Source organism: Schistocerca nitens, chromosome 2 (genome assembly GCF_023898315.1).
Source record: "Schistocerca nitens isolate TAMUIC-IGC-003100 chromosome 2, iqSchNite1.1, whole genome shotgun sequence".
Taxonomy (NCBI): Eukaryota; Metazoa; Arthropoda; class Insecta; order Orthoptera; family Acrididae; genus Schistocerca; species Schistocerca nitens.
In genome coordinates, this window is record NC_064615.1 from 964,902,153 (window position 1) to 965,046,331 (window position 144,179).

General features: G+C 44.0%; 1 protein-coding gene across 1 annotated transcript; it reads left to right on the top strand.

The window, feature by feature from the left end:
• The first annotated feature begins 447 nt into the window (after positions 1-447).
• LOC126237287 (UDP-glucosyltransferase 2-like) lies at positions 448-116,104 on the top strand. The gene is made up of 7 exons (XM_049947233.1): positions 448-543; positions 7,844-8,022; positions 33,941-34,119; positions 46,497-46,956; positions 55,782-56,004; positions 67,367-67,586; positions 114,193-116,104. Exons 1-7 carry the CDS (start codon positions 525-527, stop codon positions 114,461-114,463), a joined length of 1,551 nt encoding a protein of 516 aa, XP_049803190.1. The 5' UTR covers positions 448-524; the 3' UTR covers positions 114,464-116,104.
• The last annotated feature ends 28,075 nt before the right edge of the window (positions 116,105-144,179 follow it).

Below are 144,179 nucleotides of genomic sequence, written 5' to 3' on the forward strand. Positions count from 1 at the left end.
CACTAAGCAGATTCAGAAGGATGTAGGTTGCAGTGGGTACTGAGAGATGAAGAAGCTTGCACAGGATAGAGTAGCATGGAGAGCTGCATCAAACCAGTCTCATGATTGAAGACCACAACAACAACAACGGTATCTAATCGTCAGTCAGTGATTTGAACTGCACAAGGCAGAGGTGAATATACTCGTGGAGTCTTTTCTTCGTCGAATTGGCACAGTATCAATGATGGAGGCGGTGCTTCACGGTAGTAGAGCGATGTACCGTGGGAGGTGCCCGCTTGTCTGCCCAGTATGCGTGTTTTACAACAATTAAGGAGCAACGACAAGAGCGAAAACTCCAGCTTCTGACTGACGCGAAAGAAACACTTGCGTAACTGCCTTCGCATACCCACGTGGTGGGGGAACGCGTCTGCAGGAATGGCTCTCTAGGTCAACAGCAGTAGCGGCAGGAGTTCCAAGCCGGGCAGCTGGTGATCGTCGCTTTCCCGAGCGCATCGCTTCCCAACCGTAATCAGCTGTTGTTAAAGATGTCGGGATACCTTTACGGTAAGGAAATCAATCTGTTCGTTATCGTCCTCGCTATAGGGGTAAACTACGCTACCAACAAATTTGGACCATTTCAAAGTATGGCTGAATCAGTTATTTCCCAGTTATGGCCCTGAGCACTATGGGACTTAACAGCTATGGTCATTAGTCCCCTAGAACTTAGAACTACTTAAACCTAACTAACCTAAGGACACCACACACATCCATGCCCGAGGCAGGATTCGAACCTGCGACCGTAGCGGTCGCGCGGCTCCGGACTGAGCGCCTAGAACCGCTAGACCACCGCGGCCGGCATTTCCCAGTTATGATGCCAGAGGACTCACTAGTGACGAGGTGCATATGGGTGGCGGTTCAGTGAGAGCTTTACGATTCTCTTACTGAGCATGAAAATTTTTCAATAGTACTTTACTTTCGTGTGCAGAATTACGAAACCGAAATTAAAAGAGGAGGAGGAGGAGATTACTGTTTAACGTCCCGTCGACAACGAGGTCATTAGAGACGGAGCACAAGCTCGGATTAGGGAAGGATGGGGAAGGAAATCGGCCGTGCCCTTTCTAAGGAACCATCCCGGCATTTGCCTGAAGCGATTTAGGGAAATCACGGAAAACCTAAATCAGGATGGCCGGACGCGGGATTGAACCGTCGTCCTCCCGAATGCGAGTCCAATGTGCTAACCACTGCGCCACCTCGCTCGGTAAATTAAAGGAAAACAATGATTTTATTCGTAGGGTAACTGCAAGATTATTGTAGGTATGATCAATGATTCAGTATCCATTGTATTTATGTTATAATGTTACTTATCAGTAGAAAATCATTCACACACACGAACATTCATATATACCAACTATGTTAACTCACAAAAATAATGCTGTAAGCAATATTAAAAAGTGCAGCTAGTAAGAGCCCGTGAAATGAGTGTAATCGCTTTTACATTTTAAATATTGTCACGAAGAATTCGTGAAGCGAAATAAAATAATCGTTTGTGCCAAACTGCATTACTATAGCAAATTGATCCTTACATTTCCACGAAATAACTAATATTGGTTTATCATAGTGGGCTTCAAAAAGAATTAGAAAAGAGTAATGACGGCTGCAAGCGATATATATCGATGAAGCGACTGTCACGGAGCCAGATACAACGTTAGCAACTACAATGACAGAAGACGAACGATATGGACTTTGTTAATACCTGAATATCGTTCATTAAATGTAATTTCGCTTACCTTACTCGTTGTCGATATCTTGGTTCTGTACAATTCTGCCTGATGTGTACGCTGCCAGTATGAGTCCTTTTTTTTGCCGTAGCTGTATACCTTAAGAAAATTGGCAAAGTCCCACAGGGAAGTTCTGTACCACGTAAGCGCAAATTGTGGAAGTACAGGCACTGAAAAATGTACTGTCCGTCTCCTAGTCGGCCTTCTTTTTTAATAGAGGATTTCCAATATTTCCATAATCGCTCGATGTCCTGCGTGTGAACCGACGGAACCTCAGAAGACACGAATTACACTGAATGGTTCAAAATTCGTGGTCAAATCGTTCTTTCTTCAAAGTACTGTACGGCTTCCAGTTTTCTGTTCTTACTTTGGTTCCATACAAGATAAAGTTCTTAATAAGAGGCATTAAAGTTCGTTTATACCTGGAATACACTTTAACAATGAATTATTTTCTAGACTCTCTTTCTTTACCTCCGAACACCCAAATCTGTTCAGTTTAATTCTTGAGAAACCTTCCTTTCCCTCATTTTAGAGTTGTGATGTGGGGTTTAACTATTTCAACAATCGTTTTGACGCCACCTTTATGAACGCTGTCATCGGTCATAATTATTAACATACCTCATGATAGAAACCACAGGAAACACCAACAGTGTCAATCGTTAATTCGGTTTCCGAAGATGTTTTTTTCCTGTGTATATTCTTTAACTCAGCGGGAAACCAAGATCGTACTCCGCTGTGTTGTCAATTTACAACTAACAAAATGGTTCAAATGGCTCTGAGCACTATGCGACTTAACTTCTGAGGTCATCAGTCGCCTAGAACTTAAACTAATTAAACCTAACTAACCTAAGGACATCACACACATCCATTCCCGAGGCACGATTCGAACCTGCGACCGTAGTACAACTAACAACATGTTTTTTCTTATACTGGTTCTTTTCAGACATTTGGTACAGTATAACCGGAATGGGAAGTTAAAATCGCTAGTGTTTGAACCCAGTTTGACACCCATCTGTCCATTACAGTCCACGTAATTTCTAGTGTCGTGAGTCGGCAATAGATTGCATAAGCAACAGAAGTCTAAAGAATTTTGCACAGTAATCAGTCTAGGAATCAAATCACATAACGTGATAGTAATGCTACTCGAAACTGCACTGGCGTCAGTCGTCTCTGTAATCAGATATTCAGTTGTCAACGAAAGTCTATCAGAAATATTCATAGCTTTCGCAACTTTTTTGAAAACAGCTGGCATGTATAACCATACGTCTCGAAACGATTCTTTATTATATATGTCTTTGAATGTATCAAATGTGTCTGCAATCCGTAAAGAAACCTTTGAAACGATTTAAAATCTACACAGTTACATCACAATGACTTTTATATTTTATCTTGATATTAACACGATACTAGAAATTTCTTTAATGTCATACTGAAAAAGTCGCTCGGAGCGTGATTCTTTGCCGCAGATTGTGCCATCGCAGTAAACGAAATCGATATCTGGCTCCGTGACAAACACGCCTTCGATATACAGGGTGTTCATAAATGTTTACCCTGTTAACAAAACAGTATAGCTCTTTGTTGCATACAGTACATGAAACATGTTATACTACATACGCCTCTACTAGTTAAGTTTTGAACTTCACATTAACATTTAATGCTGTTAAAACAGTTCAACATTTAAATGACTTTAACATGTGCACCCTTCATAAAGCGCAAAATTGCAAACTGTTCACGATTCGAGCGATCATCTGGTTATAGGTATACAATTTAAGACGTATGCGAACCACTTTATGCCTGTAGAAATTAGCACTCGAAAATGCCGCGAAGATTGTCTAATCCAGTTCCGTGGCGACCTCGTGAATGCAGTTACAAGTACCTGCACAGTCTCCTCTGAAATAGATGGTCTCCCGCTGCTTGTCCGTTTCTGAGCCGATCCCAAAGTTAAAAAAAGTTTCTATCCATTTCTGATTAATTTGACATCAGATACTTTGTTTCCGTAATGGGGCACAAACGTTCGCTGCACAGTAGTCGGTGATATGATATCTGCGTTACACAACACAACGAGCCTTCTCCTGGGGGAAACAATTTTTACGATGTAGCTCACACAGCTCTCCTTGTGGCGAAAGTGTTGAATGAGATACAGGTCTACAGAAACTTCATGGGTTCCCTGGTAGACCTGTAACAAAAAAACCAAAGTTATCATCATAAATATACTTAACATCTAATCTTGAAATTAGGGTAATCGGTTATGGGCACACAGTACTCCGCTTGCAGGCGTTCTTGGAAATTACAAAAAAAAAAAAAAAAAAAAAGTGGCTTTGTTGAAATAACTTTTAACTTATCATTATCAAATAAGTTAAAAAAATTGAGAACTACACTTCGGAAAGCTTATTCCTTGACATATCTCTGTACACGCGTCACTCAAGTGGATATCGTGACTTTAGTAGCAGATTGGCATCTTTCTCTTTGTCTCTCTCTTTTTCAGTGTCTCCGTGGCAATTTTGTGTTAAATAATCAATGGCGGCAAACATCTTCCCCCTCACATTTACGAAGCCTCATGTTCTCCTTCGGATACGATAAGTGCACATTTACACGTGCATTGCCTCGTCAGCAACAGATGTCAACTCTCTTCCAAAAACAAATATGTCTTTGGCCTACCCAGTAGAGTTCTCCTTCAAATGTAACAACAATGTTTACACATATATTTTATTTTATGCAACACCCTCTATTGACTGAATATTATTTATGCCCGCTCCTGCACAGCGGTTGTCCAGTGTCGGAAACATGAACAATCCCCTGCGTCAACAACGGGTAGAAACATTAAGTTAGCTAGTTTTCTTCTTCAATATTTCCAGTGTTTTATTCTCAGAAATACAACACACGCAGTTAATACAGGTATACAATGAAATAAAGTTTAAACTTTTCGCAGGAAGCGCACACAGATTTTACCCCATATGGACAACAGCCGTTTTTGGTCTGAAACGACATCCAGCCACCGTATCGTAATAACGTTATCGACAAAACTGTGAATTTGGTATCACAAAAACAATAAGAAATAAAATTGCAGTTTTACACAGATAAAATAAAAGTATTTGCATTACTAACAGGTGATACTACTTATTATGTTTACGTAGTGTTGGCATGTATTGAGATACTTCAAAATTCATTACTTAAAAAACTGACAAACGAAAGAAAGAAAATTATGTTGTACAGTAATGTCTCGAAATTTTGTGTGTCTTGAATGCGTGTTATTGTCTTGAACTTACTCTTTCTTTTCAAGAAGTCCTCTGACGTTACTCTTCTTCGTTTCCTTGACTGTTGGCTGTGCCTCCCACTTGTGACAGGGTCTGTCTATAATAGTCAGTCACCCATTCACAGTTTTTCGCTAACGTTATTTTGGTACGGTGGCTGGATGTCGTTTCAGACCATAAACGTCTGTTATCTATATGGAGTAAAATCTGTGTGTGCTTTCCGTGAAAGGTTTAAACTTTGTTCCTTTGTATACCTGTATTAACTGTGTGTCTTGTATTTCTGAGAATAAAACACTGGAAATCTTGAAGAAGAAAACTAGTTAACTTAATGTTTCTACACGTTGTCAACGCGGGGGACTGTTCATGTTCGCGACACTGGACAAGCGCTCTGGAGGAGCGGTGTTTATATCTTCCCCGAGCCACACTGATTCACGTTTCGTGGTTTGCCCAGCTTTGTTACGGTAAATGGTGGAAAATAGGGGGGGGGGGGGGAAGGGAGAGTAGTGGGGCATTCCTCTGTGATGGACGTGACCGATTTTCTCTTTCATCTTTTCGTATTCGAATTCGAGCTCCGTCTCTGACAATTTAGCCGTTGGCGGTATTTTAAACTATTAGCTTCTTTTGTTTTGTTTCGACATCAAGAATACCTTCGTCTGTCCTATATGTACTCCACAAATAGAATAAACGATTATAACACGAAAATTAGTGCACGACGTTCATCGTTCTGAGTAACGACAATGAAACTACAGGACGAACCACTAAATGCTCTTAGATACATTGACAGTGACGAGACCAAGCAATTTGAGTCTAACCTGCGCAAACTAGGCCAAGAAAATGTTCAATTGTCCTTCATAATTTTCTGTGTGTAATCACGTTAGATCATTCATGTCTGTATAATTTTATGTATACCAAGAGTTGTCTACCTTTCCTGCTCTGCAAAACCCTAATACTGAACCCATTAATTTAACGCAACAAATGAATCACTGCAAATACATGAAATATTCTATTTAACCGTAAGTTGTAATCATGAACAGGTTGTGTGAATGTTTTTACAGAGTACAGCACCAAAAGATAAGCAGCGTCGAACATTCAATCCACTATGCACAGCGTTACGTAACAGGAACAAAGAAACGCGCATTATTGTTGACTGCTTCGTGACTAAACTAGAGAAACTTCTTTTACAAATTGCCTAATGCTTGGCGAGGGAAATTTCATTGCCAATGTTCCTATACGCTCATGTTTATCTGAAACTGTACTTGATTGCAAAATGAGATACAGCTGTGGCTGATGTTTGTGATACATATATAGGATGTTTATGTGCAGTTTTGTTCGATCCCGAAACCGCTATCCATCAAAAATATTTTTTTGCACACTTGTGACAAATTGCCAGGTAGTAAATCCGAGAACTCACTCCAGGATCTGATTTTTTAGCTCGGGTTTTAAGAAGGCCGCCATTTCAGTTTTTACAGAAACAATGCAGGAGAAACAGTTTTTTTCTATTAAACTATTAACTGTTTTAGAAAAAAAATTATGCATTTTGGTATACATTCTTACGAGGTACCGGAGCAGTTTTACTAGCTCAAAAACGTGGTTTTAAAAGGATTCACTAGGTTCTAGAGGTAACGAAAATCGCTGCCCATACGTTTGTTTGTGTGTTGCGACTGCTCATACATGTGACAGATGTGGCCATCTCAGTTATGATAGTTTCCATAAAACTCCAACGTCTCTGGTTAAGACACTCCATCTTCAGGCCACAAGTGGCCTACCGGGACCATCCGACCGCCGTGTCATCCTCAAGGGAGGATGCGGATAGGAGGGGCGTGGGGTCAGCACACCGCTCTCCCGGTCGTTATGATGGTATTCTTGACCGAAGCCGCTATTATTCGGTCGAGTAGCTCCTCAATTGGCATCACGAGGCTGAGTGCACCCCGAAAAATGGCAACAGTGGATGGCGGCCTGGATGGTCACCCATCCGAGTGTCGACCACGCCCTATAGCGCTTAACTTCGGTGATCTCACGGGAACCGGTGTATCCACTGCGGCAAGGCCGTTACCTCCCTGGTTAAGAAACACAACGTAATTCTTTTGACCTTTCACCTCTCACTACAGAGGTACACTGATGATTCAAAACATTATGATCACTGCTCACCGCGAGTTTGAATGCCGCCTGGAGGCGCTGCATGCACTTAGCGGGGGAAGTCTATAATCGAAGAAAAGACGAAGAAGCCGGCCGGTGTGACCGAGCGGTTGTAGGCGCTTCAGTCTGGAACCGCGTGACTGCTGCGGTCGCAGGTTCGAATCCTGCCTCGGGCATGGATGTATGTGATGTATTTAGGTTGGTTAGGCTTAAGTAGTTCAAAGTTCTAGGGGACTGATGACCTCAGATATTAAGTCCCGCCGGCCGATGTGTCCGAGCGGTTCTAGGCGCTTCAGTCTATAACCGCGCGACCGCTACGGTCGCAGGTTCGAATCCTGCCTCGGGCATGGATGTGTGTGATGTCCTTAGGTTAGTTAGGTTTAAGTAGTTCTAAGTTCTAGGGGACTGATGACCTCAGATGTTAAGTCCCATAGTGCTCAGAGCCATTTGAACCATTTATTAAGTCCCATAGTGCTCAGAGCCATTTGAACCGAAATCGAAGTACAGTCATAATATGAGTTGTACCGATCGTTTTCTCTATGTCTATTGTTTGCGCAAGACTCATAGTTAAGACACAATTACCCACATTTATATCAACATTTCTCACAATTTATCACACTACAAAATATTTATACAATATTGTTTTCATAAAACCAATTTAAGACGTGTCATTTAAATGTAACTAACATTTTTTTGCAGAGAAAGCACTTGCCACACTTCTGCTACTTTGGCTGATGAGTCAGGCGTGTTGTAGCTCCAAGATTCTGGTGGTGTGCCCGTCGCCATCCATCAGCCACCAGAAGCCTTTCCACATTTTAACCAAAGCTCTGCTCCAGAGAGGTCACCAGGTCACGTTTTTCACCGCCAACCCACTCAAGGTAGGTTTCGTTGGTTGGTTAGCCTTCATTTAAACGCACTAATTTGTTTCACTGTAAGACGAAGTTGTGCCTTTGCTAACAGCACGACATCCCCTGCAGCGCCTCTCCTGGGCTCGTGACCACATCGTTTGGACCGTATACAACTGGAAAACCGTGGCCTGGTCAGATGAGTCCTGATTTCAGTTGGTAAGAGGTGCCGGTATGGTTCGAGTGTGGCGCAAACCCCACGAAACCATGGACTCAAGTTGTCAACAAGGCAATGTGCAAGCTGGTGGTGGCTCGATAATGGTTTGGGTTGTGTTCACACGGAACGAACTTGGTGCACTGGTCCAGACGAACCGATAATTGACTGGAAATGGTTATGTTCGACTACATTTGCAACCATTCACGGACTTCATGAGACCAGACAACAATATCATGTCACTAGGCCGTAATTATTCACTATTGGTTTGAAGAACATTCTGGACCTTTCGAGCGAAAGATTTGGCCACCCAGGTTGCCCGATATCAATCCAATCGAATATTTGTACGGCATAATCGAGAGGTCAGTTCGCGCACGAAACAGTGCACCGGCAACACTGTCTCAATTACGGACGGCTATAGAGACTATATAGATATTACACTACTGGCCATTAAAATTGCTACACCACGAAGATGACGTGCTACAGACGCGAAATTTAACCGACAGGAAGAAGATGCTGTGATACGCAAATGATTAGCTTTTCAGAGCATTCACACAATGTTGGCGCCGGTGGCGACACCTACAACGTGTTGACATGAGGAAAGTTTCAAACCGATTTCTCATACACAAACGGCAGTTGACCGGCATTGCCTGGTGAAACGTTGTTGTGATGCCTCGTGTAAGGAGGAGAAATGCGTACCATCACGTTCCCGACTTTGATAAAGGTCGGGTTGTAGCCTATCGCGATTGCGGTTTATCGTATCGCGACATTGTTGCTCGCGTTGGTCGAGATCCAATGACTGTTAGCAGAATATGGAATGGATGGGTTCAGGGGGTAAAACTGATCGCCGTGCTGGATCCCAAAGGCCTCGTATCACTAGCAGTTGAGATGACAGGCATCTTATCCGCAGCCGACTGGGGTGGCCGAGCGGTTCTAAGCGCTACCATCTGCACGAACAGTTCGACGACGTTTGCAGCAGCATGGACTATCAGCTCGGAGACAATGGCTGCAGGTACCGTTGACGCTGCATCACTGACCGGAGCGCCTGCGATGGTGTACTCAACTACGAAGCATGGTGCACGAATGGCAAACCGTCATTTTTTCGGATGAATCTAGGTTCTGTTTACAGCATCATGATGGTCGCATCCGTGTTTGGCAACGTCGCTGTGAACGCACATTGGAAGCTTGTATTCGCCATCGCCATACTGGCGTATCACCCGGCGTGATGGTATGGGGTGCCATTGGTTACACGTCTCGGTCACCTATTGTTCGCATTGACAGCACTTTGAACAGTGGACGTTACATTTCAGATGTGTTACGACCCGTGGCTCTACCCTTCATTCGATCCCTGTGAAACCCTACATTTCAGCAGGATAATACACGACCACATGTTGCAGGTCCTGTACGGGCCTTTCTGGATACAGAAACTGTTCCACTGCTGCCCTGGCCAGCACATTCTCCAGATCTCTCACCAATTGAAAACGTCTGGGGAATGGTGGCCGAGCAACTGGCTAGTCACAATACGCCGGTGACTACTACTGATGAACTGTGGTATCGTGTTGAAGCTGCATGGGCAGCTGTACCTGTACACGCCATCCAAGCTCTGTTCGACTCAATGCCCAGGCGTATCAAGGCCGTTATTACGGCCAGAGATGGTTGTTCTGGGTACTGATTTCTCAGGATCTATGCAACCAAATTGCGTGAAAATGTAATCACATGTCAGTTCTAGCATAATATATTTGTCCAATGAATACCCGTTTATAATCTGCATTTCTTCTTGGTGTAGCAATTTTAATGGCCAGTAGTGTATTTCTGCAGGGGACTTCCGAGTATATGCCACGTCGAGTTGCTGCACTACGACGGCAAATGGAGGTCCGACACGGTATTAGAAGTATTGCATGACTTATCAGGTCAGTGTACTAGGCTTTGTGGAAAGCGTGTAAGAATCAAATTTCCATTACTAAATGTTAATATGCTAACAGTTTCTGTATCAGTAGTCAGACCCGCTGCTGTATCACACACTGTTTAGGACATCCTGAGCGAAGCTGAAACATATCCAGTGTCGTCTCGTGATCAGATCATTTTTTACTAAGAATCGAACAATTGTGCTGGCGCCGAACACAACAAAAATACATAGGTTTACACTGAACAAATGTAGAATGACAAACCCTAATAGGCCGCGTAGTGTTTAACGTAATGCTCTGTTACTGTAAGCGGCTGTTTACAAGGGAGTGGGGCACTGTGTTGGTACTAACCTACCTACCAGTACTGAGTCCTTGTCGGATAGCCGTATTAATCCACATGTCAAACGTACCTGACGTTACCCCGAAGTGTAGTTATCAGTAATACGCTGCGCTGCAAAAACGTGAATTTGGTCTACTTAAATTTTCAACACATACACCCTTGGGGAATTTGAAAGCTAATCGATGTTGGGGAGATGCTGTTAACACTCTCTGCCATTCGGAACTTCTCACAACTCACCAGGATGGTTTCAAAAGACGAATTCTCGAAGTCAACAACTTGCGAGCCGCTACCAAACGGTCATCATCGACGGCAGTATCACAAGAGCAGTTAACATTCTGACAATATGCCGGTCTCTACCTGTCGCACCTACTCTAAGCTTTACTCATTAACTACACTCCTGGAAATGGAAAAAAGAACACATTGACACCGGTGTGTCAGACCCACCATACTTGCTCCGGACACTGCGAGAGGGCTGTACAAGCAATGATCACACGCACGGCACAGCGGACACACCAGGAACCGCGGTGTTGGCCGTCGAATGGCGCTAGCTGCGCAGCATTTGTGCACCGCCGCCATCAGTGTCAGCCAGTTTGCTGTGGCATACGGAGCTCCATCGCAGTCTTTAACACTGGTAGCATGCCGCGACAGCGTGGACGTGAACCGTATGTGCAGTTGACGGACTTTGAGCGAGGGTGTATAGTGGGCATGCGGGAGGCCGGGTGGACGTACCGCCGAATTGCTCAACACGTGGGGCGTGAGGTCTCCACAGTACATCGATGTTGTCGCCAGTGGTCGGCGGAAGGTGCACGTGCCCGTCGACCTGGGACCGGACCGCAGCGACGCACGGATGCACGCCAAGACCGTAGGATCCTACGCAGTGCCGTAGGGGACCGCACCGCCACTTCCCAGCAAATTAGGGACACTGTTGCTCCTGGGGTATCGGCGAGGACCATTCGCAACCGTCTCCATGAAGCTGGGCTACGGTCCCGCACACCGTTAGGCCGTCTTCCGCTCACGCCCCAACATCGTGCAGCCCGCCTCCAGTGGTGTCGCGACAGGCGTGAATGGAGGGACGAATGGAGACGTGTCGTCTTCAGCGATGAGAGTCGCTTCTGCCTTGGTGCCAATGATGGTTGTATGCGTGTTTGGCGCCGTGCAGGTGAGCGCCACAATCAGGACTGCATACGACCGAGGCACACAGGGCCAACACCCGGCATCATGGTGTGGGGAGCGATCTCCTACACTGGCCGTACACCACTGGTGATCGTCGAGGGGACACTGAATAGTGCACGGTACATACAAACCGTCATCGAACCCATCGTTCTACCATTCCTAGACCGGCAAGGGAACTTGCTGTTCCAACAGGACAATGCACGTCCGCATGTATCCCGTGCCACCCAACGTGCTCTAGAAGGTGTAAGTCAACTACCCTGGCCAGCAAGATCTCCGGATCTGTCCCCCATTGAGCATGTTTGGGACTGGATGAAGCGTCGTCTCACGCGTTCTGCACGTCCAGCACGAACGCTGGTCCAACTGAGGCGCCAGGTGGAAATGGCATGGCAAGCCGTTCCACAGGACTACATCCAGCATCTCTACGATCGTCTCCATGGGAGAATAGCAGCCTGCATTGCTGCGAAAGGTGGATATACACTGTACTAGTGCCGACATTGTGCATGCTCTGTTGCCTGTATCTATGTGCCTGTGGTTCTGTCAGTGTGATCATGTGATGTATCTGACCCCAGGAATGTGTCAATAAAGTTTCCCCTTCCTGGGACAATGAATTCACGGTGTTCTTATTTCAATTTCCAGGAGTGTACATAGGTCTAAGCCTCAGCAATTCGTCGCCGGTAGAAACACACTCAAAACATTCATAAGTTCTCTGCTTGCGCTACTTTGACAACGTTATTAGCACAGCTTGTACATTTGGTAAACTTATTGTGCAGTCAAGCCAGAGCAACGCCGGGCACACGACCGTTTGTTTCAACCGCAGAGCCGCGTCTCCCTGACAATGGCACGCCGCCCCACTGCTCATGATTGTTGTAAACGGTCGTGCCAGACACTGCAGTTCCCCAGATTATTAAATCTGCTTCTAATTCTATCCTGCTCTACGATGTACTGACATCAAAAGAAGTTCTAAACTTGTAATAAACATAGCGAATACTCTACTGTCCACCACAATACAATGTAAGGCGGAATATTTTTTTCTTTTGGCAGTGTCTGCCACGTTTCATGCCTGTTTCACTTGGTCGATCAATAGAGGTATGGTTAATGCTGATTATGAATGACCCTGGAGTTGTTGTCTGATGATGTCCCATGTGTACTCGGCTGGAGACAGATCTGGTGATCGAGAAGACCAAGGAAATGTGTCGACACTGTAGAGAATGCTGTGTTACAACAGCGGCATGTGTCCGAGCGTTATCCTGTTGGAAAACACACCCTGTAATGCTGTTCATGAATGGCAGTACAACAGGTACAATAACCAGATTGACGTACAAATTTGCAGTCAGGGTACGATTATGCACCCCAGACGATGGCTCCAAGTGTAGGCACAATGTTTGTAGCACACTGACAGGTTGGGTGCAAGCCTGCAACTGACTTCCTTCTAACCAACATGCGGTCATGATTTGCACCAGGGCACAACGAGCTTTCATCAAATAACGCAACAGACCTCCACCCTGTCCTCCAATGAGCTCTCGATTGATACCGTTGAAGTCTCAAATGGCGGATGTTTGGGGTCAGTGGAATGCTCGCTACAGCCGTCTGGCTCGGAACTGTCCTTGAAGTAACCGATTCCTAACCTTTGTGTCACTGTAGTGGTAAATGCTGTTCAAATTTCTGCTGCAGGTGCAGTACGATGCGACAGAGTCATAAGCCGAACACAATTTTCTTACCTGCCGGTAGTGCTACAAGGCCGTCAGGATTCCTGTCTTCTTGTGACTGTACACTCTCGTGACCACTGCTCGCAGCAGCCATGTACATTGGCTATATTCCTGCCACGTATTTGTGCAATATCACAGAAGGAACATCCAGCTTATCGTAGTCCTATTACACGATCTCGTTTGACATCAGTGAGGCGTTGACAGTGGTATGTTCGTCGACTTAAAGGTACGCATTCTTGACTAACATCAATTCACGACGTTCGATCTCAAAGGTAGCTAACGCTCACCACCTTTACATCGTGTATTTAAAGCAAACCTGGGTTGCATCCTCATAGTGGCGATACGATACTACCGCCACTTTATTGCATCTGACATGAAATTTGAATAGGCATCACCTTTGAGATGTAGAAACAGGCCTACCGACGTTGGTTTATGTAGCACAACTCCTTGGTGTAGGGATTTATTTATTTATTTTTTATACTGTCAGACTACGTCTCAAAAATGAGATCGACAGGAAGTGCAAAATGGCTAAGCAGGGATGGCTAGAGGATGTAAGGATGTAGAGGCTTATCTCACTAGGGGTAAGATAGACACTGCCTACAGGAAAATTAAAGAGACCTTTGGAGAAAAGAGAACAACTTGTATGAATATCAAGAGCTCAGATGGAAACCCAGTTCGAAGCAAAGAAGGGAAAGCAGAAAGGTGGAAGGAGTATACAGAGGGTCTAAAAAAGGGAGTAATAACGGCCTTGATACGCCTTGGCATTGAGTCAAACAGAGCTTGGATGGTATGTACAGGCACAGCTGCCCATGCAGCTTCAACATGATACCACTGTTCATCAAGAGTAGTGACTAGCGTATTGTGACGAGCCAGTTGCTCGGCCACCATTGACCAGACGTTTTCCATTGGTGAGAGATTTGGAGAATGTGCTGGCCACGGCAGCAGTCGAACATTTTCTGTATCCAGAAAGGCACGTACAGGACCTGCAACATGCGGTCGTGCATTATCCTGCTGAAATGTAGGGTTTCACAGGGATCGAATGAAGGGTAGAATGTGTGTGTGGAAGTTGCTATGAAGGGTAGAGCCACGGGTCGTAACACATCTGAAATGTAACGTCCACTGTTCAAAGTGCCGTCAATGCGAACAAGAGGTGACCGAGACGTGTAACCAATGGCACCCTATACCATCATGCCGGGTGTTACGCCAGTATGGCAATGACGAATACTCGCTTCGAATGTGCGTTCGCCGCGATGTCGTCAAACACGTATGCGACCATCATGATGCTGTAAACAGAACCTGTATTCATCCGAAAAAATGACGTTTTGCCGATCCCATGTTTTGCTAACAGTCATTGGTTCTCGAACAACGCTAGCAGCAATGTCGCGGTACGATAAACCGCAACCGCGATAGGCTACAATCCGACCTTTATCAAAGTCGGAAGCGTGATGGTACGCATTTCTCCTCCTTACACGAGGCATCACAACAAGGTTTCACCAGGCAACGCCAGTCAACTGCTGTTTGTGTATGAGAAATCGGTTGGAAACTTTCCTCATGTCAGCACGTTGTAGGTGTCGCCACCGGCGCCAACCTTGTGTGAATGCTCTGAAAAGTTAATCATTTGCATATCACAGCATCTTCTTCCTGTAGGTTAAATTTCGCGTCTGTAGCACGTCATCCTCGTGATGTAGCAATTTTAATGGCCAGTAGTGTACTTTTACAGGCACTGGCGCTAACGGCGTATCCTTCCGCTTTTATCGCGCGTGTGGCGATGGAAAAACATGTATGAACAAGAATCGCAAATACAACCTTGCACGACCATCACTTATGCGTAAAATCTGTAATCACTTTTCGCGATAAGAGGGCAATACGTCACAGTAGGAGACTTACAGCAACGAGCACAGAGAGCGAGAGAATGAGCGACCCACGGCTCGGTGTTAGCCTCATCCCAGGCAAACAAGATGGCAGCAGAACCGTGCGACAACGCTGGAACAACTGACGTAGGTCGCACTCCGTGCTGGCACGTGGCATCAGACTCGGACAACCCTGACCTCATTCCGCGCCCATTCACCTTGTGTATGACCAACACCGACTAAAAGGAAGGCCTCGGCGCTTGTTCGTGACGTCATGTCAGCTAGGCATGGCGAACGCCATGTGTGTTGCAGGGCATACTCATAATGGTGGTGTCTCCCTCTCTGACACAGGAAAATGTGAAACTACTGGCGGTAGTTGACCAACAGACATTGTTCTGAGAGATTTCTGCAATCAATTAATTGTGCAATTCATTACACTTCTTAACAAATAGTGTACTCCTGAACTTAAATTTCCACCTGTTTTAAGGATTGACATACAAAAACAACTTCATGGTCCAGCAGCAACAGAATTCGTGCTTCTTTACCTGATTTGTAAATCTCAGGAAGTTACGTTTGTACTAGGTTGCTTTTATAAGAAACTGTGAACATATTGGTGCTCTTCTTTAGGTATGTTGGTTGACTATGGGGTGAGGAGCACTGAATGTTAATGAAATATCTTGCGATTGTACACGTTGGGGGAGGGGGTGGGGGACAGAAGAGGAGGCAAAAGAGAGATACTTGTTTTATCAAATAATTTTTTTTATCTAATCTAATGACTGGCAACAGTTGGACATTTACATATGTAAATTAGTTCACATTTCCAGTGACGATGTCAAACGAAAATAAATAAATAAATAAATAAAAGAAACGAGTTCATTGTAAGGGGGTTGGGGTAAGTTTCGATAACAAAATGGATCAAGTAAATATAGTTAATTGAATGTAAGATTTCCGAAGCTTGCAATGGGTCAAAGCATCTTCTCATATTGATCTACGTTTGTTTCGACAGGATTCAGTAATACAGAACTATGATCTTCATTTGTAGCTTTACGATAGTAAGAAAATCTTTCATCTAAATAAAACTGCAGAATCCAAAACAATACCAAACATTTTGTCCAAAAATAAGAGATTTATAGTGATAAGCACGCCCAGGCGTTTCTGCCTATAACAGACCTGGCGTTCGCCGTGCCTAGCTGACGTGACGTCACGAACAAGCGCCGAGGCCTTCCTTTGAGTCGGTGTTGGTATGACCCACCACACGAAGTCCGCATTTAACTTGTAGCGTCTGCTGTCCAAGGGCTTCCACATAACTCCGGTCTTGGTCGCTGCACACGCAATAGCACCTCTTATCACTATGAGAGATTTTCCCTAAATCAGAAGTGAACTCTCGTCAAAACAATGAAGCCAAGGCTCTCGCAGTAACAACAACGGCGGAACAAAATCCAGCTGCACGCCAATCACAGTTTCGGCGACCAGAGCACGCCTATGTGAGATAGCCACCAACTACGGCGACTACGTTAAATTAAACACTGAATAGAAAACCTGTGGTACAACACAAACCAGTCAAACTCAACAACGTAAGTAAATGGTCTCCGTTCAACAGCCGAGTATTTATTTATTTATTTACACGTCAAGTTCCGTAGGACCAAATTGAGGAGCGAATCTCCAAGGTCATGGAACGTGTCAGTACCTGAACTTACAACATAAAAGTAATAACAGATAAAAATATATGTTCATGAACTTGAAAAAAAGAATCAGCTTAATTTTTCAAGGAACTCCTCGACAGAATAGAAGGAGTGACCCATGAGGAAACTCTTCAGTTTCGATTTGAAAGTGCGTGGATTACTGCTAAGATTTTTGAATTGGAGTGACAGCTTATTGAAAATGGATGCAGCAGTATACTGCATACCTTTTTGCACAAGAGTTAAGGAATTCCGATCCAAATGGAGGTTTGATTTCTGCCGAGTATTAACCGAGTGAAAGCTGCTTATTCTTGGAAATAAACTAATATTGGTAACAAGAAACGACAATAAGGAATATACATATTGAGAGGCCAATTTCAAAATAACCAGACTGGTGAACAGAGGTCGACAAGATGTTCGTGAACTCATACCACTTGTTGCCCGAACCGCCGGTTTCTGAGCCAAAAATATCTTTCTAGAATGGGAAGAGTTACCTCAAAACATAATACCACACGACATAAGTGAATGAAAATCAGCAAAGTAGACTAATTTACGTGTCGAAGTATCACTCACTTTTGATACCGTTCGAATAGTGAAAATGGCAGTATTACGTCTTTGAGCAAGATACTGAACGTGGGCTTTCCACGACAGCTTACTATCTATCTGAACACCTAGAAATTTGAACTGTTCAGTTTCACTAATCATATGCCCTTTCTGTGAGATTAAAAAGTCAGGTTTTGTTGAACTGTAAAAACTCTTACTGTGATTTAACGTTAGTTTATTTTCTACAAGCCGTGAACTGAGGTCATATACTGCACTACTTGAAACCATCCCGCACCATATTGTAATACCATCTCCCAACCAGATAGCTCAGAGAAGTCATGCGGAATTTACAGTGCAAAAAGGCCGGATCAACAATGTAACCACGGACCCCAACCATTGACACTTTGCCCAATAATGCCCGAGCCGCACAGCGCTGATTCCGCGATGAACAGGAAGGTATCGCTTGAATCAAGTCACAGGGCCGACAGACATCTCGTCTCAGGCCCGGGGACTGGATGTTTGTGTTGTCTTCATCATTTCATCATAATTCAGGAAAAGTGGTGGTACTGGACAATGAAAAGATTGGGTATTTGTACGGACGCTGATAACCACGCAGTTGAGCGCCCCATAAACAAAATATCATCATCATCTTCATATTCATCGTCATCATCATCCTGGCCTCAGCCGTGCACCGTGTGTGTTCACTCGACAGGCTAGAAGCTACGTCAGTTCCCCCTCAGCGCCCCCAAGTGCAGCTTCCACCAAACAGATGTGAGAGTTCAGAACGCCGGAACGACGAACATCCAGCACACGCTGATGCAGGTCTAGAAGCGGTTTTTTCCACAGGGACACCAGGGAGAGTGGAGAAGTGAAGTTTTCGGACACTGTCACTGTGGTATTAAGTTCCGATGGACGCAGACATTCTTCCATCAGTCTCCAATGGGCACAGTATTTGCCTTCAGAATCGGCCAGCAGTTACCAAAGGGCACAGTCCCTGTCTTCAGGCTCCGACGGCAACTATAGTTCTACATCGTTTGGTACTTACTCCTTTGCTGCTGGTAAACCTTTCGAGGTGTGAAGTCGTGGTCCACGAAACTCTTCTATACCTAACGTTTCGTTGAGAACTGCGCTGCTGTAGCTAATTTCTACATGGCGAAATTCGAACAGTCAGTCTTTAGAAAAAGCAAATAAGAAACCATTTCGCTGGTATTGGTCTGTGGATGACACATTTATGGTCTGCTCACATGGCACAGAAGTTTTGAACGAATTCTTTGGTTCTCTAAATAATATAAATCAAAAAATTCAGTTCACCAAGTAAACAAAAAATGACAACAAAATACCTTTCTTGGATGTTTTAGTTGTGAGACCGACCGATGGAAGTTTGGAACATAAGGTTTTTCAAAAAGTATTGAACACGTATATTTACATAAGAATTCTAATCATCATTCAAGACAAGAGAGGTGTCATTAAAATTCTTATGGATAGAGCCAAAAGGATTCGCACGCCGAAATACCTGGACGCCGAATCAAAATATCCAAGGCAGGGGTTAGAGAAAAATGGCTACTCGGGAAAGGAAGTAAACAGAAATATACGACCAAATAACAAGAGGGCTGAAGGAACAGCATGAAAAATGACTTTGGAAAACTACAGTTTCTCTCTTTCTCTTTTATTAAAAAAGTAACAGATCAAATCTGAAATACTTTGCAGCAACATTACACTAGACTGGTTTTTAGACCAATTAAGAAAATAGGTCTGGCACTCCGATCTGTGAAGGATAAACGCCATCCTCTGTCAGTATGTGTGGTATGTAAAATTTCTTCTACGTATGGTAAAGTTTATACTGGAACAACCAAGAGAAGCATAAATACACGGCTAAAGGAACACGAAAGTCTTTGCCAACTAGGGAAAATAGGCAAATCGGTTGTAGCAGAGCATGCTCTTCAGCAAGGAAGCCACTAAGTGAAGCTTTGTGAAACAAAAATGTTGTCTACGACGACTAACTATTATCCATGGCATGCCTATACCAGTTTCTTTGGCGGTTCATTGCATAAGCACTCCTTTTAAGATGATTGATGTAGATAGGAGTTGCATAGGACAAAGGTTTGAGTAGACGTTATTTATTCTTACGGGGTTTTATAGCGCTATGTGCTTACTCAGCTCCTTTTTTTTCTTTTCTCTGTCTAGCGTGTGGCCATTACCCTAGTAAACAGAGTGCAATCGTTCGCAAAACATTGCTCATACAGTGTAAAGTGTTTTCCGTTAACTTCTTGTATGTCTTATTAACACCTCCTTGAAATAAAATGATATCTGTAATTGTTTCTGCACCACCATTGAGTGAAAATTTGATCGAAATTCTTAGACATTATAATTTCCATTTTCCTTTATCAGTTCCCTGCGGCGTACTCACGAGTGATTAATGTATGATTAAAGCAGTTGTTTCCCATGCTTATCTACAGTTTTGTTTCTTTCTCATACGCAATTATCTCTCATATTTCTTGTTGTGGATTGGCAGGAGAGCCAACCCCGTATTATTAGAGGAAGCCGAAATGTACGCGTTTTAGCTCACACAGGCTGGCGTGACGTCATGGAACAGGTCAAGGAAATTAGAATTTAGAAAAACGGACGTAGCTGATGGAATACTTGACTTTAATCCATAAATGATGAGCGTCGCTCTTTACGGTACATGTTTTACAGTATCAATAGTAACTGGTAATGGCGCCTTGCTAGGTCGTAGCAATTGACGTAGCTGAAGGGTATGCTAACTATCGTCTCGGCAAGTGAAAGCGTAATTTGTCAGTGAACCATCGCTAGCAAAGTCGGTTGTACAACTGGGGCAAGTGCTAGAAAGTCTCTCTAGACCTGCCGTGTGGCGGCGCTCGGTCTGCGACCACTGATAGTGGCGACACGCGGGTCCGACGTATACTAACGGACCGCGGCCGATTTAAAAGCTACCACCTAGCAAGTGTGGTGTCTGGCGGTGACACCACATTCCTCCCCCGCAAATCGGCGGACGGTTGTGGCATAAGGCTTCCGCCCGCCGTGGGGAGGACCTCATGTTGACGTATGCGACGAGGTGGGGAGCCGAACAACAGGCGAGGCTGTGCCACCCGCACCCTGCCATCCGGACCGCGGGGAGCTAGGAAACGCCTGAAAACCTGCTCCAGGGTGCACACCAACATGCGGTGTATGCGCCCGCAGAGAGACAGGAGGGGCCGAAGGGTCGACCTCCATCGGGCCGGGGCACCCGACGGGCGAAGACGACATATGGTCCGGAGCGGGCAAGAGTTCCATGTCGGAGGAGAACTGGTCACGGGAAGAGATCGGCGGCGCGTGACCCAGGGGGGCGCCCGGCGGTTGCAGCGACGCGTCCACTGCGGGCGTCGCCGGCGGGAGAACAGGCGGCGGCGGCGGCGCGTCGCCATGGCGCAAAATGGAAGGCATCGTCGGTAACACCTGGGGCTGAGCGAGCCAGTAGATGGATCCCCAGGGCGCTGACCGGACGGCACCGTCGCTGAAAGCAGACGGGGAGCGGCAGATCCCGTGCGACGACAGAGGCGCAGCTGATTGAGATGCCGACGCACCTCACCAGAGGCCCCCAAAACCAGATACATAGCGCGGCCGAGGCAGCGAAGAATGCACCCTGCGAGCCAACGCCGTGAACCTCGATAGTGGCGGTAGTAGACAACGTCGCCCGGGGCAAAATCAGGTGTCTGCCGCTGCACAGGAACCTGATGCGGCGGATGTAGCAAAGACATCAAGGTGCAATGAGGGCGGCCGTGAAGCTACTCAGCCGGCGAGCGACCATCTCGTGGCTGAGATCGATACGAGGACAAAAAGAGCAATAACGCGTCCTCCCGAGAATGCGACGTTTTAACTTAAACATCTGTGACTTGAAAGTCCTGACCAATCGTTCAGCGGCACCGTTTGACTGTGGCGAAAATGGCGCGGACGTCAGATGTTGAAAACCATTGGCCTTGCAGAATGACTGAAATTCTGCGGACACGAATTATGGGCCATTGTCGGAAACAATAGTCTGTGGAAGACCTTCATTGCAAAAGATAGCAGATAACGCTTGGATGGTGGCAGATGACGTCGTGGAAGACATCCGGACAACAAAAGGAAAATTACTGAATGAATCTACCACAACCAACCATCGAGCATTCCAGAATGGACCAGCAAAATCGATGTGTAAGCGTTGCCAAGGGGAAGTGGCTTTTGGCTATGCAAAGAATTTCCGCGGTGGTGCTGATTGTTGTTCGGCACACACCATGCAAGAAGAGCACATATTCGTAATCGCGGCATCGATTCCGAACCAAGTACAGTGCTGACGAGCAAGTTGTTTCGTTCTCACTATACCCCAATGTCCTTGGTGGAGAAGCTGTGAGACAGAGGACTGTAACGAACGTGGGACCACGACCCTGGACTCATCATTATCAGAACGCAACAGCAAAACACCACGTCGTACAAAAAGTCTCTCCTTGTGAGCAAAAAATAGGCGAACCAACGGATCCCCGATCCGTGGCTTTGACAAGGGCCATTGCGTAGCAACAAAACGCAGAACGGTAGCAAGGACAGGGTCGGCAGCTGTGGCTGTAGCTACACGACGAAAATCAATCGGAAACGATTCGACCACGTCATCGGTTTCCGAATCAATGAACATGCAAGCAAGTTCGGAGGAATCGAATGCTCTATCCTCAGCAACAGGCAAACGGGACAACGCATCGGCGTTTCCGTGCTTAGCAGTGGACCGATACAAGATATCGTAGCGGTACTGCGAGAAGAAAATAGACCAGCGAATGAATTTCTGCGCTGTACGTGGAGGTACAGGCTTGGTCGGATGAAAAAGCGATGTCAAAGGTTTGTGGTCTGTGATGATGGTAAAGTTACGACCATACAAGAAATCATGAAACTTTGTAACACCAAAGACAAGAGCCAATGCTTCTTTCTCGATCTGTGAATAATTTCGTTGCGCAGACGAGAGCAATTTCAACGCAAAGGCAATAGGGCGATCGTGCGATCCATCTTTGTGCGCAAGCACAGCACCGATCCCGAAATCCGATGCATCCACCATCAACAAAAGGGGCTTCTGGGGATCGAATGGCGTAAGGCAAGTATGTGAAAGCAACGCCGATTTCAACTGGCGAAAGGCGCGTTCGCAGTCCGTCGTCCAGACGAACGGAACACCTTTACGGCGTAAGCGATGAAGCGGAGCTGAAATGGAAGAGGCGTGTGGGATATATTTGTTATAGTAATTTATTTTTCCCAGCACACTCTGTAGCTGCTTCAAATTCTGCGACGAAGGCAAGTCTTGTACGGCACGGAGGTGCTCTGGACTGGGATGTATGCCTTGGGCATTGAGTACACGTCCCAGGTAGGGTAAGTCACGAGCAAAAAACACACATTTGTCCTTCCACAAGCGAAGACCATTTTGTCGCAAGACCTGAAATAATGTCCTGAGATTGGCTAAATGTTCTTCTTCCGTCTTTCCGGAGATCACAATATCGTCCAGATACACTCCTGGAAATTGAAATAAGAACACCGTGAATTCATTGTCCCAGGAAGGGGAAACTTTATTGACACATTCCTGGGGTCAGATACATCACATGATCACACTGACAGAACCACAGGCACATAGACACAGGCAACAGAGCATGCACAATGTCGGCACTAGTACAGTGTATATCCACCTTTCGCAGCAATGCAGGCTGCTATTCTCCCATGGAGACGATCGTAGAGATGCTGGATGTAGTCCTGTGGAACGGCTTGCCATGCCATTTCCACCTGGCGCCTCAGTTGGACCAGCGTTCGTGCTGGACGTGCAGACCGCAGACCGCGACGCTTCATCCAGTCCCAAACATGCTCAATGGGGGACAGATCCGGAGATCTTGCTGGCCAGGGTAGTTGACTTACACCTTCTAGAGCACGTTGGGTGGCACGGGATACATGCGCACGTGCATTGTCCTGTTGGAACAGCACGTTCCCTTGCCGGTCTAGGAATGGTAGAACGATGGGTTCGATGACGGTTTGGATGTACCGTGCACTATTCAGTGTCCCCTCGACGATCGCCAGTGGTGTACGGCCACTGATCGCTCCCCACACCATGATGCCGGGTGTTGGCCCTGTGTGCCTCGGTCGTATGCAGTCCTGATTGTGGCGCTCACCTGCACGGCGCCAAACACGCATACGACCATCATTGGCACCAAGGCAGAAGCGACTCTCATCGCTGAAGACGACACGTCTCCATTCGTCCCTCCATTCACGCCTGTCGCGACACCACTGGAGGCGGGCTGCACGATGTTGGGGCGTGAGCGGAAGACGGCCTAACGGTGTGCGGGACCATAGCCCAGCTTCATGGAGACGGTTGCGAATGGTCCTCGCCGATACCCCAGGAGCAACAGTGTCCCTAATTTGCTGGGAAGTGGCGGTGCGGTCCCCTACGGCACTGCGTAGGATCCTACGGTCTTGGCGTGCATCCGTGCGTCGCTGCGGTCCGGTCCCAGGTCGACGGGCACGTGCACCTTCCGCCGACCACTGGCGACAACATCGATGTACTGTGGAGACCTCACGCCCCACGTGTTGAGCAATTCGGCGGTACGTCAACCCGGCCTCCCGCATGCCCACTATACGCCCTCGCTCAAAGTCCGTCAACTGCACATACGGTTCACGTCCACGCTGTCGCGGCATGCTACCAGTGTTAAAGACTGCGATGGAGCTCCGTATGCCACGGCAAACTGGCTGACACTGACGGCGGCGGTGCACAAATGCTGCGCAGCTAGCGCCATTCGACGGCCAACACCGCGGGTCCTGGTGTGTCCGCTGTGCCGTGCGTGTGATCATTGCTTGTACAGCCCTCTCGCAGTGTCCGGAGCAAGTATGGTGGGTCTGACACACCGGTGTCAATGTGTTCTTTTTTCCATTTCCAGGAGTGTAGTTTGCTGCAGTAGGGACCGACGCACAAACAGTTTGTAGATATTGCTGAAACAATGCTGGGGCGGATGCACTCCCGAATGGCAGTCGTTTGAATCGATACAAACCTAGATGCGTGTTAACCACCAAAACGCGCTGGGATTCTTCGTCCACCGGTATTTGCAAGTACGCATCTGCTAGGTCCAACTTCGAAAAATATTTACCCGGGCACAGTTTGTCAAAAAGATCTTCCGGGCGGGGTAAAGGAAAAGTTGCAGTCACTAGTTGTGGATTCACTGTTGCCTTGAAGTCCACACAAAGTCTCAATTTTCCCGAAGGTTTTGGCAAACTTACTAAGGGTGATGCCCAGAGAGAAGCCTGCACACGTTCAATTACACCTTGTGATTCCAAATCGTGTAATGTTTTTGCGACCTCATCACGCAATGCGTGGGGAACATTGCGCGCTCTGAAAAATTTCGGGCCGGCCGGAGTGGCCGTGCGGTTCTGGGCGCTACAGTCCGGAGCGGCGTGACCGCTACGGTCGCAGGTTCGAATCCTGCCTCGGGCATGGATGTGTGTGATGTCAAAAATGGTTCAAATGGCTCTGAGCACTATGGGACTCAACTGCTGAGGTCATTAGTCCCCTAGAACTTAGAACTAGTTAAACCTAACTAACCTAAGGACATCACAAACATCCATGCCCGAGGCAGGATTCGAACCTGCGACCGTAGCGGTCTTGCGGTTCCAGACTGCAGCGCCTTTAACCGCACGGCCACTTCGGCCGGCTGTGTGATGTCCTTAGGTTAGTTAGGTTTAAGTAGTTCTAGCGGACTGATGACCACAACAGTTAAGTCCCATAGTGCTCAGAGCCATTTGAACCATTTGAAAAATTTCGGTTGCGCGTTTACTTTCAGTTCCAAATGTGCTTTATAGTTCTTAGCGCAACCGAGGCCCGGTGCAAAAATGTCTGCAAATTCTTCACATAGACGAGAAACCCTCCCCCCCATGAACCATGGACCTTGCCGTTGGTGGGGAGGCTTGTGTGCCTCAACGATACAGATGGCGGTACCGTAGGTGCAACCCAACGGAGGGGTAGCTGTTGAGAGGCCAGACACACGTGTGGTTCCTGAAGAGGGGCAGCAGCCTTTTCAGTAGTTGCAAGGGCAACAGTCTGGATGATTGACTGATCTGGCCTTGTAACAATAACCAAAACGGCCTTGCTGTGCTGGTACTGCGAACGGCTGAAAGCAAGGGGAAACTACGGCCGTAATTTTTCCCGAGGGCGTGCAGCTTTACTCTATGATTAAATGATGATGGCGTCCTCTTGGATAAAATATTCCGGAGGTAAAATAGTCCCCCATTCGGATCTCCGGGCGGGGACTACTCAGGAGAAAGAAAACTGACGTTTTACGGATCGGAGCGTGGAATGTCAGATCACTTAATCGGGCAGGTAGGTTAGAAAATTTAAAAAGGGAAGTGGATAGGTTAAAGTTAGATATAGTGGGAATTCGTGAAGTTCGGTGGCAGGAGGAACAAGACTTTTGGTCAGGTGATTACAGGGTTATAAATACAAAATTAAATAGGGGTAATGCAGGACTAGGTTTAATAATGAATAAAAAAAAAAAAAAAACAGAAGTGCGGGTAAGGTACTACAAACAGCATAGTGAACGCATTATTGTGGCCAAGATAGACACAAAGCCCACACCTACTAAAGTAGTACAAGTTTATATGCCAACTAGCTCTGCAGATGACGAAGAAATTGAAGAAATGTATGATGAAATAAAAGAAATTATTCAGATAGTGAAGGGTGACGAAAATTTAATAGTCATGGGTGACTGGAATTCGGTAGTAGAAAAAGGGAGAGAAGGAAACGTAGTAGGTGAATATGGATTGGGGCTAAGAAATGAAAGAGCAAGCCGCCTGATATCATTTTGCACAGAGCACAACTTAATCATAGCTAACACTTGCTTTAAGAATCATGAAAGAAGTTGTATACATGGAAGAACCCTGGAGATACTAAAAGTTATCAGATAGATTATATAATGGTAAGACAGAGATTTAGGAACCAGGTTTTAAATTGTAAGACATTTCCAGGGGCAGATGTGGACTCTGACCACAATCTATTGGTTTTGACCTGTAGATTAAAACTGAAGAAACTGCAAAAAGGTGGGAACTTAAGGAGATGGGACCTGGATAAACTGAAAGAACCAGAGGTTGTACAGAGTTTCAGGGAGAGCATAAGGGAACAATTGACAGGAATGGGGGAAAGAAATACAGTAGAAGAAGAATGGGTAGCTTTGAGGGATGAAGTAGTGAAGGCAGCAGAGGATCAAGTAGGTAAAAAGACGAGGGCTAGTAGAAATCCTTGGGTAACAGAAGAAATATTGAATTTAATTGATGAAAAGAGAAAATATAAAAATGCAGTAAATGAAGCAGGCAAAAAGGAATACAAACGTATCAAAAATGAGATCGACAGGACGTGCAAAATGGCTAAGCAGGGATGGCTAGAGGACAAATGTAAGGATGTAGAGGCTTATCTCACTAGGGGTAAGATAGATACTGCCTACAGGAAAATTAAAGAGACCTTTGGAGATAAGAGAACCACTTGTATGAACATCAAGACCTCAGATGGAAACCCAGTTCTAAGCAAAGAAGGGAAAGCAGAAAGGTGGAAGGAGTATACAGAGGGTCTATACAAGGGCGATGTACTTGAGGACAATATTATGGAAATGGAAGAGGATGTAGATGAAGATGAAATGGGAGATACGATACTGCGTGAAGAGTTTGACAGAGCACTGAAAGACCTTAGTCGAAACAAGGCCCCCAGAGTAGACAACATTCCGTTGGAACTACTGACGGCCTTGGGAGAGCCAATGCTGACAAAACTCTACTATTTGGTGAGCAAGATGTATGAAACAGGCGAAATACCCTCAGACTTCAAGAAGAATATAATAATTCCAATCCCAAAGAAAGCAGGTGTTGACAGATGTGAAAATTACCGAACAATCAGTTTAATAAGCCACAGCTGAAAATACTAACGCGAATTCTTTACAGACGAATGGAAAAACTAGTAGAAGCCGACCTCGGGGAAGATCAGTTTGGATTCCGTAGAAATACTGGAACACGTGATGCAATACTGACCTTACGACTTATCTTAGAAGAAAGATTAAGGAAAGGCAAACCTACGTTTCTAGCATTTGTAGACTTAGAGAAAGCTTTTGACAATGTTGACTGGAATACTCTCTTTCAAATTCTAAAGGTGGCGGGGGTAAAATACAGGGAGCGAAAGGCTATTTACAATTTGTACAGAAACCAGATGGCAGTTATAAGAGTCGAGGGACACGAAAGGGGAGCAGTTGTTGGGAAGGGAGTAAGACAGGGTTGTAGCCTCTCCCCGATGTTATTCAATCTTTATATTGAGCAAGCAGTAAAGGAAACAAAAGAAAAATTCGGAGTAGGTATTAAAATCCATGGAGAAGAAATAAAACTTTGTGGTTCGCCGATGACATTGTAATTCCGTCAGAGACAGCAAAGGACTTGGAAGAGCAGTTGAATGGAATGGATAACGTATGGAAAGGAGGATATAAGATGATCATCAACAAAAGCAAAACGAGGATAATGGAATGTAGTCGAATTAAGTCGGGTGATGCTGAGGGAATTAGATTAGGAAATGAGACACTTAAAGTAGTAAAGGAGTTTTGCTATTTGGGGAGCAAAGTAACTGATGAGGGGTCGAAGTAGAGAGGATATCAAATGTAGACTGGCAATGGCAAGGAAATCGTTTCTGAAGAAGAGAAATTTGTTAACATCGAGTATAGATTTAAGTGTCAGGAAGTCATTTCTGAAAGTATTTGTATGGAGTGTTGCCATGTATGAAAGTGAAACATGGACGATAAATAGTGTGGACAAGAAGAGAATAGAAGCATTCGAAATGTGGTGCTACAGAAGAATGCTGAAGATTAGATGGGCAGATCACATAACTAATGAGGAAGTATTGAATAGGATTGGGGAGAAGTTTGTGGCACAACTTGACCAGAAGAAGGGATCGGTTGGTAGGACATGTCCTGAGACATCAAGGGATCACCAATTTAGTATTGGAGGGCAGCGTGGAGGGTAAAAATCGTAGAGGGAGACTAAGAGATGAATACACTAAGCAGATTCAGAAGGATGTAGGTTGCAGTAGGTACTGAGAGATGAAGAAGCTTGCACAGGATAGAGTAGCATTGAGAGCTGCATCAAACCAGTCTCAGGACTGAAGACCACAACAACAACAACAGACGAGAAACACTGTCTGAAGGCACAGTCTGGTTCACTGATAGGACTTGATTTACTATAGACAAGTTAAACAACTGAAATATATCGAAACCAAACGAGTTCACTGCAGAAGAAGAACGAAGGACGTAAAATGACACAAGTTTTGTTTGTCCCTTGTATGTTGCAAGAAGGCTGCACTGTCCTTACACAGGGATCTTGTGAGCTAAATAGCTAGCTAACTTCACAGTTGCGGCACGCAACGGAGGTGTGCCCAGCAGTTAGTAAGTGTCTTGATTAATCAGTGAAACTGCAGCCCCGGTATCGAGCTGGAATGGTATCACTTTGCCGTTAATGTCCAAGTCCACAAAAATTTTATTGTCCCGCTGACGACAAGAGCGACTGTCTCGTGCAGCGTGAACTGACACTGGTACAAAATCACTTGTGACTTGACGTGAGTTCCTGCGATGTAGACACACACTATTTGTGGGACGAACACAGTCACTGTTAGAGAGAGTGGCACTGGGCGGAGTGGCATGAACTATATGAATTTCCATGGGCAATGTTTCGCGAGCCTGAATATCCTTGGTTCGATTCCGATTCCGGCGCGAAGCAAAGGGCCTGGAATGATTTTGAGTTTCCAGTCTGAGCGTTTTCTGTCAAACACTTTGAACATGTCCTTTTTTATTACAGTAAAAGCAAATAGCTTGGCTTGACGGGCAATTCTCACGCGAATGTCTAGTAGCACAACGCGGGCATGATTTTAGCACTGCATTTGCTTGCCGGTGCGGTACATGTGGATGAGAGCCTGGCGGCAGCGGCAGCGGTCGGGCGCGAGGACTGTTTACTGTTCCTTGCAGCTCGCCCGGCGAGCCGGTTAACCTGACACACGGGTGGCGAAGTTTCTAATGATTCCTGAGCAAAGTCAAGTGTGTCCTGCCGATCCAACATGTCCATCACTTGTTGAAGGGAGGGATTGACTAGTTTCAAAATCTGTTCCCTTATACGAACATCAGAAACGTTCTGTGCAATTGCATCCGTATCTGAATAAGGGAGTCCACATTGACACTCAAAAGCACAATCCCTAGTAAGGCCTTGCAAGGTTGCAACCCACTCCCGATTAGTCTGACCTGCCGTACGTTTTGTAGGAGAGAAGGTATACCGTTTGGCAACTACATTGACTGATTCATTGAAATATGCATCTAATGCAGACAAAATTTCGTCGTAGGACAGAGTTGCTATGTCGCGTCGGGGAAATAATTTGACTATCACACGGTACGTGGAGGACAATAAAAAAGGCTGCCGCTCGTTACCTTGAATTCTGTAGGCGGCGAGATGGAATCCAAATTGGCGTGACCACTCCGTCCAGCTTTCCAGTGCAGCATCAAAAGTATGAAAAGTTGGTGCAACTGTGTGTTGTGGCTGCGTTAGCGGTGGAGCGGCGGCTGCCGCATCGTTTTGCATTGCACATTGACCCTGGACAAGCTGTCCAAGGGCATCCAGTAAGGCCTGCGTCTGCTGATTCTGTAAGGGATAAAAGTCGGACAGTACATCTGGAGATGGTGGCGAAACCATTACACAAGTAAATCGGGGCAGTATAGTTACGAACGCGGTGTTGCCTCGTCGCCAATGTTGTGGATTGGCAGGAGAGCCAACCCCGTATTATTAGAGGAAGCCGAAAGGCACGCGTTTTAGCTCGCACAGGCTGGCGTGACATCATGGAACAGGTCAAGGAAATTAGAATTTAGAAAAACGGACGTAGCTGGTGGAATACTTGACTTTAATCCATAAATGATGAGCGTCGCTCTTGACGGTACATGTTTTACAGTATCAATAGTAACTGGTAATGGCGCCTTGCTAGGTCGTAGCAATTGACGTAGCTGAAGGGTATGCTAACTATCGTCTCGGCAAGTGAAAGCGTAATTTGTCAGTGAACCATCGCTAGCAAAGTCGGTTGTACAACTGGGGCAAGTGCTAGAAAGTCTCTCTAGACCTGCCGTTTGGCGGCGCTCGGTCTGCAATCACTGATAGTGGCGACACGCGGGTCCGACGTATACTAAAGGACCGCGGCCGATTTAAAGGCTACCACCTAGCAAATGTGGTGTCTGGCGGTGACACCACATTTCTTTTCTCGTTTGTGTGCTCATGAAAGACAATAAACTGGGCAAATTTCGACTCGTATCTATTTCAATATTATGCAACCCTTGTTACTTGAGCAAGGCCCCCATGGCTCATTTACGAGGCCTCTCTGTATTATCCGCTAGCTGAAACTTTTATATTACATATCTAAACACATGGGTAGCATTCTGATTTCTTGAAAGTCCAGACAGAATCAGGCATTTAACCGGCAAATTAAGTTGAGACTCACGACTGGCCACTTGCAATATTATAACATTATTATATTAATCTGGTTCATTATTATATTTAAGTCTATTAAAAAACACATTTATACGCTCTGAAATAAGGTAAAATAAAACCTGTCTTACTGAATCTATTGCAGTAGTATTTTTACTGTTTGATGTCTATTTTGTCTATCATCAGCTGGGTAGATTCGAATGGTGCACAGATAGTACGGAACACCGACTGGTGTTTAATGTACGCGTTGTTTATCAAATTTTCACATGACGTCGTAGTATTGCACACATCTTTTGAAACCACTTTCACTGCTTGTGCAGGCAAGGGGACCGTATGTACTTGCCCTCGCCGATTTATTTCGTGTTGACAGGGTGTATGGAGCATGGCTAAGAGTTGAAATTACGAAATGAGGAAGAACCAGCTCTGAACCGTTTTCGAGAAATCTGAGTTTGAAAATTTTAGGCATGCATACAATACTACTGTATGGTCGCTAACAGGCGAGGAGACAGTAGCAAAGTGATTCAGCCTGCCTTCGGCAGTGGTGAGGCGAGCGCTATCTTTTTGCGTACTCCCTGTTGTGGTGCTTACGAACGAGCGAGCGTCTGTTTACTTCTGCTCAGAGTCCGATCTGATCGACCATCATGGTGTTTTCGTACCGACAAGTCACGATTAAATTAACTTTTCCTCCAGGTCCTGAACGACCAGAGGCTCTAAACATTCTGCGTGGTGTCTGTTTGTTCTATAACGTGTCTCCCTACCACTTTCGCGCAACGATGCCCTGAGGGTGTTTTTTAGAGAATTGAATAGTTTGAACCTGGGACCTGTTGCTGGTAAGGAGACGCCACACCACACATGACATGTAGAATTCAGAAGAGTTCAGTGAGACTAGCGATGATATAACCAAATACTTAACGATTTCAGCGTCAGCTCCACTGCACTCCCTGTAAAAGAATCTTAATACTAACTAAATTTAGTGGAAGGGGTTCAAGGCTTTCCTATTTTTAGTTAGTTGGTAAAATAACGTCGAAAAAGCAGTTAAGTTTACCATTGGAAATTTTATTCTACTCACGAAACATCGTTTATAAATTGCACTATTGATAAAAGGAAATGTTTTAATACAGGATGGTAAAAATCAACTGCGTTCAACAAAAATGTGAATGAATATTCCCTGAATGGGTTTCCAAGTTCTACAATGGAAAACTATCAAAATGGTCTACAGTGACCCTCAGTTATCTTTAATTACTTATCTAACTTGTCGTAAATTACAGTGGCTGATGTAGCTTCTCAATAACTATATAACAGAAAAATCATCGCGTTTCAGATTTTTACTTCAAGTGGCAAATGTGAACACCATGAGCTTCAATTGACGATCGACACTAGTATTACGCAAAAAGGGGATGTAACAGATGAGACTTCTGTAGTTCTGAGTGAAGCCTTATGCGCTCAAAAATGCGGCATCACGTGCGTTCATTACCTTGTCGGTGTTCGTCAGGGGGCGGCGGCCGGCGCAGCTCCGTCCAGCTCGCCCTCTCGGAAGCAACTCACTCTTAACTTCTCCTTACTACAATTTACCGAAGTTGGTTTTAAAAAAAACTATCTGGCTGTGTATTCATCTGACCAATCAGGGTCTCAATGTTAACCTTAAGCTCTGCCTACAAAAATTCTGTCTATCCAATGAGAAACGTTACACTTTTCGTGGTGGGGCAATGTTTTTAAAGTTTGCAACGTAACAGAGACGCGAAAAAGTCTCACGCTAAAACTTGCAGCTGGTGTGGTCCTTTTAGCGTTATCGTAAGATCTATACTGTTCTTCTGGAGGGCTCTATCTTTTAACATGGGCTGGGGGGTGGTCCTAACGTAACAGAGATGCGAAAAAGTCTCACGCTAAAACTTGCGGGTGGTGTGGTCCTAGCAGTTAGCTGGCGACGTAGGTGTCCGTCCGTCCCTTATCGTAGGGCCTTCCAGCTTAACACAGTTCTACTCTCGGCTTCTGTTCTCGTTTCTCCCCTCGGAACTGCGTCTGTCTCACGGTGGGAAGGTATGACATGCATTTAGGCATTCTTGTGTTAGTCTGTGGTATTCCATTTGCTCACACGTTACTCGTATTACTTTGGTTAATTTAATGTCACGATTTATTCGGAGCTATGTGACATACTACTGGATTTGCTTATCATGTCAGGGTTTCATGGAAGGTGTTGGATTTGCCTGACACCTTACAAGGCGTCTGACGTAGAATGTTTATACAAGACGAAATGCGTCTCCCGACGCAAGATGTTCTCGGAATTCGTTCTTCGACTCTCAGTACTACTGTGTACATAAAGCTGGCGAAAGAAGAGCTGTGTGCCGACGTTGTGCGGCGCCATGCTAATGATATCAAGTTCCGATACTCTGACGCCCATATAGCAGCTGTCGCGGTTGATCACGTTGACTTTGGCCTCCAAACGTTGACGGTCTTCGAACTCCTGTTTCGGGGTGCCTTCGGATGTTGTGGTGGTCGTTTTTAAACCTTGTGTTAACGTCGTCAGTCATGTTACTGCAACGTGGAAGACGTTCGAAACGTACGTGTCCTTAGTGGTATCCGTTAGATAGAAACTGAACTGAGGAAACAGGTTCAGCACTGTCTTACGACGCCAAAGATGATCTTGCGGTCGGTTCTACTCACTGTCAGTATGCTGAACTCCCTCTGGGCTAGAAAATATTTCCGACCTTACTTTCATCTACTCTTCTTCTTCTGTTGCAAATGTAGTTCGTTGTGGACCTTCGCCTCTTTAATGTGTCTCGACTGCGTGTTGCTCCTTTCCAGTTTCTGTATCTCATCCTCAGTATGATACCACCTATCCTCCATGTATTCGATATTCTGCGCTCTCCTTTTTCCTCTGGGACTAGCAGCTAGTATCTTCTTCGGTACTCCTGTATCACCCATCACTTCTGACTTAAATTATTTGTGGTATTACCTCTTCATTTGTACTTACATTTTGTAATAAAACGTAGTGTGAAAAACAAGAACTAACACCACTTATTTGTGTTACAGATTTCTCACGAAAACCTGACGGAAATTGACTTATCCGTTGGATACAATATCATCGGTGAGTTGGATTTCGTGAAAATGGCCTCGCAGTCACCTGCAGAGAGTATTTCGTTTATTCGATCTGCTTCAAGAACTATGGTTCCTTGGCAACTTAATGAACCTGCAGTGCAAGATTTCCTCAAGTGAGTTTTTCATCCATTTTGTCTAAATAGGTGAGCCGTAACCAAACTTGGATGCTCCACCTAATTTAATAGTAGAACTGACCAGCTGTACAATTGGTGTTATTTGAAATGGTGGTAATTGGTTGTGTTAGTCAAATCTGATGTAATGCCACATGTAACAGCTCTAAAAATCTAAATTAATTCACCAACCCACTCAAAAGCCATGGAATCACATTCACATAATGGTTCTTTAATCGCACTCAAAAAATCAAAACAGATCGTCACTTATGGAAACACAGAAGCATAAAATTACGGTAACATTGTTGGCTTACGTTAAGTTTAGTTATCCACAAACATGTAGCGCAAGTGCTGAAGGATCATATGGTTTCATGAATCCACAAATGCATTAACTTATATAGGGTGACAGTTATTGAACTCTCTGAAATAAAATGGTCATAACTTCTGAACGGTTTGCGTTAGGACGTTCAAACTGTACGGTTGGGCGCGGAACATGATGGGAGTTAGTATGATCATGTATGGTTTCGTTTAGCGACGAAGCCACTTTCATTTGGATGGGTTCGTCAATAAGCAAAATTGTCGCATTTGGGGGACGGAGGATTCGCGTTTCGCGATTGAGAAGTCTCTTCACCCTCAACAGGTGACTGTGTGGTGTGCAGTGTTCAGTCACGGAATAATCGGTGCGATATTCCTCGATGGCACAGTGACTAGTGAACAGTACGCGTAGGATTTGGAAGATGATTTCATCCTCATCATCCTAAGTGACACTGATTTCGATAAGATGTGGTTTATATAAGACGGATCTCGACCCCATCGAAGAAGCAAGTGTTTTATGTCTTGGAGGAGCACTTTGGGGACCGCATTCTGGCTCTGGGGTACCCAGAGGCCAGTGGCATGGGCCTCGATTGGCCGCCTTAATCTCCGTATCCGAACACACGCGACTCCTTTTTATGGGAATATGTTAAAGGCAAGGTGTACAGCAATAGCCCCAAAACTATTGCTGAGCTGAAAGCAGCTATTCAGGAGGTCATCGACAGCATCGATGTTTCGGCACTTCAGCAAGTCATGTAGAATTTCGCTATTCGTCTGCACCATATCATCGCCAAGGATGGCAAGCGTATTGAACATGTCATAACCTAAATCCGAATATCTGTAGTGACGTTTACATGTTGAATAAAGTGTGTGCACGCCGTAGATTGTAATTAATTTACGTTTTCCTTCATGTAATTCAATAATTGTCACCCTGCAAGTAAACACTGATCTGCCAAAATAAATTATTAGAGTGGAAATGTTCACTAAACCAGCCAAACCCATGTCTACCATGTGTCAAATCTGAAAACAAACCCAGGTGCAGCTTTCAGCCAGCAAAAACCACACAGATTTTGGTACGCTAGCGCATACGCTGTCCAATGCCGGGCAGATAGTTCACTCACTTCAGAGCTCGAAATATTAGAAACTACAAAATTGTAACCTGGCGATTTTTCAATTTGCACTGAATGACAGCTAATATGTGCGTATACTATAATGGAAATTATCAGTAGAATTTTCGGGACCAATGTACAGAAATTATTAACTTTGTGGTGTGATTTAGTGGAGCAGTACATAATAATAGAGACGATAAATATAGTAACCGTAATTTCACACCTTTTTGCAACACCATTTCATTTTGAGTACCATTTTCATGCAATGCCAAATTACTGACAAGAATTTGGCCATCTGAATTATTGATAGAACTATAACCATTGTTTACCAACGTGCTTTTCCGAAAAAAAATAGTTTTCTAGATGCACATATGGTGCCTGCGTGATGGAAAGTTTAAACTAGTGGGCATAAGAGTTTCACATAAGGTTACCCAGATGAAAGATCGCCACTTTTATATGTGAATAGTGGAACAACATATAATAATATAGTGATGCCACCTGACTGCCCATCATGTGTAACTCGATACAGACACACATAGTAACCACAACGGATGTAATTTATAATCTGAAATGACTTACTACTGTTTAATGAGGAAACTACCTATCAGTGTATCTGGCATCTTGTTCCATAAACATTTCCTAAGTTCCACTTTGAAGGGAAAGCATGTACTTTGACTGGATCCCGTTTACAATTCAAAACATTTCGCTAAAGAAAGTGATAACACAGCATTTCCACGGGACACTATAATTGCAGGGACCGAACTTCTCGAGGCACACACATATTCTGCAACTTGAAAACAGTCTATTGAAATAATAGGAGGAATCTTATTACTTTGAAATTGTTTGTGCGACATATAATAATGTTATAATTCAGAACATTCCACTATAAAGAAACAGATAACACAGCATTTCCACAGGACGTTGTATAACTGCATGGACCATAGTTCTCGATGCACACATACCTTCTAGAACTTAAAAAAAAATCTGCTAAATAATGGAAAGAATCTCATTACTTTGAAATTGTACGACATGAGAAGTGATTTTCACCGAAGTAATTATTGTGCTGAAGGCTCAAGCCCTTGCTTGCTTATCGTGGCTGAACGAAGTATCAATGCATGTATAATTCCGTTTAATTTGGAAGGAAATGAAGTGCAAAATAAAGATCAAGCCTCTCTCTGGTGGCATCAACAGTCAACTGTAACAAGCAAAATATTCTTATAAGGCAAATTTATCCGAAGTCTTTTCCAATGCACTCACTATCGTAATCTTTCGATACTGCCTCAGTGACTTAAACATCACCGGAAACTCTCCCACAGTACTACTCATCTCGTTTATTCTTCCTCATTCACTCACCTATGATTATGAAAGTGATTGTTATCTAATCAATGGATACCTAGAAATGTGAAATGTGTCACTGGTCTTTCGATTTGTGACTCCTCAAGGTGCTATCTCTACAACATTATCATGAATAATTCTTCTCACTCTGTACGATCCACAGTACACGTAAAAAGACTATGGCTTATAAATTTACTCTTGCTTGACCTCCTCTCATTTTCAATAATACTACGCTGTCTAATAACTCGCTCCTTCTCATTGCGTTCTAAGATTATTTTGTGGCTCCTCATTGTTCAACTAAAACAGACATTTCTCTTCTCCGTAAACATGAATCACTCATTGTTGATAGGCACTTACTAAGTCCAATTTTTAAAGTTTGGAGATAAACAGAAAAATATTTTTCCGCTCTTGTAATGTAATATGATATGTATTTGTTTGTGCGTGTAAAGTGCACACACACACGCCGTTATATAAAACCAAAATAGCATTGTTCCATAAATTACTGGCAAAATACATAACTAGACCTATCTCCTCTCAACATGGAATGAACAGGACATGTAAGCTTGCAATGAAATTCACGTTCGTGCTTTATTTCCTTTATTTCTAAATTTATATATGCATATGCAAGTACATGCATATTATTTTCTTCATACAACACACAGAAACGCTTACTATTTTCTTATGCGGTATATTTATACACTGACACGACTGCACTACAGTCACAGATATTGAACAACAAAACAGTTATTAAAACAAGTCACACTATTAGAAACGGCAGGTAATGGATTTTCATTGACACAGCCCTTCTAGTAATTCATCAAAGAATGCTTTGCTCGCCTCAGACGTCGTGACGTAAAGATGAACCTCCTTGAGATCGTCCTGTTTCGCTGATTTGATTGCTATTCGTGCTTCCTCATTGGCCTTCTCAACTGGTTCATAAGAGTACCATTGCTTGGTTCAGGCTGAGAAAAATGGAATGTTTGATGGACTATGCTGCCAATGAAGAGAAGAGCAACCACTCTGCCAGGATGATCTGCAGAATACTGGAACTCGGCGAACGACACAGCAGCAAACAGCACCTTCGCGCTTCTGGGAACGTCCTTCCCTCTTGATTGATCACTTAGAGTTGCTCACCTATAATGCTTAGGCCACCACGCATCCACATCAATGATGTCATTTCCTTCCCCCATTTTTATTGTAACATCTCTTTTTGCATTAGCAGTGATTGTACAATATTCTTCTGGGGTGTAGATTTTGTCACAGCACAATTTTTTTGAAAACACCAAAACCTTATCGCAAGGAGGAAGGAATGAGCTCTAATATGGAAACGGTGAATAATTTCCTCGAATCTTTTATCTTCGACCAAACCCATACAGAAACGAATAAATGAATGATTCCTATTTTCGACCGGACACGCATCCGAGTACAAGTGAAGTTTTTTCGTGCCTGGTTTAATCTGTTTGGTGAGCTAGTCCAGTATGAATGTACACACCTCATTGGCCCTTACTTGGTCTGCCCCTCTCGATACCAGTGTACTTTGGAACTATTGTCTTGGAGTGTGTCAAATCAAACACTTTTAAGCCGCCTAGTTTGCAAACTTATTTTACTTGGCTCCAGTTTCGGCGATTTACTACGCCATCATCAGGCCCCTGACTGCTGTGTTTGAAGATTCTACCTCGTTTCTGGTCAAAACAGGGGTCAGCAATATTGGTATTAGTAGATTTCTGCTTGCTATAGCGATCACATCAGCCATCATCCGCTGACTGAAGATGGCGCAGTAAATCGCCGAAACTGATAGCAAAATAAAATAAATTTGGAAACTAGACGGCTGAAAGGTGTTTGATTTGACATTCAGTAACGAACAGCCAAGTTCCGCAAATGTCTCTGAAAAGCTGGACATACAGATACTATTGTCTTGGAGGTCGTGTACTCGTTTAGTAAATACATGTACCCATAACTGCCTTTGGTAGAATATTTTCTGATCATGTATATGAGGTACAGGTAAATTTTGCATGTAGTCAAGGGTAACACAGTGTTATTTGGCTACAGGATTCTGAGGATGATTTCATAGAGGAATATAATTTGCGACTTCTACGCTTGTGAATACTTAGCTCACTTGCTAGTGCTAATTTAACATTTTGCGCTATAAGTGCAGATACTGCACACATCTATTTGGGGTCTACCGAATCTTTAGCCAAAGTTCGTATTGAAATAATCAACATAAAATGTATATTTTAACTTCAAGATTAGCATGTTTTTCATAAAATAAATCATCCATTTTTAAGGTTCTACCTTGCATCCAAGTATTTTGCTCCTTTACCCCCGTAATGAGATGCTTTGATAGGAAACCTGAGGTTGTGGTCCCGAATTTCAGTGCAGATTTCACGTGATACAGCATGCATCTTCTTACTGAATCCTCTCTTGTCCACTGGGCTTTCGCCTTTCGACAACAGTTTAGCAGTTCCGAATACACGCTCCTGTGTTACTCCGTGTGAACTAATGAATCCATTGCTACAGACATACAGACACTCCTGATGTCTAATTACGAAATATGTACGCGCAGATTCACGTTCCACTTTTGATCGTTCTCCGTTTTGATTAACAGCCCTAGATCTTCGCCGTTCAATGGGATCATCTCTGTAGGTGGATATTATGTTCATTTTTGATTTCATAATCGTAAAAAGCACTAAATACCTCCAGCCTCGATTCTTCTTGCAGTATACTGAAGCAATGACGATTGTACCCGAAACAAACACACAAGTTACCTGGGAAAAATCTTTGTTGAAAATAATCAAACTTGAGTATCAATAATCTTTCGAATCCCTTTCACGGAAGTGAAATAGTTAAACAGCTAATATTTAGGTAAAAACGATATTTTCTGTCATACCTGCAGGGAGGCCCAATGCTTTTCTGAGGAACTGCCTTTCCTGTACCCTCGATCTCTTTTCTTTATTCCTGGCATTTTTTTTCTTTCCGTTAACGTTTCATTCCTGCCGTAACTCCGTTGTCCGTGATGAAAATAGTTTATGAACACAACAAGGAAAAGATTAATAATACGCACAGCACAACAACCACATAGTATATATCGTCAGCGACAACACTCAATATCCGTGTAAACAAAAGAAAGAAGCATGCCAATCTTGACATCCAAAACACAACAGCGCTCTCTGCATAGGTTGGTTGGCATTGATAGACATTCCATGTTGAAGCGCACTAGCTGCAGGACGAACTTCCTTCCAACACGGAATAACTGACGAGACGGCTGTGGTAATGGCACAAGCGCTGCTAGAGCATTTTTCCTTTCAACAACAAAACATGTGTCTTTCTTCGCAGAACGCAAAATCACGCTAAAACGAATTTATCAAGAATGTGGACTTAGTGCCTTTCAACAACGAGCGATCCACATACATGTCCACATTCCAATTATTCAGTGTTTGCAGGGCCTCCAGCTACTTGATTCCTAAAGTTACACTTTCTACATTTATTTACAAGGAATCCTCTGGGGGTTACATTTCGTCTAATGGTGAAGTCGGGTTCTCGACCGTCGGCTAATCTTGCCTCATGCTGCTTTCCTCTTCACTCCCTCGCGGATTCCTTCCCGGATCTGCGCTGCGTATTTCACTGATTTCCGCACAGTGTCCTCTTTGAACATCACATCCTCTGAGATTTCGCCTATCATCTGCAGAATATGGATTCGTCCACGGATTACACTGATTGTTTCTGTTTCACTGATTCCCATGTTTGTGGGGTCGATGCCTCTCTCACCACTTCGCTTTCGCTTGCACACGTTGTCACGTTTCGTAATACGTTTGTACAAAGTGCACTGGTCCCATGACTTCATTTTTGTAGACAAGTTAATCGAGCAAGTGAAAGAATGCGTCTGCATCGACCATACCATTACTGGTTAATGTAAAGTCTTTTTGAATTCGGTTAGGCAGTTTGCTCTGGCAGATCTGTACAAAGTATGCGTTTCTTCGCCTCAAACGATGTGTCCAAAAACTGGTTGCTCCTCACCATTTCTTTAAAGCGCTGCTTCATATAACGAAACTGCGAACCCTCGTACGGCTCCATCATTAAAATGCCTAGTCTGACAAATTCATATTTTCCTTTCTCCCAAAATTCGTGCAGAAACGCCTCTTTAAACACCTTATACGTTCTGCACTTCGTCGTAATCCTATTCATAATGTGGCTACCGCTTATTGTAGGTGTGTCCAAATGAAGGTGGTTTTATAACAGATGGACCATGATCCCAGAAGACCATCCTGGAACAATTTTAGAATGTAAACTGTTCGACCTGTCCGGAAACATTGTGTACTTCTGAGTGAAAGAAAATGCTTTCTTATTTCGTCCTGTTCAACATCCTGATGGTGTTTATTCCTATGAAGCTGAAGGTGACAATTTTCGGAATAGCATTGTCACTGGAGATGAGACGTGGTATCACCACTACGAACCTGAATCCAAAAGACAGTCCATGCAATGGCGACAGGCGAATTCTCTGTGAAAGAAAAAATTCAAGATACAGCCGTCTGCAGGCAAAATGATGTGTTCAGTCTTCTGGGATAGCCAGAGTGTGGTTCTTTGGGTGTCCTAGGCTATGGAGAAGCTGTCAATTCAGCATGCTACAAGACGGCACTGGCTAAGCTGAAAGCCCGAATTTCCAGGGTAAGGCCAGAGAAGAAAACTAACTTTCATCTGCAACATGATAACGCCAGGCTTCATACCAGTTTTGCTACCACGCAACTCACTGCAAAATTCAGCTGGACTGTCTTACCACATCCACATACAGTCCCGATTTAGCGCCTTCAGACATCCGTTTCCTTGTGCCCCTGAAAGAGGCCGGCCGGAGTGACCGTGCGGTTCTAGGTCGCAGGTTCGAATCCTGTCTCGAGCATGGATGTGTGTGATGTCCTTAGGTTAGTTAGGTTTCATTAGTTCTAGGTGACTGATGACCTCAGAAGTTAAGTCTCATAGTGCTCAGAGCCATTTGAAGCATTTGAACCCCTGATAGATGGACTGGACTATGTGGCGAACATTTTAAAGGCTCGGATGCTGTTGTCAAAACTGTAAGGAAGTGGTTAGCCTCAGCTGTTTCCGAGTTTTATAAGCGCGGCATGCAGATCCTGGTTCATCGTTGGTCAAAGTGCAAAACGAATGGTGGTGACTATGTGGGAAAATGACAGTCTGTAACTGAAATATTGCTCTACTTTGCTGTGCTGTTGTGATTTATGTATCTTATGTAGTTTCCATGATTAAAAACAGGAGGCATTACTTTCGGAACGACCCTCGTAATACAAGAATTGCACATATGGAGGTCAGGTTTCCCAAAGGGTCTGTCACAAAATCCTTTACATTAGCTGTGTATTAGCTCGTAATCCAAGGTAAATCCGCTGTTTTGAATATTTGTGCGTAGCTAACGGACTGCTGTAAAACTGTTGTACCCAAATTTGGTTAAAAGGTATGTCATAGATTGCTCACAGCTAGGGAAGTTAGTTCTCCTCCCCTAAATATACATTTTTTGAAAGAATAGAAGTCTTTTGGGTGGGTTAATCTGAAACACCCATAGGTCACCAGTTTAGTATTAGAGATTCGTGTGTGGGTTGGGGGTGGGGTTACAAATCGTAGAGGGAGGCCAGGAGATGAATACAGTAAGCAGATTCAGAATTGAATGGAGTAGCATGCAGACCTGCATCAAAGCAGCTGGGGACTGAGGACAACCACAACAACAATCCTGCATGTGTTTCTAAAACAGGTCATATTCGTATAAAGTCAGTACTGTTCACGATCGTGAAAAAAAAGTTCTAAAATCACTTACTGCTGTAAAATTGTTTCAGAAAAATCATTAGTAGAACATTAACATCCAGAATTATTCCCATGTGCGAAATCCTGTGTTGATTGCGTTTGCACTGCATCAGGCGGTGTACACATTTTACAATGTAATTTTTAGTTTACGAATTTTAATTTAGCCTTTCTGCGGCGCTGCTTGTTGTGTTCCACTTCCGAGAGACGTTTTACTGTACCAAGATAAATACACGAATAGTTCAGGACCATAGTCATACGGATACGCTGTACATACAGAACAACGTCAATACACAGTTAATCAGTGATTAGGCATTCGGGAGGACAGTGGTTCCAATCCTGTACAAGTATCCATGTTTGAATTTTCTGTGGTTTCCCAAAAGTGCTGGGATGCTTCCCTTAAATGGACATGTCAGAGATTTATTTTCCTGTTCTTCCCCAACTCACGCTTGTACTCCTTCACTTATGACCTTGTCATCGATGGACCGTTAATGTCTTAGCTCTCTTTCTTCTCCCACTCGTTCGTTTTGTAGCTAAGAGTTTAACTTGTCTTACAGTCGGTCAGACTGCCACATGCTTCTTGTGTTCTCTGTGTGGGGTACGGTACACGAACAAAGCATACATTGTAAAATAAACTGGTGATAAACTGTTCGATAATGTAATTAAATAACTCTGGAAACGCCAACTGGTCAGTGTATTCTAGAATGTTGATGCATCGAAGCAAAAGTAAATCTTTCGAAACATAAAAAGCAACCAATGAAGAAACAATCTCGTTACAGAGGCAAGACAACTATTCAGTTAGTTTGTTACAAGTCCCATAAAGCGTTTGAACGGTTCTTCTACCGAAATGATACCCATAAAGCGTTTGAACGGTTCTTCTACCGAAATGATGTGGTACGAGTCAGTTTACAGGATATCTAAGCGTGATTACTGTTACATGAATCAACTTATAATATTTTAGTTCTAATCATGGAAAACCGTTAAAAACTATTGTTTTACAAATTCATCTATGGAGATGTCCAGGAGAAATTATTTTAGGTTAGATTTATAAAATTGCTTTTATACCTGTCAGAAATGTTATGTTATGGGAAAAATTATCAAAATTTTTTGTTGCTGCAAACTGAACTGCTTCATGATCACCTGATAACTTAATAATGTGAAATAGAGGTCACTTTTCCTCGAGTATTGGAGGTATAGGCAACACTATTCTCAAAATGTGATGGATTAATTATGAATAATTTCACTAGCGAATATATGTATTGTATGATGTAGTTACAATGTCTCCTTGAAGATATACCAGCATGACGACCATAGGTGAACGCCACTTATTATTCTTGCAGTTCGCTTTTGTGCAATCAGTATTTTCTTTCTAAGAGATAATAACCTTAAAAATTTCAAAGACTTGAATTGCTTATGTACTTAATAAGCCAATGACTAACTATTGAGGCAGAGAAGAAATGTGGCATGACTGAGGAAATTCAGTTATTTTTTAAATTCAGCATACACTAAATATATAACATCGTCTAAAGAATCCATGAACATAAAAAAGAAGTTTTGAAATGCAGACCACTGTTATAAAACTGTTAGTAACTCTAAAGAGTATCACCTGTGCTTGATGAATCTTAACTGGAAGGTCATTAACTTATATAAGGAACAGAAGTTGATACAAAATTGAGCCTTGTGGGTTTCTTTGTGTGATTTGTCCTAACCACTAAAATTTTCTCTTCTTTCAATATTGTTTGTATTATCCAGTATGAATTCTTGATTACTATTAAGCATGATTCAAATCATTTGCATGTAATACCAACTAGAGTTAAGTCTTTCCTGTCACTTTTCTCATAAAGTACTTTAAAAGTTGCATGTTTCAATCTGTCCAGTGATGCATTGTGTATATTACTAAGGCTATTACTTATTAAGTCAGAACTCAAAACTCTTTCTGAAATTCCATCAATAGAATATGAGGTTTGTTTTTTTCTTAAAAAAAGAAGTTTTATAATTCTATTAATATCAGTGAAGGTCGCTGGGGCTACTTCCAGATACTTATAAATTTGTGAAATGGCATTTTTAATACATTCTATTGCTTCTTCAAATGACTCATGTTATACTTTTTTCTGCTATACTTATAAAGTGATTGTTACAAATACTTGTAACTTGTGAATTATGAATCACAATATTGCAAATTTGTTTAACTGTTGTGATATCCTGCACGCTGACTGGTTGTCCTGCCCAGATGTCCACATTTCTCAACATTTGAGGACGTTCTTTAAAATATTACAGTATGTCTTATAGAATGCAAGCAATGTCAGACCTTGCCCCATTCTGGTTTGTAAATAAATTTTCCTTTTTGTCTTACATGAGATTTCAATGCCTTTAGTTATCCATGGGTTGTTTTCTTAATGGACTTTCTCGATATTTTGGGAAAGCTACTTTCGAATATAGACAAAAATTTGCTATGAAATATATTGAATTTCATATTTGCATGTCTTTCTGTACTTGGGAAATTTACCTCTGAAATTAGATTTAAAGAGCCAAATAATTCCAAAAATAGAAAGTAGTCTCTGTTGCAGGTGTTTTGTTAATAATGACCGGCTTTGTGAAGTTAGTGCATCTTCTGATTATTTGTAATTAGTAATAATAATCTTCTTATGTGATGGATAAATTATGATTTGCTGATATTCTTTTTCGTTCCTAATCCTGCACTCATGCAGATTTAATTTCTTATTACTGTTGTAGTATTATGCTTTTAACTTAAAGATTTCAGCTTGTGCAATCACCACTGTGAATCACTTTTCACCTTTAGCTTAGCTATCCCACTGATAGTTGCTAGACAGTTTCCCAAATAAACTATTATGTAACAAGTTTGTTATTTCTAAGTGCAGATAATCTCAAGATGAGCTAATTGCACAAGATGCATCATTATTAATAAAACACTTGCAACGAAGACCGATTTCTATTTTTGGAACATTGAATCCATGTTGCTGCATCAGACCATGATGGAATGGCTTAATGAACGAAACAATAATGCTAGTTCATGATTCCTGTCAGATGCTTTTAAGAAATCTACACTGATACTGTATTTCCACAAACTACCAAATGTTCCTTCTTGTCTGACAGATAGCTCAATAATGCATCCAGATTTCGCATAAATAGATGAAAATCTTTTAGAGACTATCTGTAGATTGTTACAGTCACAAGAGAAGTATTCTACAATAACAAGTCACAAGCATATGCTTTTAGATTCTGATCTTCACAGAAACTGCTTGTATCAGTATTTTTGACTTTGTGTCCAACTTTTACATATGCTGCAACTACTCCGTTTCCCATGTTAACTCTCCATGAAAATGATGCTAGTCTGTAATCCCTGATATTTAAGTTCTCCATCCCTGTGGTTACACGTTATTCAGAGAGGCACAGAAGGGGTATCACTTCAGAATTTTCCACTTACTCCTGATACACAAATTGCTCATCTACCTTCTTTATCGGCTCCCTAATGTTCATCTGAAATAACAGTCTTAAATTTAGCCACAGGACAAATTGGAAACTTAGCGCAAAACTGGCTCTAACAATTAGAGCTGAGATTTGATTTTCTAAGTTTGTAGACAAGGAGTATACGGTAGCAACTATGACAAACAAAACCACAAAAAATGATAATTTTACAAATGAGTGATATTAATTGTGGGTAACCAGAAGCCTATAGACAAAATATCCAGTTTAATGATGTACATACTTAGAACAATGATAAATGTGCATCATAGTTGTTGTGGTGAATGGATGCATGCCTATTTCTTCCACAAATTTTGGCAACTATAAATAGACAACTTTTTCTAGGAGGAACCACACATTCGACGTGATGATTATGGAGCGGATTTTGTACCAGGGCTACTACGGGCTGGCCCACAGAGTCGGCTCCCCACCTCTCGTCGGGATGGTGACGCTGGCAGCCTTTTCGCCTCTGTATTACGCCATGGGGAATCCCATGAACCCAGCGTACGCACCCGACGTCTGGCTGGGATTCTCGGACCACATGACCTTCTGGGAACGGGTGTACAATGTGTTTTTCTACCTGAGATGTTATTACCTGTGGTTCTGGGAAACATTTCCAGAGCAGGACGCCATCATGAGACAATACTTCGGTCCTGACCTTCCATCGGTGTATGAGACGGATCGCAACTTCAGCCTCCTTATCGTCAACAGCCATTTCTCTATGGAGTACCCTCGTCCGCACCTGCCTAACATCATAGAGGTCACTGGTGTACACGTAGAGACGCAGGCCAAGCCACTGCCAAAGGTGAGTGCTAAACTGAAACTCTTTGATGTCGTACCATACACAGTAAAATACATCCCACCAGTTTGGTCAGTACTGACAAATTAATAGTTGAGAACATGCTGCAATAATCGCTGATCGCTGAGAATCGAGGACAGCATCTCCCAACACTCACTCACTCACTCCCCCATCATCACCACCATCATCACGCCCAACCCTTCCTAATACCTGCATGCACGACTGTTGCGTCACCGAATTAAACTACCATTCACATACACTTGATTCGCAGCTTTCCTAGTCCAGCAAAAGCCTTCCAGCCGGACATCACCCACCAGAGTGCATTGTTCAAAAATGGTTCAAATGGCTCTGAGCACTATGGGACTTAACTTCTGAGGTCATCAGTCCCCTAGAACTTAGAACCTCTTAAACCTAACACACATCCATGCGCGAGGCAGGATTCGAGCCTCCGACCGTAGCGGTCGCGCGGTTCCAGACTGTAGCGCCTAGAGCCGCTCGGCCACAGAGCGCATTAAGACACAGATGCAAACTAACGTTAGAGAGAACAATACTATGCAGACAGGCTTAAGAACGGAATGAAAGTACCAGCAATTAAAAATGGTGGAGAAAGTCTAAGTACATTTGTAGAGAGAATGGAAGGCTTAAACGAGGACTTAAGAGAAAGCGTGCACTTTGGGATCATTCAACACTGAGTTGACAAAAGTCACTGAATACCTCTCAACATCATGTCGGACCTCCTTTGCTCAGCGTAGTGCAGCAACTCGACGTAGCATAGATCCAACAAGTCGTTCAAAGTTCCCTGCAGCAATACTGAGCCATGCTATCTCCGTAGCAGTCCAAAACAGCGAAAGTATTACCGGCGAGGATGTTGTGCACGAACTGACTTGTCGGTTATGTCCCATAAATGTTCGGTGGGGTTCATGTCACGCCATCTGGGTGGCCACGTCATTCTCTGGAAATGTACAGGATGTTCTCCAAACGAAATAACGAACAATTGTGGTCCGGTGATATGACGTCGTTCTTTGGGAACATGAAGCAAATGAATGACTGCAAATGGTCTCCGAGTAGCGGAACACAACCATTTCCAGTCAATGATCAGTTCGACCAGGGGACACATTCGATTCCATGTAAACATAGCCCACACCATTATGGAGCCACCACCAGCCTTGTTGATAAACTACGTCCATGGCTTCGTGGTGTCTGCACACACTTGAACCCTACCATCCGCTCTCACCAACTGATATGGTCACGAGCCCAGGAGAAGCGCTGCAGGCGATATCGCGCTGCTAGCAAAGGCATTCGCGTCGGTCGCTGCTGCCAAAGCCCATGAAAACCAAATTTCACAGCACTGTTCCAACTGATACGTTGGTCGTACGTCCTACATTGATTTCTGCGGTTATTTCAAAAAATGGTTCAAATGGCTCTGAGCACTATGGGACTTAACTTCGGAGGTCATCAGTCCTCTAGAACTTAGAACTGCTTAAACCTAAGGACATCACACATCCATGCCCGAGGCAGGGTTCGAACCTGCGACCGTAGCCGTCGCGCAGTTCCGGACTGTAGCGCCTAGAACCCCTCGGCCACCCAGACCGGCGGTTATTTCACGCAGTCTTCCTTGTCTGTTAGCACTGACAACTCTATGCACAGTAGCTGCTCTCGATCGTAAGAGAAGAACGCCGGCCGCTGTGTTGTCCGTGGTGAGGGGTAATGCCTGAAATTTCGTATTCTCTGCACACTCTTTACTCTGCAGATCTCGAAATACTGAATTCCTTTACGATTTCCGAAATGAAATGTCCTATGCGTCTAGCTCCAACTATCATTCCGCATTCAGAGTCTTTTAATTCCCGTCGTGCGGCCATAATCAAGTCGGGAACTTCTTCACATGAATCATCTGAGTACAAATGATGGCTCCACACTGCCTTTTATACCTAGTGTATGCGATACTACCGTCATTTGCATATTGCTATGCTATGACTTTTTTCACCTCAGTATAGAGCTACCAGTTCCCGCCATGGAGAACAACACTGTGCAGACAGACTACTTTGGGTAGCTCCTGATGATTACTTAGAGGTGTTTTATGATAGTTACGGTTTTCAAAATACCAACACGAATTCTCTACAGACGAATGGAAAAACTGATAGAAGCCGACCTTGGGGAAGATCAGTTTGGATTCCGTAGAAATGTTGGAACATGTGAGGCAATACTGACCCTACGACTTATCTTAGAAAATAGATTAAGGAAAGGTAAACCTACGTTTCTAGCATTTGTAGACTTATAGAAAGCTTTTGACAATGTTGACTGGAATACTCTCTTTCAAATTCTGAAGGTGGCAGGGTAATATACAGGGAGTGAAAGGCTATTTACAATTTTTACAGAAAGCAGATGGCAGTTATAAGAGTCGAGGGGCATGAAAGGGAAGCAGTGGTTGGGAAGGGAGTGAGACAGGGTTGCAGCCTATCCCCGATGTTATTCAATCTGTATATTGAGCAAGCAGTAAAGGAAACAAAAGAAAAATTAGGAGTAGGAATTAAAATCCATGGAGAAGAAATAAAAACTTTGAGGTTCGCACATGACATTGCAATTCCGTCAGAGACAGCAAAGGACCTGCAAGAGCAGCTGAACGGAATGGACAGTGTGTTGAAAGGAGGATATAAGATGAACATCAACAAAAGCAAAACGAGGATAATGGAATGTATTTGAATTAAGTCAGGCGATGCTGCGGGAATTAAATTAGCAAATGAGACGCTTAAAGTAGTAAATGAGTTTTGCTGTTTGGGGAGCAAAATAACTGATGATGGTCGAAGTAGAGAGGATATAAAATGTAGACTGGCGATGGCAAGGAAAGCGTTTCTGGAGAAGAGAAATTTATTAACATCAAGTATAGATTTAAGAGTCAGGAAATCGTTTCTGAAAGTATTTGTATGGAGTAAGTCTTTTCTGAAAGTATTTGCATGGAGTGTAGCCATGTATGGAAGTTAAACGTGGACGATAAATAGTTTAGACAAAAAGAGAATAGATGCTTTCGAAATGTGGTGCTACAGAAGGATGCTGAAGATTAGATGGGTAGATCACATAACTAATGAGGAGGTATTGAATAGAATTGGGGAGAAGAGAAACTTGTGGCACAACTTGACTAGAAGAAGGGATCGATTGGTAGGACATGTTCTGAGGCATCAAGGGATCACCAATTTAGTATTGGAGGGCAGCACAGAGGGTAAAAATCGTAGAGGGAGACCAAGAGATGAACAAACTAAACAGATTCAGAAGGACGTAGGTTGCGGTAGGTACTGGCAGATGAAGAAGCTTGCACGGGGTAGAGTTGCATGGAGAGCTGCATCAAACCAGTCTCTGGACTGAAGACCACAACAACAACGGTTTTCTCTAATAGTGTAAACGCACAGCACGGAATTTCTTCTGCTATATATTTGCAGTAAGTTACATTTATTTACATACAGTCTATATATAAATCACCAATCCTCTGCAGTTTTGCTACTGTCTTCTGGCGTTTCTATATTCTTACAGACAACGGCATCTGCCATGAACATCCTATATCTACAGCTAAACACATTTTCTGCAAACCACTCTGTTGTCAGTAAACCTCCATTTTTATTTCTAAGTTCTCGAATTTCCTCGTTGTGATCACGGAGGAAGCAAAATGTCGCCTAGAACGTACGCTCTCAAAAGTTCAATAGTAACCCTCCCCTGATACGCAATGCCTCTTCTGCAGCGACTATAGCTGGATTACGTTTACCGTTTCGCACCGACGGAATGTTCACCCGTATTCACTTTTCTTGGAATCTTTTCTGTCTCTTCTATTAACCCAAGCCAATAAGGGTCCTTTGCTAATGAGCAATACTAAAAAAATCGGTACAATGTGTGTTTTGTAAACTATTTATTTCGTGGATGAGTTACATTGCCTTGTTTACTCATTCTACTTTAGATCGGTCTGGAAGGTTACTCCTAGGTGTTATACGGATGTTACTATTTCCACCAATAGTGTTGTAGAACGGTAGTGTGTCTCATCAATTTGTAACGAACAGTCAAATGAAAATGAGATATGTAGAAAAAAAGTAAGTTAACTGTTTACTACTTCAAAACTAATCACTACAACTGTCAATACATGTATCCAACTGTGAGGCAAGACGATCAACACCTTAGTGGAAGATTGTTTGCAATTGCCTATAGAACGATGCTTGTACCGAGGCGTGCACGTCTTCGTCCGAATCAAATCGACGGCCACGAACGGTTTTTTCCGTGGTATCAAAAATATGGAAATCGCATGGAGAAAATGTTCAAATGTGTGTCAGAACTTATGGGACTTAACTGCTAAGGTCATCAGTCCCTAAGCTTACATACTACTTAATCAAAATTATCCTAAGGACAAACACACACACCCATGCACGAGGGAGGACTCGAACCCCCGCCGGGACCAGCCGCACAGTCCATGACTGCAGCGGCTTAAGACCGCTTGGCTAATCCCGCGCGGCTCGCATCGAGAGAGATCGGGACTGTGTGGAGGATATTCCCAGCGAAACTTTTGCATCGTAATCGAAAAAAGCTTGGCAGCATGTGGGCGGGTAGTGTCTTGCAACAGAACGATGACGTCCGTCAACGTACCTGGGTATTTAGACTTCATGGGCATATTCGAAGAAAGATAACTAATTTTTGGCAATAAACTACTTAAAAATGTCTGGAAGGTATTTTGAAATACATGATACGAATGTCGCTAAGGTCCTAATATTATGCGTTCGTAATGACCGTAAAGCCAAAACCAGACCAATAATACCTTCCACAGGCACATGTAAGGTACTGTTCCTCCATCCATCCATCCGTACGTCAATAATGTTACGGAAGAAACTCTTAGCACCTGATGCAATTAGATGTGCACTCAACCAAAAGTTTCTCAGCGCCGTGCGGAATATAAATGTACATATTCCCTGCTTGACAAAAAAGTGAAGCTCCCAGAAGGGGAGGGGGGGGGGGGGGGGGGAATGAAATGAAACTTCCCAGGTTGAGAGGGTATTATTGCAGTGACTTCAAAGCTACAAGGAAAGTAAAGTTAAATTCTTCTGGGGTGTTTGGCCAAGTCATATTTCCTGTAACGTAATCGACGTTTCGACCCCTCTGCTGGGATTTTCTTCAGGATCTTCCGGTGTCCACTATTGCTAGAACACTGTCAGAGACCAGTGTCGCTTTCTCTTATAAAGGGTAGTTTTCCCGCGTTAGTCCTGGAGAAGTGGGAGTACTAGTTAAAATCTTTGTGGCTGCCATTGGTGGGTCATTGTCATAGGCTAATATTCCCGCGCTGATGCAAAAGAAGGGTCCTTATTGGCTAAACTCTTGATACTATTGGTGGCCCATCGTCATTAGATAGAAAGGTACTATTATACACTTACGCTGGAGAAGGGTTATTGTTTGAAATTCCTCCTACTGCTATTGGTTAGCCGTCATCATTGGCTAGATGCGAAACGGACGGAGCAAGAGAGGCGGAATGTTTACCCAAAATACTATTGTCTGCCGAGGTGACATGCAGCGCGCTGTTTATGTTGTTCGCACACCACGCCCGCATATTAACTTCCTTGATGGCAGGGAGCCACGATGCTGGAAGCCTGTAAGCGTCCTCTGTATTGAAATAACACGTGTTCTCAGAAATTTCAACCGCTTCTGGGACCTTTCTTCTATAAATATTTGTTTCTTTAGCCAGCACACGTACGTTATTAAAATCGATGTTCCGCTATTTCCGATTTTACATTTTGTTTTAGCCGCGTGTGCCGTTCGTGTTCTTTAATGCGTTCTTTAACTGTTCTTCCCGTTTCACCTGTATACACTTAGCCACAGCCACATGTCACTTGATAGACGCCTGCATTGTGGAGGCAATCAGGTGCATCCGTTTTTCGTCGGAAAAAAATCTTTTATTTTGTTTTGACTAAAGAAATATTGGATTTCATTTTTTTATAATTCTGCCAATGCGGTCAGTGACCCCAGAATGAATGGTAACGTAACAGAGTGAGAAGGCGGTTTCTCGTCATACAAGAGTATAGCCAATAGAGTGCCTTCTTCTGCATCAGCTCGGGAATATTAGCCCATGACGATGGCCCACCAACAGAATCCACAAGAATCTTAACCAATACTCCCACTTCTCCAGCACAAACGCGGGGAAAATTCCCTTTATAAGAGAACGCGACACTGGTCTCTGACAGTGTTCTAGCAATAGTGGACACCGGAAGATCCTGAAGAAGATACAAGCAGAGGGGTCGAAACGTCGATTATTTTAGAGGAAATATGACACGACCTAACACCCCAGAAGATTTTAACTTAAGTGACAATGGCCACGAAAGCCTGCAGACTTACATTTTACAAAGAACGTGCCAGGATGAGCCCATTCCTCAGAAAGATGTTGCACCCCACTCTGGCCTGGTTGCTTGCACTGATGCGGTTGGGAATGATGTCATACAACCCTTTCCTGAGGAAATATGGTCCCCAATTGTTGTAACTAGTCCTAGATATCGCGGTTACTTCAGCTGGGACGGAGTTGACATCCACGCTGGTCCCACACATGTTCTGTCAGTGACATATCTGGGTTTCTTGATTGTCATGGGAGTACCACAGCAACACGAAACGGTTCATAGAGATGAGTGCAACGTGGGACCATCACTGTTACGTTCAAAAATGACACTACGGTATTGTCCCTTGAGAAGCAACACATGATAATGCAGGGTATCCGTGTGGTACCATTGTGCTCAGTTACTACCAGCCATGACCTGAAGTCAATTCACCCCCTATGGTTCCCCACATAATGAAACCAGGAGTAACACCGCTGTGCCCCTCCAAAACCTCTCTCAAGGCCGCCGCCATGATCGCAGCCAATGGTAATCCACAGTAGTGCATAACTGCGATTCATAACTGAACACAATGTGGCGCCATTCATCAGCAGTCTGTGCTTTGTAATCACAGCACTACTCCATAGGCAACAGTTTGTGCTATGCTGTTAACGGTAGCCTGTGCAAGGATTCAAAAATGGTTCAAATGGCTCTGAGCACTATGGGACTTAACTTCTGAAGTCATCAGTCCCCTAGAACTTAGAACTACTTAAACCTAACTAACCTAAGGACATCACACACATCCATGCCCGAGACAGGATTCGAACCTGCGACTGTAACAGTCGCGCGGTTCCAGACTGTAGCGCCTAGAACTGCTCGGACTGTGCATGGGAACTGGTTTCCTAGCCCGCTTACTGCTAGCCTCTGAACAATGGTCCAGGATGACTTACAATGTTGCAAAGTGTTCACTACTTGTTCCTAGATGTAAAGTTCAGGTGTGAAGGGGTTATGATGTGCTTGGTGCACAATATGGCGATATCCCCTTGCCGTGGCCAGAAGTGTTCGAATCGAACCTTCACCACGAGAATGCTTGCCATCACGTTCGCATGCACTCCAACATCAGGCGGCTGTCACATCCGAACGCTTCACAAAAATGGATGTCGCACGATTCCACTACCCAATTTGACCGAGCGGTTCTAGGCGCTTCAGTCCTGAACCGTGCGACTGCTACGGTCGCAGGTTCGAATCCTGCCTTGGGTATGGATGTGTGTGATGTACTTAGGTTAGTTAGGTTTAAGTAGTTCTAAGTTCTTGGGGACTGATGACCTCAGATGTCAAGTCTCATAGTCCTCAGAGCCATTGAAACATCCCCTTAGAAAAATTTATGAATTACTGTGCTGGTAAACCTGTTATATTATTTGATTTTCAAACAGGGGAGCAAAACTGAACGTACTCAGACATTTCTCTCTTTACTTATGCTGATCATCACTAAACTGACACCCAATATTTTTAGCGCCAACGCAATCTGACTTTCAATAATCCCTACAAAAGAATGGCCGTGACTAACAATAACCTATACCTTTCATGAATCACTTACGTCACAAAAATCTTTGTTACTCGAACTACTGCAATACAGCGAGCGCCAATACTGCCAGCTAAGTAAAAGATTCTAACTACTGAAGGCACTAACTACTGATAGGCATACTTATCAAATGAAAGGGAAAGGTTTTAATAGAGAACAAACAATGTATTTACCTTATTAGTGTTAAAAAGTCATTATATATATATATATATATATATATATATATATATATATATATATATATATATATATATATATATATATCAGTTCATGACATCCAGTCTTACAAATTTCCTTTTTCTGACGGACACACGTCCAGATCATCTCTCTCCCCACATCCACCGCTGCTGGCGGCTCACCTCCAACTGCGCAACGCTACGCGCTGTTCACATCCAACTGCCCAACACTACAATAGCAAATATTCCAACAATGCAAATCAGCCGCAGACTGCACACAGCACAGTCAGTGATTTTCATACAGAGCGCTACGTGGTGTTACCAACATAAACACCTAAACAGCCTACTTACACCATTTGAACCATTTTTGAACCATCTACTACCCAGTCGAATGGAGACTCAAACCGAGGCCGTCCGGGAAGTGATAATGCTGTTTCAAGCGAGTACGCTGCATCTCCCTGTCCTTCACAGTGAGCATTCAGTATCTCACGCAGTTAATGCCTCTTATGTATCCAGACAGGCCTGGCAACAAAACTAAAGACGAACAACATGAATGCAGTCTGGTGGTCGTTGTAACTGTCACAGAGAACTGGAACTCCAATCGGCTACATACCCGCCGATGGTATGCAACTCTACGATGTTACATTGACATCTAAAATTTTTTATGGGTGTTTCACTTCTTTCGTCACACAGATAAAGAAGCCTATAACAACATTTTATATTAAACATAGTTCGCTATTTTCATTTTTTCAGCGCATTCAAGAGTTTATGGATGGGGCAGCGAATGGAGTGATCTACCTAAGCCTCGGATCCAACGTGAAGAGCAATGCCTTGCCGTGGGATAAAGTCCAGGCCTTCCTGGATGCGTTTCGTGAGGTCCCACAGCGAGTCCTCTGGAAGTGGGAGAACGACTCGTTGCCTGGACAACCAGACAATGTGATGATCAGCAAGTGGCTGCCGCAGCAGGATGTTCTCGGTAAGCTCCCAACCACTGTCTTTCAGTCTTGTTCGTTATTAGAATTTAACATGGCTCAGTTAATATTAGTGGCACTCATTAACGGTAAATACTTTCCTCTTATGAAATATAATTCTGATTAGAAGGTGAGTGGGAAAAGTGGAGTGACTGGCTTCAATATGTTAGAATAATTCACAGCCGATTTGTTACGCATTCATCTGTATAGGAGATAATTTAAATATTTATGCTGGGCAACCTTATTTGCTCCAAATAGAAAATTCAACATGCTTATAAATCATGACGAGAAAATCGTGATGAGAAAATAATGAACTCAGTTAACAGTAATGAACTCTGAGCCACTAACAGCTGTTTGAAAATCAAAATTAACTTTGCCAGACTTGAAATACAAAATGCAGAATACAGCAATACACCACTGCCTTAAATGTGAGGACTTGCTTTTCATGAGAGTGAGTAATCTTCAAAAGATCAGCTAAGGAAACAGCTTAACTAGGAATGTCATAAGTAATGTCAACAAGGATATTAACAAGACTCCACCAACAGTATTAAGGGAAGGTCCGCCCCTGGTAGCTGAATTGTCAGCATGGCGGATTGTCAATCCTCTGGGCCCGGTTTCGATTCCCAGGTGGGTCGGGGAATTTTCTCCGCCCAGGGACTGGGTGTTGTGCTGTCCTCATCACCATCCTCATCGACTGCAGGTCGCCGAAGTGGAGTCAAATTGAAAGACTGTCTCCCGGCGAATGGTCTGCCCGACGGAGGGCCCAAGCCATACGAAAAAAAAGAGGTAGGGAACTGTTCTTAAGGCTGCACTGCAGCTGGTGACTGTCGCGACACAACGCACAACGGAACTGAATGAGTCAGATTACTTTGGGCAAAAGCCAGCTCCACATACGTGTAACAGCTTTAGGAGGAACCCAACGACAGTCTATGGGCGCACCGTTGACACATGTAAATCTGTGGCATCAAATCAGCTAGAGTCCCTCGCCCTAGTACAATCATACCTTCTGTGGAAAGCTGACCTGCTGGTTTGCTGCTGTAGTCCAACTCCTGCAGAAGAAGATACCTCGAGCGATGCGTATCTGTTCACCTCAGGCAAGACAGCTCCAATGTTGACAGGTTTGGGCAGAAGTTTTTCTTCTGGAACTGCCAAACTGGGGCTAAATGAGTCAACAAAGCCAATCATCGTTAACAGAGAATGTACTATAAACAATATGTACCTCCTTGTGGATAGCTTTGAATCAGAGGTTGCGTTGTTGTGTGAACAAATAAATAATGGGCATCATACTTAGCCGATATTGGTAATTTAGTTAGAGTATAGTCGCAAACTTTTACGTTTCATGTAATAATTCGCCAGCAGTAGTAGTAATGGCGCTATTTACCTTCTAAGACACTCTCCATTGTTGCCAGACTTCCTACCCAATTTTACACTTTAGCAACCTTTCCGATAAGTTCGCTCCCAGGCATTGGGAGCAAGATGCGCAGGCATCTGCAACGACGCCCTGGTACTGCGCCACCAACCCACACCTGTCACTGGACTCCATCTCTAGACGAACCGCCGGGGCAGTCCGTCAATCCTTGCGCGACCTCGTAGCATCCATAATTAAAATTCCATTTCCAAAACGTTGTAGGAAGAGAATCACTGCTCAGAATAACGTCAAAATTTGAACAGCAGGGGGATAAGCTACAGGGAAAAAGAATCGAAAATTTTACCAATAGATAGCTCTGTAAGGGTCAGAATATGCACACCAAGAGATACGCTGCACACGGCTACTTCTCAGTTTGCATCCAAAACGCCCAGCATGACTGTCTCCGTGAAGGATCGTGTGCTGCTGGTAAAGCTCTTTTGCAAGAATTGCGACTGTTCGTCAGTAGCCCTGCAGAAATTCTGAAGATAAAAAGAGGTTGATTGTTTGGTTGATTTAGGGAAGGAACCCAAACAGCGAGGTCATCGGTCCCGTCGTGTTTGGGCAGGAAGTCAGCCGTGCTCTCTCAGAGGAACCATCACGGCATTTGCCTGAAACATTTTAGGGAAATCACGGGAAAACTAAATCAGGATGGCTGAACGCATGCTTGAAACGTCGACCTCCCGATTGCGAGTAAAGTATGACAAACAGGCATTGGTCCGACATCTGGTAAGGGTTTGGAGAAAATGACTGCAAAATTCGAAAAAGTTCAATGTGGTAGAAGAAGGAAGCAAAATTCAAACAGACAGGTTCTTTTGAAGTCCAATGTGGCAGAGGGAGGAAGCAAGTCAGCATTGGAAGAGGGGGGGGGGGGATTGAGCCGTGGTGAGCAAAGCTCAGGGAATTCCCTGACAGTCTACGAGTATAGTGCATCAGATCCTACGAAACATCCTGGTTCAGGAGCTACTTCCTGATGACCTGCCAGCAAGATAAACGTTCGCTCTGGAATTTCTTGCTCACATGGAAGCGGACCGTGAATGGCCATGGACAATTCTGTGGACAGACGAAGCCCATTTTCTTTTCCAAGGACATGCAGAATTACAGAATATGGGCAAAGGAAAATCCGCACGCACATCAATTACTACCACTTCAATCAGTCAAGGTGACAGTGTGGTGCCTACCGGTCCCGTTACCTATACCCTCACTTGTAAACGTTATGACAGTATTTTGCTCACCAACGTCATTCCGAACCTTCAACAGCGTGGTTGTGTGGGTAGGATCATTTTTATGCAAGATGGCGCTCCTATCCACATTGCACAGCCAGTGAGGCACTGCTGGAGAGGCATTTCGGAAAAGCTGCGAGTATCAGCCGCCATTTTCGTACGCCTGGCGATCCAGTACACCTGATCTTAATTCATGTGGCTTCTGGTTGTGGGGTTATCTGAAAGATGTTGTGTTCAGTGCTCCAACTACTAACGTAACCGAACTGGAGGCACGCATTGCGCAAAGCATTACGAACGTGACCCAGATACCCCCCCCCCCACCAATGACATTCCGCTCTGTTTTGAAATATGCTGTTTCTGGATTTCAGCTTGTGCCAGAAAACGGTGGACAGCATATTGAACATGTGTTACTCCAATCTCCTGACAATTAGAAACCGATCTCTTTTTATGCAGTTTTTGGTCCCAGGACAATTAAAAACTGATGTCACTTTGCTTTTCATGCGGATTTTGGCCTCAGGACAATTAGAAACCGATTGCCGTAGCATATGAGGTTACCAAACCAATATTGCCACAACTGTTGACTACCGAAGTTGTGCAGTCATTCACATTGAGCAGTATGTGTAACGTAACGTGGAACTCAAACCACAGCGGTCGTATTGCGATTTATCTCTTATTGTAGCAGTGGATTCCAATTACGTTGCCGGCCGGAGTGGCCGAGCGGTTCTAGGCGCTCAGTCTGGATCCGCGCGACCTCTACGGTCGCAGGTTCGAATCCTGCCTCGGGTATGGATGTGTGTGATGTCCTTAGGTTAGTTAGGTTTAAGTAGTTCTAAGTTCTAGGGGACTGATGACCTCACAAGTTAAGTCCCATAGTGCTCACAAGGGAACCTCCCCATCGCACCCCCCTCAGATTTAGCTATAACTAGGCACAGTGGATAGGCCTTGATAAACTGAACACAGATCGATTGAGAAAACGGGAAGAAGTTGTGTGGAACTGTGAAAAAATAAGCAAAATATACAAACTGAGTAGTCCATGGGCCACATAGGCAACATCAAGGAGAACATGAGCTCAGGAGCGCCGTGGTCCCATGGTAGCGTGAGCAGCTGCTAAATGAGAGGTCCTTGGTTCAAGTCTTCCCACGAGTGAAAATTTTACTTTCTTTATTTTTGCATAGTTATTATCTGTCCGTTCGTTCATTGACGTCTCTGTTCACTATAATAAGTTTAGTGTCTGTGTCTGTGTTTTGCGACCGCATCGCAAAACAGTGCGATTAATAGACGAAAGGACGTGCCTCTCCAATCGGAACCGAAAACATTTGATCGCAAGGTCATAGGTCAACCGATTCCTCCACAGGAAAACACATCTGATATATTCTATACGACACTGGTGACGGCATGTGCGTCACATGACAGGAATATGTTGTCGACCCACCTAACTTGTACATTTGGCGAATGGGTAAAAAGATTCTTCTACCTTGCCCGATTTAGGTTTTCTTGTGGATGTGATAATCACTCCTAAAAAAGTGATGAAAACATAAGAGTTTGTCACATAAACTGAAAATAAAAAATTAAAGTTTTCACCTGATGGAAGATTTGAACCAAGGACCTTTCGTTCCGCAGCTGCTCACGTCACCACGAGACCACGGCGCTCCTGCGGTCCCAGTCTCCTTGATGTTGCCTATCTTCCCATGAACTACTCAGTTTGTATATTTTGCTTATTTTTTCACAGTTCCACACAACTTCTTCCTGTTTTCTCAATTGATCTGTGTTCAGTTTTTCAAGGCCTATCCACTGTGCCAACTTATAACTAAATCTGAGGGGGGTGCGATGGGGAGGTTCCCTTGTCGGAGCCATTTGAACCAATTACATTAAGGATGTGTGTATGCGCGGATGGTGGTCTTGATAAGTACTTTAAATTGAGTGGATGGTTGATATTGAAACTTAGTAATTGAGGCATTACGTGTCCTGTTTCTTAGCTGCAAAATGCGTATGGCCTGCACGCATGTATGACGCTATTGGGCTGTGCCTTGCGTCCACAATTTACAGGAAGTTCATGAACATTTCATTCCAAGTGTCTCCTGAAACCTATCAAGGTTGCGTCCTGCAAAATATGGGCCAACATTCTACGACCAGATCTTAGAAGAAGTGTCCCATGTAGAGTCAGAGGACCTAAATATGGTGCTTTAACGTCGCTGTTGATACATATTGGCCAAACGAATATCACACTAGATTGGGCTATCGAACAAACTCTTAAAATTCAGTATAACATAGTAAGCGTCTGCAGCCAGAGCCAGTTGACAGAGAAGCTTTCTGAGTATCGTATAGCGTTTCCATGTTTCGGCCACGGTTACAGTGGACTTCTTCTGGGCCAACTGAAAATTCAGCTTTAAAAACAATTTTGTTCATAATGGGAAACATACGCACACTTTCCAGCAACAATGGATGTTGCATCAAAGTCGTGATGTACAGCATTCGTTTGGGTCGACTCTAGCTAAACAGTACAAAGACGAAACTACAAATATCTGCAGACACAACAGAGAAAATGAGCTTGATGATACTTGGAACAGCTCGGTAGGTTGTGAGATGCGATGGACATAATGCCATTGTCGGCATGACATGTTTAGGGAAATGATTCCGATTTTCAAGCGCGTTTTTCGTGTATTATTCATGAGATTTTCAAGGAATTAGGTGTTGTCTATGCCCCATATACGGCCGAGTCATTTATTAATGTGATAGTGATTTACAGGCACACTAAAGTAGTATAAAGATTGATTAATCGAATTTGCATCGTCGGAGATGGGATTACGTATCTGTAGAATTTCGTGCTTACTCATTGCACGATTATTGTCTTTATACACTGCCATCACATAGTATAGGAGACACATATCTGCACTAAGTTTCCTTCAAAATTTCAGTGTTTCCATAAATATTTCCCTTGTTTTCACAGAGAATTTCAGGTATCGTTGTTACCGTTGTGATGGTTCCCTTAAAGTAAAACACGAGCAGCCGAAAATGTGGCTCGCAACCCATTCTGTGGCACCGCTCAGCCTGCCTGGCAGACTGCCTCTGCGTGAGGGGACAGAAGAGGGGAAAACTGCAAACGTGCTGCATTTAAATGGCAATGCAGTCGCAGTGCATACGATGTGGTTTTATAGTTCACATTTACACAAAAACATACATCACAAATGCAACAAATTTTCACTATTATTTAATTACTTTTGGCGCCTTGAAGGCGTAATATATTTTTTGCCTGGTACAAACTGTCAGCATACGGACACACGCAGACAATTTCACAGATTTTCGCACTCAGTTTGCCACGTAATCGTCACTTGTTTAGTTTCGTAATCGAAAAAAGATCCATCATACACATATGTAATCGAAATATTCTAGCTCTTCTGTAACCTCATTTTGGAGAAACATGAGGGAAGCAATGTATATGTCCTGGACAGTTTTCACGTAAAGGTATTTGTCTTTAAAACGGGAATTAAATTGCAGATCAATCAGTTATATCTGCATATGCACAGTGGCACTTTCAAATGAAGCGAGAAACGGAATGTAAAGCGTCTTGAAAACAAAAGTAACAGTCGGATTATTCTCAAAAGTTTAGAAAACTATATTTGTAATTCTTTAAAGGCCACAGTGAATTCCTCGAACGTTGCGTTTTTTATAACACCAATGAGCTTACAGAATTGGACTGTGTTTGTCAGAATTTGTCCCTTCTGCAATGCGATTTTGTTTTTAAACGCATTCCCATCAAATCGGAAATAAGTTGTTTCTCACCTTGCAGTGTCTTACTGTGGGCAGTGTGCAGTAAAATTCACTTAAAATGCGAGCTCTCCAATCCATTCCGGATGTTATAACTTTCGTTTCTGCAGTCCTTTTCCCTCAAAATTCAACAGCTGGTTTTATATCGAAAAATTGTTCCAGGCATGGCCCTCGATATACCCGACGTACTTTGAACTATTATATTGAATCTCCATGCTCTACGTTCAGTTCCATCGTAAACCGTTGAAAGTGAACAATGTTTGCGACTTCACAAACTTTAGTATTCGTACCAGCAATTTCTTCACGTACTCAGTGCTCAGCACCAAGTACTTTTCGACGTACACGGTCATGAATCCCGCCTATCGACCGTTGTAATTTTTTGCTCTTCCATTTTCAGCTTTATCTTAAAATTATTTCTGCATGGCATTGTAATGGCGTTTCATACCAAATTTGCGGAAGCCATCGCTTATGCGACGGCATAATAAATGCTGAGCATTCTCATCCTTCTGCACGTTCATTCCCATTTAGTTATAAAGACTTGTGAAGATATATCGCCAAAGTGCCTCTTTTTGTGCAAACAACCACTGGATCCATCATACCATGAACAAATTGCGAACGGTAAATAGCGCTGACCTCATGATTCTTCTTAAATGAACGAAATCGTTGCGACACGTATTTGGTAGTACTCCTAATACACTCCTGGAAATTGAAATAAGAACACCGTGAATTCATTGTCCCAGGAAGGGGAAACTTTATTGACACATTCCTGGGGTCAGATACATCACATGATCACACTGACAGAACCACAGGCACATAGACACAGGCAACAGAGCATGCACAATGTCGGCACTAGTACAGTGTATATCCACCTTTCGCAGCAATGCAGGCTGCTATTCTCCCATGGAGACGATCGTAGAGATGCTGGATGTAGTCCTGTGGAACGGCTTGCCATGCCATTTCCACCTGGCGCCTCAGTTGGACCAGCGTTCGTGCTGGACGTGCAGACCGCGTGAGACGACGCTTCATCCAGTCCCAAACATGCTCAATGGGGGACAGATCCGGAGATCTTGCTGGCCAGGGTAGTTGACTTACACCTTCTAGAGCACGTTGGGTGGCACGGGATACATGCGGACGTGCATTGTCCTGTTGGAACAGCAAGTTCCCTTGCCGGTCTAGGAATGGTAGAACGATGGGTTCGATGACGGTTTGGATGTACCGTGCACTATTCAGTGTCCCCTCGACGATCACCAGTGGTGTACGGCCAGTGTAGGAGATCGCTCCCCACACCATGATGCCGGGTGTTGGCCCTGTGTGCCTCGGTCGTATGCAGTCCTGATTGTGGCGCTCACCTGCACGGCGCCAAACACGCATACGACCATCATTGGCACCAAGGCAGAAGCGACTCTCATCGCTGAAGACGACACGTCTCCATTCGTCCCTCCATTCACGCCTGTCGCGACACCACTGGAGGCGGGCTGCACGATGTTGGGGCGTGAGTGGAAGACGGCCTAACGGTGTGCGGGACCGTAGCCCAGCTTCATGGAGACGGTTGCGAATGGTCCTCGCCGATACCCCAGGAGCAACAGTGTCCCTAATTTGCTGGGAAGTGGCGGTGCGGTCCCCTACGGCACTGCGTAGGATCCTACGGTCTTGGCGTGCATCCGTGCGTCGCTGCGGTCCGGTCCCAGGTCGACGGGCACGTGCACCTTCCGCCGACCACTGGAGACAACATCGATGTACTGTGGAGACCTCACGCCCCACGTGTTGAGCAATTCGGCGGTACGTCCACCCGGCCTCCCGCATGCCCACTATACGCCCTCGCTCAAAGTCCGTCAACTGCACATACGGTTCACGTCCACGCTGTCGCGGCATGCTACCAGTGTTAAAGACTGCGATGGAGCTCCGTATGCCTCGGCAAACTGGCTGACACTGACGGCGGCGGTGCACAAATGCTGCGCAGCTAGCGCCATTCGACGGCCAACACCGCGGTTCCTGGTGTGTCCGCTGTGCCGTGCGTGTGATCATTGCTTGTAGAGCCCTCTCGCAGTGTCCGGAGCAAGTATGGTAGGTCTGACACACCGGTGTCAATGTGTTCTTTTCTCCATTTCCAGGAGTGTATTAATGCGATGGTTATCATTTTTACATGTGGCAATGCCTTACGACAACAACACATGTGAAAGGTTTTATATGCTTTTACAGGAAATGACTTCCGTTTTTATCCATAATGTATAGTTTTTAGAAAAAATAAGAGTTTGTATTTGGTGACTTTAGCTTAATCCAGTCGCGATACTGATACAGTATCAATACAGGAAGTATAATATATTAGAAAACGTTTATTATAGAGATAATTCCTGTAGTTAGATATTACAATTCTGACATCTCATAACCTTAGTCTTTCATCTAGTTTTACATCTAAGGACCAACATACGCCTAAACTTTCAAATTATGTGAATACTTCCTTCCACAATTGAGATTTTCGTCAGTTTGCCTAATGTGCAGGGTGCAAACTCTGTGCATATATGAACGTCATTGTTTCTGTTTGTAGTACAAAGGAGCCGGCCGGTGTGGCCGTGCGGTTCTGAGCGCTACAGTCTGGAGCCGAGCGACCGCTACGGTCGCAGGTTCGGTTCCTGCCTCGGGCATGGATGTGTGTGATGTCCTTAGGTTAGTTAGGTTTAATTAGTTCTAAGTTCTAGGCGACTGATGACCTCAGAAGTTAAGTCGCATAATGCTCAGAGCCACTTAAACCATTTTTTTGTAGTGCAAAGCACAAATTTCGATCTGTGACAACTGTTATTCCTTGTGCACTGCAGCTACCATCAGGATTAGAGAATGAGCCAATATTTACACTAACAAAAGAAAAGCAAATTGTAGACCATAATCGGTATTAACATTAATCTACCAACCACGACATTGCTTAGCACTATCCACGCCAACACCTCCTGAATTTAAATAAGTAAATTAATAAGACAGCTGCTACTTGGAAAAAAAATTACTGCCTCCACACCTGTACGAAATAGTTGCTATTTATTTCCTACTGGTAGCTTACTATTTATTTCAATGTACTCGTATTTTTCAAACAAAATATTGCTTACATTTGGAAACAAAGTGTTTATACAGTGCAGAGATACCTGAAATATAACTTCACAACAAATACTCGTACCTTCCCTCTAAATAACAGAAGTTTTTAATTCTTGAATCTAGAGTGGCTAATTAAAGGCACAATTTTAATTTTTATTTTCAAGACAAATACACTACCACTAGTTTTTAAACAACAGTATTTTTGTGTGGAAAATCCTAATCCGAGCATGATGTAGCTCCTCACTGTGGAATCCCGCTTCATGGTGTAGCGCTATTTTGCGGTACTCAGTGAGTACAGCTTTTATTCGTATGACAAATGTGTTGTCGAAGGGAGGACTATTTTAAACACGTCCATTCCGCTGAAGAAAAACATTATTTCTATATGTCCTTCAAAGGTGACATAACTAATTTCTGCAAACGGTTTTTCACAGTAATAATCGACATTTGTCTTAATGCTTTCTCGTCCATTTTGAAATATACTTGTAAAATATACCTATAAAAACTATTCTTCTTTTAGAGCTGACCGGCAACGTTTCCCTAACAGGTTCCTTTGCTTTAAATACTCAGTGTTTTGCTTGCTTTACTTATCGGCTTATGTCACTGTATGTCGCACAAGTCATAACGCCTATTTGTGTAAAAACAGGACATTGTGGATAGAAACCGGTGTCATTTTTTTATAAAAGCATAACAATGCATTTTGCATTGTTGAGGAATCGTTAGGAAACTAATAGTGCCTACCAGACTGATATTTTGTCTTCTATTCCGTTGAAAACTGTGGAAGATTCGCAGTGTAATAAAAACAAAGATTCACTGAAGAACTGTAATTCTGTCACATATAAAATGAAAGAACTGCCAATACGTTTGACCTGAACACATGTAGAAACCATACCCATCGTATTACTAGTAGGAATTTCGCAGAAATTAGGTTAACTTACTACTTCATGTGTATAATAATACAACAGTTCGTTCAGTTATTAAAATCAATGCTTGATTTCAGCTGTAAATGAGGAAAGCTGTGCCTGCCAGCTCCAGTTCACATCACGCGTAATGACAGAAGATCATCTCTCTGTCCTCCGTCACGTGACTTAGATGTTGATTCGAAACCTCAACACTGCAAAGATAGGGGTGTGCACGGTCCGTGTTATCTGTAGTCCTTAGGTATTGGTACCTGTTAATGCATGGCTATTGTTCCGCGCATCCACCGCGCCTAAAGTTAACATCGCTGTTACTCTTCTCCCCGGACCGCGATTTTGCATGCCCGCTCGGACGATCTCTGCAGTAGACGTTCAACAGGTTTTTACAAAACAGTTAATAAAATGATTTTTCGCACTTGCCCCTCTGTCATCGTTTCCAACTGTACATTACTCATTATGTTTCTTGAAGCAATTTACAGTAATTCTGGGGGAGGGGGGTTAAAAAAAAACGCATGTAAATGCACCGATACACTGTAAATCAGACATAGCAGAAACATCGCTATGAACACTGTACAGTCTTCCACTTGAATAATAGTAGCTCAGTAAAAAGGTGAGATATCATCATTGTGGACATTCTGAAAGCTTTGACGGGTATTTCTTTACCATTGGCACACCACTAACGAAGTTATTATTTCTCTTTATCGTTTGCTCTTTAACGTTTACTCTTCTTAAAAAAGTGTAAAGTAGTTACGGACGCACAACGTGCAGTGTTTAAACTTCCTCTCAAACAAACTCTATGCCGGACAGGGATTCGAACAGGGGACGTTTTGCTACTCGGTCGAGCACTTTCCCATGAAAGGATTCGAGTCCCAGTCCGAAACACAATTTTAATCTGCCAGTAAGTATCAAAATAGTACATACTCCGCTGCAGAGTGAAAATTCATTCGCATGTGTAAGGTATTATTTGTTCTGTTCACAGCTCACCCGAAGTTGGTCCTCTTCGTCACGCAAGGAGGTCTTCAGAGTATGAATGAAGCCACGTACCATGCTGTCCCGTTTCTCGTCATCCCGTTCTTCTCCGATCAGGATCACAACGCTGCCAAAATACAGCAGGCGGGGATAGGGTTATGGCTGAAATACAGTGACGTCACCAAGGACACGGTGCTGCACGGTATACGTGCTGTTTTAGGAGATACAGAGTGAGTGTATGACATTTTTAGTAATCATTCAGTATTAACACCATACACCTTGTTTACAGCGGTACGCAGACGACAGTTAAATTACGATGAAGATTACTTATTTTTGTCTTGAACGATAGCATGCATGGCTATAGAGTATTTTTCGTACAGCATTCGCACACTGACGTTATGGTAAAGGGATACACCTTGAACACCTTGGCCTAAAGTTACCAGACTGGTTGTTGTTTTCAACAAATAAGCTTGGCATCCAACATTGCGGTGGTAGGCAAAGAACCCCACTGCCACTGAAAGTAGCTGCTATACTGAGGTAGCTTGTCAAGCACGCAGTCGCTAATCAGCTCCGTCACAGAGCAACACAAATTAAGATACATTTAATAACAATTTATTAATAAAATGTCTATAATATTTAACTAAAGTTTCAGGCTGAGGTGTGGCAAAGATATTAACATTTCACTAACTACAAACACTGGTTTCTCCTGAAGCCGGTGGACGGTGACTAACTAAACGAGTAGATGGTGAAATCTGGCACTGCGGCGGATACAAAGACACCGTGTGGCTCTGGAGACACCAAATGATTAGTGCAGGCGTGCGTCCGCTTAAATCAGCAACTGACGGATTAATGTTCATTTATGGACTGTTCATCTTTTCATGATAATTATATTAGAGGATTACAATAACTGATTTAGATATTGGAACGGTTACACTATATATGGAATGCGATATGGGACTGCAACTTTTAAAGGACTTTTTAAGTGAATGGGAATGTGCGAAGCGTCTTTACACAGACGTCAAATGGCATTGGAAGCGCATTTCATGACGAACAGACGCGCCATACTGACCAATTCCAACTTCCTCCCGAAGGCACGGTATTTACAGCGGATCTCACTGGAATACAAGGAGGGCTTGAATATTCTAATGGCTAAGATGAGCACACAGTCTTCATTATGGCACACTCGCGAGGAGCATTTTCGTTCATATGGAATGGCAAAAAGGAATACAAACGTCTCAAAAATGAGATCGACAGGAAGAGCAAAATGGCTAAGCAGGGATGGCTAGAGGACAAATGTGTAGAGGCGTATATCACTAGGGGTAAGATAGATAATGCCTACAGGAAAATTAAAGAGACCTTTGGAGAAAAGAGAACCACTTTCATGAATATCAAGAGTTCAAATGGAAACCCAATTCTAAGCAAAGAAGGGAAAGCAGAAAGGTGGAAGGAGTATATAGCGGTATTAACATTAATCTACCTACCACGACATTGCTTAGCGCTATTCACGCCAACACCTCCTGAATTTAAATAAGTAAAGGGTGATGTTCTTGAGGACAATATTATGGAAATAGAAGAGGATGTAGATGAAGATGAAATGGGAGATATGATACTGCGTGAAGAGCACTGAAAGAGCTAAGTTGAAACAAGGCCTCGGGAGTAGACAACATTCCATTACAACTACTGATAGCCTTGGGAGAGCCAGCCCTCACAAAACTCTAACATCTGGTGAGCGAGATGTATGAGACAGGCGAAATACCCTCAGACTTCAAGAAGAATATAATAATTCTAATCCCAAAGAAAGTAGGTGTTGACATGTGAAAATTACCGAACTATCAGTTTCATAAACCACGGCTGCAAAATACTGACTCGAATACTTTACAGACGAATGGAAAAACTGGTAGAAGCCGACCTCGGGGAAGATCAGTTTGGATTCCGTAGAAATGTTGGAACACGAGAGGCAATACTGACCCTACGACTTATCTTAGAAGAAAGATTAAGGAAAGGCAAACCCACGTTTCTAGCATTTGTAGACTTACAGAAAGCTTTTGACAATGTTGATTGGAATACTCTCTTTCAAATTCTGAAGGTGGCAGGGGTAAAACACAGGGAGCGAAACGCTATTTACAATTTGTACAGAAAGCAGATGGCAGTTATAAGAGTCGAGGGGCATGAAAGGGAAGCAGTGGTTGGGAAGGGAGTGAGACAGGGTTGTAGCCTATCCCCGATGTTATTCAATCTGTATATTGAGCAAGCAGTAAAGGAAACAAAAGAAAAATTCGGAGTAGGAATTAAAATCCATGGAGAAGAAATAAAAACTTTGAGGTTCGCACATGACATTGTAATTCTGTCAGGAACAGCAAAGGACCTGGAAGAGCAGCTGAACGGAATGGACAGTGTCTTGAAAGGAGGATACAAGATGAACATCAACAAAAGCAAAACGAAAATAATGTAATGTAGTCGAATTAAATCGGGTGATGCTGAGGGTATTAGATTAGGAAATGAGACGCTTAAAGTAGTACATGAGTTTTGCCATTTGGGGAGCAAAATAACTGATGATGGTCGAAATAGAGGGGGTATAAAACGTAGACTGGCAATGGCAAGGAATGCGTTTCTGAAGAAGAGAAAATTGTTAACATCGAGTATAGATTTGAGTGTCTGGAAGTCGAAGTATTTATATGGAGTGTAGCCATGTATGGAAGTGAAACGTGGTCGATAAATAGTTTGGACACGAAGAGAATAGAAGCTTTAGAAATGTGGTGCTACAGAAGAATGCTGAAGATTAGATGGCTAGATCACATAACTAATGAGGAGGTACTGAATGGAATTGGGGAGAAGAGAAATTTGTGGCACAACTTGACTACAAGAAGGGATCGGTTGGTAGGACATATTCTGAGGCATCAAGGGATCACCACTTTAGTACTGGAGGGCAGCGTGGAGGGTAAAAATCGTAGAGGGAGACCAAGAGATGAATACACCAAACAGATGCAGATGGATGTAGGTTGCAGTATGTACTGGGAGATGAAGAAGCTTGTAGAGGATAGAGTAGCGTGGAGAGCTGCATCAAACCAGTGTCTGGACTGAAGACCACAACAGCAACAACAGCAACATGGAATCATATCGTTAATAATGCCAACAGTTACCTGGTGTAGTAGGCTACGGACCGTACTGCAGAACTGCAGTGTCGGAAAAATAAAATCACTGTGCTGTGGATAAAGGGGCACCAAGGGATCAGGGCCAATGAAATTTTCGAAGTTCTAAGAGCGCCATCCACCATGGGACAAAGACGTACGAACATGTTCCTTACACGGATCTTCTGCAAGAGATGTTATGACAGATCAAAATCTTGAGGAACAATGAGTGGCGTCTGGCGTATCAAAAAAGGGCAACCATTAAGCACACTGAAATGTCAGGGATAGCAATTTGCACGTATACGGATGGCAAAAGTACCTCGTACACAAGGTATAAAAGGGTAGTACATTGTTGGAGCTGTCATTCACGTGAAAAGGCGACCTTGGTTATGGCCTCACTACTGGAATTAACAGACTTTGAACGCGGAATGGTAATTGGAGCTAGAAGCGTGGGACATTCCGTTTCCGAAATCGTTAGGGAATTCAATATTCCGAGACACACAGTGTCAATAGTGCGCCGAGAATAGCAAATTTCAGGCACTCTCTCACCACGGACAACACAGTGGTCGATGGCCCTCGCTTAGCGACCGAGAGCAGCGGCGTATGCGTAGTGTTGTCAGTGCTAACAGACAAGCACCGCTGCGTCAAATGACCACATTGAAACGTCTCTGTGAAGTCGTGTCATAAGACGCTTCTCGAATTCGGTACGGCTTATTCACTTTACTACCTGATTTTAGCTCAACTCATGAACTCTTCCAGAAAGACTGATCACTCAAATAAGGCCTATTGAATATTATATGTGTGTTTTAATGTGGGGTTTCGGTTTTGTTTTGTGGGAAACGCTGAGTTGGTCATCGTCTGCTGGGAGCAGACGATGTTGCTTCTCGTTCGAAGGAGAGCACAGGATGACCAACTTGGGTTTCCAATACCTGAACGGAGAGGTTTACCCAACTTAGTCGAAGGCTGTTTTTGTGTGTGAGGTTGGTGACGGAGGGCTACCCCTCTGGTAGCTTCCGCTGCACTGGGAGCTAGGTAATCTCGAAAGAGAAAGCGGCACTCTTCGGTAAACGCTTGGTGAGTACGGATCGTAGCTCGTGAGGGGGGTTTCAGGTGATAGGAAGCAGGTTGAGTTAGAACTTCGTTATGTTTAACTGTTGAAATACTTAAGAACTTCAGCTTAACTGAAGCGTATGAAGCGAGTTATCTTTTCGAATGTGCAATAATTATATTGCTTTAAATAGGCGATTTTTGGGTGTTTGAGTTAAAAGTGTGGAAGTAACTTTGTTCATTTTGAACAACGATGAAGTAGAATTTCAAACGGTAAATCTGATTAGGAAAAGCTGGTTAGGATCACTTCAACCGTACGTGAGTGTAATACTGTGTCGAAGCGAATATGTTTTTAATCTTATATTTTGTGGAAGTTGCTTTTGCCTTTATGTATCGATTTTGTGCCACGTGTTCGGTAATCACTGAGCCTTCTGGTCCACCACGGCACCGCAATAGGCTTTATTTTAACAGTTTTCTTGTTTAATGAGCTATAATTTATGCAAGAATATCTGTTCTTTCGTGCGCTTTCCACAAAGCAGCACAACAGTTTGGTTCGGCTGTTTGCAAGCAGCAGACGCAGTTAGTAGGTTGAATAATTATCACACAACCTCGAGCATTGGTTAAACCTCCGTCCAGAATAGTGCATGCGTAGAATCGTTATGCGAATCTCACTGAGATATTTTTATGGTATGAATGCAAAGGAGATGACAGTATCATTGTCTCACACCCCCGTTTTCTGTGTTTCTTCTTGCTGTAGTTAAATTGTGCTCTGTTACATTCTCACGTAATTCTTACTTAAATATTTCTAATCAGGCACCAGTTATGTGTTTTTAGGTTGTGCAACCAAATACTTAGATACAATAAATAATTTACGTGAAAGATAAATTCTGTGGTGTTGATCTTACCCACTTATTCCGATTTCCAATCCTGAATTAATGAAGTTGCTTCATACACGACATGGAGTGATATTTATCTGGCTACTTAAAGAAATTTGCATACTTGTAATTAAATTACTAAAGTAATTAAATGAATAATTTTAACTCCGTTTTTTTGTGAATGGTTAGGAACGGCTTGGGCTGGTGCCGACCCTGAATTTCTGTATTTTTATCAGTATTTGTGTGAGAGAAGCAGCTAGAAATGCGAGATAACGAATATGACTCGTTGAGAAACGTCGTAAAGATAGTAATACGTTACAACATATATCGATGTAGGACGTATAAGGAACGTATCCATCAGGAGAGTGCGAAGAAATTTGGCGTTAATAGGCTATGGCAGCAAACGACTGACGCGAGTGTCTTTGGTAACAGCACGACATCGCCTGCAGCGCCTCTCCTGGGCTCGTGAGCGTATCCGTTGAACCCCAGGCGACTGGAAAACGGTGGCCTGGTCAGATGAGTCCCGGTTCCAGTTCGTATCAACTGATGGTAGAGTTTGAAGATGGCGCTGAAGCCATAGAACCAGACTGTCAACAAGGCAACGTGGAAACTGGTAGTGGCTCCGTAATGGTTCGAGCTGTGTTTGCATGGAGTGGACAGGGTCCTCTGGTCCAACTGAACGAATCCTTTACTTCAAATTGTTATGTTAGGCAACTTGGAGACCATCTACCGCCATTCATGGAATTCATATTCCCAAACGATGGAATTTTTATGGATGACAAAAGGTCATCTCATGGGGCCACAGTTGTTCGTGATTTATTTGAAGAACGTTCTAGACAACTAGAGTGAATGATTTAGCCACCCAGAGGGCCCGACATGAATCCCATCGTACATTTATGGTACATAATCGAGAGGTCAGTTCGTGCACAAACTTCTGCACCGGCAACACATTCGCAATTACTGACTGCTATAGACGCAGGATGGTTCAGTATTTCTGTAAGGGATTCCAACGACTTGTTGCTGCACTACGCCGGGAAAAAGGAGGCTCAAATGGCTCCAAGCACTATGGGACTTAACATCTGAGGTCATCAGTCTCCTAGACTTAGAACTACTTAAACCTAACTAACCTAAGGGCATCACACACGTCCATACCCGAGGCAGGATTCGAACCTGCGACCGTAGGAGCAGTGCGGTTCCAGACAGAAGCGCGAAGAACCGCTCGGCCACAACGGCCGGCGCAAAAGGAGGTCCGACGCGCTATTATGAGATGTAGCACGACTTCTGTCGCCTCAGTATACTACCAAGTATGCTTGCACGACCGTGGGACTGCTTTGATATTAACCACAGAAAGTTCCTGGTTATCATGTTTTGCCTCTGCTTTAATCGCGGGCCGTTCCGATTGCACCTCTATCAGTTACAACTCATTGAATCCCCCCCCCCCCCCCCCTCCCCGTGTGATTGTGACATAAGCTTGTATACCGACCACGTCATTCTCGGCTGCCATCGAATTGCCGCAGTTCTTGATGCTTTGCGGATACTAATTTCCACCAGAGTGGCGAAACTACTCCCAGCGGGTGAAAAAAATGGTTCAAATGGCTCTGAGGACTATGGGACTTACCATCTATGGTCATCAGTCCCCTAGAACTTAGAACTACTTAAACCTAACTAACCTAAGGACATCACACAACACCCAGCCATCACGAGCCAGAGAAAATCCCTGACCCCGCCGGGAATCTAACCCGGGAACCCGGGCGTGGGAAGCGAGAACGCTACCGCACGACCACGAGATGCGGGCCAGCGGGTGATGTTTCACTGTGTAGACATATAGTATTCATTGTTACGGTATGCAGGTGAATTAGCCATCATTTACCAGTTAAATGTACAACTAACGTAAATATTCTATGCGAATCTTGGATGTAAGCACGTGTGTGATGTTATTTCATACTACCTCTGGCAGTCAGCGCTGCATTGAACCTGCTCTTCAGCCAAAGGACAGGTAAAAGCTAACTGAGAAGAGAATAAACACTAACATAAAGGGGAGATACACTCCTGGGATTGGAAAAAAGAACACATTGACACCGGTGTGTCAGACCCACCATACTTGCTCCGGACACTGCGAGAGGGCTGTACAAGCAATGATCACACGCACGGCACAGCGGACACACCAGGAACCGCGGTGTTGGCCGTCGAATGGCGCTAGCTGCGCAGCATTTGTGCACCGCCGCCGTCAGTGTCAGCCAGTTTGCCGTGGCATACGGAGCTCCATCGCAGTCTTTAACACTGGTAGCATGCCGCGACAGCGTGGACGTGAACCGTATGTGCAGTTGACGGACTTTGAGCGAGGGCGTATAGTGGGCATGCGGGAGCCCGGGTGGACGTACCGCCGAATTGCTCAACACGTGGGGCGTGAGGTCTCCACAGTACATCGATGTTGTCGCCAGTGGTCGGCGGAAGGTGCACGTGCCCGTCGATCTGGGACCGGACCGCAGCGACGCACGGATGCACGCCAAGACCGTAGGATCCTACGCAGTGCCGTAGGGGACCGCACCGCCACTTCCCAGCAAATTAGGGACACTGTTGCTCCTGGGGTATCGGAGAGGACCATTCGCAACCGTCTCCATGAAGCTGGGCTACGGTCCCGCACACCGTTAGGCCGTCTTCTGCTCACGCCCCAACATCGTGCAGCCCGCCTCCAGTGGTGTCGCGACAGGCGTGAATGGAGGGACGAATGGAGACGTGTCGTCTTCAGCGATGAGAGTCGCTTCTGCCTTGGTGCCAATGATGGTCGTATGCGTGTTTGGCGCCGTGCAGGTGAGCGCCACAATCAGGACTGCATACGACCGAGGCACACAGGGCCAACACCCGGCATCATGGTGTGGGGAGCGATCTCCTACACTGGCCGTACACCACTGGTGATCGTCGAGGGGACACTGAATAGTGCACGGTACATCCAAACCGTCATCGAACCCATCGTTCTACCATTCCTAGACCGGCAAGGGAACTTGCTGTTCCAACAGGACAATGCACGTCCGCATGTATCCCGTGCCACCCAACGTGCTCTAGAAGGTGTAAGTCAACTACCCTGGCCAGCAAGATCTCCGGATCTGTCCCCCATTGAGCATGTTTGGGACTGGATGAAGCGTCGTCTCACGCGGTCTGCACGTCCAGCACGAACGCTGGTCCAACTGAGGCGCCAGGTGGAAATGGCATGGCAAGCCGTTCCACAGGACTACATCCAGCATCTCTACGATCGTCTCCATGGGAGAATAGCAGCCTGCATTGCTGCGAGAGGTGGATATACACTGTACTAGTGCCGACATTGTGCATGCTCTGTTGCCTGTGTCTATGTGCCTGTGGTTCTGTCAGTGTGATCATGTGATGTATCTGACCCCAGGAATGTGTCAATAAAGTTTCCCCTTCCTGGGACAATGAATTCACGGTGTTGTTATTTCAATTTCCAGGAGTGTATTTACAAAGAATTAAAAGTTTTTAAAGTTGAGGTAAAATGAATGATTTTATATGTAAGAAACATAAGTTCGGTCGGCTTTAGTTAAAATCAGTAATAATAAAAGGAAAAACTAAAGACAAGAAGAACAAATTTTAAAAACATTTAAAACATTATATAAAACACTGATGTTAAAAAGAAACAATTCAATGTCACTATAACTGGTGGAATCTGTCATGGGATAGGCAGGCTGTCGTTAAAGCAGCATAATTTGGTTGTTGTGGAGGTTAGGAGGGCGGTGGTAGAAAGATGGTGGACAGGTGCGTAGTGTCGATGGGGCTATTGGGAGATGAAGAAGGGGGGAGTGGATGGGCGTATCAGAGAGGCTGTACTTTAAAGAATAAAAGGTGATAGGGAACGAAGGGGAGAAGAAGAAAATGGGTAGGGAAATATCGAAAGGGGAGAGAAAGGAAGCCCTGATGAGGCGGGCTTGGCGGCGTGAAGTTAGTAGGATGGATAAATGTCACCACAGAGTTCATGGTCTGGGATGGAGAGATGGATGTGTCGGTAGAGGCACCATTGGTTTATTGGAGTGAAGTTTTGCAGATGGTGCAGATTGTTTAGAGGTGTTGAATGTGAGTGAGGAGAGGCGGTAAATTAATTAAATGGTGAAGGATACTCGTGAGGCAAGGTAAACAGATGCGGGAAGTTAGGCAGAGTGCATGACGTTTAAGGATCTGAAGGGTATACAGAACTGAGGCAGGTGTGAAGTACAGTGAAAGGGTGCAGTCCTCAAGCTCGGCATGCTAATAGTTTTAGTGGTTTTACTCTATTGTGGGTTTTCTGTTGGATGAATCATAGGTGAGGTTTCCATGTCAGCCGCCGGTCGATAGTTAGTCCAAGATATTTTAGTTTATTAATTAACTGGATAGGACAGTCATAAATGGTAAGGTATGTCTTGGATGGTGGAAGGTGTAGCTGGTTTGTCTTACACGTACTGCCTGTTTTTTTTTTTGAAAGGACTGACCTTGAGGAGGCATTGGTTGCACCAGAAGGCAAACTGAGGTGGACTTGGAGAGATTTTTTGGATTTATGGAGTGTAGGATAGAGGGTGGTGGTGGTGGTTAGTGTTTAACGTCCCGTCGACAACGAGGTCATGAGAGACGGAGCGCAAGCTCGGGTTAGGGAAGGATTGGGAAGGAAATCGGCCGTGCCCTTTCAAAGGAACCATCCCGGCATTTGCCTGAAACGATTTAGGGAAATCACGGAAAACCTAAATCAGGATGGCCGGAGACGGGATTGAACCGTCGTCCTCCTGAATGCGAGTCCAGTGTGCTAACCACTGCGCCACCTCGCTCGGTCTAGGATAGAGGGCAAAGATAGTGGAGTTTTCAGCTTACTGTAGGAGGTAGACTGGTGGAGGCGGTTTGGGCACATCAACAGTGTAGAAGAAATAAATGGGAGAGAATGGAGCCCTCAGGTAGAGTATGATTGGATACACCTTTCAATCTGTAACGTATCATGTGCTGGAGGTTGGTTGAGTGGATCATCTTCACAGGGCACAGAAAAATAATAATAATACAAGTATGTGCTAACTACCCTTTAGTTCATATCTTGTTATATAAAGAAAATTAAAGATTTCGATAGATTCAAATTAGAACTGAAACAGTTTATAGTAACTCATGTTGTTGTTGTTGTGATCTTCAGTCCGAAGATTGGTTTGATGCCGCTCTTCATCATACTCTATGCTGTGCAAGCCTCTTCATCCCCGAATAACGATCTCTTGGTCCTGATTTTTATCCCCATACTTCCCTCCAACACTAAACTGGTGATCCTTTTGTGTCATGGAATGTGTGCTATCAACCGATCCCTTCTTTTAGTCGAGTTAGGCCACAAATTGCTTTCCTTCCCAATTCTATGCTGTACCTCCTCATTAGTGTTATTAGCGTCTTATATTGCATTTGGCCATAACTATGGCAGATGAATAGGAATATGTGCGCACTCAGTGGCGTTTGACCATCATTATGTAGCGCCACACTGGACTGGCCTTGCTGCGTGGCGGCCTGCCTGTGTATGGCTGTGTACTGTATGTACCGCCGGAGCCAGAACTGGTACCGCAGTATTTCCATGTCTATTGACTAGTCTGACTGAAATTTCATGGTGTGTGCATTATGGATATTGAGTGTGTCTAACTTAGCTGGAAATTTTCTGCTGGAGATCGCAACACAGCGTGGCCAGAGCTCCTACCCAACCAGATGTTACTATTTTCAGGCTATGCAAAAGGTATAATTATTGGCCAGCGATCTTTATGAACTGACACGTCAGGCTTTTAAGGTTTGCAAGAGATTCATCAAAATAACACCCGGAGCCTGTTTTCTCCAACGTCACAACGAATACAAGAGTGTGTTAGTGGCCGTGAGAGCCACTTATCTTACTGATATTAACGATGGATACCAGTTCCAGGCAGATGCAACACTCATCTGGTTGTAGCGGAGTGACTGCAAAACGAGTGCTGACAGGATGAATTCAGGACTACAGTGCGAAAAGGTCACCTGGCCATTAGACGTTTGACGACAGATAAAATCTGGAAAGAGATTACAGGCAGAGGGTCACCGCGAATGGTCGTGAATAGATTGCTGGAAGCTGGGTTGAGGTCTCGAGTTGTCACGCGACATTTACCGCTGACACTATGAGACCATAGACAACAGAGACTTGCGTGATGTAGAGCAAGGGTCACCTGCTGCACTTAATGGCATTCTGTGACTTTAAACGAAGAGTGTTGTTTCTGTTTGTGGCATTTAAATCGACGCAACCGTGTGATCTGGTGCAAGGTCGGATGAAGTAGCGTTTCTCGAGGCCCGTACCTCTCCATCTCCTGGAATTATGTCCGTAGCTGCCTCTAGACCACAGGACATCGAGTCAGAGTTTTTCTTCGCTGGGGAACTGGGTAGTTCTGTTGCTCCAATCTCTTCATGTCGTCTTCATCGACAGTAAAATGGCTTCACATAGAAAGACTTGCACCAGGCGGCCAGACAGTCCCATATTGGGGTTTCCCAGCCAATGACGTCATGCGATCACTTCATTTCCTAAAATCGTGGTGTGGGGAGCTGTTGGATATGATGATTACAATTCAAGGGACGCAAAATGTCCATTAGTAACTGCGGTCACACCCCTCATAACCATTACACCAAATGTCCCATTACAGTAGGATAATTTAAGATTCCACAAAAAAATGGCTCTGAGCACTATGGGACTCAACTTCTGAGGTCATTAGTCCCCTAGAACTTAGAACTAGTTAAACCTAACTAACCTAAGGGCATCACACACATCCATGCCCGAGGCAGGATTCGAACCTGCGACCGTAGCGGTCTCGCGGTTCCAGACTGCAGCGCCTAGAACCGCACGGCCACTTCGGCCGGCTGAGATTCCACACCCACACTGCAGCTCACACCAAAAATGCCGCGAGGAATGTACAGATCCTACACTGGCCTGTCTGATCCCCTGATTTGTCACCCATAGAGAATGTATGGGATATACCAAACTCAAAGCAACAGTCTTCATGGAATGACAACATATTTTATGAGCAAGGCAAAGAATTCCTTATGACGAAATTCGGAAGTTGTTCGTTTGCATACCACAACGAACACAAGTGTGTATTCCAGAATGAGATTTTCACTCTGCAGCGGAGTGTGCGCTGATATGAAACGTCCTGGCAGATTAAAACTGGGTGCCCGACCGAGACTCGAGCTCGGGACCTTTGCCTTTCGCGGGCAAGTGCTCTACCATCTGAGCTACCGAAGCACGACTCGCGCCCGGTACTCACAGCTTTAATTCTGCCAGTATCTCGTCTCCTACCTTCCAAACTTTACAGAAGCTCTCCTGCAGGTCCCGAGTTCGAGTCTCGGTCGGGCACACAGTTTTAATCTGCCAGGAAGTTATTCATTGTCTTTAGTGATCATACTTCATACTAATATTGATAACGGACATCACTAGAAGAGTAACAGTTTAATCATTCAATAGCCGTTATGTGATGAACATCCCCAGAAAGCTTGATAGGTATGGGACAGAGCGTACAACTGCGTGTGAGCGACAGGATTCCCGGCGGGGTCAGGGATTTTCTCTGCCTCGTGATGACTGGGTGTTGTGTGATGTCCTTAGGTTAGTTAGGTTTAAGTGGTTCTAAGTTCTATGGGACTGATGACCATAGATGTTAAGTCCCATAGTCCTCAGAGCCATTTGAACCATTTTTTGAGCGACAGGTTCAGCAGTGATCAGCAGTTAGTCTGCAAATTAAATTTGCTTTCAGGAGCTATCGTTATCCTGTTACCCGTGGTGACTAATTTGTGTTCAGGTGAGACAATTTTGATTTTATGATTTCGATTTTTCAGAATAAAATTCAGAAGTCAGTTACACGGATATTTTTATTTCGCTTTATCAGTTTCAACAGATCAGTCAGTCATCTTCAGAAGCCTCCAGAATTAGGGATATTATGAATCATTACACCTTGGCCACACATTTATGTAAAGTATAAGAATTGTATTACAAAAACGTACTTAGTATTGACTTAACAGAAGTCAAAATGTTCTTCACAGAAGCGTAATGCTACGAAATGTCCAAAAATGTACAGTCGTGGACAAAACGAGCGAGACCCCTCGCCTTTTCGTTATGCTGATCCGCACGGCTTTAAAGTCTGCTACACAGCATAACAGGCAAGGCGACGAAGTGCTACCAACATACTATGCGCAGGCGTGAAATTGACAAACTATCTGAACTTTTTTAGACTGTATTCCATAATTTGTAAGACTATATTAATGCTGATTAGTGTGTTAAATACAACACGTAAATATAAGACAGAACTGAAAGAACAAACGCTAATTGGTATGAACTGGACAAATAAAAATGAATTTCAACTTATCGAGATGACTTAACTGTTTCAGTAAGACAAAGAACCCCAGATCGTTACGAAGTAGCAAAATATTATCCGCATTCGGCCGCGAAACGGTCTGTGTCAACGTTCAGACCAGTCATACTGGATTACCGTTGCTGACCTACCATGAAAGTGTGCAAATTTAGCAATGCGTGAAGATTCATAACGAAATTCAGTTAAAAATCATTCAGTGCCACACTTACGTCAATTCCATTATTGACAGAAGCGGAAAAAGTAGGCAGTAACATGTATGAAATTCTGCAAGAGTGTCATATTGACATGCACAGGGCGCCAGTACAGAATAAAGGTAGCGATAAAACGTATTGGGTGCGCGAGAATTTCTTAAAATTGCTTTACTGATATTCTACCTGCCTCCATAGAGATTAGAACCGAAAACAAACCAGACCTTCCTTTCACTATGCTAGCAGACAACCTAGGCAAACAGCCCTCTATTATTACCCCAGACATGAACAAGCAGGCAATTTCGAAATGAAAATCTGCAGTTTCTGTTGCATAGAGCTTTCTGGACTCAAAAACATGAATTTTCTTCCTTTATGTCACCACTTATGCGACAATCATTCGGGATGATTATCGAAATAACAAATTACTGTTATTAGAGAGTAAATTTTGTAGGATAATTCTGCACCACCCCAGGAAATAAACGGCTACATAGCTGCCAAACGTATTCTGCATTGTTTCGAATTCTCCACTAGACTCGCCACAGCCAGAAAACGTTCATTAGCAGAAGTGTTTCTTAAGCTAGCTAGCAATGAGAATGTTCGTACTTCTAAAACGCGGTGGCATTAATACTGGGATGTGAATTACCACGTGTATAGGCAAATACATTCTATTTGCATTCCTGTAAACGTGATTTGGATCGAAAACGTAGCTACGACTAATATGCTTATGTATCGACAGCAACTAGAACATTTCGAATAAAGAGTAGCGGGTGTTATTTATGCGGCCCTCATCTTCAGTGTTTTCGTTGTTAGGATTTCGTCACCTAAACCGGTAAAAACGGAACCCTACTAGTCTCACTTTCTTGACCGTCTATCGGTCTACCCAACCCTTAAAACCCGTTTACCTCCAGAACGGGTGGACATAATAAGCGGAAATGTATCGCACTTCTTGCTGTAACCGGTCCCTTGCTGGTGTAAAAAAGTGAGCTTCTATGTCAACGCAATCAAAAGATACGACGGTTTATGTAAAGAAAATTTACGCGAAAGGTCAAAAAATGGCTTCAAGAACTATGCGACCTAACTGCTTAGGTCATCAGCCCCTAGACCTAGAACTACTTAAACCTAGCTAGCCTAAGGGCATCACAGACATCTATGCCCGAGGTAGAATTCCAACCTGCGACTGAAGCAGCCGTGCGGTTCGTCACTGAAGCGCCTGGAACCGCTCGGCCACCGCAACGCGGCGAAACCCTACTCACCTCATGTATAATGATAATATATACTGTCTAGTGAGGATAAACTGTATTCGCCAGCAACTCAGATCGTTTGCTCACGGAACTTTTACGAAGCTACATTCAAACTTTGTCGAAGTCGTCTGCAATATCCATTACAAACACCCTAGGAACTTCGTATGCGATAACCACTTCTGAAGACGCTGGCAGATACTGCAGTACTATAACAAGTAGGTGGGAATTTATTGTTATTGGTCCACGCATGACGCTTTATTTCAATATCAATTTAACGCGCCTAGGTGTTTGTATATGCCTGAAACTATTGAACAAAAAGTAAATAAACAACAAACGAGCCGGCCGCGGTGGTCTCGCGGTTCTAGGCGCGCAGTCCGGAACCGTGCGACTGCTACGGTCGCTGGTTCGAATCCTGCCTGGGGCATGGATGTGTGTGATGTCCTTAGGTTAGTTAGGTTTAAGTAGTTCTAAGTTCTAGGGGACTTATGACCACAGCAGTTGAGTCCCATAGTGCTCAGAGGCATTTGAACCATTTTGAAACAGCAAACAACTTCGATGTTTAAATCAAATGAAAGTCACATGTCGTAATTAAAACATAATTTCTTCGTTACATCTACATGACTACATCAACAGGATTTCTTGGCAATCCGGACTTACGTGCCTGGCAGAAGGTTAGGGTTATTTCTCTACCGTCCCACTCATTAACAGTGTGCGGGAAAAAGGACCACTTAAATCTTTTCTTGCGAGCCTTGAATTACATTATTACTATGGTTTCTTCCTGTGTTCCCGAGGAAATACCCCGATCTTGCTGAAACTTCGCTCAGTGAAAGCGGGGACAAAATAAGCGAACACGTGTCTCGGCTTATCTGCTTACACTCTACCGCTTCTGAGAAAACGACGGTCAAAGTTTTCAATGCGCTGTTACTATAGTGTAGACACCTCTTAGCGGGTAAGCATTCAACTGGAGCGGTGGCTCTGCGGCTACCATAGCGATTTCTGAACTTTGCGCTGCGAGTTCGAAACCCGGTTTTTCCTTTTTTTCCCCCTCACTCTCTGAATTATCTACGAATGTTTATTCCAATTTATGTTGAAACACTGTTGTCGTTATTCGTCAGTTAATTTACTGTGTAAAGAAATAAGTTAAAAAGGGAACACACAGTGCGTAGTGGGGCGATCACTCTGTTGTAGAAATAATTCAGAAGCCAAGATCGCTTAAATATTGTTTACTGGATAACCGGTTTCAACACACTAAAGGTGCCATCATCGGATCTGAATGTAGATTAACATTTATAAAATATTTGGTTATAACGATACATGAGGCAGCCCAGATGATGTTAGATCAGCTTGTCTCATTCGTTTATTACTTTTTAATTCATTAATTACACATAAAGTTAATTGGCGAATAATGACAACATTATTTCAACATAACTTAGAAAAAAACATTCGTAGATAATTCTGATAGAGAGGCAGGAAAATAAAATAATTAAAAAACCCAATATGGTATCGAACACGGGAATCAGTGTTAAGAAGGAACGACGGTAGCCACTGAGCCACCGCTTCAATTGCGTTCTCGGCTGCAGAAGGTATCTACACTAGAGCAACAGCGCGTTGATAACTTTGACCGTCGTTTTCTCGGAAACGGTCGAGTGTCTGCAGATAAGCCGAAACACATGTTCGCTTATTTTGTCCTCTCCTTCACTGAGCAAAGTTTCGGGACAATCAGCCTATGACATTTGGCGAGTTCCCCTCGCTCGTCGAGTCGCTTCTTACGCCCGGCGAGAATTATGTATGCCTCCGAGTAAACTGCGCCACCTGGAAACACGGCGAGCGGGGATAAACACGTTTTCCTTCTTATAAGGTAACCTTCTACAGATAATATTCACGAAGTGTTCTTCAGGTTGCCTCAGATATTTCAGAAATGTTTCTTGCGTCAGGCCTGCCGCATATGCAAAACGTAAACATTTCATTTCATGTAATATTTATCAGGATAAGACATGACAAGAGTGGACCAGTCACTTCTGAGAAAAATTAGAGATTCTAAGTTGCTCCACTATGTAATGACACGGGCACGGGCTGGCGATCTGTCTTTTATGCCATCGATTTCCGTGTTACACATACTTGGCCACTGCGTTGCGGCTGCCATCTTGGAGGAGGCAGTCTGTTTCCTGCCAGCGCTGTTTCCGCAGCCAATATTAACCGCGACGAATCATTCAGTCAACGCTAAATGGCCCATCTGGCTGAGGCAGACAAGGGCGCTATAATACTCCATGCAGAGGGATCTTCAAATGCCGACATAGCGAGAACTATGGGTCTTCACAAGTCGACGGTAGCCAGGTGGATCAGACGAAAGGAAGAGAGTGGTAACTTGAATGGGAGGCCTCATGGCCGTCGCCGCAAAACAACGCAAGCTCAGGATCAGCAGATACGCCGTTTCAGTGAGAACCACCCATTTGTCAACGCACGACAAATCAGCAAATTCATGAAGCTTGGAATGAGTTACTTGAATCTCCTAGTTCTGTGGCTCGAGTTGTGGGCTCAATGCCCAACAGACTTCCAGCTGTTGTGGAAGCCAAAGGAGGCTATACGCGATTTTTTTTTACAGACTTATGTTTTATATAATTTCAAGGAAACGCAATAAGTGGAATGGGGACAAACAAATTAATTCACAGGAAGATATGTAATATTTAATTTGATAAGAGAAGAAATACTCACCTTATATATTCATTCAGTCTCTATAAAATACGTGACACACGTGTGTATGCAAGAAGGGTACAAAACAGTTCAGCACAAAATAAAAATGTTGAGGAGAAGCTCCCCGATGAAGACGTAATTGCAGAACAAAGGTTGGGCTAGAAGGAGAGGTAAGGAGGCCCGAAAAAGCAGAACAAAATCAAATACCCAATAGACTTTGAGTAGTTGTCGCAGCAAAGGGCGGTTGGTATATGCGATTCGGAGCAACTGTACAAGAATAGTTTTATTTACTGATTTTTGAGGCTTTATTTTGTGACGGCTAAACAGTGCTGCATCATGAGACCCGCTATTTTTCCACATGTGGCTAAACATCAGAGCTGAAAAAATTTTGAGAGGTACCGAAGTTCTCTGGAAGAGTAAAGTGTTTTAGACAAGAAGATGATTTTTAGTTCATTTCATTTTAACCATTCACACTATGCTTCGACATTCTAATCTTTGATTTCATTTTATTATTACGTATCTTTCCTTCAGTGAAAGTCAACGGTAGTAAGTTTCAAGATATGAAGAATAACTGGAAGTTTTTAATTTGTGGAATAGCGTATTTAACAGTTCATATTTTCAACAAATCTGTAGTTATAGGACATATTAAGAAGCAAGTAAAAATGGCACTGTGGAAAGATCAGGTTGGCCTCTAAAGGGTAACGACGGTAAAATAGCAAATACTAAACAATGGGTAACAACTATTGTTGATGGTGAGTAGCCGTAATCGATATGTCACTTTTCCGTAATTGTATTTCTGAAGTTTATCGTCAATCCTAGGACTGACATCGATACTCTGTTTTACGTAAAGAATACAACCTTCAAAATTTATTTAGCAGCGCAGAATATTAAATCACAGTTTATAGATCAGGAACCTAACCCAACTGCCTTTAATTTTATTCTCACGGATGACTTTGGGACAGTAAATAACAAGAGAAATAACAAAACTCTCAGAATCAATATATAGAATTCAAGTGTCCAGTGGATTCAAAAGTTTGCTATAATAGCGATTAATTGCTTTTACAGACTCCTTCATGCCTACATTTTCTATCAGACAATGTTTGAAACTAGGACTAAGAAGGTAAACAATTTTTCCACAAATTGTCAAATTGGAAGTCGGAGAGACAGTTACACAAATTACGATGACAACAAACGTTTTTCAAGTAAACTGATCACAGGAGGAATCCAACGCATTTATTGTGAGTTACATGCACAGTATGTAAACTGGCAACGCCACCAACACACAATACCACTAACAAGGGAACATCCCCATCGCACCGCCCTCAGATTTAGTTATAAGTTGATACAGGGGATAGGCCTTGAAAAACTGAACACAGATCAATCGAGAAAACAGGAAGAAGTTGTGTGGAAGTATGAAAAAAATAAGCAAAATATACAAACTGAGTAGTCCATGCGCAAGATAGGCAACATCAAGGATAGGGTGATCTCAGGAGCGCCGTGATCCCGTGGTTAGCGCACGCAGCTGCGGAACGAGAGGTCCTTCCGTCAAATTTTCCCAGGAGTGAAAAGTTTAATTTTTATTTTCAGACAATTATTATCTGTCCGTCCGTCTGTCCGATGCGAGGTAACCGCGCCGTAGTATGATGACGCTACACCTAAAAAACATCGAAAGACATGACGTCAGTCGACTATAGCGCACGGAAGAGAGAGTATTCCTGCTAATGAGGCTCCCTGGCTGGCAGTTAACTGTTCGCTACTTTGGACGAGAGTGCATTAAATACGTGCGATGCATTGCGTGGGCAATATGAATCCAGCAAATATAGCTCGTGACTCCAATAACAATGTCAATGAATATTTTCCGAACTGTAAGGCATCGGAAAGTTCCTTAAGGGATCGAACGATTGTCGAACATTTGTATGATTATTTCCTACATTTGTTGAATAACAGTACGTGTGGTAATGATTGTCTGAAAATAAAAAAAATCAAACAACTAACCCGAGGGAAGACTTAAACCAACGACCTCTCGTTCTGCAGCTCCTCACGCTAACCACGCGACCACTGCGCTCCCGTGCTCAAGCTATCCTTGATGTTGCTTATCATGCACACGGACTACTCAGTTTGTTTGGTTTGAATATTTTTTTCATAGGTCCACACAACTTCTTCCTGTTTTTCGAATGATCTGTGTTCAGTTTTCAAGGCCTATCCACTGTGTCAACTTATAACTAAATCTGAGGAGGGTGCGATGGGAAGGTTCCCTTGTTAGCTGTGAAACAACTGTAGCAAAACGGAGCATCCTCGTTATCCATGTGATGGATAAGACGACTAATTCGCAACATAAATGTCAATGTAAGCATCAGTTTCTGTTGGAACGTGCTTCCCGGACCAAATAACATACATTTCCTACGTCTTCAATGCGAATCATGTAGCAAATGTAATCTAAAGGACATAAAAATATCGAGTGAATTTACTAAAATAATTATGAACCACTTGAATTTGCATTCAACAGGCAATGTTCAGAAGTCTGGTGTAGGAGTACTGCATGCTCTAATTCGAAACAACAAAAATCAACAGAGTAACTATTATTGAACGTCATCAGGTCACTCATCGAGCATTCCTATGCAGTACTGTTACTGGTGACGTGTTATGATGCCTTTATCGTTAACTTCCTAAGAAGAAATGTAAGGCTGAGCCCCACCAAAAGACGTAAACTCGAGGAGAGAGTTGCGTGAACATATTATTTTACATCTGATAAATCCTAAAGTGTGTTTTGGGCTACGAATTCTGCCCCCAGGGTGTGTGCAACACAGCTGGAATTTGTTGCCAACAACTGAGTCACCTTTCGGTCACAGTGTAAGAAAATCGAGCAACAAAACTACATCACCTGTGCTACTGCATGATAACGCACTATGTTGATTTGAGAAACAAAACTATCCAGGAGATTGATAGGAAAGTCGTCTCTCAGGCACATTTGTATTGATAGGGAAGTCCTCTCTCAAGCACTTGTCCCTCTCGTCATATATTTGTAAAATTTTACCTTTCCCACTCTAGATCGATCAACCGTCAAGGCAATTCATTTCTAGACGAAAATACTTTTAAAACTACTCTGGTTTATTGACATCGTTAGAACAAGTAGGTTTCTACAGGCGTAGAATTTGTAAACAACTTTAGCATTGTCATATCGTTTTAGATATCGTGAAAGAAAATTCTGCTGCTAATTAATTTCTCTTTGATAATTACTGTTGCGTTTAGTAAACTAATGGAAAATGCAATTAAAATATTCACTGTACTAATACAAACTAAAGTCAGCTTAATACAGAAACATCACGACGGCAGTCTATCTTAATAAAGCATTAAGTTTCTGTGAGACAATTGGGCTTATTTTAACACGAATTAGTAGGATATTACAGACTTTACACTTAGAAAAGATCTGTATTTATTTCATTTCCTGTACCATTCGTAAGTGTTATGAAAATGGGGCTTTTCATAGATAAAATTATGTATTCACAACAACAAAAAAATGTCGGCAGAAAACAAAAGTGGCATTATGAATCTGGCAGTACCGTAAGGTTTTCACTCTGACACTAAGAGTTACTGAAAGTAGCAAGAAGAATTTTGCTCGAGCGTTGTCTTACGATTCCCTTATTAAGTTTTTATCTGCCTGCTTGTAGCTGTGCTACAAAAGAATTAAAAATCTGGCTTTCAGCAAGTCTCGAAAGGCGAACAAAAGCAGCTTGCACCTGGTTACTAAGCATGTTACCTGGGGACTGGTTTTTTCTTAAAGCGGGAAGACATCCTTTTGTGGTTCAATTGGCAAATGTCAGTCAGACGTGTGACGTTAGTCTAAGCGTTTCGGTGTGTTGAATTTGTACCAATGATTTTTCTACACGTTTTTTCTGTCCCAAATAGAGTTGAAGTCTCCCATTAGTATTTTCACGTCATCTTGGTGAATTTTGCTCATGGTATTTTCGAGTGTGTTCCAGAATTTTTCAACATTGTCGGTGTTTTTCTTATTTTCGATGTTGGTGGGTTCAAATGGTTCAAATGGCTCTGAGCACTATGGGACTTAACTGCTGTGGTCATCAGTCCCCTAGAACTTAGAACTAGTTAAACCTAACTAACCTAAGGACATCGCACACATCCATGCCCGAGGCAGGATGCGAACCTGCGACCGTAGCGGTCGCGCGGTTCCAGACTGTAGCGCCTAGAACCTCTCGAACACTCCGGCCGTCGATGTTGGTGGGGACACGTGCATTGATGAGTGTATATGTTTTACTGGGGCTCTGAATGACCATAGTCATAAGTCGCTTGTTGACGGGCCAGCCGCGGTGGCCGAGCGGTTCTTGGCTCTTCAGTCTGGAACCGCGCGACTGCTACGGTCGCAGGTTCGAATCCAGCCTTGGGCATGAATTTGTGTGATGTCCTTAGATTAGCTAGGTATAAGTAGTTCTAAGTTCTAGGAGACTGATGACCTCCACTGTTAAGTTCCATAGTGCTCAGAGCCATTGGAACCTTTTGATTGTCGATCGGTGTGAATTCTTTGGCAGAGTTGATAGATCGGTGTTCGAGAAATGCAATGCCGAAGATTGGTACGCCTTTCGTTACCTTTTGTTGTATTCTGCTCTTGAAGATGCAATGGTTTCCCTAATACACGGTTTCATTGTCAGTTAGTCGTGGTTCTTGAAGTGCAAGGATGAGAATTTTTTGTCGGTCCATTTCTTTTGTGAAATTATTTAGTTTTCGTGTTTGGGTCAAGGTATCGATGTTTACTTTTAAATGCATGTTTTTTGCTTGTAGGGAAATTTACCAGAGATCTTCGATATTCTCTGTCGTGCTAACCTGGACTCCCCAGAATCCGAAAATCCAACTGCCGCCTGTCGACAGCCGGGTTGTGTACCACCTGGGATAAAGTTGACTTTGCTTGCATAGTTTACGTTTGCTTGTGTTTCATTGGTTGTGCTTGGGTGATACCAGGACCGGACAGGACCAGAGGGTGTTGAAGCCTTTGAAAGCAAATATTTTCAGCCAAGCTCATTGAGCTAACACGGTGACCAGAGTAACGGTGATTTTCACTCAGACGTGTCTGGATTTTGCGTTCAACGGATTGAGTAGCCGTTCAGGATTGTGTTAGTATTTGGTTCACCCCTAGTATTTGATTTCCTCGGTACCACCCATATGGGGGAGGGTTTCCACTATCCGCCACACGCGATTATTATTATTATTATTATTATTATTATTATTATTATTGTCATTATGTCTCAGCAAATCCCATATGGTGTATCTTCCCACCACTGAAATAGATGTGTATTGTTCGATTCAGTATTTCCATCACATAAATGTGGTTTATAATTACGTTACATTGCTACTAGTAGACATATTTCTCACTTTTTCTTAGACAGTTGCTACCTGTTACTCCATCATAGGAATTTATGTGCGAAGCATTGTTGAAATACAGACGTTCAAATTATCCGATTTCTGTAATTTCATTTCGATACCAGATCGTTCTAATCGGATTCAGCCAGGTAGTCTTAATGTGGATATCCGACCACGACTGTCATCATATGATAGACTGTGTAAACCACATTCTTTATCGGACTGTTGAATATAGATCACTTATCTATGACAGGACCTGAATTCTTAAACACTGTGGAAAATAATAATCCGATGTGCTTATTACAAATACGTTATTCCAATATAAATATGTGAACTAACGAGATAACAGTTTATTTACAGGAGCAGAACTAATGTTCAAATGTTCAAATGTGTGTGAAATCGTATGGGACTTAACTGCTAAGGTCATCAGTACCTAAGCTTACACACTACTTAACCTAAATCATCCTAAGGACAAACACACACACCCATGCTCCAGGGAGGACTCGAACCTCCGCCGGGATCAGCCACGCAGCTCATGACTGCAGCGCCCCTGACCGCTCGGCTAATCCCGCGCGGCTACTAAAAGTATACTCGTCCACAAAACCCATGTGGACAATTATCTGATAATCGGTCAAGCTTTGCTTTGTCGCAGCTCTTTAGGATACAAGTCCATTTACTTTCAGGCTCTTACATACAATTCTTGCAATGCAAGGTAATTGAAAAAACTCATCCACTCGACGCCAACTGAGGAACTGACTGGTGCATGTGTTGTTCAACACACAGTAGTTGTCACCCTCACTGGAATCAATGAGTGTGTGCGTGTGTGTGTGTGTGTGTGTGTGTGTGTGTGTGTGTGTGTGTGTGTGTGTGTGTGTGAGTGAGTGAGTTTTCGTGTTAATGCACAATCTGAATCAATACTATTAACATCAGACAGACAACCGGGCATCAAATATGACTGTAAAGTATGTTAATGCGATGGGAAGTTACAAACTGAATTTTCACCTAACCCACGTCCTGCATATTACGTTAAGTAAGATGTATTAACTCCATAGTATCGTTAGCAGAGAGTGCGCTCTTGTTGTCGAGGCCTGCGACAAGCGCAGCGATCAGCACTGCCCAATGCCGCCGCGATTTGTTTATGTTGGCTGAGCGTGGACACTGCAGCAGACGCTTCGCCATAAACAGAAAGAAATCACCTTGGCTCTGACTGCAGTGAGCGGATATCACTGCCTGCGTGTTCTTATAGTAACCAACGTGAGACTCTACTCACAGGTGCCATGGAGCAATTGCAACGGGTATCATGTCATTAGTCATCAGAATATTAACCAGTGATGAAATGTCCACTCTATTTGAATCCTAAGAAAATAGGAACCTTCTCACAAAGGAATGTGAGGTGATATCAAAATTTATCCAACATACAAAAATTAACTGCAGGGCTTTCATGTATGCAGTAGTAGCACACAAGGAAATAATATGTCTTGGAAGCGTATATTTCATTTCCGCTTCTCATATTAACGTCCTTGTTTTAGAATGAAGTGAGAAAATTAACGCGAAAAACTTAAGTTCCTGAGAAGCATATAAGTCATTTCCTCGTCTCATATCATAGCTTTTGTTTTAGTATGAGGTGAAAAAATAAACAGTTTACGGCTCTGAAACATAATATGACACCAGATTCTTATCGTAGGCGCTATCGGAAACGCAAAAAGCAGGGAGCTGTCCATTCTTTTGTCCTAAAGAGCTGCGACAAAGCAAAGCTTGACCGATTATCAGATAATTGTCCACATGGGTTTTGTGGACGAGTATACATTTAGTAGCCGCGCGGGATTAGCCGAGCGGTCAGGGGCGCTGCAGTCATGAGCTGCGTGGCTGATCCCGGCGGAGGTTCGAGTCCTCCCTGGAGCATGGGTGTGTGTGTTTGTCCTTAGGATGATTTAGGTTAAGTAGTGTGTAAGCTTAGGTATTGATGACCTTAGCAGTTAAGTCCCATACGATTTCACACACATTTGAACATTTGAACATTAGTTCTGCTCCTGTAAATAAACTGTTATCTCGTTAGTTCACATATTTATATTGGAATAACGTATTTGTAATAAGCACATCGGATTATTATTTTCCACAGTGTTTAAGAATTCAGGTTCCTGTCATAGATAAGTGATCTATATTCAACAGTCCGATAAAGAATGTGGTTTACACAGTCTATCATATGATGACAGTCGTGGTCGGATATCCACATTAAGACTACCTGGCTGAATCCGATTAGAACGATCTGGTATCGAAATGAAATTACAGAAATCGGATAATTTGAACGTCTGTATTTCAACAATGCTTCGCACATAAATTCCTATGATGGAGTAACAGGTAGCAACTGTCTAAGAAAAAGTGAGAAATATGTCTACTAGTAGCAATGTAACGTAATTATAAACCACATTTATGTGATGGAAATACTGAATCGAACAATACACATCTATTTCAGTGGTGGGAAGATACACCATATGGGATTTGCTGAGACATAATGACAATAATAATAATAATAATAATAATAATAATAATAATAATAATAATCGCGTGTGGCGGATAGTGGAAACCCTCCCCCATATGGGTGGTACCGAGGAAATCAAATACTAGGGGTGAACCAAATACTAACACAATCCTGAACGGCTACTCAATCCGTTGAACGCAAAATCCAGACACGTCTGAGTGAAAATCACCGTTACTCTGGTCACCGTGTTAGCTCAATGAGCTTGGCTGAAAATATTTGCTTTCAAAGGCTTCAACACCCTCTGGTCCTGTCCGGTCCTGGTATCACCCAAGCACAACCAATGAAACACAAGCAAACGTAAACTATGCAAGCAAAGTCAACTTTATCCCAGGTGGTACACAACCCGGCTGTCGACAGGCGGCAGTTGGATTTTCGGATTCTGGGGAGTCCAGGTTAGCACGACAGAGAATATCGAAGATCTCTGGTAAATTTCCCTACAAGCAAAAAACATGCATTTAAAAGTAAACATCGATACCTTGATCCAAACACGAAAACTAAATAATTTCACAAAAGAAATGGACCGACAAAAAATTCTCATCCTTGCACTTCAAGAACCACGACTAACTGACAATGAAACCGTGCATTAGGGAAACCATTGCATCTTCAAGAGCAGAATACAACAAAAGGTAACGAAAGGCGTACCAATCTTCGGCATTGCATTTCTCGAACACCGATCTATCAACTCTGTCAAAGAAATCACACCGATCGACAATCAAAAGGTTCCAATGGCTCTGAGCACTATGGAACTTAACAGTGGAGGTCATCAGTCTCCTAGAACTTAGAACTACTTATACCTAGCTAATCTAAGGACATCACACAAATTCATGCCCAAGGCTGGATTCGAACCTGCGACCGTAGCAGTCGCGCGGTTCCAGACTGAAGAGCCAAGAACCGCTCGGCCACCGCGGCTGGCCCGTCAACAAGCGACTTATGACTATGGTCATTCAGAGCCCCAGTAAAACATATACACTCATCAATGCACGTGTCCCCACCAACATCGACGGCCGGAGTGTTCGAGAGGTTCTAGGCGCTACAGTCTGGAACCGCGCGACCGCTACGGTCGCAGGTTCGCATCCTGCCTCGGGCATGGATGTGTGCGATGTCCTTAGGTTAGTTAGGTTTAACTAGTTCTAAGTTCTAGGGGACTGATGACCACAGCAGTTAAGTCCCATAGTGCTCAGAGCCATTTGAACCATTTGAACCCACCAACATCGAAAATAAGAAAAACACCGACAATGTTGAAAAATTCTGGAACACACTCGAAAATACCATGAGCAAAATTCACCAAGATGACGTGAAAATACTAATGGGAGACTTCAACTCTATTTGGGACAGAAAAAACGTGTAGAAAAATCATTGGTACAAATTCAACACACCGAAACGCTTAGACTAACGTCACACGTCTGACTGACATTTGCCAATTGAACCACAAAAGGATGTCTTCCCGCTTTAAGAAAAAACCAGTCCCCAGGTAACATGCTTAGTAACCAGGTGCAAGCTGCTTTTGTTCGCCTTTCGAGACTTGCTGAAAGCCAGATTTTTAATTCTTTTGTAGCACAGCTACAAGCAGGCAGATAAAAACTTAATAAGGGAATCGTAAGACAACGCTCGAGCAAAATTCTTCTTGCTACTTTCAGTAACTCTTAGTGTCAGAGTGAAAACCTTACGGTACTGCCAGATTCATAATGCCACTTTTGTTTTCTGCCGACATTTTTTTGTTGTTGTGAATACATAATTTTATCTATGAAAAGCCCCATTTTCATAACACTTACGAATGGTACAGGAAATGAAATAAATACAGATCTTTTCTAAGTGTAAAGTCTGTAATATCCTACTAATTCGTGTTAAAATAAGCCCAATTGTCTCACAGAAACTTAATGCTTTATTAAGATAGACTGCCGTCGTGATGTTTCTGTATTAAGCTGACTTTAGTTTGTATTAGTACAGTGAATATTTTAATTGCATTTTCCATTAGTTTACTAAACGCAACAGTAATTATCAAAGAGAAATTAATTAGCAGCAGAATTTTCTTTCACGATATCTAAAACGATATGACAATGCTAAAGTTGTTTACAAATTCTACGCCTGTAGAAACCTACTTGTTCTAACGATGTCAATAAACCAGAGTAGTTTTAAAAGTATTTTCGTCTAGAAATGAATTGCCTTGACGGTTGATCGATCTAGAGTGGGAAAGGTAAAATTTTACAAATATATGACGAGAGGGACAAGTGCTTGAGAGAGGACTTCCCTATCAATACAAATGTGCCTGAGAGACGACTTTCCTATCAATCTCCTGGATAGTTTTGTTTCTCAAATCAACATAGTGCGTTATCATGCAGTAGCACAGGTGATGTAGTTTTGTTGCTCGATTTTCTTACACTGTGACCGAAAGGTGACTCAGTTGTTGGCAACAAATTCCAGCTGTGTTGCACACACCCTGGGGGCAGAATTCGTAGCCCAAAACACACTTTAGGATTTATCAGATGTAAAATAATATGTTCACGCAACTCTCTCCTCGAGTTTACGTCTTTTGGTGGGGCTCAGTCTTTCATTTCTTCTTAGGAAGTTAACGATAAAGGCATCATAACACGTCACCAGTAACAGTACTGCATAGGAATGCTCGATGAGTGACCTGATGACGTTCAACAATAGTTACTCTGTTGATTTTTGTTGTTTCGAATTAGAGCATGCAGTACTCCTACACCAGACTTCTGAACATTGCCTGTTGAATGCAAATTCAAGTGGTTCATAATTATTTTAGTAAATTCACTCGATATTTTTATGTCCTTTAAATTACATTTGCTACATGATTCGCATTGAAGACGTAGGAAATGTATGTTATTTGGTCCGGGAAGCACGTTCCAACAGAAACTGATGCTTACATTGACATTTATGTTGCGAATTAGTCGTCTTATCCATCACATGGATAACGAGGATGCTCCGTTTTGCTACAGTTGTTTCATAGCTAACAAGGGAACCTCCCCATCGCACCCTCCTCAGATTTAGTTATAAGTTGACACAGTGGATAGGCCTTGAAAACTGAACACAGATCATTCGAAAAACAGGAAGAAGTTGTGTGGACCTATGAAAAAAATATTCAAACCAAACAAACTGAGTAGTCCGTGTGCATGATAAGCAACATCAAGGATAGCTTGAGCACGGGAGCGCAGTGGTCGCGTGGTTAGCGTGAGGAGCTGCAGAACGAGAGGTCGTTGGTTTAAGGCTTCCCTCGGGTTAGTTGTTTGATTTTTTTTATTTTCAGACAATCATCACCACACGTACTGTTATTCAACAAATGTAGGAAATAATCATACAAATGTTCGACAATCGTTCGATCTCTTAAGGAACTTTCCGATGCCTTACAGTTCGGAAAATATTCATTGACATTGTTATTGGAGTCACGAGCTATATTTGCTGGATTCATATTGCCCACGCAATGCATCGCACGTATTTAATGCACTCTCGTCCAAAGTAGCGAACAGTTAACTGCCAGCCAGGGAGCCTCATTAGCAGGAATACTCTCTCTTCCGTGCGCTATAGTCGACTGACGTCATGTCTTTCGATGTTTTTTAGGTGTAGCGTCATCATACTACGGCGCGGTTACCTCGCATCGGACAGACGGACGGACAGATAATAATTGTCTGAAAATAAAAATTAAACTTTTCACTCCTGGGAAAATTTGACGGAAGGACCTCTCGTTCCGCAGCTGCGTGCGCTAACCACGGGATCACGGCGCTCCTGAGATCACCCTATCCTTGATGTTGCCTATCTTGCGCATGGACTACTCAGTTTGTATATTTTGCTTATTTTTTTCATACTTCCACACAACTTCTTCCTGTTTTCTCGATTGATCTGTGTTCAGTTTTTCAAGGCCTATCCCCTGTATCAACTTATAACTAAATCTGAGGGCGGTGCGATGGGGATGTTCCCTTGTTAGTGGTATTGTGTGTTGGTGGCGTTGCCAGTTTACATACTGTGCATGTAACTCACAATAAATGCGTTGGATGCCTCCTGTGATCAGTTTACTTGAAAAACGTTTGTTGTCATCGTAATTTATGTAACTGTCTCTCCGACTTCCAATTTGACAATTTGTGGAAAAATTGTTTACCTCGTTAGTCCTAGTTTCAAACATTGTCTGTCTGACGGAAAACGTAGGCATGAAGGGGTCTGTAAAAAGCAATTAATCGCTATTATAGCAAACTTTTGAATTCACATGATACTTGAATTCTCTATATTGATTCTGAGAGTTTTCTTATTTCTCTTGTTATTTACTGTCTCAATGTCATCCGTGAAAATAAAATTAAAGGCAGTTGGATTAGGTTCCTGATCTATAAACTGTGATTTAATATTCTGCGCTGCTAAATAAATTTTGAAGGTTGTATTCTTTACGTAAAACAGAGTATCGGTGTCAGTCCTAGGATTGACGATAAACTTCAGAAATACAATTACGGAAAAGTGACATATCGATTATGGCTCCTCACCATCAACAATAGTTGTTACCCATAGTTTCATATTTGCTATTTTATCGTCGTTACCCTTTAGAGACCAACCTGATCATTCCACAATGCCATTTTTGACTCGCTTCTTAATATGTCCTATAACTACAGATTTGTCGAAAATATTAACTGTTAAATACGCTTTCCACAAATTAGAAACTTCCAGTTATTCTTCATATCTTGAAACTTACTACCGTTGACTTTCACTGGAGAAAAGATACATAATAATAAAATGAAATCAAAGATTAGAATGTCAAATCATAGTGTGAATGGTTAAAATGAAATGAACTAAAAATCATCTCCTTGTCTAAAAGACGTTATTCTTCCAGAGAACTTCGGCACCTCAAAATTTTTTACACCTCTGATGTTCAGACACATGTGGACAAATAGCGGGTCCCATGATGCAGCACTGTTTAGCCGTCACAAAATGAAGCCTCAAAAATCAGTCCACATTCCATTTACTGCGTTTCCTTGAAATTATATAAAATATACGTCTGTAAGTAAAAAAAAAAAAGACGAAGAAGAAAGAAACAAAGCTTGAAACAGCTGATTGGTGAAGCCTCCTTTGGCTTCCACAAAAGCTCGAAGTCTGTTGGGCATTGAGCCCACAACTCGAGCCACATAACTAGGAGATTCAAGTAACTCATTCCAAGCGTCATGAATCACATCAGAAAGCTGTCGGCGAGTCGACGGTGACTGCCCTTTTCTCGTATTACTCTGACCATTTCTGCCCAGATATTCTCAATGGGATTCGTGTCAGCTCCTTTAGGTGGCCATTCCGTTACAGTAATATTACTATGGTCGTCGACCCGCCTCTTAACCACACGTGCCATATGAATAGACGAGCGATCTTGTTGGAACATGATCTGATCATCGCCAAATCTTGCTGCCACAGCAGGCAACATCACGTTCTCCAGAATTGATATGTAATTGCGCGCATCGAATCTTCCTTCCACTTCCCACAGGAGCCCACACCCTTCGGCCGATATCCACGCCCATACCGTTACCGACTACAAATGGCTCTGAGCACTGTGGGACTTAATATCTGTGGTCATCAGTCCCCTAGAACGTAGAACTACTTAAACCTAACTAACCTAAGGACATCACACACATCCATGCGCGAGGCAGGATTCGAACCTGCGACCGTAGCGGTCACGCGGTTCCAGACTGAAGCGCCTCGAACCGCACGGCCACACCGGCCGGCACCGACAACCTGCCACTCCTTCGGCAACTGTAAATATATTTTCGATTATACCTAGCACATTTAGGCCGGTAAACTAGTACTTTTCCGGATGATGCCGTAGAGAAAACTTTTTGGTGCGTGAAAATCACTCGCCTCCAAAACTGGAGAGGTTTGTCGCCATTTTCAGTAGCAAAAGCAAGGCAAGCTTCTCTTTGGGAAACAGTCAATGTCTCTTTCACAGCAGCGCTTCTTGCTCTCAGTCCACCTTCCCTTACACGAGGAGTGACGGTCTTACTGCTAACATTGAGACCCAAAGTTTGCTGAATTTGTCGTGCGTTGACAAATGGGTGGTTCTCACTGAAACGGCGTATCTGCTGATCCTGAGCTGCTGTTGTTTTGCGGCGACGGCCATGAGGCCTCCCATTCAAGTTACCACTCTCTTCCTTTCGTCTGATCCACCTGGCTACCGTCGACTTGTGAAGACCCATAGTTCTTGCTATGTCGGCATTTGAAGATCCCTCTGCATGGAGTTCTATTATAGCGCCCTTGTCTGCCTCAGCCAGATGGGCCATTTAGCGTTGACTGAATGATTCGTCGCGGTTAATATTGGCTGCGGAAACAGCGCTGGCAGGAAACAGACTGCCTCCTCCACGATGGCAGCCACAACGCAGTGGCCAAGTATGTGTAACACGGAAATCGATGGCATAAAAGAGAGATCGCAAGCCCATACCCGTGTCATTACATAGTGGAGCAACTTAAAATCTCTAATTTTTCTCAGAAGGGACTGGTCCACTCTTGTCATGTCTTATCCTGATAAATATTACATGAAATGAAATGTTTACGTTTTGCATATGCGGCAGGCCTGACGCAAGAAACATTTCTGAAATATCTGAGGCAACCTGAAGAACACTTCATGAATTTTATCTGTAGAGGGTTGCCTTATAAGAAGGAAAACGTGTTTATCCCCGCTCGCCGTGTTTCCAGGTGGCGCAGTTTACTCGGAGGCATACATAATTCTCGCCGGGCGTAAGAAGCGACTCGACGAGCGAGGGGAACTCGCCAAGTGTCATAGGCTGATTGTCCCGAAACTTTGCTCACAAGGGGAGGCCGCCAAATGTGAAATTCAGATTCGATTCATACTGCGCATAATAAAAGCTCATGGCCAGAGGTGTAATGTGGCAAAGCACCAAGATGCACTTCTCAGCTGTTGTCGAGAAAATCGACAGTTAGAAGAAACCGTTGCGGTGAAATACTCTCTACGATTAATAATTTTCTACAGCGTCGTGGCGCAGCGATAAGCGCTCGAGTTCGTAATCCGAAGGTCGCCGGATCGAATCTCACGCCATGCAACATTTTTTTATTATTATTATTTTTTTGTAATTCAAATATATATATATATATATATATATATATATATATATATATATATATATATATATAAACTATTAATGAATTGCTTATGCATGTTGGTGAAGGCGGATCGCTCTCCAATTGTACCGCCTCCATTTTACCGTTTGTTTAACAGGGTGTACCAAAGCTCTCACGTCCGCACTGATTTTCGACGGTGTTATAAGTTGTGCTAGGGACCGCATCTACCTTCTTTCGAAGTTAGCAGGCAACTACGCTGTTATGCGGCGGCTCGTTTCGGCCCATTCAACATCTGTCCTTCAAGTGTAACGAGCGATTAACGGAGTTTATATTTCATACCTGCCACAGCAAATTTGTGTTCGTGGGGTTTCTATTCTAATTCGAACGTTTGACTTACGCTATACGTATTCGTTTCGGAATATCGTTTCTACGTCTTCCGCTAACTATACGTGGTTAACATTATGAAGACAATTAATAACATTTGTGAAATACAAATTTGTTTGCGGAAAACATAATGATGTTCGAAGTCGCCAGTTTTTCCACGACAAACGACTTTCAACAACTTATTATATGCATAATTGTTGCAACCTGTTGCCGGGAATTATATATATATATATATATATATATATATATATATATATATATATATATATGTGTGTGTGTGTGTGTGTGTGTGTGTGTGTGTTTATACACACATTTGAATTACAAAAAACAAATACTAAAAAAAAAAAAGTTTCATGGAGCGAGATTCGATCCGCCGACCTTTGGATTACGAACTCGAGCGCTTACCGCTGCGCCACGACGCTGTAGAAAATTATGAATCGTAGAGAGTATTTCACCGCAGCGGTTTCTTCTAACTGTCGATTTTCTCGACAACGGCTGAGAAGTGCATCTTGGTGCTTTGCCACATTACACCTCTGGCCATGAGCTTTTATTATGCGCAGTATGAATCGAATCTGAATTTCACAATTGGCGGCCTCCCCTTGTCAGTGAAGGAGAGGACAAAATAAGCGAACTTGTGTTTCGGCTTATCTGCAGACACTCGACCGTTTCCGAGAAAACGACGGCCAAAGTTATCAACGCGCTGTTGCTCTAGTGTAGATACCTTCTGCAGCCGAGAACGCAATTGAAGCGGTGGCTCAGTGGCTACCGTCGTTCCTTCTTAACACTGATTCCCGTGTTCGAGACCATATTGGGTTTCTTAATTATTTTATTTTCCTGCCTCTCTATCAGAATTATCTTCGAATGTTTTTTTTTCTAATTTATGTTGAAATAATGTTGTCATTACTCGACAATTAACTTTATGTGTAATTAATGAATTAAAAAAATAATAAACGAATGAGACAAGCTGATATAAAATCATCTCGTCTGCCTCATGTATCGTTATATCCAAATGGTTTATCAATGTTAATCTACATTTAGATCCGATAATGGCACCTTTAGTGTGTTGAAACCGGTTATCCAGTAGACAGTATTTAAGCGATCTTGGCTTCTGAATTATTTCTACAACAGAGTGATCGCCCCACTACGCACTGTGTGTTCCCTTTTTAACTTATTTCTTTACACAGTAAATTAACTGACGAATAACGACAACAGCGTTTCATCATAAATTGGAATAAACATTCGTAGATAATTCAGAGAGTGAGGGGGGAAAAAAGGAAAAACCGGGTTTCGAACTCGCAGCGCAAAGTTCCGAAGTCGCTATGGTAGCCGCAGAGCCACCGCTTCAGTTGAATCCTTAACCGCTAAGCGGTATCTACACTATAGCAACAACGCATTGAACACTTTGACCGTCGTTTTCTCAGAAGCGGTAGAGTTTAAGCTTATTTTGTCCCCTCTTTCAATGAGCGTAGTTAAAAGCAAGATCGGGGTCTGACACTTGGCGTGCCCCCTCGTAAATTGCGTGCGTTGGGATTCAGTAGACAGAATGCGTCCACTTTCCTCGACTACTCATTGACATGTTTGGAAACTTTCTTTGTTGTAGTTGCACTTTGCATTATGAGGGCTGGTTTTCCTGATGAGGATCTACTTATGGACTTTGCTCCTAATTTACGTTACTGTGTAGTAGACCTACTGCAACTACTTAAACCGGAAACGTTTGTTTGTTTGGATACTCCGCTTCTTAGTTGCTACATTTCGCTAAAATATTTTCCTTTTTTTCAAAACGGCAAGTTAAGATGACCACTGCAACATGGTAAGATCAGTAACAATTTAATACTTTGAAACAGTTATGTGTGGTGTACGAGGAGTCTACTGTTGTTGACTGAGGAATACATTAAACACGAAAGCTGCGTCCAATAACAATAATTAACTTTCGGTTACATGACAAAACACAAGTCGAAGCACTGTCAGTTCATCTCAGTACCCAGTAAAACTTAAACTGGAAAGATCGACAACATACTTTTGTGGGGAAGGCAAACGAATGACTGCGTTTTATTGGCCGCACACTAAGAATACGCAACAGGCCAACTGAAAACACTGCCTACACTACGTTTGTCCGTCCACTGCTATAATATCCTTGACAGACGTGATTGACTGTGCACGCAAAAACGTCCAAGGAACGGTAGCACGCTTTGTAATGTCACGAAATAGGGGAGAGAGGATCCCAGATTTGATAATCGAGTTGGGGTAACATTCATGAAAACATATGCGTTTTTCGTTGCCACGAGATCTTTTCACGAAATTTCAATCACCACCATATGTTCTGAATGCCAAAACATTATTTCCTAGGGTACTTACACAAGAAAAAACCATAGTAATAATGTAATTCAAGGCTCGCAAGAAAAGATTTAAGTAGTCCCTTTTCCCGCACACTGTTAATGAGTGGGACGGTAGAGAAATAATCCGAACCTTCTGCCAGGCACGTAAGTCCGGATTGCAAAGAAATCCTGTTGATGTAGTCATGTAGATGTAACAACGAAATTATGTTGTAATTACGACATGTGACTTTCACTTGATCTGAACATCGAAGTTGTTTACTGTTTATTTACTTTTTGTTCATTAATTTCAGCCATATACGAACACCTAGGCGCGTTAAAGTGATATTGAAATAAAGTGTCATGCATGGACCAATAACAATAAGTTCCCACCTACTTGTTATAGTACTGCATTATCTGCCAGCGTATTCAGAAGTGGATATCGCATACGAAGTTCCTAGGGTGTTTGTAATGGATATTGCAGACGACTTCGACAAAGTTTGAATGTAGCTTCGTAAAAGTTCCGTGATCAAACGATCTGAGTTGCTGGAGAATACAGTTTATCCTCACTAGACAGTATATATTATCATTATACATGAGTAGGGTTTCGCCGCGTTGCGGTGGCCGAGCGGTTCCAGGCGCTTCAGTGACGAACCGCACGGCTGCTTCAGTCGCAGGTTGGAATTCTACCTCGGGCATAGATGTCTGTGATGCCCTTAGGCTAGCTAGGTTTAAGTAGTTCTAGGTCTAGGGGCTGATGACCTAAGCAGTTAGGTCGCATAGTTCTTGAAGCCATTTTTTGACCTTTCGCGTAAATTTTCTTTACATAAACCGTCGTATCTTTTGATTGCGTTGACATAGAAGCTCACTTTTTTACACCAGCAAGGGACCGGTTACAGCAAGAAGTGCGATACATTTCCGCTTATTATGTCCACCCGTTCTGGAGGTAAACGGGTTTTAAGGGTTGGGTAGACCGATAGACGGTCAAGAAAGTGAGACTAGTAGGGTTCCGTTTTTACCGGTTTAGGTGACGAAATCCTAACAACGAAAACACTGAAGATGAGGGCCGCATAAATAACACCCGCTACTCTTTATTCGAAATGTTCTAGTTGCTGTCGATACATAAGCATATTAGTCGTAGCTACGTTTTCGATCCAAATCACGTTTACAGGAATGCAAATAGAATGTATTTGCCTATACACGTGGTAATTCACATCCCAGTATTAATGCCACCGCGTTTTAGAAGTACGAACATTCTCATTGCTAGCTAGCTTAAGAAACACTTCTGCTAATGAACGTTTTCTGGCTGTGGCGAGTCTAGTGGAGAATTCGAAACAATGCAGAATACGTTTGGCAGCTATGTAGCCGTTTATTTCCTGGGGTGGTGCAGAATTATCCTACAAAATTTACTCTCTAATAACAGTAATTTGTTATTTCGATAATCATCCCGAATGATTGTCGCATAAGTGGTGACATAAAGGAAGATGTCAATATGACACTCTTGTAGAATTTCATACATGATACTGCCTCCTTTTTCCGCTTCTGTCAATAATGGAATTGACTTAAGTGTGGCACTGAATGATGTTTAAGTGAATTTCGTTATGAATGTTCACGCATTGCTAAATTTGCACACTTTCATGGTAGGTCAGCAATGGTAATCCAGTATGACTGGTCTGAACGTTGACACAGACCGTTTCGCGGGCGAATGCGGATAATATTTTGCTAATTCGTAACGGTCTGGGGTTCTTTGTCTGTTATCTGGATAAGCTGAAATTCATTTTTATTCGTCCGTTTCATACAAATTAGCGTTTCTTCTTTCAGTTCTGTCCTATGTTTACGTGTTGTATTTAACACACTAATCAGCATTAATATAGTCTTACAAATTATGGAATACAGTCTAAAAAAGTTCAGATAGTTTGTCAATTTCACGCCTGCGCATAGTATGTTGGTAGCACTTCGTCGCCTTGCCTGTTATGCTGTGTAGCAGACTTTAAAGCCGTGCGGATCAGCATAACGAAAAGGCGAGGGGTCTCGCTCGTTTTGTCCACGACTGTACATATAATGCTAAATCAATACTAAGTACGTTTTTGTAAACACTTTTTATATTATATATAAACGTATGCTCAAGGTCTAATGTTTTATAATATATCTAATTCTCTAGGCTTCTGAGGGTGACAAATTAATCTGTTAGACACGGAACACAGGCTCTGATGGTGCCAAGGATGGGGAAGGAAATCGGCCGTGCCCTTTCACAGGAACCATTCCGGCGTTTGCCTGGAGTGATTTAGGGGAATCGATCTGAATGGCCGGACGCAGATTTGAACCGTCTTCCTCCCGAATGCCAGTGTGCTAACCACTGGGCCACCTCGGTCGGTCCCTAATAAGGTACGTCTCCTAATGTTTCATTCTGAATTTATGTTTTTACGTAAATTTGCATGTAGTTTTGCTTTCGATATGCGTATGTGTCACCTTAATTGGCGAAAGAACCGCACGTGTCTGATTTGTCTGCATCTTTTGTATTATTTTATAATGCATGTGTTAGTCCATAATTCTCCATAACGTGATTTCATTATACACTACTGGCTATTAAAATTGCTACACCACGAAGATGTCGTGCTACAGACGCGAAATTTAACCGACGGGAAGAAGATGCTGTGATATGCAAATGATTTGCTTTTCAGAGCATTCACACAAGGTTGGCGCCGGTGGCGACACCTACAACGTGCTGACATGAGGAAAGTTTCCAACCAATTTCTCATACACAAACAGCAGTTGACCGGCGTTGCCTGGTGAAACGTCGTTGTGATGCCTCGTGTAAGGAGGAGAAATGCGTACCATCACGTTTCCGACTTTCATAAACGTCGGATTGTAGCCTAACGCGATTGCGGTTTATCGTATCGCGACATTGCTGCTCGCGTTTTTCGAGATCCAATGACTGTTAGCAAAACATGTAATCGGTGGGTTCAGGAGGGTAATACGGAACGCCGTGCTGGATCCCAACGGCCTCGTATACTAGAAGCCGAGATGACAGGCATCTTATCTGCATGGCTGTAACGGATCGTGCAGCCACGTCTCGATCCCTGAGTCAACAGATGGCGACGTTTGCAAGAAAACAACCATCTGCACGAACAGTTCGACGACGTTTGCAGCAGCGTGGACTATCGGCTCGGAGACCATGGCTGAGGTTACCCTTCACGCTGCATCACAGACAGGAACGCCTGTGATGCTGTACTCAACGACGAACCTGCGTGCACTAATGGCAAAACGTAATTTTTTCGGATGAATACAGGTTGTGTTTACAGTATCATGATTGTCGCATCCGTGTTTGGCGACATCGCGGTGAACGCACATTGGAAGCGTGTATTCGTCATCGCCGTACTGGCCTATCACCCGGCGTGATAGTATGGGGTGCCATTGGTTACACGTCTCGGTCACCTCTTGTTCACATTGACGGCACTCTGAACAGTGGACGTTACATTTCAGATGTATTACGACCCGTCGCTCTACCCTTCATTCGATCCCTGCGAAACCCTACATTTCAGCAGGATAATGCACGACCGAATGTTGCAGGTCCTGTACGGACCTTTCTGGATACAGAAAATGTTCGACTGCTGCCCTGGCCAGCACATTCTCCAGATCTTTCACCAATTGAAAACGTCTGGTCAATGGTGGCCGCGCAACTGGCTCGTCACAATACGCCAGTGACTACTCTTGATGAACAGTGGTATCGTGTTGAAGCTGCATGGGCTGCTGTACCTGTACACGGCATCGAAGCTCTGTTTGACTCAATGCCCAGGCGTATCAAAGCCGTTATTAGGGCCAGAGGTACTGATTTCTCAGGATCTATGCACCCAAATTGCGTGAAAATGTGATCACATGTCAGTTCTAGTATAATATATCTGTCCAGTGAATACCCGTTTATCATCTGCATTTCTTCTTGGTGTAGCAATTTTAATGGCCAGTAGTGTAGCTGCACAAGATAACAATAACTGCTTAATAAATACAAAGCTAGATCGAAGTTTAAATATGAGTAAATAGTAGCTTTACAGAAATATCAAATTCGACACTCAACGAAGTAACCGACATAAACAAGCCTGTGGTTCCGAATGGGTACTCTTGAGGAGCCAGCCCGCATCTCGTGGTCGTGCGGTAGCGTTCTCGCTTCCCACGCCCGGGTTCCCGGGGGATCGATTCCCGGCGGGGTCAGGGATTTTCTCTGCCCCGTGATGGCTGGGTGTTGTGTGATGTCCTTAGGTTAGTTATGTTTAAGTAGTTCTAAGTTCTAGGGGACTGATGACCATAGATGTTAAGTCCCATAGTGCTCAGAGCCATTTGAACCATCTTGAGGAGCCGGTACAGACTGACACGTTAAGTGTGTCGTGTAATAGGACTAACGAAAAAGTTGGCAGTTAGTTACAGACTTGTACGCGCTGATACGCTGGTGCAGACTTGTATAAGATAGGCGTGTCTCATAATAAAGGTTTCAGCGCTCCAAGCCCAGCGACGAAAAGTGCTGAGGGTCGAGGAGGGGAAGGAACAGGAAGGCTACGAACGAACGCCGCTAGAGCAAAGCCAAGCGCTTTGCTAGCGAGACCAGTTGAAGACGTGAAATAAAAGTCCCAAAATCGTGAATTTGAGGAAAAAGAGTTTTAAGTATACAAGACAATTAATGGCTATCGTGGCAGTATCAACGTGTTTTATTTGAAAGTTAAGCACAATATGGATCCTGTTTCCAAAGGAAATTACAAACATTGTACTGTTATAGTAAGAAAAACTTACTTAAAGAGGGAATGCGATAAAAGGCTGTAAGTGCTCTAGTTCAATACCCAGGAAAAAGATAGTAAAAATAATTCTTCTTACATAAAATTGTATTTGGTCATTATTTGTCACGTACTGCATCGTTTCAAATCTGTCTTCTTTTCTTCGCAGATGGGGCTTGTTGCAATTTCTTGAGGTCGTGTACTCGTACACTTTTTCTCAAAACAGTGAACCGCGCTGGGTAGCCGTGCGGTCTTCGAGTCCTCCCTCGGACGTGTGTGTGTCTCTGTGTGTGTGTGTTGTCCTTAGCGTTAGTTTAAGTTCGATTAAGTAGTGTGTAAGCTTAGGGATCGATGACCTCAGTAGTTTGGTCCCATAGAACTTACCACAAATTTCCAGTTTCAAAATAGTAATACCCTACCCATCCTCCTGGTTTTAACTACACGAGTCTTATGTTTATCCAACGAGAGCTACTGTACTCTGGATATGTTTAGACTTGCTGTGTTTATATTACAATCCGGAGCTTTCTTGAAATCAAAGCCGGCCAGGGTGACCGATCGGTTCTAGGCGCTACAGTCTGGAACCGCCCGACCACTACGGTCGCAGATTCGAATCCTGCATTGGGCATGGATGTGTGTGATGTCCTTAGGTTAGTTGGGTTAAAGTAGTTCTAAGTTCCAGGGGACCTCAGAAGTTAAGTCCCATTGTGCTCAGAGCCATTTTCTTTTTCTTTTCTATTTTTCGTTAATGTAAGAAGGCAGATGCATTCATGTTACTGACAATGAATGGCTTTCTTTTCCTTGATTGATGTATCGTGTCCTTCACATCTTCTGGAGCAGGTCATTTGGCAAATAAAGAATAAACATTGTGCCCAGTTATGGTGTATGTTAGCGATCAGTGATGAGACCTACCTCCTGCGCTGGACGAGCTTCTGCAGGAATACATTTATCATTTGAACTTATGTATCATTCCCTCCACTTTCCAGCTTTTTCCTCATTGCTGGTACAGTACTTTCTCCTTTAATTTGTCATTTCTTTCCACTCAGGCTGTTATAAACATCTGCTGACGCCGTCATTTTATCCAACACTAAGGGGCAAACACGCGGAACGTAGAGTCTTTTATATGTTAACAGCAGTGCCTGTTAAACCCGTAATTGTATTGAGTGCATTTGGTACCACATTTTTGTTCATGGCAGTTTGAGCCTTTTCTACATTATGGGGCTTGGACTGTAGGCTACATTTAAAAAAAAAAAAAATGGTTCAAATGGCTCTGAGCACAATGGGACTTAACAGCTATGGTCATCAGTCCCCTAGAACTTAGAACTACTTAAACCTAACTAACCTAATGACATCACATAACACCCAGTCATCACGAGGCAGTGAAAATCCCTGACCCCGCCGGGAATCGAACCCGGAGACTGCATTTCACCCAAGACCTCAAAATTCCCTATTATGGCACTTAGCCTTTTTTTATTTCAAGTCTTCAGTTGTGTTAAATTAAATTGCGTTCTGCATTACGAGTAGTGTGGCGTCTACGCACTTGTCGAAAAAAACAAAAAGTGGAGACGCAACTACATTCAGTGCCTAATTTTTAGTGTCGTTTTTAAAGGCACTCAAAGGGCTTAATTTGCCATCGCATTATTATGAACTGAAAAAAAAACACTCACTGGAACGTCATTACAACACCGCCCACAAAGACGACGTGCTGACCTCGTCTTCTGACGGACGAGAGTACATGGTGGCTGAACTGAAGTCGGCCATTAGGAAAAAAAAACTAAGTAGCAACAAAATCTCTTGTGATGAACTTCACCAAATATTTGAATTCATTATCTTAATGTAGGTGGCGAATTATTTGGTAACGGAATTGGCGGACACGATTGACATTATCAAACAAAACTTAATCCTACAGAAAAATTACCTTCAAGTTCATGATATCGAATATTTCGAGGAATTCAAGCCTTTCATTTGTGGACTAAACATGCCTGGCTACGTTTCAGTAACTGAAACATTTCATCATGTGTTCTCAAAAGAGATTGCAAAACTTTGTAAGACTGAAGTCTGATTTCGCTATTTTTGTCGGACCATTCTCGCTCTTGGCTGCTGATGTTCCTAATCTTTTCCAACTTGAGTTGATACGAATTTATAAAACTTTTATAAAATGCTACTCCAAGAGTAATATCGTCCACTGCACAGGTAAACCATTAAAGTTCAACCAATGTTTGGCTGATCTAGGTGTACGAATTCCTTTTCCTGCTACGAAACTGACTGAGTTCCACCAACATTCAGGTTTATCAAATTGTAATCTGTATAACTCCATGTGTTTGTCTGTATCACGAACCATGATTATAGATAGAAAAAGCACTCCTTCTTCAGGCCACGAGTGGCCTACCGGGACCATCCGACCGCCGTGTAATCCTCAGAAGAGGATGCGGATAGGAGAGGCGTGGGGTCAGCACACCGCTCTCCCGGTCGTTATGATGGTATTCTTGACCGAAGCCGCTACTATTCGGTCGAGTAGCTCCTCAATTGGCATCACGAGGCTGAGTGCACCCCGAAAAATGGCAACAGCGCATGGCGGTCTGGATGGTCACCCATCTAAGTGCCGACCACGCCCAACACCGCTTAACTTCGGTGATCTCGCGGGAAGCGGCGTAGCCACTGCGGCAAGGCCATTGGCATGATTATAGATATATTAAATATTCAAAAATCGAAATTATAAATATCACAGCCTAATGTTAAACGCCTGTATGTAAAACTTTCTGTGTATCTGTTCACTGTTCAAATGGCTCTGAGCACTATGGGACTTCTGAAGTCATCAGTCCCCTAGAACGTAGAACTACATAAAGCTAACTAACCTAAGGACATCACACACACCCATGCCCGAGGCAGGATTCGAACCTGCGACCGTAGCGATCGCGTGGTTCCAGACTGTAGCGCCTAGAACCGCTCGGCCACGCCGGCCGGCCTCTGTTCACTGTATTAACACTAATGTTTCTTATGAATGGTGGGCTCCATGTGGTTCTCAAGTCGTGCAGCGACCGTAAACCACAATTTTACCAAATATGCAGCAACTAGTCGCAAAATCATGTTTTATTTATTCACTTTTGCAAATCGATCTCAACTGATTAACATTATTTTTAACCAATGTTTCTCTTCATAGCTGTCGTTCAGAAACTGCGGTGTCAATTCTTTTCTCGAAAATAATAAGGCTTTCTAACGGGCTGGTTTACTTAAGTAATAATGTTAATGCTTTAGTAGAAAATTAAAAAGTTGAAAATACGCACTAGTCATAAAATCCTGCTGTATAAAAGTATACTAAAATATTGTCCTCTTAGAAGCACGTGTTGCAAACACGTTTTCCTAAGTTTCCCGCTTGTGCACCCTTCTGCATATAGCCGTCTCAATCATACACCTGCTCTGAGCAACATTGTGATGGGGGAAACCGGAGCGCTCAGCAGACTTGGCTGCACTCGGGGAATGCGAGCGCGCTCCGGGTGGGCAAATCGTAGTCAGACCTCCTGTAGAGTTTCACATGCTTCTTCTATCAAAAGGAATTTCGCGAAGCCTTCAATAACTCCTGTAGCAAAATATCGCTGGACCATCACCAAAACTGAAAGAAATTTGGTCATTTGTTGGAACTGTAAGTGGCACAAAAGTAATTTCCAGAGGTTTGTAACAGCTTTACAAATGAAGCCCTGCTCACATTGTCCAGACCCGTATTGACCGTCTGCAACAGTAACGTACGATAATGCTTTTGTTTCAACCCTGCGTCACCGTACCAGTACTGGCGCCTAACGGCAAGTTAGGACACTAACGCTGCTGACTGCACAGTCTGAACATCATTCCTATGAAGTTGGGAACTCATATGGTAAATACTTTTCGGTTTACACTGGCTCAAGCAGCGAAAGTTTAATTATAACCACCCTGTACCTTTTGCAGATGACACGAGTTTTATAACTGGTCTGACTGAAGACAAAGTAACAGAAGAAGTTGTTAACTATCTTTCTCAGAAAATTACTGAATGGTTTTCTGCAACTACTATCCTCTAATTTCCCAAAAACACAGTATATTCAGTTCTGTACAGTAGATAGAATCACTCTGAAAATTAATATAGCATGTGAATGGAAGTAAGGAGGTTAGAATTCTCGATATTTATAAGGCTACATGTTCATGATAATGAAGTGTGAATCAGATTGAAGTAGACAGCAAACCTGTCTTTAAAATTTGTAGAATTCAAAAGAGTCTTTGGGTATAACACTTTTCTTACTTTAATGATTATCAGACATGTCTGTCTTCCTAAATAAGTAAACAAAACACGTAAAAACGTATCGAAACTACGATAAACACAAATAACCTTAGCAGCAGGATACCATCAACCTGTAATACATCTAAGTATAAAACTACATACGTACACCGAAAGATACCATATGGTAGATGGTGGAGGATACTTTGTACCAATATTAGCCGTTTTCTTTCCTGTTCCACCTATAAATAGAGGAGGAAAAAACGATTGCCTATACGCCTCTGTAAAAGCCATAACTTTTGTTATTTTATCTTCGTGGTCCTTAGGCGAAACGTACGTTGGTGGCAGTAAAACGGTTCCACAGTCAGCTCAAATGCCCGTTCTCTACATTTTTTCAGTAGTGTCCGTCAAAGCCAGATTTGCCTTCCCTCCAAGGATTCCCACCTGAGTTCCCGAAGAATCTCTCAACAGGCTCAGTAGACTGGTAGTGACCCTATACAACAGCTCATATGGATTTCTCGTAGTTTTATTATTCTATACCATATCGTTAATATTGTCCAACTCATGTGTGGGACATATAATTTTCTAACCAACCACATAACATTTAACAGTGCACTTTGTCCTTCAAAGATCGCTGAAGACTAAAATATACTGTTTGCTATGAAGGTCATTTGTGTTTAGAGCATATTACTGAGCTGCCTGGGACGATGGTTGAGGTGCAGTACTCGCTCCAGGTCTAAGAGCACACAGAAATTGTTTCTTGATGAGGTCAGGGTCGATTCCGTGACCAACCTAGCACTATGTGGTTCACATTTTCAAATTACTGCAACATCAACAAAATGTTGAAGTCTAATATTCCATCCTCTCTTCGTTTTTTAGCATAACAGCACTACCCTTGTCTAAATTCTAACCTTACATCCTTTCTTCGCTTCCTCAAGTTTATGTGGCGACAAAATACGAGGGTAATCCCAAAAGTAAGGTCTCCTATTTTTTTTATAAGTACATAGACCTGTTTCTTTCTACAGTGCTTTACATCAGTTTACATCTTGAACATGTAGCTAGTTTTCGACATAATCACCATTTCTGTTAATGCGTTTTTGCAGCCGCTGTGGCAGTTTTTGTATGCCCATATCATACCAGCTCGCCGCCATGCTGTTCAGAAAGCTGCGAACCCCTTCTTTCACATCGTCGTCGGAGCTGAATCGCCCGGACCACAATTAACGCTGACAGGTACTGTGAGACTCTGAAAAAGCTCAAACGGGCAATTCAGAACCGGAGAAGAGGAATGTTGAGTAAGGGCGTACACATTCTCCATGACAACGCTCACCCACACATTGCACGGCAAACTATTGCTGTCCTGCAACAGTTTCAGTGGCACATAATCCCCCCACCCACCCTATAGTTCTGACTTGGCTCCCAGTGACCACCTGTTCCCTAGGTTAAAAGAACATTTGGCCGGAAAGCGATTCAGCTCCGACGACGAGATGAAAGAAGAGGTTCATAACTTTCTGAACAACATGGCGGCGAGCTGGTATGACATGGGCGTACAAAAACTGCCACAGCGTCTACAAAATTGCATCGACAGAAATTCTGATCATGTCGAAAAATAGCTGAATATTCAAGTTGTAAACTAATGTAAACCATTGTAGAAATAATTCTTCCGGGTTATATGGCCGTGGTCCATGGAATTCTTCTATTCCTAACGTTTCGTCCAATACTACGTTGGACATCTTCAGAGGTATGACTGGTCCTGCTGAGTCCTGCCGACTGACGAGTCGGGCGTCGGAGATCGGCCTAAATACCGAGGAAAGTGGGTGTGGTCTAGCTTGCATATAGTTGCAGAGAGAAAACTAGACAAAGATAAAATGTAACTATCAATAATAGTCCGTCATAGATAAAAATCACTTATCGATTCTGTAACGCCACTGTCCATATCTCGCTTAATTTCAAGGCCTCTTCTTTTCTATTAAAATTATTTTCATGTTTATAAATTTCTGTATAGGGAGGCTATTGAAATTTATAAACATGAAAATAATTTTAATAGAAAAGAAGAGGCCTTGAAATTAAGCGAGATATGGACAGTGGCGTTACAGAATCGATAAGTGATTTTTATCTATGACGGACTATTATCGATAGTTACATTTTATCTTTGACTAGTTTTCTCTCTGCTACTATGTGCAAGCTAGACCACGCCCACTTTCCTCGGTATTTAGGCCGCTCACCGACGCCCGACTCGTCAATCGGCAGGACTCAGCAAGACCAGTCGACCTCTGAAGATGTCCAACGTAGTATTGGACGAAACGTTAGGAATAGAAGAATTCCATGGACCACGGCCATATAACCCGGAAGAATTATCAACAACAGTACCACCCGGTCGTGAAAGCCTTCATTGTATGATTGTAGAAATAAACAGGTCTATGTACTTATAAAAAAGTAGGAGATCTTACTTTTGGGATTACCTTCGTATTTACCTTCCACATCCCACAAACTGGTCCTTATCACTTAGAGTCATAGCTGTTTACTCTGAAAAATAAGTTTAGTAATTCCTTGCAGACCATGTTGATCAGTTTCAAACAATTCTTGAACATTCAGAGCTAAGAGGTATTGTAGGAAGAGAGAAATGCTGATAATATTGTTTTGCTCCGTAGGTATAGAGAGAACATGAGAACTTTGTCGTCGATATTCCGTGAGCACCAAGCGGACTCTGTGGAGCGCGCCGTGTGGTGGGTGGAGTACGTGATACGTCACAAGGGGGCCCCGCACATGCGCAGTGCAGCCCTCGACTTGCACTGGTGGCAGCTGCTACTGCTCGACGTCATCGCCTTCCTGCTGCTGGCAGTGGCTGCGGTTGCTGGTGCCCTGTTTTGTCTCGCGCGACGACTGTTCATCATAGCAAGGCCGAAGGAGAAGAAACATTAACGCTCCATTTGTGGGTAGGCCTTGTGGAGACCAAACTTTCCACGTTCAGCTGCCTTTAGGAACTGGGAAGTACGCTTATAACAACGTTGTTATATCTGTGCTCGCTTTTGAAATCATTTCTCAGTATGAAGAATCGCACTCTGATTTGGTAGGCCCTCTGATCTGGCAGCTGGTCTGCACAAGAGTGCGTCTGTCTTATGGAACAAGTGACGTTGTGATAGTATATTGTTGTGACGCAGTCTGGTGATAACCGCCTCATGTTGTGTAACACGCATTAGTGAACACTCCATTAATAAGGTCATGATTCATCGGGAAAAAGTTCCAATAGTTATTGTAATAACGATATATGGAGCTAATACTTCCTATAGTTGTGATGTAGTACCAATGTAAAGCAAGTCCACCATTAACAGCGGCGTAGAGGTTGTGAACAAGTCATACTCAGTGTAACATCTGACACTTTCTGGTATCATACAGAGTTACAATATCCCATAACAATGGGGCGTTATTGTGGGAAGAAGGTGAAAGACAAATGAAAATTATTCTAAACACTTGGTTGATGACGCAATTAAAACAGGACTATCAGTAAAGGAATGGAAATAAGCAGTATATTTTACAATAGAGATATCACTGGATTTTACTTAATCACTTTGAGGAAACTACGGAAAATGATGCTGTTTTTACTTTATTATAAATACTCGTATTAACTTGTAAATATTGTATTTAGTTTCCATTTCTCTGGAATACGAGGATAGTACCTTAAGCCACTGCACTCTCTTGAGCGATATCAACCCATCGAGCTCATGATACTGTGACAGATTTCTACCATAAAAGAGCTGTCATACGTTGTAACAATAATGAATTCAATTTCCAATATCACAACGGCTGAACGCCAAAGTGTTTTCTTAAACAAGAACATGGCTGGTATCATTATGCTTCCTTATTCAATTTGACTCTGTGCTTTATCTGTGATGTTTCTGTTGTCGACACGACGTTTAATTGTTTCCTTATTTTGTTTTATACAGTTTGTATATCCACTTTATATTTACAGCAATCCATTACAACAGGGTAATGCTTAATGCTCGACATCTGATAGTAAAAAAATGAAGAAGAAGGAGAAGAAGAAGAAGAAGAGAAAAGGAATAACGGGGTGATACAGAAGTTTAAACATAGAACAAACAAAGAAATTAGATCAATTTGATAGGTAAATCCAATATTTCGCCCACTAAAGAGCTTTCTTCTTTTCTACAGCTTTTATTCCCTCTTCTATGGGGTCCACTTGCTCAGGATTTGTTAAATTTTTATTTTATTACCAAACATTGTTCCTAGATGCTCTTCCTGACTCCACAGTCCTCAAGGAGACCAAATAGACGGAAATCGTGTAAGCCGTCTGTGATTCGCGTAAATTTTGTTCTTTGTATTGATGTGATGTAATTATATTTTGTCGGAGACTTTCTGAGTCTCAACTTTGTCTTAGACAAGGATACAAGCTGAACTAACGAATTAAAATATTTTTTACCGTATTTTAACTGTTTTTTTTTCTCTAAGCTGCAATTTGTGGAAACCACTTAGAAACCACATTCAGGATGGTTGATGTACCAGCACACGCTCGTTAATCTGCCACATAGATTAAATCTGGGCCTGGCTCGCCTCCCTGGGTCGCAAGGTAGCGCGTTGTATATTATGCTATATGAGTAAGTCTAACATAGCTTTGCACTGGTAGGTATAAATAAAATAACCATTGTACCGAATCTGTGGATTTTTCTATTGGCTAGAAAGTTTTATGTGTATTGGGATTCATTATATCCACAAAGTACAATCAAAGTTATCAAGTGTTCTATACCTCTATCTTCTGAATATTTTCTGGATACTGTTGGACAGGTAATTGTAATAAATAAATAAAGCATTAATACAGTGGGAGGTATTACAAGCAATATTCACTACTGGCCATTAAAATTGTTACACCAAGAAGAAATGCAGATGATAAACGGGTATTCATTGGACAAATATATTATGCTAGAACTGACATGTGATTACATTTTCACGCAATTTGGGTGCATAGATCCTGCGAAATCAGTACCCAGAACAATCACTTCTGGCCGTAATAACGACCTTGATACGCCTGGGCGTTGAGTCAAACAGAGCTTGGATGGTGTGTACAGGTACAGTTGCCCATGCAGCTTCAACACGATACCACAGTTCATCAAGAGTGTTGACTGGCGTATTGTGAAGAGCCAGTTGCTCGGCCACCATTGACCAGACGTTTCCAATTGGTGAGAGAGCTGGAGAATGTGCTGGCCAGGGCAGCAGTCAAACATTTTATGTATCCAGAAAGGCCCGTAGAGGACCTGCAACATGCTGTCGTGCATTATCCTCCTGAAATGTAGGGTTTCGCAGATATCGAATGAAGGGTAGAGCAACGGTTCGTAACAGATCTGAAATCTAACGTCCACTGTTCAAAGTGCCGTCAGTGTGAACAGGAGGTGACCGAGATGTGTAACCAATGGCATACCATCACGCTGGGTGATACGCCAGTATGGCGATGACAAATACACGCTTCCAATGTGCGTTCACCACGATGTCGCCAAACACGGATGCGACCATCATGATGCTGTAAACAGAACCTAGATTCATCCGCAAAAATGACGATTTGCCATTTGTGCACCCAGGTTCGTCGTTGAATACACCATCGCAGACGCTCCTGTCTGTGATGCAGCGTCAAGGGTAACCGCAGCTATGGTCTCCGAGCTGATAGTCCATGCTGCTGCAAACGTCATCGAATTGTTCGTGTAGATGGTTGTAGTCTTGCTAACGCCCCCATGTGTTGACTCATGGATCGAGACGTGGCTGCACGATCCGTTAAAGCCATTGGATAAGATGCCTGTCATCTCGAGTGCTAGTGATACGAGGCCGTTGGGATCCAGCACGGCGTTCCGTATTACCCTCCTGAACCCACCGATTCCATATTCTGCTAACAGTCATTGGATCTCGACCAACGCGAGCAGCAATGTCGCGATATGATAAACCGCAATCGCGATATGCTACAATCCGACCTTTATCAAAGTCGGAAACGTGATGGTACGCATTTCTCATCCTTGCACGATGCGTCACAACAACATTTGACCAGGCAACGCCGGTCAACTGCTGTTTGTGTATGAGAAATCTGTTGGAAACTTTCCTCATGTCAAGACGTTGTAGGTGTCGCCACAGGCGCCAACCATGTGTGAATGCTCTGAAAAGCTAATCATTTGTATATCACAGCATTTTCTTCCTGTCGGTTAAATTTCGCGTCTGTAGCACGTCATCTTAGTGGTGTAGCAATTTTAATGGCCAGTAGTGTAATAGAAAAATTCTTACCTTAATTAAAAGGCAGTCAAAGTGAATAACAGCTGCACTGTTTCACATGCACACATGACGAAGTGCAAATGACGAAACACAAATACAACACTGGTAAATTTAGAAACCTTTGAGATATGCTGAATGGGATGATGCTCGACATGTGATGGTAACAAAATGAAGAAGAAGAAGAAGAAGAAGAAGAAGAAGAAGAGGAGAAAGGGAATAACGAGGTGATACATAAAGAAGAAGATACATTAAGAAGAAGAATAAGAATAAGAAGAGAAAAGGAATAACGAGGTGATACATAATTTAAACGTAGAACATACAAAGAAATTAGATCCATTAGATCCATTTGACTATTAAATCCAATATTTCTCACTCCTTTAACTAGCTTTTATTCCCTCTTCTGTGGGGTCCACTTTCTTGAGGGTACTTAAATAAAAGAGGAGCACTGGAGAGAACAAGGCACTTGTAGGGAAGGCAGCTGAGTGAGTGATAAGTGCACCTCGAAAAATAGAACTTTTTTGATATCAGAACAGTATACTGACGGTAGTGTAAATGTCAGAATTCACATACAACATAACCTGGAGGATAAAAATATGAAACGGAAAAAATTGAGGAGTTATCCACAGGATCCAGGTGGTCAAAGCGAATAGTTTCTTCTCAAGACAAATGAGAGGACTGAGATCACGTAATTACTGGTAAATATGACTATAAACCAACTAAATTGCAGTTGAGCAAAATTTGGGCTACAAATACTTGATTGCAGAGCGTATGTGTGATTTCAAATTATACTCTATTATCGACAAATAGTAAACTGAAATTCACAACAATAAAGAAAGATGTATCTTTAGAAAAAGCGTTATGTTGAGAAAAGAGGAAAGAATGCAATAAAGTGAAGGATATTGATCTATAAGCTTGAGGATAATTAAATAAAAGGGGAACACTGGAGCGAACAAGGACTTACAGGGAAGGCAGCTGAGTGAATGATATGTGCATCTCGAGAAATAGAGGAGACTTCAAAAAGTAAATTACACATCGTTATGGAAAACCTAGTAACTTTTAATGAATGTTGCACTATATTTTAAAGTGACAGGCACCTGACAGTGTTTTTGAACATAGTCACTAACTTATAGCTGAAGTTCGTTTTATGATCAATAACGCAATTTTTTTTTTTTTTTTTTTTTTTTTGTCATCTGTCTACTGACTGGTTTGATGCGGCCCGCCACGAATTCCTTTCCTGTGCTAACCTCTTCATCTCAGAGTAGCACTTGCAACCTACGTCCTCAATTATTTGCTTGACGTATTCCAATCTCTGTCTTCCTCTACAGTTTTTGCCCTCTACAGCTCCCTCACTACCATACAATGCTGTACTCCAGACGTACATCCTCAGAAATTTCTTCCTCAAATTAAGGCCGGTATTTGATACTAGTAGACTTCTCTTGGCCAGAAATGCCTTTTTTGCCATAGCGAATCTGCTTTTGATGTCCTCCTTGCTCCGTCCGTCATTGGTTATTTAACTGCCTAGGTAGCAGAATTCCTTAACTTCATTGACTTCGTGACCATCAATCCTGATGTTAAGTTTCTCGCTGTTCTCATTTCTACTACTTCTCATTACCTTCGTCTTTCTCCGATTTACTCTCAAACCATACTGTGTACTCATTAGACTGTTCATTCCGTTCAGCAGATCATTTAATTCTTCTTCACTTTCACTCAGGATAGCAATGTCATCAGCGAATCGTATCATTGATATCCTTTCACCTTGTATATTAATTCCACTCCTGAACCTTTCTTTTATTTCCATCATTGCTTCCTCGATGTACAGATTGAAGAGTAGGGGCGAAAGGCTACAGCCTTGTCTTACACCCTTCTTAATACGAGCACTTCGTTCTTGATCGTCCACTCTTATTATTCCCTCTTGGTTGTACATATTGTATATGACCCGTCTCTCCCTATAGCTTACCCCTACTTTTTTCAGAATCTCGAACAGCTTGCACCATTTTATATTGTCGAACGCTTTTTACAGGTCGACAAATCCTATGAAAGTGTCTTGATTTTTCTTTAGCCTTGCTTCCATTATTAGCCGTAACGTCAGAATTGCCTCTCTCGTCCATTTACTTTTCCTAAAGCCAAACTGATCGTCACCTAGCGCATTCTCAGTTTTCTTTTCCATTCTTCTGTATATTATTCTTGTAAGCAGCTTCGATGCATGAGCTGTTAGGCTGATTGTGCGATAATTCTCGCACTTGTCAGCTCTTGCCGTCTTCGGAATTGTGTGGATGATGCTTTTCCGAAAGTCAGATGGTATATCGCCAGACTCATATATTCTACACACCAACGTGAATAGTCGTTTTGTTGCCACTTCCCCCAATGATTTTAGAAATTCGGATGGAATGTTATCTATCCCTTCTGCCTTATTTGACCATAAGTCCTCCAAAGCTCTTTTAAATTCCGATTCTAATACTGGATCCCCTATCTCTTCTAAATCGACTCCTGTTTCTTCTTCTATCACATCAGACAAATCTTCACCCTCATAGAGGCTTTCAATGTATTCGTTCCACCTATCTGCTCTCTCCTCTGCATTTAACAGTGTAACTCCCGTTGCACTCTTAATGTTACCACCGTTGCTTTTAATGTCACCAAAGGTTGTTTTGACTTTCCTGTATGCTGTATAACGCAAATACCGCCCGCGAAAGCCTACACTCTATGATTAACAGTCATTAAGTCACTGTAAGCAGCGGTCGGATCTCTATCAATCGTTCAGTTCCTCCACTAAAAAAATCCAGTCCTTGGTTGCGACGCCATTCTAGAACTGTTGCGTGAACATTCTCACAGTTGGAAACTGTCTTTCCCTCGAGATGTTCTTTCAGCTGTCGAAAACTGCTTGCGGCGAGATCTGGACTCCCAGATCAGTTTCATTCACGTCAGTGAGAATTTGCTCAAATTGCTGACACCATTTCACTGCAGTTGGGGGCGGCATTGCATTTGGTCCATATTCAGTTAGAATTTCCCTCTGAACAATCGGTGAGGAAAAGGAATATATTTTTGCACAACTGTGCGCTATTTTTAATGTGAGTGCGAAGTGATTATAACACGTTATTAAAAGTTTGTCTTTCCATTCGAAGGAAGTTTATGTAATCAACAGCTTCTGAATGTAATATTCCCTTTAGCAGATTCCATTAATATATTTATCTCTTAGTTTCAACTGTTACCTGGACCAGCTTCTTGTTTTCTTTTTCTTCACTGCACAGCGCTAAAATCAATGCACTGGTAGTCTGCTCTGGCAGCCATTACCACTAATGTCAAAATACGTCGACGCGTTATGGCTCAAATGGTTCAAATGGCTCTGAGCACTGTGCGACTTAACTTCTGAGGTCATCAGTCGCCTAGATCTTAGAACTAATTAAACCTGACTAACCTAAGGACATCACACACATCCATGCCCGAGGCAGGATTCGAACCTGCGACCGTAGCGGTCGCCCGGCTCCAGACTGCAGCGCACAGAACCGCACGGCCACTCCGGCCGGCCGTCACGATATGCAAAGCGAGACAGCGGCTTCAAAAGTGCTGTTAAATTTTAAAACTTAGTTGGTACGTCAGCGTGCTGCTTTGAAAAACCAGTGAGCAAAAAACAGTGAACGTGACAAACAAGGCTGATCCTTCACAGGGTCATTTTCTGTTGCACAAAATTGAGTGGTTAGCGATGTACAATACACAATCACAGAAAGTAAATGGAAGATGCAACGAAGGATGGTGAAAGAATTTGAAAAATACACAAAAAATAACAGGTAGAAATGTTCCAAGCCGTTTTTCTGCATGTGAGATCTCCATTTGTCAATTCTCCACCCTCATGTAACACTGTTCATTAAAACAGAACATTTTTTCTTCCACAAGAATAAAAATATGCCATTATAGAAATATTTGCCACGCCGAATGCAGATATCATTTCCGTTTTTCCACAATGATCAGGAGTTTTGTGTGACATGTGTATAAATTTTGGACGATGTCACGAAATCGGTAAGTAGCTATCTAAATGATACACTACTCATCCTGAGCTATCTGGAAAGTGATGGGTAGTGATTTTCGGGCATACTTTGCATCTGGAACATCTCTCTTCTTGGTCCAGCAGTAGTCAACGAGCATATTGGAATTCCACTTGCGTTCGCACCTCTTTTCCATTGCAGAAATTTTCTAATGGAAACTATTATAATCATCTAACGACAGACACAATTATTAGATGACTTAACGGCATTTGCTAATTCGAAGCGTGCAGTTGGAAATTACAGAAAAGACCCAAAAATTTCTTAGTACCTCTCGGCCTTACGAATTAACAATTTTCGGTCTTTTAAATTACCTTTTCTTTCCTTCACTCTTTTAAAGGAAGTCAGTTGGCATTTCGTACTTAATATCATAACCACCATGATTTGGAGGCCACATAAAGCTGTGGGCCGCCCTTTAACTGACAGGGTATGTTAAGTCAACGATCAGATAAATGCAAGGACGTACCACTTCCAGTAAGACCACGCTGACATTGCCATGATCAGAGAAACCTTCGAAGGAAGGTAGAAAGATTGGGATTTAACATCCCTTCTGAAACCTTAGAACTGTGGCCAGTCTTATCGTCACGAACGGTCCATCATAATTTAGTTGACGAGGTATTGTTATAATAAAGTGGTACCTGTGACAGTCACAGTTTAACCTCGACTTTACTTACATCTGTCTTACAAGTAGTTCGGCTATTGCATCTCTACCCTGCATCACTTGTGTTTGCAGATTCCTCGCAATGTCCTCTACATATTTTAGGCTCAGCAGTGATATTTGTCGCTCTTTTTTTTATTAGAGATAACAAATCTATTTAATGGCCTCCTGTCCCTATCTACTTTGGAAGATGAAGACAGCAATTCCACACTACTAACACTAGCCGAATAAAACCTCACTGTAGCATACGACAAAATGAATATCTACTTCCTTTTAATTTAAAACAACATGGACATTTTCTAGTAGCAAACTTTAGCTTGTGGCGCAGGATTTCGGTGGGAGTGGAGTTCGATTGGGGGTTGTCCAAGCCTGTACTCTAAATCAAATGTAATTTAATTTAATTAACAATACAACATTTGTAAGACAAAACAAACCAGGAGTTTGCGCTCAGTTTTCCAAATGACTTAACACGTGATGTAACAACATAAAAATTCAGGAACGTAACCTCGCCTCACATTAATAATAAAAATTTTAAGTGGCCACAAATGTATATACAATCAGAAAATCTGATCTTAATGTAAATAATGTAAAGTAATATAAATACTTTGCCCCACTGAGATTAACTTTACAAAGTGGGCGCTGAATATAACCTGCAAGAACACATAGTTGTCAGCAAGGGAGCAGAAAGACACACCAGTACGACCAATACCATAAGAAAACATGGACAGACAACACAGACAGCATACACAATCTATAGTGAGTCAATAAACATAAATGCATCAGTTATCAAGGCACACAGAAAGCTAATTTGAATCACTTGAATCTAATCTTTAAAATACAGTTCCTCAGATAAATAACAGTTTTACAGTATTCAAGCACCACACCGCACCATGTTTCATAAAAAACAACACACTTGCACAAAGCAGGCCTCTGATTTAAGGCCCAATGGTGGTTCTACTGCTTTATCAATTCAAATTCTTGGCAATTATCTAATTTCACTACACACTCAGTGTTCGGCGCAACAAATGGCACAAGTCACACTTACGCACAGCCTTCCACTCGTCGTAGCGGAAACCGTTTTTCCACAAACGCTTCCTGGCTCCCAGCTGCCATACCCCTGGATATACGGAGAGAAACACAGTCTGCTGCTTCAGCCAAATGATGACTGTCAATAACATCAGGTCATTCTCAGTATCAACAGTTCACACCCCCATTGCATTGCCGTGTTCATGGAATCTGCGACAATCAAAGTCGACCCGTGGAGATTGAAGCTGGATGTGTTTCATTTAGCCAGCAGATTCCAACTCAACTAAACCCTTCTGTTTACACTGAACTGCGTTCACCGAGGTAGCTGCATAGGCCAATGGAAACACAAGTTAGTCCAGCACGCGAAGCATGGTCTCCAATGCTGAACCTAAGTGTTGTCAGTTGCTGCTTGCTGCCTACGGTCCGCTCCCATTTCAATTCACCGCTCCAGTTCTATACTCCTAACTGCCCTTGGCTGTCCTACACCACCACAGCCACCCATGACGTAACGCCACATCGACGATTTTGCAGACACCTGTGGTCTCTGGTGCGAATGAAACACCTGACCTGCACACTGCTGACTGAGGTGGAAATTCAAGTATGCTCTTTCATGGCACAAACTGATTGATTAATAATTTATCTGTAAAACTACGAGTATAACAAATTTTTTTATTCGTAGACACTACTGACCATGCCCCAAGTACTAAAAGAAGAATAAAATTTTGACCGAAATACTAGATACATGATAAGTTAAAACAAATTTTGACTGAATGGAATAGGTCACTTTTCATGTCCATTACTAGGTGCGGCCGAATCTACAGTCCTGGAAATGGAAAAAAGAACACATTGACACCGGTGTGTCAGACCCACCATACTTGCTCCGGACACTGCGAGAGGGCTGTACAAGCAATGATCACACGCACGGCACAGCGGACACACCAGGAACCGCGGTGTTGGCCGTCGAATGGCGCTAGCTGCGCAGCATTTGTGCACCGCCGCCGTCAGTGTCAGCCAGTTTGCCGTGGCATACGGAGCTCCATCGCAGTCTTTAACACTGGTAGCATGCCGCGACAGCGTGGACGTGAACCGTATGTGCAGTTGACGGACTTTGAGCGAGGGCGTATAGTGGGCATGCGGGAGGCCGGGTGGACGTACCGCCGAATTGCTCAACACGTTGGGCGTGAGGTCTCCACAGTACATCGATGTTGTCGCCAGTGGTCGGCGGAAGGTGCACGTGCCCGTCGACCTGGGACCGGACCGCAGCGACGCACGGATGCACGCCAAGACCGTAGGATCCTACGCAGTGCCGTAGGGGACTGCACCGCCACTTCCCAGCAAATTAGGGAAACTGTTGCTCCTGGGGTATCGGCGAGGACCATTCTCAACCGTCTCCATGAAGCTGGGCTACGGTCCCGCACACCGTTAGGCCGTCTTCCGCTCACGCCCCAACATCGTGCAGCCCGCCTCCAGTGGTGTCGCGACAGGCGTGAATGGAGGGGCGAATGGAGACGTGTCGTCTTCAGCGATGAGAGTCGCTTCTGCCTTGGTGCCAATGATGGTCGTATGCGTGTTTGGCGCCGTGCAGGTGAGCGCCACAATCAGGACTGCATACGACCGAGGCACACAGGGCCAACACCCGGCATCATGGTGTGGGGAGCGATCTCCTACACTGGCCGTACACCACTGGTGATCGTCGAGGGGACACTGAATAGTGCACGGTACATCCAAACCGTCATCGAACCCATCGTTCTACCATTCCTAGACCGGCAAGGGAACTTGCTGTTCCAACAGGACAATGCACGTCCGCATGTATCCCGTGCCACCCAACGTGCTCTAGAAGGTGTAAGTCAACTACCCTGGCCAGCAAGATCTCCCGATCTGTCCCCCATTGAGCATGTTTGGGACTGGATGAAGCGTCGTCTCACGCGGTCTGCACGTCCAGCACGAACGCTGGTCCAACTGAGGCGCCAGGTGGAAATGGCATGGCAAGCCGTTCCACAGGACTACATCCAGCATCTCTACGATCGTCTCCACGGGAGAATAGCAGCCTGCATTGCTGCGAAAGGTGGATATACACTGTACTAGTGCCGACATTGTGCATGCTCTGTTGCCTGTGTCTATGTGCCTGTGGTTCTGTCAGTGTGATCATGTGATGTATCTGACCCCAGGAATGTGTCAATAAAGTTTCCCCTTCCTGGGACAATGAATTCACGGTGTTCTTATTTCAATTTCCAGGAGTGTATGTTACGGTGGAGAAGAATATTTCAGTTCTTAGAAACTGTCAGACCTTCACAGATTACACAGTCTGTAGTTAGGCACACAGCAAACACTACTCGTCAGCTGTATATGATGGTGGTGCTTGTCAATTCAATAAAGACATCCCTCGGGCTCAGTGTGGTTTTGGTAGTTGCATAGATATGCGAATATAACATTCGCTTGTACAATAAAACATACTCGGACTTTCTGCCATGTCAGTCCAAGGTAAAACCTCGAGCTTTCGACGATTTCCACCATCGTCATCGTCAGGGTGCCCCAGGCGATGACGATGGCGGAAATCGTCGAAAGCTCGAGGTTTTACCTTGGACCGAAAAGGTTTTATACAACAGTGCCGCCACGGAAGACTTCGTTCTTATTTAACATTCACTTGCTCACCAGGAATTGTAGGAGTGCACAGTGATCTAGGCGTCTGGCTGCACATTCTTTCTCCCAAGGCCTAAGTCACATCTCTGTGCAGGCTTTGGCACCTGACTGAACGTGTCCTCTCCTGGCTGGCAAGATGACGAGTCGGCAGCACTGTGTGATGACATCCACACGAACTCCATCTATTACACAGTTTGCCAATTTAAGGGGGCAAAAGTGCTGTAGGACTTTTAGGGGTCAAAATCCGAATGGCTCAGGACATTTAATTGTGCGCTGTGATGACAGAACATATGTTTCACAATATACTGAGTGGGGTTGATATGATATCGGTCATCAGCACCCTACACACCCATTTGTCTTCATACAGTCATGGTAGAAATGTGTTCCTGACAGCCCACACTGAAATCGGTGGCCATATGACTCACAGTAAACAACTGCTTATGGCTCTGTGCAACTCTCTATTTGTAAAATTTGCTAGTGTGTCTATTTCTGCTATAGTGACCGTAAACGTGAGGCTGCTGTTTGCAAGTGTAAGTCCTTCACTGCTAGAAGTTGTAAAAAGTCTTATGAAGAGAAATCTGGCGAGTAACTAAATAATCTTTGATAAATAACATTACCATCTAATTTCTCGTACACAACGTGTCTATTGCTGGGTGAACCGTTGCGTAGACGATAGCAAGTCTCTTAGAACACAGTCTTTGACGTGAAGGGGGCATGGTATGTTTGCCGGGAGTGCCATTGAAGCCATGATTCCGGGAGAGGCAGTGTGTGAAGCTCAGGTCTGTTTGTTCTACTGCCCGTGTGACTTCCAAGGTGGTCTGTCTGAGCATCTTCCGGAGATGAGGGACCTGCACCAAAATCAGAAATGGACAAATTATTCCTTAGGCCAACGAGTTTAGAGGCGAGTGGGGGTCGTCGTCATCCATACATCTTCTAGCTGCTCGAAGCACAGCAGTCTTTCCTTAATGAATCGTAGTTTGTACTCTTGATACTGGAACACTTGCAAGTTTCCCAGTTTAAACATAACTTCGCCTCACATTAATAATAAAAATCGTAAGAGGGCAAAAAAGTATATACAATCAGAAAATCTTAACTTAATGTAAATAATGTAAACTAATATAAATACTTCGCCCCATTGAGATTAACTTTACAAAGGGGGCACTGAATGTAACCTGCGTGAACGCACAGTTGTCAGCAAGAGAGCACAAGACATCCCGCCGGCCCCTGGTGGCCGAGCGGTTCTAGACGCTTCAGTCTGGAACCGCGCGACTGCTACGGTCGCAGATTCGAATCCTGCATGGGGCATGGACGTGTGTGATGTCCTTAGGTTAGTTAGGTTTAAGTAGTTCTAGGGGACTGATGACCTGAGATGTTAAGACCCATAGTGGTCAGAGCCATTTTTTGAAGGACATCCCACTACGACCAACACCAGAAGAAAACGTGGACAGACAACACAGACAGCATACATTGTCAACAGTAAGACCATAAACAAACATGCATCAATTATCAAGGCAAGCAGAAAGGTAACTTGAACCAGTTGAATCTCATCTTTAAAATACAGATCCTCAGATAATTCACAGTTTCATAGTATTCAAGCACCACACCGCACCAAGTTTCATAAAACCTGTGGGTAGAAATTGTAAATGGTCAAACTCCTCCTTTGATAGGATACATGTGCAATTTTTGTTCAAATGGTTCAAATGGCTCTGAGCACTATGTGACTTAACATCTATGGTCATCAGTCCCCTAGAACGTAGGACTACTTAAACCTAACTAACCTAAGGACAGCACACAACACCCAGCCATCACGAGACAGAGAAAATCCCGGACCCCGCCGGGAATCGAACACGGGAACCCGGGCGTGGGAAGCGAGAACGCTACCGCACGACCACGAGATGCGGGCAATTTTTGTCACGTCGGTGAATTTTCTTGGCCCATGGAGGTGTTGGTGGCAGAGGGTTTAACCACCGACCCCTGTTGGGGTGTGATTTTGTAAGTATAATGGGTTTAGTTTTGGATTATGTCCTCGGGAAATTCTGTTTTGAGTTTTGGCCTCAGGTGAAGTTTCGCTTGTGCCGCCATTCAAGGAGGGCAGATCTGTGTACTGCTAACGCTACTGGGATGGAATTCGACGTTGCACACTTACATCCTGATCAGGTTGAGGCTCCCCATCAGATGATGCGTGGTGTCCCGGAGGTGTTGGCAGATAAATTAGGCGTGACTAATCGTATTGAATATCAAATTTAACTTTCCGACCATTTTCCGGTCATGCAATCACCCTATCGGCTGTCGTCACCTAGGACGAAGGTACCGCATCAGTTGGTGGATAAATTGCTGACTTACGGGGTCAAAAGGCTGCCCAGCTCGTCGTATGCATCGCTGATATTTCTGTCGCCTGAGAGTAAGGTGCTGGGGAAGGGGGGGGGGGGTGCCTACCTGTTGTGCTCTATCGGGTCCTTAATCTTGGAGTCTGTCCCTCTTCCTCAGCTACACAGGTGTTTTTCCTAGCTTTCTGTCTTCCACTATTTTTCCGTCTTCGGTATTAACTAGGCATGTTGCCAGATTCCGCTTTTGCACTGACTGGAACTTAAACGAATTCAATTGGATGCCTTTCGACCTTCCGACCACGGCAGCAGCTCCATCTAGGTTACTAGATTCCGTGATCGGAGATCTGGAGTCCACGTGCGTGTATAACTGTTTGGGCGATGTTCTCATTTCCAGTGCCCCATTCTCCGAGCATATGGAGCACTTGCGACTTGTTTTGGAGCGTATGAGGCAAGCAGGGCTAATTGTCAAACCATCTAAAGTTACCTTAGCTTTTCTTGGACATCTAATCTCGGCTGAGGATGTCAGGATTGACCAGTCTAGGACCCAAGCTATACACGGTTATTTTTTTTCATTGAAATCGCTAACTTCTTCCGACAATATGTTCCAAAGTTTGCTGAGCTGGGCACTCCATTAAACCGGTAATGGAAGAGGGGGGAGCCGTTTGTCTGGACTGACAGCCAGTAGGCTGTGTTTGATGCACTCAATATCGTTTTGAGTAATACTCTTGTTTTGAACCTTCCTGACTATAATCGCCCCTTCGCGGTCCACTTTAGCCAATTTAAGAGAGATAGTATTAATTAAGACACACACCCCTCACCAGCAGTGTTTTGTTTGGTGGGAAACTGAACCGTTGTATGATCGATAGCTTGCGCCTTATTTCCTGGCACACAATCTTTCAAACTTTGTCGCGAAGTGGGCGTGGCAGGTTTGCCGTGAATGCCGTTGATGCCTGATTCCGAGAGAAGTAGTGCGTGAAGCCGCACAGACGGTGCACGTTTGTGGGGTAACGGGCTGGTGTTTGTTGTATCACCTGTGTGACTTACAAGGTGATCTGTCTGAGCATTTTCCGGAAACAAGGGGCCTGCACTAGAAACGGGAGTGGATACATTATTCCTTTGGTCGATCAGGTCTGGAGGCGAGCTATGGGTCATCCTCATCCACACGCCGTCCGCCCCCGGTAGCTGGGTGGTCAGCGCGACAGAATGTCAATCCTCAGGACCCGGGTTCGATTCCCGACTGGGTAGGAGATTTTCTCCGTTCAGGGACTGGGTGTTGTGTTGTCCTAATCATCATCATTTCCTCCCCATCGACGCGCAAGTCGCCGAAGTGGCGTCAAATCGAAAGACTTGTACCAGGCGAACGGTCTACCCGACGGGGGGCTCTAGTCACACGACATTTCATTTCATCCACACGTCTTCTGGCCGCTCCAAGTTTTTTCGCTGTTTGTTATCACACAGCAGCTTTGTATGCTCGGTGAGCTACTTTTAGTTCGTTGTTTCAGTGCCGAGACCATATGCCATTTATAAACACTGATCTTGCTATCCGCTGTGAGCATGATAATTGTGTCTGCTTCGCTTCCTGCGCCTATTTGTGTCCTGCTGCTTCTATACCAGATTCGGTTCAGCCTTCTGTAGTTGTTGTTCCTGTGTCTTTCTCTTCTTCTTTCTTTCGCTTAAGCCATAGTCCCGCAGCGATCGCAGGGTCGGCTTGGTTACAACGGATTTGGCAATGTTAGTTTTAGGGTTGGTCGGATGCCCTTCCTGCCGCCACCCCGTACACCCCAGGACGGAATCAATGTACCCCAACTGTCTGCGTCTAGTGTAAATCGTGAAATAGTGCGGACGTGTTTCAAATGTCTGCGACGCGTGTAACTGAGGCGGAACGTGGGGACCAGCCCGGTATTCACCTAGCGGGATGTGGAAAACCGCCTAAAAACCACATCCAGGCTGGCCGGCACACCGGCCCTCGTTGTTAATCCGCTGGGCGGATTCGATTCCCGGCCGGTGCGCCTACCCGAGTCCAGGAAGCAGCGCGTTAGCGCTCTCGATTACCCTGGCGGGTGTTGTTGTTCCTGTGTCTGGCTAGGCGATTTGAGGAGCGTGTCGCTCTTACAGGGTGTTTCAAAAATGACCGGTATATTTGAAACGGCAATAAAAACTAAACGATCAGCGATAGAAATACACCGTTTGTTGCAATATGCTTGGGACAACAGTACATTTTCAGGCAGACAAACTTTCGAAATTACAGTAGTTACAATTTTCAACAACAAATGGCGCTGCGGTCTGGGAAACTCTATAGTACCATGTTTTCCACATATCCACCATGCGTAGCAATAATATGGCGTAGTCTCTGAATGAAATTACCCGAAACCTTTGACAACGTGTCTGGCGGAATGGCTTCACATGCAGATGAGATGTACTGCTTCAGCTGTTCAATTGTTTCTGGATTCTGGCGGTACACCTGGTCTTTCAAGTGTCCCCACAGAAAGAAGTCACAGGGGTTCATGTCTGGCGAATAGGGAGGCCAATCCACGCCGCCTCCTGTATGTTTCGGATAGCCCAAAGCAATCACACGATCATCGAAATATTCATTCAGGAAATTAAAGACGTCGGCCGTGCGATGTGGCCGGGCACCATCTTGCATAAACCAAGAGGTGTTCGCAGTGTCGTCTAAGGCAGTTTGTACCGCCACAAATTCACGAAGAATGTCGAGATAGCGTGATGCAGTAATCGTTTCGGGTCTGAAAAATGGGCCAATGATTCCTTTGGAAGAAATGGCGGCCCAGACCAGTACTTTTTGAGGATGCAGGGACGATGGGACTGCAACATGGGGCTTTTCGGTTCCCCATATGCGCCAGTTCAGTTTATTGACGAAGCCGTCCAGGTAAAAATAAAGCTTCGTCAGTAAACCAAATGCTGCCCACATGCATATCGCCGTCATCAATCCTGTGCACTATATCGTTAGCGAATGTCTCTCGTGCAGCAATGGTAGCGGCGCTGAGGGGTTGCCGCGTTTGAATTTTGTATGGATAGAGGTGTAAACTCTGGCGCATGAAACGATACGTGGACGTTGGCGTCATTTGGACCGCAGCTGCAACACGGCGAACGGAAACCCGAGGCCGCTGTTGGATCACCTGCTGCACTAGTTGCGCGTTGCCCTCTGTGGTTGCCGTACGCGGTCGCCCTACCTTTCCAGCACGTTCATCCGTCACGTTCCCAGTCCGTTGAAATTTTTCAAACAGATCCTTTATTGTATCGCTTTTCGGTCCTTTGGTTACATTAAACCTCCGTTGAAAACTTCGTCTTGTTGCAACAACACTGTGTTCTAGGCGGTGGAATTCCAACACCAGAAAAATCCTCTGTTCTAAGGAATAAACCATGTTGTCTACAGCACACTTGCACGTTGTGAACAGCACACGCTTACAGCAGAAAGACGACGTACAGAATGGCGCACCCACAGACTGCGTTGTCTTCTATATCTTTCACATCACTTGCAGCGCCATCTGTTATTGAAAATTGTAACTACTGTAATTTCGAAAGTTTGTCCGCCTGAAAATGTACTGTTGTCCCAAGCATATTGCAACAAACGGTGTATTTCTATCGCTGCTCGTTTAGTTTTTATTGCCGTTTCAAATATACCGGTCATTTTTTAAACACCCTGTATCAAAACATAATAGTTTCCATTTGCTAATGTCATATAGTCATGATTTAATGGTGTGTTTTAAGTTGTTGGGGTTTTGTAAATCGCTATAATGTTTAATGCGTCATTAGTTAGAAAAAGTATTTTTCTTTTGTCTAGTATGTTGTGCACTAAATCGCCAAGTCGCTTTCTTTAATTAATTGGAGCCCGCAAGCTTATGTTCCTTACTGGGGCAAATGTTGTTATATGTATTTTGGTAGGCTATGTGAGCTTTGTCAGCAAAGTATTCTCTTCTTCCTCCCACCTATGTTTTGCGTCCTACCTGGCAGTTAAGCATTTGCCGTTTCCGCCTCATGGCGTGGTTTGAAGCTGAATGTAGGTTTGTCTTTGAACTTCTTCACTGTCAGGTGTAAGTGGGGAATTGCCTTGGCCAGTTACCTTTTTATCTTTTAGCGACTTTTCACAGATATATTGTCTCTGCTGCCAGAGTGTAATCTGATGACTTAAGTTTTTACTCGTTTTACTTAAAAACTACATCTCTGTTCATCAGGCTATCATTGTATAGATGTACATTGGGACATGTTTCCACTGGGTGCTTAGAAAAGGAGTGTGGTATGTAAGTATTGGGCCAGCTCTAAGTAATTTAGGGTCCGTTCGTCCAGACCATATAGCCCGATGTGTGGTGATTTCATGTCACGGAGCTTTAATTGTTTTTTTCCCTTTTAATGAACTCACTTCTCGGTAAACCTGATCATTTGATGTACTTCAGTCAAACACATTCTATAAGCATTTGTGGCCTGTCTGTTTTAAAGACTGTTTTCTTACAACCTTTGAAGAGATTATTGTTATTTAACTTCAGTTGCTGAATATTCTCTTGCTTGTCTTATTGAAGTTTGCTGCAAATTTTTCAGCAACAGTGACAAGTTGCATACTCCATGTCCGAAGAATGAATTTTAGGAGATGTTTCCAGAATGAGATTTTCACTCTGCAGCGGAGTGTGCGCTGATATGAAACTTCCTAGTTCTGCAAGTTTCGCAAGAGAGCTTCTGTAAAGTTTGGAAGGTAGGAGACGAGGTACTGGCAGAAGTAAAGCTGTGAGTATCGGCCGTGAGTCGTGCTTCGGTAGCTAAGATGGTAGAGCACTTGCCCGCAAAAGGCAAAGGTCGGGCACACAGTTTTAATCTGCCAGGAAGTTTCAATTTTAGGAGAGTTGAGAGCAAGTAATTAATTAACAATACAACCTATTGTCATTAATCTCATGAAATATTCAACATTACTAATCGAGTATTGCATGGGGTCGCTTACTTTAATCATAAATATATGTCCAAGTGATGCTAAATGATATTATCTTTACATAAACAAAAATATATCTCCTTAACAATCTTCAATTCGTGACTTACACCCTTCCTTTTCATATATGAAATTAGTGAATTTACTCATGGCACTTTTGTTGCCTATGTCTGCGGTCACTTTCAGAAGTCAAATCAATCACCAAATTAACTAATATGGTACGACTGCATTTTGAATTGCTGGTATATCCATGTACAACCGCGATAAAATACACTGCTGGTCATTAAAATTGCTACATCAAGAAGAAATGCAGATGATAGACGGGTATTCATTGGACAAATATGTTATACTAGAACTGACATGTGATTATATTTGCAAGCAAATTGGGTGCATAGATCCTGAGAAATCAGTACCCAGAACAACCACCTCTGGCCGTAAAACGGCCTTGATACGCCTGGGCATTGAGTCAAACAGAGCTTGGATGGCGTGTACAGGTACAGCAGCCCGTGCAGCTTCAACACGATACCACAGTTCATGAAGAGTAGTGACTGGCGTATTGTGACGAGCCAGTTGCTCGGCCACCATTGACCAGACGTTTTCAATTGGTGAGAGATCTGGAGAATGTGCTGGCCAGGGCAGCAGTCAAACATTTTCTGTATCCAGAAAGGCCCGTACAGGACCTGCAACATGCGGTCGTGCATTATCCTGCTGAAATGTAGGGTTTCGCAGGGATCGTATGAAGGGTAGAGCCACGCGTTGTAACACATCTGAAATGTAACGTCCACTGTACAAAGTGCCGTCAGTGCGAACAAGAGGTGACCGAGACATGTAACCAATGGCACCCCATACCATCACGCCGGGTGATACGCCAGTATGGCGATGACGAATACACGCTTCCAATTTGCGTTCACCGCGATGTCGCCAAACACGGAAGCGACCATCTTGATGCTGTAAACAGAACCTAGATTCATCCGAAAAAATGACGTTTCGCCATTCGTGCACCCAGGTTCATCGTTGAGTACACCATCGCAGGCGCTCCTGTCTGTGACGCAGCGTCAAGGGTAACCGCAGCCATAGTCTCCGAGCTGATAGTCCATGCTGCTGCAAACGTCGTCGAACTTTTCGTGCAGATGGTTGTTGTGTTGCAAACGTCCCCATCTGTTGATTCAGGGATCGAGACGTGGCTGCACGATCCGTTACAGCCATGCGGATAAGATGCCTGTCATCTCGACTGCTAGTGATACGAGGCCGTTGGGATCCAGCACGGCGTTCCGTATTACCATCCTGAACCCACCGATTCCATCCTTATTCTGCTAACAGTCATTGGATCTCGGCTAACGCGAGCAGCAATGTCGCGATACGATTAACTATCAAAGTCGGAAACGTGATGGTACGCATTTTTCCTCCTTACACGAGGCATCACATCAACGTTTCACCAGGCAACGCTGGTCAACTGCTGTTTGTGTATGAGAAATCGGTTGGAAACTTTTCTCATGTCAGGACGTTGTAGGTGTCGCCACCGGCTCCAACCTTGTGTGAACGCTCTGAAAAGCTAATCATTTGCATATCACAGCATCGTCTTCCTGTCGGTTAAATTTCGCGTCTGTAGCACGTTATCTTCGTGGTGTAGCAATTTTAATGGGCAGTAGTGTAAAAACAGTGATTGGCTGGAAGAGTATGAATGAGAACAGCGGCGCATTTAAGTTTACAAAAATAGTGACGAGTTTTTATTCATTCTTTTATAACTACAATCGATAAATCTTACAAAAAACATGACGAATATAAATGAGAAAAGGGATGGTGCTTGGTTGGCAAAGCATTCATTGGCATGGAAACTATACAAATTCTCCTTGAATTAATCCCTTTTACAGCGCTATCACACTTTGTTTTCATGAATCCATTGCGAGGCCGAATTCTACTCTAATGGAACCAAGTACACCAATAAGTATGGTTCACGGAGAGCAGAGAGCTGTGAATGTCATTCAGCAACTTTACGCTGGTGTAGCAATACTTATTTAACCTTTTACCCTGATTCAGGCGGCAGCAGAAGACGGCACGCTTTTGGGCGAGGAGTGGAGCACATCAGCAGCTGTGATGTTCTGAAATATCCACGAAAACGTGCAAAATATGCAGACTGGCGTTCTGATAATTAGAACGCTGGAAACTTACCGATCAGAGAAAAGAAGATTTTAGTCTAGGGAGGCGTCATTCTCACGGGAAACATGGCCATGTTTTGGCAAAAACTGTCTGTCTAGACAACACCACAGTCCCTTATTTACGGTCAGATCTAATCTTTCCAGTTCGACCATTTCCAGTTCCTGAAAGACTGCTGTAAAACTTCTCAGACAGTCGTGCCCATGAAAAGTATGTTTTTGCCACTCACTAAAAAAGACCTGGCGACTTCTACATCTACATCTACATCCATACTCCGCAAGCCACCTGACGGTGTGTGGCGGAGGGTACCTTGAGTACCTCTATCGGTTCTCCCTTCTATTCCAGTCTCGTATTGTTTGTGGAAAGAAGGATTGTCGGTATGCCTCTGTGTGGGCTCTAATCTCTCTGATTTTATCCTCAATGACTCTTCGCCAGATATACGTAGGAGGGAGCAATATACTACTTGACTCCTCGGTGAAGGTATGTTCTCGAAACTTCAACAAAAGCCCGTACCGAGCTACTGAGCGTCTCTCCCGCAGAGTCTTCCACTGGAGTTTATCTATCAACTCCGTAACGTTTTCGCAATTACTAAAAGACCCTGTAACGAAGCGCGCTGCTCTCCGTTGGATCTTCTCTATCTCTTCTATCAACCCTATCCGGTACGGATCCCACACTGGTGAGCAATATTGAAGCAGTGGGCGAACAAGTGTACTGTAACCTACTTCCTTTGTTTTCGGATTGCATTTCCTTAGGATTCTTCCAATGAATCTCAGTCTGGCATCTGCTTTACCGACGATAACTTTATATGATCATTCCATTTTAAATCATTCCTAATGCGTACTCCCAGATAATTTATGGAATTAACTGCTTCCAGTTGCTGACCTGCTATATTGTAGGTAAATGATAAGGGATCTTTCTTTCTATGTACTCGCAGCACATTACACTTGTCTACATTGAGATTCAATTGCCATTCCCTGCACCGTGCGTCAATTCGTTGCAGATCCTCCTGCATTTCAATACAATTTTCCATTGTTTCAACCTCTCGATATACCACAGCATCATCCGCAAAAAGCTTCAGTGAACTTCCGATGTCATCCACAAGGTCATTTATGTATATCGTGAATAACAACGGTCCTACGACACTCCCCCTCGGCACACCTGAAAACACTCTTACTTCGGAAGACTTCTCTTCATTGAGAATGACATACTGCGTTCTGTTATCTAGGAACTCTTCAATCCAATCACACAATTGGTCTGATAGTCCATATGCTCTTACTTTGTTCATTAAACAACTGTGGGGAACTGCATCGAACGCCTTGCGGAAGGCCGGCCGCGGTGGTCTCGCGGTTCTAGGCGCGCAGTCCGGAATCGTGCGACTGCTACGGTCGCAGGTTCGAATCCTGCCTCGGGCATGGATGTGTGTGATGTCCTTAGGTTAGTTAGGTTTAAGTAGTTCTAAGTTCTAGGGGACTGATGACCACAGCAGTTGAGTCCCATAGTGCTCAGAGCCATTTGAACCATTTTTGAACCTTGCGGAAGTCAAGAAACACGGCATCTACTTGGGAACCCGTGTCTATGGCCCTCAGAATCTCGTGGACGAATAGCGTGAGCTGGGTTTCACACGATCGTCTTTTTCGAAACCCATGCTGATTCCTACAGAGTAGATTTCTAGTCTCCAAAAAAGTCATTATACTCGAACATAATACGTGTTCCAAAATTCTACAACTGATAGACGTTAGAGATATAGGTCTATAGTTCTGCACATCTGTTCGACGTCCCTTCTTGAAAACGGGGGTGACCTGTGGTGTCAGAGCAGTTACAGTGCTGCCTCCACTAAACATGTGCACCAGCCGCTCTGCTTGGGTCGTCCCAGCTTCTAACATGTGAATACTTGTAGTTTTATAATTCCACTATTTTCACAAAAGCTGGAAATACAGTAGTCTCTCTTAAATGGCTTCCTCCACCCTCTTTCTGCCAATTGCCGCTTTCGCAGTGGTCCGTCACCTGGCCAGATAAATTTTTTTGCGAGCTGGCGCCCTTCTGCTCAGAAGCTAAGTGGGAAGAGCAGAGTGCCACAGCCTGAAGTCCTTCTGCAGGTACAATTCACAGCAGAGTGCTTACGTGAATCACTCCCATAACCAGGTTGCTGGATACTACATTTATAGCCCGCAATCTTTCTCCATGTTCTCCATTCCCTCCATTACAGCACCTTGCTTACAAGTTCTCTACAGGCTACACATGTAGTTATATGAACTTCTACCTCCAGTCTCCTCATGTACATAAGTCATAAACCAAATACACCAAATGTAGTAGTGGGGAACATGAAGATCATGACCAAAAATATGAATATTTATCTGGCTGAAAGTGCAATTAAAGTGAAAGAGTGGCGTGCCACCTTTCAGTGTCGATAATCGATATGGTTTTGTCCAGCTACATAGTTTTGTCTTAATATGTTAAGGTCTTATTGACCTAATTTGTAAAGTTTTATTGGCTGATGAGTGTTACTTAAAATCGTGATATAAATGATGTTCAGTCCTTACTTTTCCAGCTACTTCCACTCCTTGGCATCTCTACGCCAGTGGTGTGTACCATCAAGGTTATGGTAAACTTTATTATACTCATATGTTGCACAATACACAGCAGTCCATAATCTTGTAAACAGTAAATTACAACTCTGTAATCATTAATATACGAGGTGGTCCATTGATCGTGACGGGGAAAATATTTCACGAAATAAATGTCAAACGAAAAAAACTACAAAGAACGAAACTAGTCTAGCTTCAAGGGGGAAACCAGATGGCGTTATGCTTGGCCTGCTAGATGGCGCTGACATAGGTCAAACGGATATCAACTGCGTTTTTTAAAATAGGAACCCCCATTTTTATTACATATTCGTGTAGTACGTAAAGAAATATGAATGTTTTAGTTGGACCCCTTTTTTCGCTTTGTGATAGATGGCGCTGTAATACTCACAAACGTATAAGTACGTTGTATCACTAACATTCCGCATCTTCGGCGGTAATCCGGAAGGATACCGCCCTTCGATTGACCTTTCGGTTCTAATCGAAGCGTTAGGAGTATTGCAGGTGCCAGCCGTCCAGCCGTCCAGCCGTCCAGCCGTCCAGCAGTCCAGCAGCAGCAGCAGCAGCGGTCCAGCCCGCCAGCCCGCCAGCCAGCCAGCCAGCCAGCCAGCAGCAGCAGCAGCAGCAGCAGCCCCGGCCCCGTCAGCGGCAGCAGCAGCAGCAGCAGCTGCTGCGGCGTTCCTGCCACCCGCCGTCGCCGTCGCCGTCGCCGTCGCCGTCCGTCTTCGTCCGTCTTCGTCTGTCCCCAGTTTGTGTCCTTTCTTTCTCGTCCTGTGCGTTTTTGTTTATCCCTGTCGTCATGTCCGCCCCCACCCCCACCACCACCGCCACCACTACCACCACAGCCATAGTTTATACTTCCCCTTCCGCCGCCACCACCACTATAACATGGTGTGCCCAGTCACACACCCCTCCTTCCATCCAACCTCTTCTCACTCTCCCTTCGCCCTCACTGTCGCCCCCTCTCCAGCTTCTTCCTCCCGCTCCTCTCGATCTGATCCTTTCCCCCCACTCCCCCAGCCTGTCACTGCCGCTCCAGCTAGGGTGGTGGCCCGTCGGGCCACTGTCCATGCCCAGCTCTCCCCATCGCCTTCGCCATCACCGCCGCCACCGTCGCCGTCGCCGTCGCCTTCGCCTTCACCGTCACCATCTCCGGCGCCGACTGCTGCATCCACGCGGGGACCTGTCACTTCCCACCACCGCCCTATAGCTCCCGTCCCCCATATCACCACCCGCCCTTCTGCCGCCATCAAACGCCCTAGTGACACCACCACCTCCCCCGCTCCAAAAAAGGCCCCGCCCCGTCCTCCTCCCCCCCCCCAGGGTGCCATGGATGTCTCCCCACCTGGCCTTGCTCCCTCTGCCTCCTCCTCCTCCTCCTTCTGCCCCCCCTCTTTATACAAATACCTCCTCTCCCGTCCCGATCCTTCCCTTCTCGAGGCCCGGAATCTCTCCCTCCTCCTCCGCCAACACTTTCCTGGTGCCCCCATCTCTCTCCTCACTCCCAGACGGGATTCTGTTCTCATCTCCTCCCCCAGCCCAACCCTCCATACTGACATCCTCTCCCGCCTCCCCATCACCCGTTTTGGCCCCAACGCCTCCCTCACACCTGCTCCTTCTCCATCTCCTACCCGCCAACCCCAACCCCCGCGTCGCCCGCCAACCCTCACTGCCGTGATCACTCGGCTCAGCCCGTCGATCACGGAGGAGGAGGAGGTGTTGGTGGAGCTCAAGGCGCATCCCACGCTGGAGGTGCGGGCGGTCCGCCGCATTTTCAACTCGGCTGGCCCCACTCGCCTTATGTGGGTTTTCTCCGAGGACGCCCCCTCCATTGACCATCTCCTGAAGGAGGGTGCCCTCCTCTTCAACCAGCGCTACAAGGTCGACCCCTCCCGTTCCCCTCCTCAATCCCTGCACTGCCAGAGGTGTCTGCGCTATAATGCCCATCCAACGGCTGAGTGCCGCGAGGCCCCCACCTGCCCGCATTGTAGGCAAGCGCACTTCCTCCGGCAGTGCCCTAACCTTCAATCCCCTCCCTCCTGCAATACCTGCAATCTCCCCCATCCCACCTACTCCCAAGAAGTGTAAAGCCCGACCCCCTCCGACCACTTCTGAACTCACCGTTCCTGTCCGTCCTCTGGATGCCCCCACCCCTCCTGGCAATTCCCTTCGTCCCCCCCCCCCCCACCGCTGAGGACATCATCAGGTTCCTCACCATCGTCCTTCAGAATGTTCATCCCTTTCAGCGACCCCACACCCTCCAACAGATCTCCCTCGCCGCCCGTTCCATTTTCCAACTCAAGATGTACGCCACCTACTCCAACATCCAGGCCCATTTCACCTTCTCCCGTCTTGACACCCTCGTCTAAATCCCTGTCATGGCGTGACAGCAACGTATCCTTTTCAAGAACATCCGCTCCCTTCCCGCCAACAAGAACCTCTTCCTGCACGCCCTTGCCACCCACTGCATGGATGCCTTCCTCCTCAATGAAACCTTCCTCCAACCCCACCACTCCATCCACACCTCACCCTATCTCCTCCACCGCTCCGATAATCCCCTCCCAATTGCGCGTGGCGGAGTTGCCATTGGTCACCACCGCCAGATCCCCGTTTGGCTCCAACCTCTCCTTCCCAACCCCACCGAACACCTGATCCCTAGTCTCTTCTTCCCCGGCCTTACCATTACCTGCGCCACCATCTATGTCCGCCCCAAACCCCTATTCCTTTCGAATTCCTCTCCCACATCGACCGTAACTTCTCCTCCTACGTGATCGCCGCCGTCCTCAACATCCATAGTCGTTCCGCTGCCCAGTTACGGCGGTGGCATCGGTTCCTCTCCTCCCTTCAAGGCGACCTCATCCCCATCCCCCAGCACAACCGTCCCGAATCCAACTCCACTCCTGATGTTATCCTCTCCTCCCCCAACCTCCTTGGCCGCATAACGGTGGATGTCCTGGAGCCTATTGGTAGCGAGCATCTCCCTGTCCTCCTCACCATTTCAGACGGTCGTCGCCCCCGCCCCGACCCTCGTACTGACCCTCCCCCCAAGTACGTCCATGACTATTCCCGTGCCAACTGGAATGCCTACTGGGATACCCTTTCCACCCAGGTCGATAGCCACCCCTTCACCTACCACCATATTGACGATGTCACCCATGCCGCCTCCTTTCTCCAGCAGACCTTGTCTGAGGCCATGGAGGCCCACGTCCCTACTGTCGCCGTCCACCCCCACCGTCCTACCTTACCCCCACAGGCCGTCCTCCTCCTCCGTGAATCCCGTCGTCTCTACCGTGCCTTCCTCCGCACGCGTGACCCGGACACACTACGACGCCACCGGCAACTCCAGCGACACATTCGTGATTTGCTCACGGCTAAGAAACGCCGGGACTGGCGACAGACATGCACCCGTTTAAATGCTACCCTACCAATCAACTCGTCCAAGTTCTGGTCGGCCTTCCGTCGCCTTACCGGAACTAAACCCTCCCCCTATTATCCTCTTCTCCATAATGATCGCCCTTTCCCTGACACCCTTAGTAAGGCCAATCACTTTGCCTCCTACCTCTCCGATGTATTTTCCATCCCCGATGATCCCCAGTTCGATTACTCCCTCTTCCCTGGAATCCGCAATCGCACTGACACCTCTGTCCCTCCCCTCGCTCCTGGTTTCCAGTACTTGGACAACATTGCACACACGGAACTCAATGCCCCTATCACTACACAGATCTCATTGTTACACTCCGCACAAAACGCGACACCGCTCCTGGTCACGATTGTGTCACCTACCGTCACCTTCGTGAAGCTCCTGTCTCTTTCCTCTCCACCCTGGCCAGACTCTACAATGTAGTCCTGTCCACCGGTTACTACCCCGACCTGTGGAAAACCTCCCGTATCCTCATGTTCCTTAAACCTGGCCAACCGCCGTCCGCCGTCTCCTCCTACCGTCCCATCAGCCTTACCTCGGTCTTCAGCAAGGTCCTGGAATCTATCCTCACCTGACGCATCCACCAACATCTCCGCCAGCACCGCCTCCTTCCCGTTACCCAGGGTGGCTTTCGGCCGTCCTTCTCTTCCGACGACCTTCTCCTTCACCTCACTCATCTCCTTTCCGAGCAGCTTAATTCCCGTCGCTCTGCAATCTTCCTCTCCCTGGACCTCGAACGTGCTTATGACCGCGTATGGCATTCCGGTCTCCTCTTCAAGCTCCAAACCTTCGCCCTTCCCATTAACTACGTCCGTCTGATCGGCTCCTTTCTCTCCCGCCGTCCTTCCTATGTCACCATCCATAACACAGATTCCTACACCTTTTTCCCCTCTGCCGGTGTGCCCCAAGGCTCCGTCCTCTCCCCCCTTCTGTACCTTTTGTACACGGCGGACATGCCGCCGCCGTCAGCCCCCGTCCACCTTCTCCAGTTTGCCGATGACACCGCCTTCCTTGCCCTTGCCCCCACCCTACAGCGCTCCCAACACCTTCTCCAATCCCATCTTGACCGGTTCACCACATGGTGCAACCAGTGGTTGCTCAAGGTCAATCCCTCCAAAACCCAGGCGATCATTGTAGGCAAAACCACCCCTTCCTTCCGCCTCCTTGATTTCTATCTCACTATCTATGGCCGTCCTATCGCCCTCACTCCCACCCTTAAGTACCTTGGCGTCACCCTCGACCGCCGCCTCTCCTGGACTCCCCACCTCCGGACAATCCAAGCCAAGGCACGCTCCCAACTCAGTCTCCTCAAGCTCCTCTCCGGCCGTACGTGGGGTCTGGACCCCTCCACCATCCTCCACACCTATAAATCCCCCATCCGCCCTATCCTTTGTTATGCCCATCCGGCTTGGATCTCCGCCACCCCTACCTTTTATAAATCCCTCCAAATCCTTGAACGTCCTCTCCGCCTCGCCTATCGCATCCGTCTCCCCTCCCCCACGCGGATCCTGTTCGATCTCATCCCCTTCCCCCACCTCCTCCTTTTCCTCGAAAGGATACGGATCCTGTACACCTCCCGCAAACTCGATCCTCCTCACCTGCTCGTCTCCCCGATCCTCTCCCACCCCCGCCCGCTGCCGCGCCTGTATTCGCACGTCCCACCCGGTCTCCATCTCTCCACCCTCCTTACCCTCTCCCAAGGTGGCTTCCGCCAGCTCCCCCTGCCTGATGATGCCCTCCTCCCCTCCATCTACCCCTCCTACCAACTTTGATCCTCCCGCCCTCCTCCTGTGCTTGCTCCTCTGGGCACCCTCCCTCCCTTCTGTCCCTTTTCCCTCCCTCCTCCATTTCTCCCCCCTCCTCCCCCCGGGCTTCCCCTCCCCTGTCCCTCTCCTCCTGCCCCCATCTCCTCAGCCATTGGCATCCTTTTTCTCCACTCTCCCCCACCTCACCCCTGTTCCCCTCTTGGCAGGTCCCCGGACTCGCACACGCTAAGTGGACATTCGCGCGCCGGAGATCACCGCCATCAGTGTTTCGTGTGTGCCGTCATGTTTAGTGTTCAGTGTTCACCGTCACACTCCATCGTTCACCAGTGCCATCGTCTTCTTCAGTGTTTGTGCGTCGTGTCAACAGTTCCTAGTGTGGATTGTCATCGAGTGTGAACGGCTTCATGTTTTTTTCTGTTCATGTGTCTACTGTTTTTTCCCGCCGTTTTTCCAAGTGATGTCTCTTCTCTGTTTATATCATTGTACACTCTTCGGCTGAAGAGCGGCGTCTTGTGCTGCTGCCAGCCTACCTGTTCCACAGGTTTTAAAATTACAATAAAGAAAAAAAAACATTCCGCCAGTGCGGTCGGTATTTGCTTCGTGATACTTTACCCTTGTTAAAATGGACCGTATATCATTTGCGGAAAAGGTCGATGTCGTGTTGATGTATGGCTATTGTGATCAAAATGCCCAACGGGCGTGTTCTATGTATGCTATCCAAGTGTCCGGACCGTTCGCCGGATAGTTACGTTATTTAAGGAAACAGGAAGTGTTCAGCCACATGTGAAACGTCGACCACGACCTGCAACAAATGATGATACCCAAGTAGGTGTTTT

Bases quoted from the DNA above. Each gene is read 5' to 3' on its own strand.
- LOC126237287 (XM_049947233.1), top strand. The intron at 8,023-33,940 runs GTAGGTTTCGTT...TTTGTGTTACAG, and splicing joins TCACCGCCAACCCACTCAAG to ATTTCTCACGAAAACCTGAC. The intron at 56,005-67,366 runs GTAAGCTCCCAA...TTCTGTTCACAG, and splicing joins GCCGCAGCAGGATGTTCTCG to CTCACCCGAAGTTGGTCCTC.